The 144,179-nt window shown below is 38.3% G+C and overlaps 2 protein-coding genes and 1 pseudogene across 2 annotated transcripts; all 3 read right to left on the bottom strand.

Moving 5' to 3' along the window:
* Window positions 1-14,517: 14,517 nt before the first annotated feature.
* Window positions 14,518-23,942, bottom strand: LOC149227436 (calcineurin subunit B-like; annotated as a pseudogene).
* A 1,151-nt stretch (window positions 23,943-25,093) lies between these two features.
* LOC149227435 (F-box/kelch-repeat protein At1g15670-like) lies at window positions 25,094-26,279 on the bottom strand. The gene is made up of 2 exons (XM_089380505.1): window positions 25,672-26,279; window positions 25,094-25,622 (listed from the first exon to the last, which is right to left on the bottom strand). Exons 1-2 carry the CDS (start codon window positions 26,277-26,279, stop codon window positions 25,094-25,096), a joined length of 1,137 nt encoding a protein of 378 aa, XP_089236631.1.
* A 6,564-nt stretch (window positions 26,280-32,843) lies between these two features.
* On the bottom strand, window positions 32,844-110,542 carry LOC149227434 (large ribosomal subunit protein eL8y-like). Its single transcript, XM_089380504.1, has 5 exons — window positions 110,440-110,542; window positions 33,615-33,702; window positions 33,362-33,517; window positions 33,063-33,153; window positions 32,844-32,975 (listed from the first exon to the last, which is right to left on the bottom strand). Exons 1-5 carry the CDS (start codon window positions 110,540-110,542, stop codon window positions 32,844-32,846), a joined length of 570 nt encoding a protein of 189 aa, XP_089236630.1.
* Window positions 110,543-144,179: the final 33,637 nt, after the last annotated feature.

The raw sequence follows: 144,179 nt of genomic DNA, 5'->3' as shown, positions 1-144,179 counted from the left end.
ATAAATAGTAGAAGCTTGAGAAATTAAGGAAGCCCTTTCCCGTAGTTATTCTTCCCATCTGTAGCAGGACGACGTGAATTTTTAATGCACTGTGTGATTGTAATGACAAGAAGAACAAAGAAAAAAGGAATGAGATGGAGGAAGGTCGTGGCCATTTCCTTCAAAGCCCTCAAGGTTGCAGTACTAGAAACTCAACATGCAAAGAAAAAGAACCCATAATGATTAATGCAGAAGAAAATATTCTTCGAGCTTAGCAAACTCTAATAGCAAGTTTTTTTTCAGAATAGGTTCAGAAACCAAGCCGGAGCAACAGGGGTTGGAAATTTGGCAAGTTCTCCTCCTTCACTGGTAAGGTCTGCCAGTATGCAGTCACTCAGACTGAAAGCAGAAATTACATTGGTTAGATTCCTTTAGTTCATAAACCAACTAGGATAAATTGAAACAAATAAAGAAAACCCTTACCTGTGGTGTTGAACATAAGAAACCTGAGTAGACTTGAACCACGTCATTCATTCTGGATCATAGAAGGAATCCAAAACTACCCTAAAATTTTTATAATTGAATCTAGTGGACTCCTCATTGTAGGTACTAAACTAAAGACAATGAGGGCTTAAATCTTGGAAAAGAGCTCTTTCAGAATCATTCAGCAAGCATAAACCCAGAAAGGAACATGGTTTTGTTATAGGTAAGGTTGTCAATTAGCTTGAAGTTCAATGCTCAGAACCGTGTTGCAGAGAAATTTGTTCCAACCCTCAGCGGATGCAAATGACCATCATTGAAAATATTCCAAGAAAAGTAGTTATATGCATAAATACCAGAGCAACTTTGTTCATCAAATACAGAAGATGCAACCACTTCTGTATCCTCCATCCCAAAACCAGAAAAAAAATACTTAGAAGAGATATATAAGACCAACCTCATAGCCAAAGAGATTTAAACATCAGAGAATCTAATGAATAGTACACATATAAAGTTCTCTCTCAAATCCTACCATTCCCAACAAAAAATAAAGGGAAAAATTACTTCAATGGGTGTCAAAATTACAACAATCTTTGCCATTAAAAAAACCAGTTAAAATCCATGACAGGCATCATTAGATACGAAGATTGCAGATTAACTCAAATCTAATGAGAGGATTGTTGAACCTTCGTTGAAGAGTTTTGCAGCCTACCGAAGCAAATGAATGCAATAAAAAAACCCAAATCCCCCCCCCCTATTAAGCATTGCAGAAGTTGCAAAGCATTGTGCATAAGGAAAAAATATTGCATGAATGAAGGATTCGACTTTCCTTACCCTGTAACCTTAAACTGAATTTGAAGCCTGCATCCTCAAACTGAAGTTGAAAGCACCGTCGAAATCATAACACTCCTTGTGGTTTTTCTTGGTCACCAAGACGAAAAAACCATGAAGAGAATGTTGTAAAAATGTTGGAGAACGCCCATTTTAACTTAACTATTAAGGTTTTTTTTTTTTCTCTTAACTATTAATCTAAGGGACTTAAAATTTCCAATTGTCTAGTCGAATGGTGCAGATCATTACACAGTGGCAGTTGGGGGAGTTGATTTCAAAGGGGAATGCTTTATGATGTAAATATGTTAATTTCTTTAATGATTTTTTTAAATATAATTAAAATAACCAAATATTTCCATTTTACCAAAAAATATTTTAAATAATTATATTTATAAACTAATTTGAAAAAAAAAAGGAAATATATTATGTTATCAATTAATTGTTGTGTACGACATGCTCTCGATTCTAGTATGGTAGAGATGTTGTAATATTTAACATTTTGACTTGGTCAAAATCATAATCAAGATAAAATAAAAAACATTTGAGTTAGGAATTTTATTACTTGAGGTTATTGAACCTGAGGTGCCTCATCCATATTCACTCGTTACTTTAGTACCTTCCCCTTCTCTCAATGGGAAGAAATCAATTTGGAATGGGAAGCCTTCCCTTTCCCTTTCCTCACCTTACTCGCTAAGGCTAGATTTTCTTCATCATCATGTTTTGATGAATAACCATCTCTAGTGCTTCTCCTTATCTCCTCTTGCATCAGATACAACCACTTTTGTTCCCAATCTGGCAGTTTCTCTCTTCCATTTACTAAGTCTTGGTAGCTATGCAAGCTCTTAGGAAGACCGAGGATAGCAAGACTCACCATGTCATCAGTGGCTGTCGTGATTCCTACACTTCCAAGCTCATCCCTACAAGTGGTGAGCTTGTTTAGATATGTAGAGACCGTGTCGCCCTTTTCACACTTGATTTTCCGAAGCTTACCTTTCAGCACTAGCTTCCTCTAATCACTGTTGTTCTGATATAGATCCTTCAATGTTTTCCACATTGAAAACGGTGTTTCCTTCCCATGGAGACTCGAGACAATGTGGTCTCGATCTCTCTCTAGAAGAATCCTCCTTTCTCTAGCCACACATTCCTTCCATTGTGCCAATTCTTGGGCATTAGTTGCTGCTAGCTTGGGGACTTCTTGATTAATGAATTCCTTCAAACAATTGTCCTCTAATACCACTTCCATGCGATCCTTCCAGGCTATATAATTCGAGCTGCCATCCAGGGCATACTCGAGTCTCAAACTGTTGAATGCCATTGGTGAAATTTGAGTCGTGATAAGAATTCAATTTCTATAATTAGGAACTTCAAAGTTTGAACTTCTCCCTTCTTTGTATATTGTTCTCTGTTTTGAATGCCTTTGCTCTGAAACCATGTAGAATTTGTCATTGTAGTTCACCTGATAATGCAATATACTAAAGCAAAATACTTGATCTACTTCTACAAACAAACTTGCGGAAGCTTAATCGATTTTGAGCAAGATCAAATAGAACGCATATAACAGAGAATGAGAAATCCATCACACATGAACACAGAAGAATACTCTAGGGAAAGCCTCAGCTAAAAACCCCGCTATCTGTAATATCATACAAGTGGAAATATTTCCAGATTACACAAAGATTTATCTCACAAGCTATCCAACTCTCAGTACAAGCCCTCAGTGCTGATCATAGACATTATAGACACAAGATATGCCTTCCTTCAGTCCTCCAAGCCTTCTATTTCCTTCTGCAGTTTCTCCTAGGTCCTCTGGCTGCCATCTGTGTGAATTCACCTCTCACACAACTCACCAAACTCAAAAATCACTGCGCAATCTTGAAGGAATGAATTCCTTCTGCATGCAAGAGGTATCCTCAAGGGAATATTCCTGCAACTGATAGTACACTGTCCCATCCTTTGATCTCAACTGGGTCTCTGACTAAAATGACATGCATGAGTTATTTATGAGAGAATATTCAGTTATTTGAAGTACACAAGTTACATGCATGCATGCATTAACTAACTGAACTCACAATCAGTTCCACAAACTGTTGGAACTAATCTAACTGGACTTAATTCAATTAACTGAACTAACTATTTACAGCTGAAAGTACAACTCATCCTGATATCCTTAATTAAGGGATAACTTCCTCAATCAATGGGATAACTACTGCATGTCTTAACATAGACTTCATGTTTGATTTTCTCCAACCAATTAACTCAAGATGAATTAATTAATTATTTTTCAGACAACTCCTAAGATCAAATTCAAATTTTAATTCTCAATTTTAGTTCAGGGACTAATTAAAATTGGAATGTATCTCGAAATTCTATTTATAGCAATGTTATTTTTACCATTTCTATATTTAGCATTTCTTGTTGCTATTTTAAACACAACAATTTTCCCTTCTGCATGACCCTAGGAATTTTTCAGAAGCGTTTCCTTCTCTGCAACTTTATCTTCTAGCCTATATTTTTGAATCATCTTGAAAAGGTTGACAACTACATTAAAACAAAAAGTATAAGCCAAAGGGATCAACCAATACACAATGTAAAAAAACAACCACAGACAATAGAAAATAAAAGATACAACTACTCTATCTACTCTAACAATATACATCCGTCCTTTAAAGATCATTTCAAAATAAGAAGGAAAAAAAGCATAATTCATTCATAACTAAAATACCAAAAATACTTAAAAGCAGAAAAATTCTACTTCAAGGTGGTCTTGGAAAAAAATAATGTTGCTACACAATGATCTATATTTGAGCACAACGATAAAAAACATGCACAACAATTATTTCTCATATTTGTCAAACATTGGTCAAAAGAAAATTATATGGTCATCATCAATAAAACCATATTCATATGTTACCCAATTAATTCAACAAAATATAGAATTGATTGAGATACTCTACATAATAAATATGAATTGAAAGGATCTATTTCCAGGCATTTTAAATTTTTTCTCTGTTATTATGAGTATGAAAATATCTTGAAAGCTTACCCTTGAGTCAAAATCTGTTCGGCTTTGTTGATGGGCCACGTTAACATATTCCTAAGTCATATTTTATGAATATGAATAAAGCTCACAAATAGTCAAATTCACCAACAACAAGTTAGGCTCACATTCCCTCATCATTGAAGCTTTCTAATTATGGCCAAACAACTACAAAAATCAAATTAGTTGTTGTTAATAATTTTTGGTTTTCTTTTAATTCTGTAATTCAATTTTAAAGGATGTTTACACATTAGTTTCTTGTACAATAGTTTTTGTTAGTCAAGTGTTTTTATAGTTTTACAAAGGTGATTGAGTTTGATTTTTTCTAGGGGAAATGACATCATAAAATCAAGCCCATCCACTATGCTTCCTATACTATTATATAGTAGGTTGGTGTGAATGCATGTGATTTAGATTTTCCTTCATAGCTTGGAAAGATAAAGAATAATGACTTATAATAGCTTATGCACACCTTTATTTCCTCGGCAATATTGCTAAATTCCTTCTTGTCCTCGTTCTTCACAAAATTCAAGCACAAGGTTGTTGTTTCTTTTTGTGCACAATCTGCAACAAAAAAATTCTTAGTGCAAAAGCTCTATATATCAGTTTCCCATGAAAAGTAATCACATATTACTTACAATTTAACAAAAATAGTTAACAAAGATTATAAATATACATACCCCTCCAAGACATATTTGCCCTTAACAATTGCATATGGGATGTTTATTTTTCTACAAAGAGCAAGAAGCCATACTACCAACTCAATTGGATCAACATCATGTGAAATGACTACTAATTCAACTTTACTCCACACACACACAAATATTCCTTATCATGACTGAGAAGAAGAAATAATTTGTTGGAGGATTACATAGGAATACCCCAAAAAGAAAGAGCTATGTTAAATCTTAAAAAAGGAATTTGTTGAGGAACATAGGATACAACTGTTTTGAGAATCGATATTCTTATGCATTTTATGTTTAAACATATGAATCTAATTATGGAAATGAAATATTATTGAATTAGTAATACTGATTCACCCCCCTCTCAGTATTATTTCCAACAACTCAAACAACATATTCTTTTGGAATTGCACATGTTAAGAAACTAGCTCACAAAAAGATAGAGAATATAGATCAATGGCTTCAAAATCAGCCTCTTCGAGGGGGAAACCTCCTTTACATTACACAAATGAACAATTCTTGGATGATACAAATGAAAAAACCTCCTTTATATATATGAGTCTAAGGGGTCATAATATAATCAAAGATGACATAACAATATTAATATAAGGGCACAACAATAACAATAGTGGGCTTTGATGGGGCATAATAATAATAATATGGGACAATAGGGGCACACCAATAACAATAAGGGCTACAATGACAATAGTAATCAGGGAATCACTAGTACTACAGGGACCTAACATGCTCGTCTCCTTCAAAAAAGTGTTGTCCTAAATGCTTAAGTAGTTTTGGATGATTCTGTATAAAATTCTCATCGTCCCATGTGGAATCTTCAGCAGGTAAGTTCTTCCACTTGATGAGATACTCTAAAATTAATCAATTTCGTAGCTGTCAAGTTCTTGTTTCTATGATTTCTTATGGTTTCCATATTATTTTTCCTTCCTCGTCAAGTTCTGGCAATATTTTTTGAACTGGGAGCTTGTAACCTATAACCTTCTTTAAGCCTGAAACATGGAAAACTCGGTGCACTCGAGAAGCTGCAGGAAGCTCCAATTTGTATGTCATATTAGCAATCTTTTGCAACACCTTGTACGAACCATAATACTTTGGTGATAATTTATTATCCTTCTTAGCTTGCTTGAGGGACATTTGTTTATATGTTTGTAGCTATAGAAATACCCAGTCACCTACATCAAAACTTCTTTCACTGGGATGTTGATCTACCTATTGTTTCATTCTATTTTGTGCCAAAGTGAGGTTATGCTTTAAGAGTTGGAGAACTTGTTGTTGATCCTCGATGTGATGTTCCACTGCTTGAACCTTGGAATTTTCTCTTAAATATGATGTGATGGATGGTGGATGATATCCATAAAGTGCATAAATGGGGTCATTTTTGTTGTAGTATGGAAGGAAGTGTTATACCACCATTCAAACAGAGGCAACCATTTGACCCATTGTATCTGTTTATCAGATACAAAGCAACAAAGATATCCTTCCAAACATTTGTTTACTATCGCAGTTTTCCCATTAGATTGAGGATGATAAGATGAACTATGAGCTAACTGAGTACCAAGACAAGAAAATAATTTTTTCCAAAAATTTTCAGTGAAAATGGGATCTCTGTGGCTTACAATAATATTTGGGTTTCCATGTAGCTTTTGAATTGTTTCCATAAATTCAGTAGAAACTATACTAGCTTTAAATGGATGAGATAATGCACAAAAATGTGCATACTTGGTAAGTATATCAACTACCACCATGATGACACTCTTTCTTTTGGACTTGGGTAAACTTGTGATAAAATCCATTGAAACCTCCTCTCAATGTTGACTTGGAATGGATAAAGGTTGTAATAGACCTGGGGTCTTAATTGTTTCAACTTTATTTTGTTGGAAAGCAAAGCATTCTACCACAAACTTTTGAATATCAGAATTAAGACCATCGCAAAAAAAATTCCTTCTTAACACTGTGGTAATTTTTAAAAAATCCTAAGTGCCCTCTTAAGGGAGAGGTGTGCAATTCCATAAGAATCTTTTGTTTGAGTTGGGAATTCTTACATATGTATAAGCGATCTTCGTCCCATAATGAATCATTTTTCCTAATAAATGTATCAGATGTACTGGGATATTGATGTAACTTTTGAATGACTACCCAAACTTCTTCTTCATTCTTCCATTCATCCCTTGCTTCATTTATCCAATCTGGTTGGACAATAGAAATGGCACAAAGCATTGCTTCCACATCCTCATCCTTTCTTGAGAGTGCATCTACCACAGCATTTTGCTTCCCCTTTTTGTAGATTATTTCAAAGTCATAACCAAATATCTTTGTGACCCACTTTTTCTACTCTTCTGAAGATAATCTTTGTTCTAAAAAGTATTTAAGACTATCATGATCCATTTTTACCTTGAAGTGTCTTCCCATTAGGTAGGGTCACCATTTCTTAAGTGCATGTAGTATTGCTAACATTTCCTCCTCATAAATAGATTTGTGCAAATACTTTCCTTTGTTTGGATGACTTTCGAAAGTAATGGGTCTTTTTTCTTGCATTAAAATAGCACCAATTTCATTTCTTGAGGCATCACATTCCACAATAAGGGTTTTTGTGAAGTCCAGCGTAGCTAAGACAGGTGATAGGCACATTACCTCTTTAAGATGTTTAAAGGGCTTCATTGCTTCGGGAGTCCATGAAAATGCATCTTTCTTCAATAATGTTGTTAGAGGTGTTGTTATTCTCTCATAATTCTTAACAAACTTGCGATAATACCTTGTCAACCCAAGAAATCCTCGCATATGCTTTATGGATGTGGGGATTTTCCATTCCTTAAAGGATTTAATTTTTCTAGGGTCTACTTTAACACCTTCATGAGATATAATATGACCCAACTATTCCACCTCTTGTACTCCAAAGAAACATTTGGAGATTTTTGCCAATAATTGTTTCTCCTCCAATAGTTTGATCACCCTATCAACATGTTGAACATGATCCTTCCAAGACTTTCTATAGATTAGCATATCATCAAAAAATACTAACAAAAAATTTCTAAGGAAGGGTTTGAAAATGAAATTCATCAAACCTTGAAATATAGAAGGTGCATTGGTAAGGCCATAAGGCATGATCAAAAATTGATAATGACCCTCATAAGTTGTAAATGTTGTTTTCAGAATGTCTTCAGCCTTCATTCTGATTTGATGATATCCTGAATGAAGATCTAACTTGGTGAAGTAAATTGATCCATGCGATTCTTCAAATAATTCATCAACTACAAGAATGGGAAATTTATCTTTAATAGTGAGCTTGTTGAGCTCCCTATAATCTGAACACATGCACCATGGTCCATCCTTCTTGTACACCAATACTACTGGAGTAGAGAAAGAACTTTTACCAGGTTGAATTATACCAACCTCTAGCATTTCTGCAACCATACGTTCAATTTCACTCTTTTGGGCATAGGGATATTTGTAAATCCTGATGTTCCGAGGAACACTTCCTGGAATCAAATGAATAGCATGATCATGATAAAGAATAGGTGGGGGGCCTTTGGGAGTCTCAAATACTTTGGAATGATTGTCCAAGATTTTTTGGATATCTGGAGAAATAAATGATTTCGATGTGGGAACCTCTAGCGAACATAATTTTGAAATTACGCCTCGTTGTTATTTATTTAGAAGTTTGTCATTTTGTTAGAGCTTATTATCTTTCTCGGTTTCCTTGCGATACCCCTTAATTCAACTTCCTTTCCTTAAGAAAAAAAATTCAAGAAAAGTTCTTGAAAATTAAAAGTTATCGTACCCAAAGATTGTAGCCATTGGACTCCTAGTACAACATCAACACCACCCATTGGAATAGAAAGCATTGGGCTATTCAATATATATTCTCCCATGGATAGCTTGATATTATGACACTTTCCACAGTAATTTATGGTTCCTTCACTTGCAGCCATCACTTGACACTCTGGTGTTGGATATAGGAAGCAATTCAATTCCTTGGTTATCTTTCAATGAATACAATTATGGGTACTACCCGAATAAATCAACACTATTACCTTTTTCTTCTTGATATGCCCCTCTATCTTGATAGTTTGAGGAGTGGTTATTACAACCAATGCATTACAAGATATGGTCAGATTCATTTCTTCTTTCTCTAGGGTTTGTTCTTGGTGTATATCCTATTCTTTTAATGTTTCTTGTTCCTTTTCTTCCCCCTGTTCCCAATCTATGTAAAATAATTTCTTCTCAACACACTTATTACCTTTAGTGTATTTGCTATCACAACTATAACAAAACCCTTTTTCTATTTTTTCTTCCAATTGTTGTGGGGTCAACCTTGTAGGTTGTGGAAGGCTAGGAGAAACAACACTTCCATATTTATAGTTATGAGTGATAGGCTTCCTTGTTTCCATAATTTTTCTTTCCATTTTTCTTGCCAACCTGAATGCCTTCTCCAATGAATTAGGTTCCCAAAGGCAAAACTCATGTTGGATGTTATCCTTTAAAGTCCCTATGAACACATCAATCCTATGCTCCTTTGGAACATCTTTTACCCTTATATTCAATTTTTGGAAGTCCTCAATGTGCTCCATCATTGAACTCTTTTGTTTGAGATTTATCCTTTTGTTTGAGATTTATCAATTGGATAAAAAATGTGTTTCTTTTTATATCCTCATAATGTGCTATCATTTCTTCCATAAAAATTGCCCAAGTGACAATTTGTTTACGAGAGAAAAGCCATCGATACCATACAAATTTATTTGGTTCCAATTATACATTTTTAATGCATACCTTTTGTGTGTTTTTCACATTATGGAGATCGAAATATTGCTCCATCTGTATTATCCAAGTTACATGATCCTTGCCATCAAACTTCCTCATATCGATCTTTAGAACATGGTGGGTCTTCAATCCAACGTTAGAGTCTATGAAATCATGATTAACATTTATTTTGTTCTCATCATGAGTTTCTTTTACTACCCTTTTTCAATTAGTAAGCATTTTTTGTAGGAACTTTGTCAAATTTATCTTCAAATCTTCCATGTTTCCTTCCAATTTTTCTTCTATACCATAAATCTTAGCTTCCACGCCATTCATATTAGCTTCCATGCCATCCATCTTAGCTTCCATGCCATCCATCTTAACTTCCATGCCATTCATCTTAGCTTCCATGCCATCCATCTTAACTTCCACCCCATTCATCTTAGCTTCCACACCTTTCTTTAAACTGTCCATCTTAGCTTCTGTTACCTTTTGTGAGAGTGAAATTTGTTGCACCTGGTCTCGTAATTTTGATATATCATGTTGCATTTCTTCCTTTCCTTCATGAGTCATGCTAGAGATTTCAGGTTTCTTACTAGTTGTTTCCATTTTCTTTCTTCGGGTCATCATTTAACGATAATTACGCTTCACTATGCCCTTTGAATCACTTCAAACTAATTTTTCGACCCAAAATTATGCAAAATTTTAAAAATACTACACACATTTTTTCACTTTATAGGAGCTTGATATTGAATTTGTTGTATCTCTATAATTGTGGATCTACAAGGTCTTTTCATTCTGTGGTAGCCCTCTGAGTTCTCTTTCTAATGCCACCAGTCTAGTCAAAGTTGGATTCTCCAAGAAAGATTTATGCCCAATCTCCCAAGATGACCTGATTATATACTTTTTCCATAGAGAGAACTTGTACAAAGTGCCACATGTCACTGTTTTGACCTTTACATATGAAAAAGATACACAAAAAACTATAATTTGACCTCTTTCTAAAAATTCTTACAAAATTTCAATTCGATGCTTAGACAGAAGGTTATGACGATTTTACCAAGTGTCTAGTCAATTTAATGTCTTAAATTTCTCTACATAAATTATCAATCCGGGTATCGTAAAATGATGAAGTGTGGTGCACTATATGTGCTTAGTTAACCTTTCTCTTACTTCGTTGTTTTATAGTTTATGTTGTTTTTGGAGTTTTGTTTCTCATGCTTAAGGAAATTAATCTAAGAAAGAAAAGTTATGCTTCTAAATGAAATCTATAAATGTTAATGGACAATTAAATCTCTTTTAATGTTGAAATCTAATTTCTAAAGAAGGGAGAAAAGGAAATGAACATTAGATAAAAACAAATCAAAACCTTGAATAGTTAGATTAATCTATGCCAGAAAAATGTCTATGAAATGAAAGCAACAATGATAACAGTTAAATGAAGTGTTTTATCACTCTGCTATACAATTTTGGGAGAACTAACTCCTTGATAGCATTTTGAGGGACTCCATACTTTATTGTTTTAAAACTAAAAATGAAATTGCAACAAAATATAAAACATGTGAAGGAAAACTTATCTACTGTGTGCTCTAATGCTCCAAGCACCAATTGGAAAATACTTCCTTGGATTATTTTGCTAAGCATAGATTACACAGTTAGATAAATCTACAATCAACCGGTTGAACACACTTGCATGAAATAAACTTGTATGAATGGAAAATATAAACTATTAAACATGAAAACAATTAAATGACATACTTGAATGAAATCAAAGCAAAGCTACAAAACAAAATCTATTCTAACTTACATTCTAATATGTTCTATGACATCTACTTCACATCTCCTTCCATGTTGGGAACATCAAAGCTTTATTCAAATTCTCTAAAATTACAAAGTACAACAAGTTGAGCTAACAAAGTTTACAAAGCTCTCCAAAGCTCCCAAATGAAGGGGAGAGATCTCCTATTTATACAAAAATATGAGAAGTCATCTCATTAATGCGAGCCATGAATCTCTCCTTATACTTCTAGAATTCTAATCAAAATAGGAAATGATAAGACACATGTCTTCTTAGAGTTTCAATACAAATAGGAAATGTGACACATATCCTCATGACCCCATAATCCTCTCCACTCAGATTCGAATTTGGCCTTAGGATGCCACATAAAGGTCTTCTAGAAGCTTCCTTTTGACCTACACATGTCAACAATCTCATCCCACTTGTTAGGTATAAACATGTGCACATTATTTTCTAATTTTTAACCACAAATTCACTTAAAAACTCTAAGAATTAATAAATTTTGGAAAAACATAGATGTGACCCAATAATGATGAAAGTGAGATGAATGTAGTGACATGGTGGTGAAATGAAGGTGAAATGTAGGTGATATAATGGACATGATAGTGAAAGTGTAATTGAAGTGAATGTTAATTTTAAGACCCAACATACCCCCCAACTGAAGCTATTGCATGTCCTCATGCAATATATATTACATTAATTCTTTTGATCCTCAAGCTTTGGCTTAACTTTGCATGATATCATTTGATAACTTCATACTTCTACAAAGTGTTTACTTGAATTGCAACATGGTTGGTTCTTATGTTACAACCATATTTTGTTGTTGCATTCAATTTTGATCTTTGAACTTTGCATAATGATAATTTGATTATTGTTGCAAAGTGTATCTTTATTGGATTTCATCATTGTTGGTTCTTGTGTGACAACCATGATTGCGTTTGTATCCAGTTATCCTTTAAGCACTTTTGAAAAGCCATTGTATGCTCATAATAATAATGTAATAGTTAATATATTTTGGAAGTATTTGGGTTTCTGAATATGATATGAACATGGAAAGATATGAATATGGGTGTATTCTGCCGCCCCCCCCGCCCCTCCCCCCAAACTGATGGTATTGGCAATTTTATGAAATGAGGAAGAGAAATGTTTTTTCCAACAATTATCATTCTAGATTTTTATCGAATTCTAAGGTAAAATGTTAGAAAATGACGTACCTTAACTTACCCTTTGGAAATGGATGAGTTGTATGTGTGGTGGCTACAAAATTCTGATCATAAACAAAATTCTGATCATAATCTTTTTCAAGTGGTTGGACAAAAAGAGTCATGGATAACAAGATGAATTTTTATTGATTCTACTAAAACTTGTCGAATCTGCTCCAAAATGCCGAAAATAATAGTCTTCATGACTTCAAAACTCATTGGCACAATTCCTACTATGTGAATAGATGTTTTGATGTTGAACATAACAAGAAATTTTTGACCTAGTGGCCATTAATGGATGCCACTAGTCAACACGAGAACTATCACCATTTATGACAATGAGAGTCAAGATGCCCAAACACATCTTGTTAGGTACGAATAAATTTGTTGATGTCGAGTCACCTAGAAGATCCGATGAACAAGGGACATTAATGTATTCCCATTGTTCGTCGGCATGAGGACTTTCCATTAAGGCATGTAAGCCTCAAGGTTTTTTTGCAAGGAATTTATACTCAAATGACTATGGACTCAATAATTTGCATTGAAGCAGGATTTATTTGCGAAATGAAAATGATAGGAAAGGGAAAATGAAAATGGAAGATGGTAATGGAAAGTAGTAATGGCAATGGGAAATAAGCATGTAACTGAGCCTCTTTCTTTTATTTGTGGGTTAGGAGTGGACAAAAAGTAATGGAAAGTGTATGTGAATGTAAATGGAAAATATGAAGGGAAATGAGGTGAATGGTTTATTATGAGGTATGGATGTAATGGAGACAAAAGTTTCTGAAAGTTTTGCAAGTGCTTGGATCTGATTTTGCATTAGCATGTGCTCATGCATTGACGTTTCTTCCTTATTGCTGATCATCCTCTTATGAAAAAAATTAGTTTCTTAAGAGAGACATTATTCACTTGTAGTCATTTGTTCTTCCTCCTGGAACCTGCAAAAAAAACTAATACTTCTTCTGCAATGGAATGTAAGACTATCAAAATAGAGAGGTGATCAATCTCTCTAGTTATGGTGTTTACACACAAAACTAAGAATTTGTATTAATGAAACAAGTTCACGAAGGAAAACTAAAAGAATTTATACCTGCTTCGGAATTAGTGCCTCAAGTTAATGTTATGTCTTTTGAGCAATTTATTTCATTATTTACTGTTTCAAACTCTGATGATGGATTTTTCATTGTGTAGATCTCGTTGATATCTTTCCAACAACACTTGAATCATCGTAATCTAATTTTGCATGAGAAAGTTAGGCTGATTTGAACAGTGAGGTTTTTCAGCTGCATAATTGATGTTTAGTTGTGGAATGACTTTAGCTACGGAATGGCTTTAGCTACAAAATGGATTTAGCTGCAGAATGTGCATAGTTTTTGTACCTAAAAATCTTGAATATAAAGTTAGTTATTCATTTTTCATTATCAATCCAAAATTAATCAATACCTTCCAAAAAAATGAGCAAATAATCTACTTATTTCATTGATTCATTTATTTTTTCTTGTGAAGCGTAGGTAATGTAGCTATTCTCTTCATTTGAAAGCGTGAACATCTTATGCCATAATTGCAATGTACAACCTCCCCTTCATGCATATTATTATTTATATCCAATGCCCTGATCGTGTAGCATAATATGTGGATTATAGTTCACATGAATTTGAGATGGATACTTTATACATTATATTCAATTCCCTCTCCAATAAATGTAGGTAACCCATCTTGGACAAAATAAAGAGGTTTTAGTAAGGTTGGGCAGGCATCACGCACACCTATATGCAACTTTGAAAGGAATTACAGTTTGCATAGATGCCAAAGCTGAGCTTCCGATTACAAAGTGCTAAAGAGACAATAAATGAAGAATATATGGAGAAACATGGGCATGGCCACTGAGCTTCAATCCACCGGCACTTCAACCTCCATCTTCAATCCAGACATGCCAAGAATCTTGACAAAATCTTCAACTGTCAAACCACAATCTTTTGAATATCATGCTTCCTCCAAAACTTGACCCACAACTTGCTGCCACTGCTCTTCAGAAATAAAAGATCCTGTCAAATCCCGCAACACTTCGAGTATATCTTCGAGTGTCACCTTCCCACTGCCATATGAATCATAAACCTTGAAAATGAATTCAATATTTTGTTGAATACTTGCTCTAGAACTGAAGGATGATAAAAAAAAACTAAGAAATCATTGAATTTCAAACCATCCAACATTCTCAGCAATCTTTGAGAAAGTGGATTCTGATCTAGGTGGATGTTGGTTGCTACCCACCTATCCCATTTGGACCCCCACCATTTTTTCTCTTAGCATTTTCAGTTTCCTTAATTTTAGCACAACTTACTATTTTTAGCAGTTTTGCGGGTTCTGAACATCCAGAGCCGTTTTGAGGCCATAAATGACGTTTTTTGGGAAATCTAGGGGCAACATGGGTCCATGTACCAATGTTTCCCTTCCCAAAGTTGTAGTGCTTGGATATATCTTTCTAATGAGTTATTGTATGCATCAAGCGGAGATCGTATGCCAAAGTTATGACCTCGGGAAGTTGATGTACCAATTTACCCAAAAGGGGCCCATAGTTTGGCGTTTCATATTCTAGGGTTAGGTATTGGAATGTTAAGGGTTTTCCATTGTTTCCGAACAATAAGTAGGCCTTCGAGCCTCATTGTAACACAGTTCAGAGGCATGTAGCCACCACATCTCTTCTCAGAGATAAGCTACCATCGCCCTAGCTTATTTCTTTCCATTTCTGTTTGTAAGCATATTTTAGTATTTTACAATAATGAAATGAAGTATTATTTCTACTGCATCTGTGTATTTATGGTTATCTCATCTCTGTGTTTATGGTTATCTCTGTAATTCATTGTGTTCATGTTTAAATCTAGATCAGTGGTATCAGAGCAGTCTGCTTTTTCTCTGTTTTTCTTTGCATGTCCCCAACGAGGTTGGGATATAAGGAGTTAGGGCTTAAATTGGTTGAACCTTTGCAAGAATAGCCTTGCAAATCTCGATGGCCTCCTATGGTAGATGAGAAGAAAAAAAAGGGGGTAGGAAATCCTATCAAAATCTTGCTCGAAGAAGCCCTCGAGTGGCAAAGGAACGCGATGATGGATAGCTTTGCGTAGATCCTTCAGCTGCTACCTAGAGGCAATGCATTGGCTTCCAACAGCTACTTTGGAAATGCCACACTGTTTAAGGTACAAGTTAATTTTGAAATCCTCATATTTGGGGGTCAAATAGATGCAAATGCCATAGACAAATGGTTAAATCTGCTAGAGGGTTATTTTTTTGTTCATGAATTTTCGAGTCAGGAAAATATTATTTTCGCTCTTCTCAAAGCAGCCCCCCACGTCAAGGACTGGTGGGAAACCTACTGCAAGCAGAAGGATGAAAGTATAGGCTCACTATTTTCAGCCGCACCCACTTGGGATTCATTCCGGGATGTCATTAAGGAGCAGTACTACCCTGTCAAAAGATATGAGGACAAATACATCAAATGGACCACATTGCAATAGGGAAGGGACCAAGATGTGCCAAAGTTCACCAACATTTTTCATACCCTTCAAACACAGTAGGGTATAAGGGTCATAGCATGGAGCTAAATTATAAGGGTCATAGCATGGAGCTAAATTACACATTTTAGCGAAATGAGGGCACGTTTTGGTGAAAAATGTATGCTCAATCAAGCAATTTTTAAGCGCTCGATCGAGGATTAAACAAACCCTTAATTGAGACATTCTATAAATTGAGTTAATGACTTGATCGAGAGTTATGGCTCAATAGAGCTATATTTTTTTAAGATATATTTTACCATTAATAACATTTATAAATTTTGGTAAGGGGGATGACATGTTAGGATTTTTAATGGCTCAATTGAGCCTATGGCTCAATCAAGCCGCTAGTTAACCACATATGTGACTTGATTGAGGGTTACTTTAATGATTGTTCGAGTCCTTTTTATTTTTATTTTAAGCACTCGATTGAGCTCGTGAAGTCCTAAAAATTACTGTTTCAGCACCCCTTCTACAAATTCCTCTGCTACCCTAGCCAATTTAGGGCATAATTAGTCCTTAAGTAGCGGAGTTGATCATGTTGGATTCGTGAAATAATCCTCTATCCAATGGCATATGAATTTGACACTTTTGAATTCATATGATATTTTTCATCTAATTTCTTTTAAACATAACACTTGAAATTTTTTTGGTCAGTTTCAAAGGGGATGAATAAAAAATCAATAGCATAAAATATACGCAACAAAAAAATTTCAAAAAATACCACTGTCTTCACTGATGAGTCCTCTGCAAACAGGTACTCTTTGTTTTTCAATTTATTTTAAGAGTTGAAAAAAATCTTACGTGAACATATGTCTCCAAAATGCAATTGAAATATTACTTCACCAAATTTGAAAAATAATAAAAAATATAATTTTGCATAAAAAAAACGAAATTTTAATATGAAAAAATTAGTTCTTTTTGTGTATATCATGTTTACATATATATTTTTACAATTACACATTTTAGACTAAGTTATGCTAGGTGAACACACTCATACCTCTTAAGCTTTGTGAAAATTTGCAAGGACATATATTGCATTTAATGGAAAATTGAGAGATTATACGACACTAATTTGTTTTACAAAAAATATCATTAGGACAACAACATAATTCTCCACATATTTTTTTTGACTCGGAATCAAAATTCATAATGATTGTATGAATTTTGAGGGTTGCAATTCGATAAAAGAGGAAAAACTTGAAATTTCATCACCACATTTGGCCCAAAAGTGTAACCCATCTTCATGCTTTCACCCGTAATAAAATGCCAACAAAATTCTCAGGTAATTATCAAATAATATAAATCACCCTAATCTACAAACATATTGATTTCTCAACATGGTATTAGAGTTAGGGTGAAGGAAGGTCAACTTAAATATCACTCTTGTTGGAACATTTGAAGATAGTTTTACAATAATCATCAACTACATTGGATGACATCATTTTTAATAATTATGATTGAACAAATTCTTTTATCAAGGTAAATAGGAAGAATATCCAAAGACCATCATATTTGTAGCAGAAGAAGGCCACTGTAGCAACTATCTCTCTCTATATCATTGAATGCTTTTGGAAACATTGTCAAGTTCATCATCATAGAAACTAATACATTATTGTAGTAACCATCCTTGAAGACATCACTACAAGAATTCAACAACATATTTGAAGAATCTTGGAAGCATCATCAACATTATTGAAGTGCTTCTATATTAACCTACTCTTCTTTGACAAGTGAGTACTTTACTACATTATATGTCTCAATCCTATAGTCAAATGAGATTTGTTTGTAAGGAAGGAAACATGCTCGATGGAGCCTCTAATTTCAAGGCTTGGAAGAAAAGAATTGATTTGGTTCTCATAGAAAATGAAGTCATGGATTTTGTTCTTGGTAAAGTTACAGAACCACATAAAAACAATGCTCAAGTAGTGGAAAAATAAAATAAGAGAGAAGCCATGGCTCAAAGAATCCTCTTTGACTCTATCAAAGATGATCTCATCTCCTTTGTTCTATATTTGTCCACATTCGAAGATGTCTATGAAAAATTGGTGAGATTATATCCCGTCAATACTATTTGTTAGAAAATATCACCAAGAAATAAACTTTATAGAACAAGGATATCAAAATATGAAGATATGGCCTCATATCTTATCAAGGTCTCAAAATTGAAGGATCAATTTCAAGGAATTGTAAAAGCAATATCTAATTCGGAATTAATCACTTTTGTACTCAATTCCCTACCTCCAGATTGGAGTGGTTTTGTAAGTAGCAAATATGCAAGAAAATAAATTCCAATATTCAAAGAAATTTAGGCACAATGTGTTCTAGAAGAAGCAATGATAAAGTCCAAGAATGACACCAAACCTAATAGTGAAAATGCTCAAACTTTTGCTACTAGATCAAAGAAGAATTTTAGAAGATTTGGAAAATTTTGAACCTTGTCATAGGTACAATAACAACAACTACAATCAACCATGTGGAAATCGAGACATGTCTAAAGTGCAATGCTTTGGTTGCAATGGATTTGGAGATTATAAAAGAGATTGTCCCAAAGATCCTAAGAGCAAGAAGAACCCCAAAAAGAAAGAAGTGAATATTGCATTTCAAAAGATGAAGAAGCTAACAAATCAAAGATTGAAGACAACAAGGACCTCTATTATTAAAGGATTTGACTAATACTAGGTTTGCATACAATTTATTTGTATGGGAGTTAGAGTAGAAATTACAATTACATTTGTGTAGAAGAGTTTTGAGTATCATGAAGAAGCATATAGCTTTGGAAGAAGTAAATTACATATGAAGTTATAGAAGGGATATACTCCATTTCATATCTTCACAAAAGAGTTGAAATCAATCACCACATCATCCAATTAGCCAAAATAGAAGAGTTTGGGTCATAAAAAATTGTCTTCACATCATTATGCAGTCACAAGCATTCTACAGTCACCAAAGAAATTATTTTCATCATGAAAACATTGAACCAATCGTATAACAAGTAAGGACTGCAAGATTTACAATAGAAGCAAAAATATAATAGAATCAAGGTTGTTTTGCAACAATATAGAAGATTCAAAGTTTAACATTTGAATGGAAGAATTAAAAGAATTTATCATAAATATATTCTACTAGAAGTATACAAGTATGAAAATAGTCTAAAAGCAACATGGAAGCATGAAAGAAGGAACCTCATCATTTATGGACATCATCTTCAAAGAATGTTAATGTAGCAGTTCAAAAGTAGTCAACCGAACGAAAGCATGGGAGAAAGAAGTATGTTTGTCTTAAAAAATGTTCTTCATTAGACATCTAGAAAATGACTCATATCTTCAAAAGAATTGAAGGAAGAATTTAATGCATGAAATATAGTTGGACATGATATTAATAGAAAAGACACGATATGTCTTGGTCAAAGAGTTGAAAAGGAAATTCAAGATATTTCTAGATGGACATTTGACATATGGCAACAAACACACATCATTGGAAGAACTTTTTGATACTATCATTGATATTTATTCAAAATAATTTCTTGAATAATGTTAAGAAGGAAGTAATGTTGACTTCAGAAGGAGCTAGAAGCAGAAATTGACTTGAAGGATATTACAACTTGGAAATTGGAGCAACATCAACTATTTTGGAAACTCTGAGAATAAGGAATGACATCAATAATGTCTGGGATATGGTAAGGCTTTGCGATTTTTTTATATAGAAGGAGTATATACACTATAGGGGAAGAAAAGGAAGTGAATTGATAGAAGAAGTCATGAGACAATTTGTTGTTCACTTGATGATATATTGGATTTGGTATTGACAAATAATGATATCACCCACCTCATCTGGAAAGAGGAATGTTTTGTCAGGTATTATTGCTGATAAAGATACTACTGATGATTGGAAGATGTTATAATTTCTTGGAAGCTGTTATAATTGCTGATAAAGATGCCTACTACATTGGTCTTAGTGGAGGTTAATCGTCATCATCATCATCATCATGATCTTTTGAATTTAATGAATATTTTATTTATGTTTTAGAAAAGAGAGGTGTCAACAACACTTTGAGCACAAATGAAATCAAGTGGCGTCACACATCACCCTCATTATGGGCTTTAAAATACACCTCTCACACAACCATTAATTTGATTAAATTTTCAATGAAAAATATAACCATATATGAGTTGTATTTAGTTAAAGTTTCAATTGAAAATAAAATTTTAATTTTATCATCTTTCATATTTAAGGATAGAATATGCACACATACAACTAAAAAATACTTAATGTAGCCTTACATTGTAACTTTATTATTTTATTGCGATCTAAAAAGACTTTGCATAGCCTTACATTGCAATTCTATTGCATCATTATTATATCTACTGAGGTAGGTATATAGCGATCATTATGCCACTAACTATATATTAATTGTGTTAACTTATTTTTAATATTTTTCTTTTAGGCAAAGTTTTAGTGCAGCTAAACAGTGGAGGCTCGGATGATAATGCTTAACCAACGTTTTCCTTCTATTTGATTGGGCAACCAAATGAAACTCTTATTGCAACTTTTCTTTCCATTAATTGGAACAGTGCATTAATTTTACAACATATCCTAAGTTTTATTTTGAGCACCGTATTAACTTTACAACATATCCTAATTTTTTTTTGGCAGTGTATTAGCTTCCTTTACAACATTCATAAGTTTTATTTTGAGCGCCAGCTTCTAAATAAGATATACTAAGTTTCTATTTTTAGGGCAGTTGAACAATGTCGTGGAACATATTGTTGCCCTGTGAGCTATTTGTCACCCTTCCCACACAGTTGTTGTGAGGGTTTCCTACTAAAATCACAATGAGTCCTGCGAGTTATTGATTTCAAACTTCATACTTGGCTTTTCTCTATATCTTTGATTTTGGTCTCAGATCAATGAGCTCTTGTACTCTATCTTCATGTGTACACTCCCTTCTAGTACTTGATCCTTATGTGCACTCTCTTTTTTCATGACAATAGGCATAAGATTCTTTGATAGCAACAGGAGTAAGGAGTAAAGGAAGAGGATTCTTTAACAACAAGAGTAAGGAGTAGAGGCAGCACTTGCATCATAGTGCATCATATATTACTAGTTTAATTATTGATTATTACATTGTTGTTAGACTCTTTATGATTCCTTCTAATAGTGACATCTACAGCATGGTTTTGACCCGTCTCGACTCAATCACTTTTGTCAATTTGCAACAAAACCTTGTTATTAAACATAAAACCCTATAAAAAACAACTCAAATATTAGAACAATGAATTTGTAAAACCAAATTTGGCACTTTCCATTCTATAAAAGAAATGTGGCAAAAGAAATGTGGAAAAATAACTATGTACTTGGGGCAATTGCAAGTAAGAATAGGTGCCCAAGTGTCAATACCAATGGACTTTATAAGTCCTCACCTTCTTTCATCTAGGTTTTGTAAGTATGGCAATGGATTCATACTTTGTAAGTCCTTGTCCTCTTTCGTCTAGGTTTTGTAAATATGTAAATGGATTCATTACTTATCATTGTTGATGAAGTAAAGAAAAGCACATATGTAGCTTGAGACCGCTAAGTAAGGGGTAGGGGAAAATATCAATGAAGTATTTGGTTCTATAGAAAAAATGTGTCTATCCACATGTTCTACAAATTGATCAAGGTTTTTCCCACATACATTTGACACCTACAAATTCTGGTGATAAAGACAAAACTTGGGTGACCCCTGCATTTTAGCCTTTGAAAGTGGAGGAAATTCCAACATGAAGATATTAGAAACTATAACTTTCCATCCCATTCACCCTTTGTTTGTTTGATTCCACTTTTCATTTTCAGTTTGTTTGGCTTATATTGAGGTGTATTTCTTTATGCAAATCTACCACCCGAAGTGAGCATAGCTTTCATATATCAATTTGAGATCTATAAGTGATGGCTTGCGGATTCAACACTCCCCCACAAATTGGGTAAGAAATCCAACAAATAAAATTGATAAATTGTTCCTTACTATTCCCAGCAAATAAAATTGATAAATTGTTCCTTACTATTTATGATTGACTGGTAATATTTTCCATGCATACTTCATTTTCAACCTCTCAAACAAACCCCTAAAAATTCTAAATCACGTGGAGAAGGACTATACAATATTTGATCAATAATATATATATATATATACATATCATCTCTACATGCATTTCAGAGATCTTTTCAACACACCAAGGAATTCGAGAAAGCAACCAATGCACTAAACTCTTATTTTCAAGTATGGGGTAAAGTGTTCATATATTATCTTTCCTATGTTCAAATATTTAGTCGAAGTGAAGAGTGATTGAAATTCTCTTGTTATCTTATTCAGTTTTAGCTACCAATACATATATAAAGATGGATCAAAAATAAGCATGTGGATACATCTAGGAATAGGACCATATTTCTTATTGGTGGATAACACATTGAGTTTTTATATATTGAAAATAAATTTGATATGCTACTAATTAGAAAATTTGAGGCATATCTATGTATAATTTCGTTGCTTTGCCATATTATTAATTAGCAAATATGATGCATGTAGATGTCTTTTCTTATCGACATGCACAACAAATTGATGCACCATGACAACATATATTGTACTTTTGTATGCAAGATTAACACTCTCAGAGTAATTTCCATTGATCATGCATCATTATCATCAACACCAATAATTTTCATTGTTCATGCATTATTATAATCAACATAGTACATATTAGATTAGACATCCTTGGAAATTTTGTGCATGGATTGAATGTTATGGAAAAATAACACCAAGACACAAATTAAGATATAGGCTGCCCATAATTTTAGTGTGCTCTTTAAACTACTTCATTCACAAACTACTCCCATTCACAATTGAGAATGGGAGACATTTTTGAAGCGAGTCATAGTTGCATTACTAAAATAAAATTAATAAATAGTAGAAAAGTAGAATTATTATTTATAGAAAAATACATGGGAATTAATCAAAAGTACAAGTATTATTTATAGTAAATACAACATGCTTCTCATGTCCGAGAAAAATGTCATTTTGGAAAATTTAAAATCAAAAATATTATTTATAAAACATATAACATGCTTCTACACCATCAATATAGTGAGAAATGCCATTTTGGGAAATTTAAAATCAAAAATATTATTTATAAAAAATATAACATGTTTCCACACAATCAATATAGCTCAACATGTTGAAGAAGAATGCTATTTTGGACTAAAAAGAAAAAATGAATTTAATTTATAGAAAATACAACATACTTCCACATCATCGAATTTACAGTCAAGGATGTTGGAGAAAAATACTTCCACATCATCAATACAATCCAGTATATTGGAGAAAAATGTCATTTTGAGAAAAAAACCGAAATGTAACATATAAAAAATACAACATGTTTCTACACCAGCAAATTTACAGTCCAACATGTTGGAGAAAAATTCCATTTCTGGGAAAACTACAAGTCCAATTGGTTGCACAGAAACATATATAGTAGGTCTACCCGATCCAATTGTTTGCACAGAAGCAAATTTAGCAACTTCATTAAAACGTTGAGATGCCACCATACGCAATCGTTCAATTCCAGTCTTGTAGGCAGGTATACCGTCTGCCATTGAGCCTTGTTATTATAATGGGATCAAAGTTTTTTAGTTTAATTGGGATCTAAAGTTTTCTAGTTTAATTGTGTGGTTGTAAGTTTGACATTCATATTTTATGTTTTATATGGTTTAATATCATAGCTTTACATTGTAATTTTATTCAAGTAGGATCCTTTTTATCAGTTTAATTATGGGGTCAAGATCATACTGAGATGAAATATATTGCTAAACGAGGAAGCTCATAGGGCATACTTGACTTTTCAAAGCGATGATAAATCTTCAACAGAAAGAAGCTAAACTGTGGAAGATCCCTTTCATGTCCATGTTTTGAGTTTCTTTTCCATTGTTTTAAGTGGATGCTGCAGCTGTCATTCACAGCTCGGTGCTTGCTATTCTATTGTTTTTGGTCGGTGCGCTTGGCAAGTAACGAGACGACCCAAACTGTTCTCTTTTTTATACAGTGCAGGATTCTCCAAATCTTCTATGGCTAAGCTGAGTGAAATGTAATGTGTTTCTTTTTACATCCAAAACTCCATTCTGAAATCTATTACATTCCATTCTGAAATTTGTTATCATTTTCAAATCATGTAATATTTTATTTTTCTTGCTGATTTATCATTTCTAGCTCGTCTCAGAATTCATTCTCGTCTATGTGAATGAAGGCCGTTAAGGAAATGAGCCAGACGGGTTTGTCATTCTGATTTGATCATCGACAAGCAAGAAGAAAACATATGGACATTGAGAAACTGTATATATTTCTGGTGAAGCAAGAAGAAAAAATATGGAAATTGAGAAACTGCAGCAGATTTAAGGTTTACAACTCCTACTCCGGAGTACCAACAAAAAATTGAAAATTTTAATAATTAATAACAGCACAGAGTTCAGTCCAAAAATATAATTTGAGTTTCAAAACTGCAGCAGATTTAAGGTTTACAACTCCTACTCTAGAATACCAACAAAAAGTTGAAAATTTTAATAATTCATAACAGCACACAGTTCAGTCCAAGAATATACGATGAGTTTCAAACACTTTGAAAGCTTATTCTGGAATGCCATAAAACTTTTGAAATACTATCTGAAATCTATTACCAATGTCCATTCAATGATAACAGGATTGTGAAATTCCCTACCAAGCATCTATTAAGTTCGCTGTATTCACTGGTACTTCAAACCTCAAAAGTACAGGCACGGTGAATCTTATGTCCATTGTAAAGATAAGAGTTCTCTGATCTCTCAATGGCAGTCCACATCCCAGTCCTTTCCGTTTGTTGTCCTGCTGCACTTCTTATAGGCGGGGGCTCATACATATAACAAACCGGAACATCACTGTCAACATAACCGCGAACAAAAATCTTCTCACGCCACGCTACAGAACGCGAAATCCATCGAAGGGTTTTAGGAAGAGAACCCGGGGCCCTCCAAACGTTTTCATCGGAATCATATTCCATCACTCCCCGCTGCTTCTCAAACGAATACAACCGCCCGGAAGAAGAAACAACCAGACACTGCCGTGGGTCTCCCCCGGTATCCGACATATTCTCCAGCGTTGTCCATGCCCCTTTTTCTGGATCGTAAACTTCTGCACTCCACCCGATTAGATCACCCTCCTCATCACTCCACCCGATTATATCACCCTCCTCATCACTGTCACCGCTAAGATCACCCTCGTCATCACCCTCCTCATCACTGTCACCCCTAAGATCACCCACCTCATCAATGTCACCGCTAATAACGAAAAATTTGCCGTCCACGGCTCATGTCGGGAAGAAGCTTCCATTGGTCTTCAAACACATTGTAAACAGCTGCAGATCGCAACAGATTTTCATTTCCATCCTGTCCGCCGGCAACGTAAATGAGTCCTTGCGGCGAAACCGAGTAAGCACCGAATGCTGGACTCACCGGCATGTCGGCACCGCGGCTCCACTTACTCGACGCGAAATCGAAGATGAAAACGGTTTTGAGTCTCTCCTCTTGGGGTATGGGATTACATCCGCCTAACAAAACCAGCCTTTGTTTGACGCAAAGACAGTCACAAAAAAGAGGAATTCCGTTATGACAGCCCGGGAAGTGGGGAAGGGGAGGAAGTGTTTTCCGGGTGCCTCGCAGAGGGTCAAACACAGAAATCACCATTTGTAGATTAGGATGAGCGTCATCCAGAAATTCCGAGAGTTCCACCAAACAGATAAATTGCTCAGAAGTCCCATGCTTTTTCCTGTCTTCATAGAACTCAGGGTGCTTCATAGCAGTCTCCCAGGTTTTGCAAACTGCTCTGAGGTTTCCATGGGAATGGTAAGGAACTCTTAACAGACACTGTCGCTGTAATTGCCATGGAAGAACAGCAAAAGGCTCCATTTAAGAGATGTACTACCAGATAGTGAATATGAACTTGGGAGACTCTTTCAAATCAGATAAGCCGAAACCTAAGCTAACCTAAGTACAGAAGTAGACTTTTCCTGGTTGGATAGGCTAAGCACAATAACTTCCGTCGATACCAAAGCCAGAAGGAACATAACATACAATAAAGAAGCACAGAGCTGGAATGAAAGGGAGAAAGATCAGAATAAATAAGAATTCAGGTAATAACGGCGAAACCCTACTAGGTAAACCCTACCAACTTAGGGAAACCCTACCAACTTAACCGAAAATGGTAAATTTTTATTTTTATTTTTTATTTTTAGGTATGGGGTAAATTGTTCCCTTTTTCCTTTTTAAGGGATTTTGGGGTAAATTGTTTCCTTTTTCTTTTTTTAGGTTTTTTTTTCCTTTTCGAAGTTATGGAAGATATAAATAGATTTAATATTTTGAATATATTTTAATTGTGAATGAGGGTTTATAGGACAAACTTGTATTTACAATATACTATTATGATATTTTAAAGTAATTTTAAGGGTTATTGAAGATACAAATAGATTTAATATTTTTAATACACTTTAATTGTGGAAGGTTTGTAGGTCAAACTTGTATTTACAATAGACCATTATGGTATTTTAAATAATTTTAAGCAAAAAACGTGCCAAAAAATTTCCTTTTTTTTGCTAAACCAAGTGTAGGGTAATAGGGTAAATGTGTACGACTCGAATGTAAGATGTGAGATGCTAAATATTTTTTAAATGTAATTTTGGTTTTTATCAATAAAATTATGAACAATTTTTTAGATTAAAGAAAATATAATATACATATCACATTAAAATATATAACATATATATATAATACTTATCAAATAATGTCTATTTTACCATATCAACTAAAATAATGATTTCATAACCATTAACTTATAAATATGATTTTTTACAATACCCTGGACCAATATCTAGAAGAGAAAGATGGAGAGAGGGAGGGAAAAAGTGATAGGAGGGAAGAAAATCATAATACTATGGGCTAATACCATGGTCTATCAATACCATGGGCCATCTAGGATTTTGATTATTATGTTATGGATCTAGGCTTCTATTGCAATATCATGGGCCAATACCAAGGCTTATCAATACTACATGCCCAAAAACCATAATTGATCTCAAAATTAACATATTTTTCAAATACTTTAATTTAATTTAATTTTATAACAGTTTTTAACTAGCATTTCAACTACATGTTGCAAAGGAAACGCCATAAGTCATAAATTGAGGAACAATTTAAATAAGATGCAAAGATGTAGCAGAAATGAAAGTGTAAAGCTGTATAAATTGAAGCTGATTTTGTGTGCCTAAGACTATATTTTATATTAATTATTAAATTAATATTGCATATACATTTCATAAAATTCAACCAACTTATAATTCAGGGCAATCTCTAAGTTTGGCTTTGGGTCATTAACATGGTGATGCTTTGTCTCAACCACTAAACCACCATAGTAAACCCAATGAGTCTATACACAAGAATTTATTCTTTATTAGAAGAGCAACGATTCTACGCACAAGAATTTATTCTTTACTAGAAGAGCATATTTCTTACCCATATCCACAAAAAGAATGCAATGTGGAAAGCATTCCGCAGAACAAAATCTTTGTTATTATAACTTATAGCATTGTTCAAACCAACAAAACCATCTACACATTTTGGAAGATCAAATGGCAATAAGTTTTGAAGAATTCAATTAGAAAATGTCCAAGATCATTGGCTCACATGATTAATGTTACCCTACACACAATAATTTATTCTTTATTGGAAGAGCATATTTCTTACCTATATCCACAAAAAGAATGCAATGTGGAAAGCATTCTACAGAACAAAATCTCTATTATTATAACTTATAGCATTGTTCAAAACAACAAAACTATCTGCACATTTTGGAAGATCAAATGGCAATAAGTTTTGAAGAATTCAATTAGAAAATGTCCAACATCATTGGCTCACATGATTAATGGTACCCTGTCCCATGAATATAATATTTTTATGCACTTACAATTAAGGGAGAAAACAAGATCCAAATAATGTATACCACAGGGACCAATAAACAGTTTATTTGATAATCCTTGCTAGGCTCAGCAATTACCCTTTGGAGTCTCTTTCATTTTCATCTTCATCTTCAACTTCACTATTTCCCACTTCATCTTCAAGACGAGAAAAATCACAACAACCTGTTATATTTAAGGCAAAAAAATAACCCAAAGTCTTCTCCAGTTGCAACTCCTCTGCCCACCTTGATCAAACTTGAATATGTACACACTTGGTTTTGAGGCATGTACGTCTATTGGCTATTGGTTGACAGTTTGAACGAATGAATCGAGGGAATGGAGACGTGATGTTTGAATTATTATGTATATAAATGAAGAGGAATATTCTTCAGCTATGCGTATGGCAACGGGGTTGATCAGCTCCTCAAACAAAAAACATCTGAAACTCCTCTTCCGCCTCTACTCTCTAAGGACACGGTCTTGCTATTATTCTCAGAAATGGCCTCATTACAAAGTTTATTGGGCCTGATTAAACACAATTTATTTCTTCGAATAGTAGAATAATAAAGACAATTACAAAATGTTGAACAGAAGAGGTCGAAATGCACCATTCTTTGATCCATTTCACACCCGCAGATTTCTTGAACTTGGTTTGTTTTGGCTGGCTTGATTCTCTTGTTCTTGGGGATTGGGGTAGGGATGTTGTTGCTCTAGTGCCTCCATTTCCCTGTTGTTCTAAAATGGAATTCCGAGATTCGAACTCATCACCTCTTTTCCTCTTCACTCCACCTCCCCCTCGCCTCTAAAACTGTGCAATATCTCAGTCACTCGTTGTAAATATGTCAATGCATTATTGTATATAAATCTCATAAAATTCAACCAACTTATAATTCAGGGCTCTAATCTCTAAGTTTGACTTTGGGTCATTAACATGGTGATTCCCTGTCTCAACCACTAAACCATAGGCCAAGAAACAAAAGACAATAAAATGTTACGATCATTACCATAGTAAACCCAATGACTCTACACAAGAATTTATTCTTTACTAGAAGAACATATTGCTTACTGATATCCACAAAAAAAAGCAAGGTGGAAAGCATTATGCAGAAAAAAATCTTTGTTATTATAACTTGTAGCATTGTTCCAACCAACAAAACTATCTGCACATTTTGGAAGATCAAATGGCAATAATTTCTGAAGAATTCAATTAGAAAACATCGAAGATCATTGGCTCACATGATTAATGGTATCCCGCCCTATGAATCTAATATTTTTATGCACTTACAATTAAGGGAGAAAATAAGATCCAAAGAATGTATACCACATGGACCAATAAACAATCTATTAGATAATCCTTGCTAGGCTCAGGATAAAAAACATTATTGCTCCTTAAATCCTTCACATCCAATACAAATGTTGTACAACACAAGGCTCATGCTGTTGTCAATCAAGAAATAGTTCTGATCGAGAGTGCCACTAGGTTCCTTCAATCTAATAGAGTGATTAATGCACCAAACATAGGTGTACCAGCTGCAACGACTTATATCATTTTATTGATGATGCCATGTTAAAATCAATGTGATACAGTTAAGTCACCTTTAAGCAGAATCTCATTGCAATTTCTATACAAGGATGTATGTCCTATCATTAGTCATTATCACTAAAATAACTTTAGTGCTCACTGTTAACACTTGGACCACAATCTATAAGTACGATGTAGTTTTGTAGAACAAATGTTCCAAAGTAGCCTTAAGAAAGGATGAAAATTGGTGTTTTATCGTTTGTCTTGGATAGGCTTAAACTGTGCATAAAGAATTCACTCATACGAAGGGATAGTTGAAAGCTTAGACATTACCAACTCACAAAAACTTCTTCAGATTTATAAGTTTAGATCTTTGTATTTGTTTGCAACAACTCTATGGAATTACCTTTAGAATTATGCGAAGACTTTAACCTTAAAAATGTGCCAAGCATTATTCCCAGAAGTCTTAATTCATCCCTGGTTTCACATCCTATGGCATTTTCCAAAACTGATTTCAATGTATAACATTCCAATCAAACTTTAAATCTTCTTTAGCAATTTTTTGTCAAATGTTTATGCTTATTCAATAAATCACAGGTGAAAAGAAGATGAATGCAAACCCAACTATAAATTCTCTTAATGCACATTTCCATAACAAAATCCTCTTTCTCATATTTGGCTAATTTTTCTTGTATTCATTTATTCATTTGGGCAGCGTTGTTGGATCGATTTGTTGCATCTCGGTAGTATTGTTGTCAAGGAAAATTTTAAGGATGGAAATTTATCTTAAACTTTAGAAACCTTGGCGAATCTTGCTAGTCCCTAACATGAAAAATATAAAATGTTTAGCAATATGTTTGTAAAGATATTCAAATTTATAATGATTTTATATAGTCTCTCAAAAACTTTGCCGATTTTTAAGGTAAATTAATTTTATGATATAAAATTTGGGCAAATAATTTTTACGAAAAATGAAAATTAGCAAATAATCTTTTTGGAAAAACATAGAAAATTAGCCCACCTGTGAATATTAGCCCCTAACATTTTCCCTGATTGTTGGTTGCAATTCTGCTTTTGGGTTTTGCATTGAATGCAAATTTTTTATCTTCGGTTGTAGTTTGAATGCCATTATGTATTCTGGTTATTAGAGAATGTGTACACTTCTTTATAAGAGGGCATTAAATGAAGCCAATGTGAGATTGAGTGAGTCTCTTGTGGTTGAGAAGAAAGCACTCGAGAAAACTAAGAGCGAGAAGTTGTCGACTAATGAGCTTAAGCAGGACACCATTGAGGTTGCTCAGAATAGGGATCAAGGTCGACAATTTGAAGTTGAAACTGTGTAGAGACAACATGCTTTTGGTGTGGTTTGCTTGCAGTATGCAACTCAAGAGCTTCAATGGGTCAAGAAAAACCTCTCCATTGTGATGGATCCTAAGGACACCGTAGCCAAATAAATATTTTGAAAGAGGCTCTCAATTCGGCATATGCATCATGTTTAATGGTTAAGAATGAAAGTGATGCTATTGTTGCAAAACAGGGAATTTGAAGCCAAATAAGCATCTGCAATGGCAATTAAGGCTAATGAAGAGGTTCAATTGTTGAATAAATAATTGACCAATGTTACGGATATTGAGTTGAAGTTGTGTGATGGACCAAAGTTGAGGTTAACATAACCAAAGAAAATGCAACTAAATTATTATATTCCCTTGAAGAAGTTGAAGTTGAGATTGTTGCAGCAAAAGAAGATGCACAAAGTGCTAATATGGAAATTTCTATTGTCAAAGATGCTCTTCCGGACAAAGAAAATGAGCTTCATCTAAGAAATCAAATGACGATTATGTGTCAATTACAAAAGAAGAGTATGATTTGTTATAGAACAAAGCACAGGAGGTTGAAGAACATGCAAGTAAAAGAATAGTAAAGGTCCTTGCCCAGGTGGATCGTGCTAATATCAAGGAAAGGGAAGCCCTGCAAAAGTTAAATGTGGTGAATTCAGATCTCGAGAAGAGTAGGAAAATTACAGATCAATCTTTTGAGCAGCTAGAGGTTGTCCCAATAGCCAAACTAGCCCTAGAAGGAGATTTTAAAAAGTTGAAGGAAGGGCTAGAGTATTGGAAGAAGGTTGTTGTAGTAACAAAATCTCACAATGGAGAAATGAGTGGATAGATAGCTAAATTAACAAAGTATAGCTCAATGTCAAGCTAGATTCTCATTCAACATATTGGAAGTAGGTGTAGAAGACTTGCAAGCATTATTAGATTAATTATTATTCCAAACGCAGACAAAACACCTTCAAAAATAAAAATATATAATTTAATAAAAATAAGACCATCTCAAGAAAGAGAAAATGTCTTGGAATCAAACATAGAGCCTTCAAGTAATTTCATGCTAGGGTAAACCATCTTCTAATCAAGGAACAATAAATTCTAAAACATTAGAAAGGAAAATGTCATCCAATGGAGATAATTTTGTTAGAAAGGAAAATGTCATTCAATGGAGATACTTTTGTTAGAAAGGAAAATGTAATTCAATTTAGATACTTTTACCATAGTGCAAAAAGTAAAATATATGAAAGTTCATATAAACCCATGCTACAAGATTTGAGTATATAGTTCTTAGCACGTCAAAATAAGGCACACAAAACCAAAAATAGATAGCTACATACATATTTAAACACTATACACACTTAAAAGTATATAGCAATATATATCAACAACAATAACATAACAAAAGAAAAAATGAAGATATCATCATCACAACATACAAAAGGTTGTAGAGAATGCATAAGGCCAATGAATGTGTATGATATATTATTTACTCAACAATTTATCTAGTTGAAAAATGGACAAGTTTTCTAAGCCTTAAGCTAAAATTGACTTTAGATAATTCCTTAGTACAAACTTTATTATGTTAATATACCTATAAATCAAATTGCAACAAAATACATAAGGCAATCGAATAAAAATTTCAACATTGAACAAATATTCCGAGGATTTATTCTTAAGCGAGCCTCTTTACTACTTCCTTAGCCAAAATCTTTTCCTTGGCCTTTGTTTTTGCCTGAGAATTGGTTCCCATAATGCCACCACCCCATTGTGACCGATACTCATCAAACTTGTCATTGTAGTTAGCCTGCAAGAAGAGTTAATTTATAATTTTGATTTTATGTGGCATTGTTTGATGAGTAAAACATAGTGACTTATAATAACTTATGCGCACCTTTATTTCCTCAACAATATTGCTAAATTCCTTCTTGTCCTCATTCTTCACATAAGTCAAGCACAAGGTTGTTGTTTCTTTTGTGCACAATCTGCAAAAAAAAAAAAATTCTTAGTGCAGAAGTTCTACATATCAGTTTTCCATGAAAAGGAATCACATATTACTTACAATAAAAAATTGCATAGTGCAGAAGGCATATTAGTTTCCCATGAAAATTAATCACATATTATTTACAATTTAAGCTAATGTGAACTCTGTCATGCTCAAAAACAGTTAATAAAGGTTATAAATATGCATACCCCTCAAGAAGATGTTTGCCCTTGGTAATTGCATATGGGATGTTTATTTTTCTACAAAGTGAAGGAAGCCATACTACCAACTCAATTGGATCGATATCATGTGCAATGACTACCAATTTAGCTTTAATACACACATACAAATATTCCTTATCATGACTGAGAAGAAGAAATAATTTGTTGGAGGAATACATAAAAATACCCCAAAAACAAAGAGCTCTGTTAAAATGCATATTGGAGAAACAATTACAATTACAATTGCAATACTTGCTCAATTAGGTAGGTTACTTGATTAATTACATATTTCATAACAATAGGTTTCTTCACTTCAACATGTAGAATTTCTCACTTTTGATCACCTTATAAAGCAATATACTAAAGCAACATGCTTGATCTACTTCTACAAACAAACTTGCAGAAGCTTAACCGATTTTGAGCAAGATCACATAGAACTCATATAATAGAGAATGAGAAATCAATGACACATGAACAAAGAAGAATACTCTGGGGAAAGCCTCAGCTAAAAACCCTGCTATGTGTAATATCATACAAGTGGAAATATCTTTGTATTACACAAAGCTTTGTTTCACACGCTATCTAGCTCTTAGTACAATCCCTTAATGCTGCTCATAGACAGAATAGACACAACATATGCCTTCCTTTAGTCCTCCAAGCCTCCCATTTCCTTGCACAGTTTCTCCTAGGTCCTCTGGCTGCCACCTGTGTGAATTCACCTCTCACAAAACTCATCGAACTCAGAAATAACTGCGCAATCCTCAAGGAATGAATTCCTTCTGCATGAAAGAGATATCTGCAAGGGAATATTCCTGCAACTGATAATACAATGTCCCATCCTCTGATCTCAATTAGGTCTCTGACTGAACTGACATGCATGAGTTATTTATGAGAGAATATTCAGTTATTCGAAGTACACTAATTACATGCATGCATGCATTAACTAACTGAACTCACAATTAGATCCAAAAAATGTTGGAACTAATCTATCTGGACTTAACTCAGTTAACTGAGCTAACTAATTACAACTCAAAGTACAACTCATCCCGATCTCCTTAATTAAGGGATAATTTCCTCAATCAAAGAGATAATTGTTGCATGTCTTCACATAGACTTCATGTTTGATTTTCTACAACTAATTAACTCAAGATGAATTAATTAATTATTTTTCAAATAGTTGCTAAGATCAAATTTTAATTTTAATTCTCAAGTTTAGTTCAAGGACTAAATAAAATTGGAATGTATCCCGAAATGCTATCTATAGCATTTCTATATTTAACATTTATTTTTTCTATTTCCAACATTGCCTCTCAAAAAGAAAGGGATTATTTGTCACCCTGATCTTGTATCTATGGAACTCGAATTTGCATTTTGACAATGCCTTAGTCAAAATATATGCATCCTACTCCTCGATCAAAACATATAGCAACAACATGATCCTCTTGACCACACAGTCTCGAAGATGATGATACCGGATATCGATGTGAATGGACCTGTCATGAAATACTGGATTCTCAGAGAGTTTGATACAACTATGATTATCGCAATAGATCACAATTAGATCCATCCTCTGATCAAACAATCCAACTAGAATTTTCCACATCCAAATGGCCTCACATGCTACCTGACTGGTAGCCATGTATTCAGCCTCTACTAAGCTAAGTGCAACTGACCTCTGTTTCCTGCTATACCAAGAAACCGAAGTTGAACCAAGGTTGAAAATTCCTCCTGAAGTGCTCTTCCGATCTGATGGACTCCTTGCCCAATCTACATCTGTGTTATAGACATTTTTGTGCCTTACAGCATTGAGCATGAAATGTCCATAATCTAAGGGATCCAAAGTCCCTAAAAATGTTGTTCCTACCCCTAGAGGAACAAGGCTAACAAACCACAGCAATTCACAGAAGTTCTCCACCAGAAACTGCTCAAAAACAAGTCAATTCAGGATCAATTCAGTGGCTCCACTAGCTGTCTGCGCTGAATGTCAAAGCCAACACTGGCTACCTGCGCTTAATGTCAAAGACAACACTGGCTACCTACGCTGAGTGAGAGTTGACATGTGGCAAAACCCAGGAAGCTTCCAAAATCTTCCTCAATGACACTTGCCTCAGGGTGTTACGCAGTAATTGTTCACTGTCTCCCTGTCAGTCACCCTATTGTGTCAGGAGTTCACAATAATCAAGTTCATGCCTTCTGAACTAGCCAAAAACCCACTTTTCTAAAGTTTTCATCATCAGCGCGTCTGTTTCTAAAATACTCGCGCTTACTGGCGCTTCATAACAGACCGCGTACGCTGCCAGCGCGGAAGCACACGACTTTTCCGTGCTAGTCGAATTTCATGACCAGCGCAGCCTCTGTTTGTATTGACCCGCGCTGACAACAGCTTGACCGTTATTGCCTTGCGACGTCAGCGCGCCAGACCAGTTATGCACCCGCGCTGATCCAGTTTGGGCGAATTTGTTCCAACAGCCAGCCTTCCAGATAACTACAGGCTTGGTTGTTGGCCTTGTGAATATCGCCTCCCTCCTATGGCATGTCTGTTCGACCCTTTGAAACCACTTCCCTTGGAGATAAGCTCATCCTTCCACCATTCAAGGAGACTCCTTCTCCTATATAAACCTCTACCATTACCATGAGCAGCTAGTTTGGAGTTTTTGGAATAGTTTGGATTGTGTGGAGCTTATAGTGCTCAGATTGCTGCTACTATAGGTAGTTGGTGTGATAAGTGTGGAAGTGCTTGATAGCTTAGGGAAGGTTGTGTTGTGTTGCTTGTGTGAGAGAGAGAGTTTCTTGTCTTGGGAGATTCATTTCCAAAGGTGAATGCTTAAGAGACTTGCTGACTGGACCCTCCTGAGAAGGATATCGACATCAGAACATTTGGTTGTACTCTTCTCTGTTATTGATTAATAATAGATGACTACTATTATTGTTCCATTCTCATTTGTCTCTGCAATGGTTATGTGAATTACATCCTTTCTGACTGATGTATAGTTGCTTTTATTAGATTTCACGCTTGCGTTTGTCTTCTCTTCGTGTGTGCAGGTATCTATTCGCGGAGATCGCGGAGGATCGTGACCAGCCAGAGCGAAGGAGCGAGGGTGGCATCTCTTCATCAAACAATAGCGTTGGAATCCAAGTAGGTGTCCTTTGCCTACCTTTTAATTGCAATTAGGAACTTGCATAGTAGCATTGACTGATTGTTGCTAGACCCATTCTGGGCTAGTAGGGATCGCCTCTATCAGTAGAGGGGATTTGCCTCTCCAACAATTTGGGGACTCCGCTGGGGAGTTCAGCCTTTTGTCTCTTGTGTCCATTTTTGTGTTTGAGTTTAATTGTTCTCTCTTTTCGAGATTGGAGATTGGTTCTCTGTTTTCAGCCTTCCTGGTTCAGTCTGGGAGGTGTATAAATTGTTTAAAGAGTTCTGGCCTTGGTTTGGGAGTCTTTGGCTTGATTTTGCCTCTTTTTTAACCTCAGCGCGGTTTATATCAAAACAGTTGCGCTGACAGCGCATAGTTGTTTCTTTAAACCTGTTGTCATCGCGCTTGTACGTATAACAGTCGCGACGGTTCTGAAATCGAACCAGCGCGCTTAATCCGTGTCCTTCCACGCTGACAGCGCCAAGTTGCTACGCGTGACCTAGTGTCAGCGCACAGTTGCTGAGCGCTACCCGCGTTGATCCTGTAAAATTGAATTTGTCTCAGTTTTACCTCCTGAGCCTGTTGGTTTGACTATCTCCAGCTCTTTCTACCTGGTTTGTGACTTGATATTCATTGTTTGAACTGTTTCACACTTGCTTGCAAAGCCTTGTCGAACGAATTTCATTTTTGTGTCCCGTGACCTAGTGCCATCATCCAGTTTCCACTGGACTGACCTGGTTTTGTTCGCTTGTTCACTTGTTCGCAAAAGTTTGTTGCTGCTTGCCTTTGCTACTGCGGAAACCTTTCCTTTTTGATTTCTTTGCTTGGTTGTTTAGGTGGTTGTCTTCGAACCAGTCCTTCGGTTGTTTCGGTCACTCCTCGCCGCCCAGACATAGATTACAATTGCTTGGGTTCACCAGCTCTTTTCACGCTTGTTGTGTGTTCCATTGAGTGATTTTTGTTTTCTTTGCTCGGTGTTGCTATCTCTCAAAATTCATTGCAAGTGTATCGTGCCATTGAAAAGGAAATCGAACTAATATCTTTTGCATTCAATAGTTAATCAAAGGAAGAGCATTTTGTTAATTTTCATTCTCAAAAGAAAAGTCTCATTTCTTTGTCATTAGCTACATTAGATTGTTTGATTGTTTGAGTTCATTTTGTTTGATTGAAAGCTCTTAACCTTCTCATAGTTAGAATTCATCGAACGAAATGGTGTTCTTTGGCATGTAGCTTGCATCTAGGTAATTGTGAGAGATCACACGATAGGGCCTGAAATCGAAACTTAAATTCAAGATCAACCATAAAATGAACTGAATTAACCTAAAAATGCGTTGGAACTAAACACAAACATCTAGAGGTCTAGGTTAGAGATGTGTTCCGGTGTCTTTAAACATAGTCACTATTGTTTCACATTACGGTTGGGTGATTCCTCCTTCTGTGATTCGATAGTGGTCTAACACGGACTGCGCTCCCACGTACCGTCCCGTATATAGGGAGACCCCACTAGGCTTTTATCCTTGATCCATAGGAAGCCAAGTCTGCCGCCTTGTGAACCGTAACGCACCGAACACAGCATTCGGGAAGATTGGCTGCAGTACGGAAATTCCTTGGCTTTCATACGATTGCTAAGGTGTATAAGCAGTTTTACGGATCGCTTGGTAAACCCTTTACCTAGAGTCTCCAGAGCAGTCACTTTTGATCCTTTTCGGACTCCCTAAAAGAAAAGGTGCCTGTGAGCGTCTTGTCACTTCGTGCTCATTAAACATTCGAAGGAGACTGGAGTCATCTTTTCGTCCTTTTCTCGACTCTTGAAACATGAAAAGGTCAAGTTTGGTTCCTATGTCTTAAAAATTTATTCGGCCACGATAACATCACCTGGTTAGATCTTGTGTGCGTTAGCTTGAGTAGGGTCTTTATCGTTAGTTTCCTTTAGGTTTTCTGAGGGGTCTTGTCATCCTGGCTGACCCGTCAACTCCCGGTCCGAGTGATCAAGGTTCTCCATCTTCTGTTGCTCCTGAGATACCAGTTGTAAGCGGTACTCTTCCTATTGTCCCGAGTATCCAGCCTATCAACGTACGTGCCCCAGGCGACGAAGATTACATAGAAGATTGGAATCCTATCTGGGAGCCTGACAACGACCATACCCCTCGTACTCCTTGCGGTATGTCGTCTCCGATGTCCACTTCCCACATGGATGAGACATCTCCCAGCGCAGGTGAGACACCCGTGGTGTCGGACATTGAAACTCTGATCCCAGCTACTTCTCCACTCCCTCCACGATATCAGTCAGTGAGGGATAGGATAGCTGCTAGAACTACTTCTACGACTATATGGGATCCTAGTCTCATTGCCACCACGGGGCCCTTTATTTCGCGACCTCTTAATACGCCTGTTACCTCAGTTCTTAATACGCCTGTTACCTCAGTTCCTACCATTCCAACCATTTGTGTAGCGCACTCGACTCCGGTCGTTAGTGTCGTGTCAGCGTCCTCGTCTATGAACGATGGTGCTGGTCCTTCTCACAGTCAGGGCTAGCCAGAGGTTTCTTCTGGAGTTGTTGATCCTACGCAGAGTCCTCAACCCTCTTCTGGTGCTGTTCCAGGAGCAGGGCCGTATGATGCCCATGGGCAACCCATTGTGGACCCAAATTACCAAGGTCCACTCTTCTATTATGATGCTAATGGTCAGTATCTCGAGCTCGTTCAATCCCTGCCTCGTCAACCTTACGTTGAAGTCTCGACACCATTCGACGTTACTTATGACCCCATTACTCATACAATTCGTGGGCGCCAGGTCACCCCTGGGCAGCCTCAAGGACCGCCAAATCAAGGCCAGCCACCTTATGTGCAAACCCCTCAAGGGCAACCACTTTATGGCCCGCCTTACCCAGGACAATCTGGGGGCCCGCAGGGACAACCCTACCCGGGACAACCCTCGGCCGTTGGTGGTCCGTCGTTTTCCTATCAGAGTCAACCTTCTGGTTACCCAGGGCAACCTGGTACCCAGCAAGGTTACCCAACTGGACAACCAGGGCAGCCTTACATCCAACAAGGCCAACCTGGTTTCCAGCAGGGGTACCCATCTGGACAAGCTGGGCAAGTTTACACTCCTCAAGGTCAACCAGCAGTCCAGCAAGGGTATCCTCTTGGGCAGGGGGGGCAACCCTACTTACAGCAGGGCCAACCTACTGCCCAGTCTGGTCATCTTTCTGGGCAAGGAGGGCAACCCTACGTTCAGCAGGGTCAACCCACTGCTCAATCCATGCATCCTTCTGGGCAAGGGGGGCAACCTGCTATACAGCAAGGCCAACCCACTGCTCAGCCTGTGCACCCAGGGGGGCAGCCTGCTATACAGCAAGGCCAACCCTCTGCTTAGCCTGTGCACCTTGGGGGGCAGACGGGCCAACTTTCTATACAACAAGGCCAACCCACTGTCCACCCTAATCATCCATCTGGACAAGCTGGCCAACCTCAGGGTCAACCAGCCATCCAGCCGGCTCAGCCATCTGTTCCGCAAGGACAACCCTTGGTGGTTCACGAACAACTTGGCACCCAGCAAGTTCATCCTTCTAGGCAGGCAGGTCCATCCCAAACCCAACCAAGTCAACCTTCGGGCTAGATGATCCAAGCCCAACCGGTTCAAGGACATTATTCTGGGCCTCAAACTAAAATGGGTTATCAAATGCAAGGTGGGCCACAGCCTCAACCTTCTTACCAGATGCAGCCTCCTTATCAGGCTCAGTATGGGGCCCAGCAGACATATGGCTACCAGCAACCCCAGGGGCAAACTCAGTTTGCTCCTTATCAAAATTATCAACAACCACAGGTCACTCCTTACCAAAATTATCAGTATGCTGCACCTGTAGGGCAAGTTGCTAATACATGGGGAGCTGGGGGGCAGACACAGGGACAACTGTCCGCATATGGCCAGAATCCGTATGGACAGAACTCCTATGGGCAAGGTCCCTATGCACCAGGTCCTTTCGGGCCCGATCCATCTGGACAGAGCCCATGGGGGCAACCACCACCTGGTTGGAACCCTAATACTGCCTCGAATCCGCAGCCACAAATGTCCTTTAACCTTCAGTTATCGTTCTTAGCAACGTTGGAACTTCCTGATGTGTCCAAGTTAACAAATGATCCTATTTTGCATAATCCGTATTGGCCACCAGTTCCAACCAAAATACCAGGTGATTGTCCAAAATTTGATGGCAAAGCTGGTGAAGATCCTCAGGCCCATGTAATGACCTATCACCTTTGGTGTTCATCGAACTCATGTCTTGATGACTCTATCCGGCTCTGCCTCTTTCAAAGAACTCTCACTGGTTCAGCCGCTAAGTGGTACATCGAACTGAATCGCGGCATGTTTTAAGATTTCAACTCGTTGGCTATGGCCTTCTTGACTCATTTTCAGTTACCCATTCGGTACGAGACTGGGACACATCTCCTCACGTCTCTCAAACAAGATACAGCTACGCACATCTCTGATCATATACATGAATGGAGAAGGCGTCGTCGTCAAATCAATTTTTGGATTCCTGATCAACTCCTGACCGATTGGTTCACGACTTCCTTTGTCCCTAAGATTGCAAAAGACATCGCGATGGGGGCGTGTGTAACTGAAGAGCAAGCGATCGCGCGAGCTCAGTACCTCGACTTAGTGTACTCTCAGTCGGGTACTTTATATGAGTATTTTCCAGATGCCCCGAGGCCTGGACAGTCCAAGGCTCCGCCTTAACCCTCTGTTGATGGAGTCATTGGCTCTGTGAATTCGTCATCAAAGAAATCGGCCGCGAACCCTGGGAAGCAGAAACAGAACACTTCTAACGAAAATGCTTCTCAGGGCCAATCAATTTCTGGGAGTACCTCCGAGGTAAACGCCGTTCAGTCCACCGCGGCGGATAAATCCTCAAAAGGGAAAAAGAAAGGGAAGGCTAAAGATAAATCTGGACAGCCCAAGTAGGATCCCCCTAAGCCTCCCTCCGAGGAAGGAGCTAAGCGAAAACCTAAGTATCCTTGTCTCATCTGTGATGAGGATCACTACACCAAGGACTGCCCGAGGCGGTCCGAAGTTAGTCGACTTTTGAAAGGTGCTCCTGGGCCTCCTGCTGTGCTTAAAGAGCCTTTCCCTTCCCAACAGACTCAAATGGTGGCAGATCTGTCTCAATCCTCTTCCTCGTTCGGTTCCCAAGTGTTCATGGCTGGAACGATTCCCATCCATGTTTCAACTCGAGCGAAAGATTATCCATCTCAAGCCGGGAAAGAGCCGGAGGTTCCCTCCAGTGCTCATCCGTCCAGTTCTGGTCCCCTTCACATCGAACGGCCCAGCACTGAGACGATCCCCCGACCCCCTCCCAAAGGTGTACTCAGGAAGTCATCTTATAACCCCAATGCTCGTGCTGCTCAGTACTATAGCATTGTCGAGGACTTAGCTCAGGCTCCGTCTGCTATGTCCGCGTTAGAAGTCCTCCAGAGCTGCCCCTCCCAGAGGAAGTCCTTGCTGTCAGCTATTGGTGGCATCGACCCGGCAGATTCGGATTTAATTTCTTTCGATCTCGAGGGTTTCGCACAGAGACTGCCTCCCCAAGTGGCTTTCCTTATACAGGTCATCATCAATGGCAAAACGATCCATCGTACAGTTATTGATGAGGGTGCCTCAACCTGCATCATGTCTGTTGCTTGCTGGAAGGCTATTGGTTCTCCTGCTTTGAGCCAGTCTCCTACGACCCTGGAAGCCTTCGATGGAAGAGAATCTCGTCCATATGGTATCCTCCAACGATTGCCTATCTCTTTAGAAGGGAAGACCGTAGAGGTGGAGGCCGAAGTTGTTGACGCTAATCTCACTTACAACCTTCTCCTTGGACGAAGCTGGACATACGCCATGCAAGCCGTGGCTTCCTCCTTGTTCTGTGTCGTTCGCTTCCCTCATCAAGGGAAGATCGTCACGGTGGACTAGCTCTCCTTTTTTTCTTCTTCTTCTGAGGGTAATGTACCATTCGTGGAGCATACCTCCAAGTCATTAGTGAGTGTGGGTGCCGGACTGTTCAAAGATCCCGCTTTAATGGGGGTCTTCCCCCTCCCACCTCCGAATCTCGCCCCTGTCAACATGATTTCAGTACGTTCTGATCCATGGGTTCTTCCTCCCTTGAATCAGGAAGACTCTTAGGGTGATATGATGCCGTTGAGTCCTGCCGAGCTCAACTACATCGAGATTGTCGCTGCATTGACTCCCCCTCCTGAACCTGCTTTTCTAAGCAGTGTTCTCGATTCGTATGATCATTTCCCTTGGTTGGGGAATGAGGCCACTTCGGATCCACTGAAGGAAACATTTCCCTCCGATGAGGCCATCATAGAAACTATGTCTCTCGAAGAGCTCCCTTGGTCAGATCACCACCATCGCTCTTCGTTTCTCCCTCCACATTCGGAAATGGTCGCATGTCTCGAGCGGTTTGCTTCATGTGTCCCATCCCCGCCCCTCCAAACACCTGTTCAGCTATATCAAGTGTCTTCAGAGGGCAATATGGGCAACATCACGCAAACCCAGCCTATCGACATCTCTGTCAAACCAGGGATTGTCGAGAATATTTTTATTGGAGTCACGTGCACTCCTGAGGAAGTTCATCTTTCTACTGCCTTATTTCGCGAATTCCGCGATGTCTTTGCATGGTCCTACGAGGAAATGCCCGGCATCGACCCTAGTATCGTGGTGCACGAAATACCTACTTATCCAGATGCTAAGCCTGTTCGTCAGCGCTTACGTCCAGTGCACCCTCGAAAGGCTGCAGCCATCAAGGCCAAAGTCGAAAAGCTTCTTAGAGCCGGTTTCATCTATGCCATCCCCCTCACGGAGTGGGTGTCCAATATAGTCCCTGTGAATAAAAAGCAGGGCACTATCTGGGTCTGTGTTGACTACCGCGATATCAATCGTGCCGGTCCAAAAGATAACTTTCCCATGCCTTTCATTGATCATCTTATTGATGACTGTGCAGGAAGTGAAATTTACTCGTTTATGGACGGCTTCTCTGGCTATAACCAGATCAACATAGCCCCTGCAGACCAGCATAAGACAGCTTTCATTTGTCCTTGGGGCACCTTCGCCTATAAGAAGCTCCCTTTCGGTCTCAAAAATGCCGGTGCCACCTTCCAGCGTGCGATGTCATATGCTTTTCACGATATCCGACACATCGTACAGCCTTACCTGGATGACCTTCTGGCTCATTCAGCTAAGCGTCAGGACCATCCATCTCATCTACGCGAAATTTTTCTCCGCTGTCGACACTACCGTATTCGACTCAATCCGCACAAGTGTGTCTTCTGCGTAGAGTCTGGCCGATTGCTCAGGTTCATCGTCTCCCGGGAAGGTATCCGTCTGGATCCCCTCAAAGTCGAGGCCATCTTGAATCTTCCTCCCCCTGCCTCTTTGCAGCAATTGCAGAGCTTGCAGGGCAAAGCTAATTTTCTTAGACGGTTCATTCCGAATTATGCCGAGGTGGCCAAGGGTTTCACACGGTTATTAAAGCGAGACACACCCTTTCGTTGGGATGCTATCGCCAAGGAATCTTTCGAGCGCCTTAAAGACCTTCTTGTCTCAGCTCCGCTCTTAAGACCTCCGAACTACCACCGTGATTACACTCTCTATCTAGCTGCCGCTGACACCACCATCGGCATGGTTCTAGTGCAGGATGATGATGCCGGCACCGAGCACGTTATCTATTACCTTAGTCGCAACCTTCTGGATACGGAAACTCGCTACGCATATGTCGAGAAGTTGGCATTGGCAGCTGTCTGCGCCATTCAACGATTCTGGCATTATATCCTGTTCCGCACAACGACCGTGATCTCTGACTGCAACACAATGACCTACATTTTGTCGCGTCAACTGCTGGGGGGCAAATACTCGAAGTGGATTGTAATCCTCCAAGAGTTCGACTTGGAATTAACTGCGGCCAAGTCTAAGAAATCTCTGGTCTTTGTTGAACTGCTCTGTTCCTTGCCATCTCATTCTGCACCATCTCGTTCGGAGGAGTATATCCCGGATGAAACATTGTTTCTCATCAGTACCCTCGACCCGTGGTACGGGGACATTATAGTATATTTGCAGACGTCTTCCTTCCGTCCCAATGTGTCGAACGATGCTCGACGGCGAATTCGTCACCAATCTCAACCCTATCGCATTTTGGGCGATACCCTGTACCGCCTCGGCGTTGATTCTGTTCTCCGCCGATGTTTGACTCTCGAGGAAGCTGAGCGGGTGTTGAATGACTGCCACTCTGGTGCTTGTAGTGGCCACATGTCCGGATATGCTACCGCCCAGAAAATTCTCCGTGTTGGTTACTTCTGGCCTTCTATCTTTAAAGATTTCATTCTTGTCGTTTGCGCATGCCATGAATGCCAGTTATACCACCGGAAAATGCATGCACCTCCTGCACCACTGCACCTTGTTGTTACCGTAGGTCCATTTGCCAAATGGGGCATCGATTATACGTCCTGTAACCCTCGTTCGACCGGGGGGCATGGGTATATCATCATTGTCGTGGATTATTTCACCAAGTGGGTCGAAGCGATGCCTACATTGAATGAAGACGGTTACACAGCGGCGCAGTTTTTGTTTAATCATGTCATTACTCGTTTCGGAGTCCCTCAGGCTATCGTCACGAATCACAGAAAACATTTCCGTAATCACATGATGACGGAACTAACGACCCAACTAGGCTTGCATCAAGATAGTTCGACACCGTACTATCCACAATCCAACGGTCAAGTCGAGGCCGTGAACAAAGTTTTGATCACTATGCTTCAACGCACCGTCAATACGCACAAGTCTAATTGGCATCTGATGTTGTTCCCTGCCTTGTGGGCCTACCGGACTTCTGTGAAGGACGCCACCGGTTTCACCCCGTTTCAGTTGGTTTATGGACTGGAGGCCACCCTTCCCGTTGAGTGTGAGATTCCTTCGTTGAAATTAGCTGTCGAGTTGCTTCCCAACACCACTCCAGTGGAGGAACGGCTTCTTTACCTAGAACGGTTAGACGAGACCCGTCGTTTAGCTTCTCTGGCTATCGAAGCGCAAAAGAAGAGAGTCAAGGCTCACTTCGACCATAATATTCAACCTCGTTCCTTCGTTGAGGGAGATCTAGTACTGCTCTATGATCAAGCTAAAGATAAGCTGGGGGCAGGAAAACTCGAATCCATGTGGCTAGGTCCCTATATTGTGAAGAGAGTTTTACAGAAGGGCGCATATGAGTTGATTGATTATGAAGGAAATCCTCTTGACAAGCCCCGCAACGGGCTTTATTTGAAGAAATATTATGCATGATTTCGTGCACTCAGTTTGTACATACGCGTGTTTAGTGTGTTTTGTGTGCATGATTTCACGTTTTGCTTTGGTGTGAAGGCTTGTTTGCCTCTTATTGTGTTTTCTCCTTCTTGTGCAGATGTCTAGTGCACCTTATGTTGGTTTCGCTGATGGCGCCTGCCGTAGTACTTGCAATTTGTCTTCTGCGGCGTGGGCAATCTATGATCCTCACGGAGAGTTGCTAGACCTTCAAGGAGTCTGCCTCGGTCATACCACTAATAATGTTGCCGAATACAGCGCCGTAATTGAGTTACTAGCCGAAGCAGTTGATCTCGGCATTCGTGCAATGATGGTAAACCTGGACTCTCAGCTTGTCATCCATCAACTCAACGAGCGATATTCCGTCAGAGACCAATGCATTCTAAGGTTGTATCTACGTGTCAGATTGTTAGAAAGGAATTTTGACTATATCACATATCAACATATTCCGAGACGATTAAACACGTTAGCTGATGCATTGGCAAATCGTGTGTTAGATAGGCATTTGCAGAATACATAAACATCATACAAGAAGACGTAGAAAGCATAATAAGACCATAGAGTAAAGCATATGTAAATAAAATATTTTTCCAAGCATAGTTTGCATGCGTGTCATGTGTGCTTTTAAGCTTGCATTCAAAAAATTAAAATACATGGGTCGTGTGTTATGCAATTCATACATGAGATTACATTTGTACTGAACATTTACATAGCATAAACAAAACATCATCACATGAAACAAGATCCATCCAAAAAATCGGTATGTATATATATATATATATATATATATATCGTGCGGTGCACTAAGGCGCTCAAAAATAAGTGTATATGTCAAAAATAGAGTCAGTTTCCTCAGTACATCCGAGACATATGTCTCTCAAAACATCAGTGGAAGTAAAACCTAGGCGACTACTGTGCTGGGTTATGCTCTCTGTAGCATACAGCTGCTCGTGCCACCCGCCTCAAAAGGCGGTGCATCCTGGGTGCCACCCCCACTGTGTGGATCTGATGGGCTATGGGGACCTCCTCAACCCCTTGGTAGTCTGGTACCCCCTCCAGCAAACCTTCAAGGTTGCGAGCTACAGTCTCCGTCGTGTCAACTCCTGGAGGAACGAGGGCCAAGGCTCCAGCTCCTTGCCCCTGTCTCCGTGCCGTTGGGGCTAGGCCAATGGGTCTCGCGGGTCCCACATCTGCACACCGTGACATTTATCAAGACATGTACATGAAAAACCAAAAACATCAAAAAATATTAAAATGAGATCAAGTGACATACCTCCATCATCCCAATGCTCTCCTGCGGGCAGTGGCATGTCAGGATCGTTGCGGAAGTCCATACCCGCATATGGCCAGTCCTCGACGAAGATGACCTTCCGGTCCAGCCACTCTCGAAAATACACCCCCCAAGCCACTGGGCGGCCGCCACCTCCACGTGGCATGACGCGGGCCCATCGGCTGGCCCTCGTCTCCCGAGGACCTCTAGGTGGATCCACAGCCATCGTCTGTAGCTCTAGGGCCGGCACCCGCTCCAGCATGAGCGGCAGAAGAAGCGACCCGTACGCAAACTGCTTCGTCTCTCCACGACGGCAGTTGCTCAGTTGCCTCTTCATGCTCGTCGTCACAGCTGTTGCCCAGTTGAAAATGGTGGGCTGTAGGCATTCCAGAGCTAGTAGTAGTTGGTTCTTCGAGGCCTCATGATTGGCCAAAGAACCCGCTGCCCGTGTCACTAAGAAGAGTATAGTGCGAAGAGGCATGTCTCGCACTGTCGAGATACCAACCTTCCCGCTCCGTGTTTTCACGGCTCCTAGGCATACTCGAGCCATCAGCTAGTCCAGAGTCTCACCGCTGGGTCACTGCCCCTCCAGGATGGGCATCTGGCCCCGGCGTGACAATCTAGTCAAAAAGTAGATGTCCGTGGAGTCAAACTCGATATCCTGGCCACGGATCATGAATTTTCCATCTACTGGGTTCCAAGCTCTGATTAGGAACTCCAGCAAGTCAGGTTGCGCCCTCAGGTGCGGAGTCAGGAAGAATTTCAAGAACCCACATGCCCGCATTGCATTCCGGCATTCGGCAAGTGCATAGGCAGCTATATCCTCATCATCGTGAGCTCTCTCTTGCCAAAAAAAGCCATTTTGCCCTGCAAGACCATGAAAAAACATTAGAGCGCTAATTGTGGAATTTTGGATGTTCATTTCATTAAAAACAAGATTTTTCCACGCCAGCGCGACTGTTTTTAAAACAGTCGCGCTGAAAATGGCGCCCCTTTGTTTTTTCCTTGGGTCAGCGCAGAAGCACACGTGTTTTCCGCGCTGACCCAAGAGGTGGTACGTGTAAATATAAATCGATCAGCGCGGACCCGAGCGGGAAATCCGCGCTGACCGAGAGCGCACCAACGCTCAAAGAATTTGCCCAAAGGGCCAAATTCCACCATGGAATTGCTCTCAGAAAGGATCAAAATGAAACGCAGGGAGAGGAGAACCTACCTGGAAGAAGCTGCCGGATGAATGGTGTCCGCACGGGCTGGAAATCGCTCCGTCAACCTTGCAGCTCCTCAACGTTCTTCACGACCCAAAATGGTAACAATGGTAAAAAATGACTTTTACCCCCCTATTTATGGTAAAAAATTCATAATTGACTATATTTTCTTATCCATATGGGTTTTTGTCATCTTTTCACCATGGATTTAGCACTAATGTCACTATATTATGCCTTTATGCATGTTTTAATATGTTTTTTACACATATCGAACAGATTTATGCGGGTGATGTTCTTGTGCAAGTTCTGGTAACCGACGTGGTCATAACAGTTCTTCGTGCACTTGGTCCCAAAAAATGTCGTCTTTGAAGCTCTTTTCTGACATGAATCATGAAAATATGGCTGAGTTTCCTTTCGGCTCGTTAAAAGGAACGAGAGGCGGTCGTTTTAAGCTCTTTTTCGACCGTTTAACTTAAAAAGATTGCCGGGTGTTTGTCGTTTCGCACTCGTTATTGGCTCTAAAACGACGTGCTTCCGACCGCTTTTTTACTTTTTCGGGTCGAAGGCACTATTTACGAAAAGTACTCCTCGATCGTAATGGTTGGGCAGTTCTTTCGAGCATTGTTTTATACTTTTTCGGGCTCGAGAGACACAACTTTACGAAAAAGGACCCCCCTGGAGTCTCCTTTTTCCGTTGTCTTTTCAGACTCTCTAAACAGGAAAAGGCGCCGAGTTTTTCCTTTGTCAGGCTCGTTAAACACTTGATGACATCGGGCATCGTCGAAATGACGCTCTCCAATCATATGCTATCCCCGTCAAGCTTGTCATCCAAAAATAATCGGGGTACCTGCCAGCAATGGTGGGGAAAATGGAACTGTAATAATTGTCGTGTCGGCAGTATGTCGCTCTTGAACATGGCACTGGTCTGCATTCGTGTCGGGTGGGAATTTCTCATTTTGTTTCACAACTGACCTCCGTGGGTACGGGTTATCCTATTTGACCTCTCATTTGCTCATTTCCTTGTCATCATACCCTCTACTCATTTGATGTCAAATACTGCCAAATCCGCTGTCGTGCCACCGATATGTTCAAGAGAAGTTTACCTCTGCAACAGTGCAACCTCATCTGCTATCTCACACAAATCATCTTACCTCTGTCTCGCGTCGATGATGTGGGAAACATCATGGCCCACCTTCGATCAAGGTCACTTCCTGTCGACTTCAACTCATTATCCAGGAAGGCGACTTAGAGACTCCCTTTAGGTGCCTTGGAGCCTGCATGCCTCAATGGCAGGTTCTTCGTGTTCGACGAGAGGTTTTCATCATTGGCTTCCGATCGAATGATTCTGCGGGTGTTCGACACCAGCTCATTGATTCACACAGCGCGGATTTTACCTATAGTACCTTGAGGGCCATTGTCATTATTGGTGGTACCTCTCGCGTCTGTTAACAGTTTTCATCATTGACTGGTAATCAGACGATGTTCATGCATGTTCGACTTCAGCTCATGTATTCACATGCTTGGACTTGTACTTTGTTCAGGTCAGGACGGAGCGCAAGACCCTGGATCCCTGTCTGTTATGGTCCAGGTTGCGATTTTGTGGATGATCATTACATGACTCATTGATGGATGGCTGCGCCCATACCTGAGTCTTCATGCATGGCTGCGACCATACCTTATCATTACTATGGTCTCTCTAGCTAGGTGGCCGCGTCCATTCCACAGACCTTTCGCATGTCTTTTGGATGGCTACGCCCATGCCTAGACTGCATGTACTTGATTATCAGAGATATTCGGTCCTTCCTGGTGGTGTTCCAGTTCGGCGAGTTTTGTAAAGCATTTCACCCCTCCCACTCTCTCGGTCTTCATGCTTTAGGGGGCATCTGTTACGCAGTAATTTGTCACTGTCTCCCTATCAGTCACCCTACTGTGTCAGGAGTTCAAAATAATCAAGTTCATGCCTTCTGAACTGGCCAAAAACCCACTTTTCTAAAGTTTTCATCATCAGCGCGCCTGTTTCTAAAATACCCGCACTGACTGGCGCTTCATAATAGACCGCGTGCGCTGCCAGCGTGGAAGCACACGACTTTTCCGCGCTGGTCGAATTTCATGACCAGCGCAGCCTCTTTTTGTATTGACCCGCGCTGACAACAGCTTGACCGTTATTGCCTTGCGACGTCAGCGCGCCAGACCAGTTATGCACCCGCGCTGATCCAGTTTGGGTGAATTTGTTCCAACAGCCAGCCTTCCAGATAACTACAGGCTTGGTTGTTGGCCTTGTGAATATCGCCTCCCTCCTATGGCATGTCTGTTCGACCCTTTGAAACCACTTCCCTTGGAGATAAGCTCATCCTTCCACCATTCAAGGAGACTCCTTCTCCTATATAAACCTCTACCATTACCATGAGCAGCTAGTTTGGAGTTTTTGGAATAGTTTGGATTGTGTGGAGCTTATAGTGCTCAGATTGCTGCTACTATAGGTAGTTGGTGTGATAAGTGTGGAAGTGCTTGATAGCTTAGGGAAGGTTGTGTTGTGTTGCTTGTGTGAGAGAGAGAGTTTCTTGTCTTGGGAGATTCATTTCCAAAGGTGAATGCTTAAGAGACTTGCTGACTGGACCCTCCTGAGAAGGATATCGACGTCAGAACATTTGGTTGTACTCTTCTCTGTTATTGATTAATAATAGATGACTACTATTATTGTTCCATTCTCATTTGTCTCTGCAATGGTTATGTGAATTACATCCTTTCTGACTGATGTATAGTTGCTTTTATTAGATTTCACGCTTGCGTTTGTCTTCTCTTCATGTGTGCAGGTATCTATTCGCGGAGATCGCGGAGGATTGTGACCAGCCAGAGCGAAGGAGCAAGGGTGGCATCTCTTCATCAAACAATAGCGTTGGAATCCAAGTAGGTGTCCTTTGCCTACCTTTTAATTGCAATTAGGAACTTGCATAGTAGCATTGACTGATTGTTGCTAGACCCATTCTGGGCTAGTAGGGATCACCTCTATCCGTAGAGGGGATTTGCCTCTCCAACACAGGGAATTCGACTATGATGAGTAAGAGGTTCCAAATCTCCAAGTGGAAGCAAGAACCTCCAAGTGGAATCAAGAACTGACTGAGGGAGAGGACACTAGTCAGATCTCAAGCTGACTCATCCTCTCTCCAAACATCTATATATGGATCTCTCCTCCATGAGATCTAGAGGCTGGAATTTTGTTATTGCAAAGAATTGTTGTTGGTTTGAGATTGGAATCATTGGGTGCTTAATGCTTTGAAGGGAGGTGAAGATAGGAATTCCATTTTTCTGGGAAGGAGATGCTGGATTGGAGCCATATTGGTTGTATCTCTTCCTGAACCTTGTTATTCATCAATAAAGCTATCTTGGTTTCTCCTATATACTGGTGTATCTTTGATGTATGATTGCATTAGTATGTTTAGTTTATTTATAATCATGAACTAGTTATGAATATGAATCTATGTCTTTGTGTAGTGTTCTTCTCTTGTGATCTTGCAGAGACCTGTTGAAGCTGGGCGAGCAAGAAGGCAAGTAGCTGGGAACTCCCAAAGAGAAGAGGAACTAGATCGAGGGACAAATAGAAGACACTGGTTAGTCCATCCATCTCTCTTCATTCTTAATTCATAAAGGAAGAATACTAGAATAGCTGTCTCTGTTTGTTGCTAAGGCACTATCACACCTTAGGTGGATAGGATCGTCCTGCATAGGCATTTTTCCCCACAACAAATTGGCGACTCCGCTGGGGAGATCTGTTTAGTCATTTTATTTGTGTCTCTATCATTGTTTGTTTCATAGACTCAACAGCAACAATCGAACTGCATCTGCTATTCTCAGATGCAAAGTAGACAGTTGCTGCTTTGATCCAATCATTAGATTTGTCTATGATCTGAACAATGGACTCACAAATGATTTGATGATCCTTTGTGATAGATCTTAGTACTCCCTCAAAGCATCCCTTTGATTGTACCTTGCTTGTTGCTTTTATTTGGCCTGAAACCGTAGATTAATCAGCAAACTGTGACCCAGAACCTAGTGAGAAACTCTCGTTTCTCCTTCAGCGCGAACCCTGTGAAGAGGTTCTGCATTTCAGCGCAGGTCCCGTGAAGGCTACCTGCGCTGAATGTCAAAACCCCTGTGTTGAGGTTGCGCTGATCCAGTTAGGCCTTGTGCAGCTTGGGTTCTCTGCTCTGTTTTGCCTTGTTTTGATCTCTGATTTTTGCAGCCTGTAACCAACATAGGTACCAGTCTAATAACTCCTTTTCTCTGCTTAAATTTGCCTCCTTTTGTACAAAAAGACTGTGAGTGTTTTTATGTGTTTGTGGCGTCATTCGCAGTTTTCCTTCGCAAGAGTGAAATAATCATCCTGTAGCCCTTGATTCAGATCTGTCGATTGTGATCTTAGGAGAGAGTTCATTGGCTGTTTACATTTGATTATACATTTGCTTTTGCTTTTGGTTTTAGTTTGTCTCTTTTAAGTGTCGAAACAAGTGTTCATTTCGAAAAGTCGTAAAGTGTTGTATTCTCTTCTACCCTTTCTGATTTCGAAAAAGTAAACTTGTTTGTATTTGTCATTTAAAAGCAAATTCAAAGTTGTACAAAAAGCTTTCTTTGTAGGCATCAATACTAAGAAAGCGGAAAACAAACACCTGCATTGTGCATTTGCATCTTGATAGTTTGCATGCTTGATTTAGGAAAAGTGCATTAGAGTGTGTTGATTGCTCTTTGAGAAAAGATGGTGTCTTTATTTTCCCTTTGTAGCTAGGATTTTCATAGTTGAAAAGATATAAAGCTTGCTTACCATCTTTAGACTGCATTTAGGAATTCTACCATACATCTCGTGGTGATCCAGAAGGCAAACTTCTAAAAAGATTAACCTAAAATAAACTGAACGAACTTAACAACGCTTTGCAACATAACACACAACATAGAGGTCTAGGCTAGAGACGTGTTCCAGCGTCGTAAAGCTTGGTGACTGTCGATCTCATTGAAGGTGGGTGATTCCTCCTGAGGGACGATAGCGCCAGTACGGATTGTGCTCCCACATACCGTCGCGTATATATTGGGAGACCCCTATAGGCATATAACCTTTATCCTTAGGAAGCCGTGTCGGCCGCCCTACTGATCGCAATGCACTGAACACAGCATTAAGGAAGATCGACCGCCTGTACCCTAAAAAGTATTCTGCGGTTTTGCGAAAAGTTTGGCACACCCTCTGCCTCGAACTCCAGAGCAGTTCCTTTTGGCCTTTTTCAGACTCTATAACAGAAAAAGTCCATCCGAGCATTTGTCACTTCGGGCTCGTTAAAACATCGAAGGAGACTAGAGTCATCTTTTGCTTTTTCTCAACTCTTTAAAATTGAAAAAGCAAGTTGTGTCCAAGCGTCGTTAAATTTATTTTAAACGGAATAAGCATCACCATTCCCTCATTGATCTTCGAAGTTAGTCTCTTTTCATCGTAAGTTCTTGTAGAATCGCTAGAAAATCTTTTGGATAGAATAAATATGTCTGAACAACCGTCGACATCCAGGACTGTGTCATCCGACACAGCAGCGGCAGAGCCTCCTACTGCTACTCCAACGATGTTCGCTGGTATACCATCTATCCCGGCAAATTTTCAACAACAAGCTGGAGTCCAACCAGAGACTGTTTCGACGACATGGTTAGTTCCTATTTCTTCATCCGGATTATCATCTGGTATTTCTTATGTTGAAACTCAACAAATTGATCCAATGTGTCTTCAAAGGCCAATCTACCCTTTAAGTACTAGATTGCCACCATATGGAGGGCAGTATGCCTTTTCATTGTTCCCTCCTGGAGAACAACCATATGGGAGTTTACAACAAAGTTCAGGTCAAACTGGAATTACATCCAGCGGTTGGGTACCAATACTGCCTCAGCAACCAAGGGTTGTATATTCAATGCAACCAGTCCACCGTGTGTCGAATATTCCCACTATACCTGCTATGATGACTACGTCGGAAGTACAAGCGCTACCTGTTGTATGTCAACCCCAACAGCCTCAGGTTGCGATACAACAGCCTCGTGTCTCAACGACTCAATCAAAACCTCAGGTTAGTGCCTCCTTATCTGGAGTGGCTCAGGATCAAACAAGTATTGTGACTCCTCATCTTGGTCAATCATCCAGTATTGGTCAACAGCAAATGGTTCAACAACCAGAGCTGGTTCAAACTCAACAACCCCCATTCCAGCAATCATATCAAGGACCTAAGCAACAAGTCTTTGTAAGTAATGGGCAATCGCATTTCCAAAGCGGTTATCAACAACCATATTATAATGGTTATGCCCATCAACCTTGTCAAAGTTGCCAGCATCAAATACATTATGCTGGTATGCAAAGACCCACTGCTCAGGCGATTCCATCTTATCCTGGGTATGCTTCGCCTAACCTGAATCAACAATTTCCCTTTGTAGCAACTCTAGAATTACCAGATCTAAACCAGCTGACGAATGATCCAATTGCTTATGCCCCTTGGTGGCCAGCAATTCCGCATAAACTTCCGTCAGATATTCCTAAATTTAATGGAAATCCGGGTGAAGATCCGTCAAATCATGTGATGACCTTTCATCTGTGGTGTTCATCAAACACCCTAAATGATGATTCGATTAGGCTTCGCCTTTTTTGGAGGATGTTAACTAGTCCGGCAGTAAAATGGTATATCGAATTGCCTAGAGCTTCATTCGACAACTTCAGTACCCTAGCCACGACTTTCTTAACCCATTTTCAATTACCCATAAGGTATGAAACGGGAAAGGAACTCCTAACCAACTTCAAACAGACAACGGCCACTCACATATCTGATCATATACATGAGTGGCGACGTCGTCGTAGGATGGTAAAAACGTACGTTCCCGATCAGCTATTAGCTGAATGGTTTATCAAGTCATTACTTCCTGCCATCACAGAAGATGTGGCAAAGGGGGGAGTCGTAACGGAAGAGCAAGTCATCGCTCGTGCGCAATATCTGGACTTGGTTTACACTCAGTCCGGCACGCTCTACGACAAAATACTTGATGCCCCTAGACCGGAATTCTCAATTCCTCCTCCTCCTAAATCAAACAATGACTCTCATGCCGGCGATGGCGTGATTGGCGCAACAGACACGAAATCGACAAAGGCTATATCTAAAAAGGCCCGTAAGATTTCCGATCAAAATGCAAATGAGGAACTTCTTGCCTCGGAAGTAAGTGTCGTGTCGGATGACAAGGGCAAACAACTGAAGCAACCAGGGGGCAAGAAGAAAAAGAAAGGGAGAAAAAGGAAACCCCCTGCGGGGTGTCATATATGCGATGAGGATCATTGGACAGCAGATTGTCCATACAAAGCTGAGCTTAAAAGATTCTTTAAGAGTTCGAAAACCTCAGCTGTGTTGACTGATCCGTTTCCAAGCCCGGGAACCGAACTGGTTGCTAATCAAAATGCTTCTCGATCCCAAGTGCTTATGTTGTCTGTATCAAAGCAGCAAAATGATGCTTTGACGAGGAATAAAGATTACAGGAATCCAAAGCTGTCGAACAACAAGGCTAATGAACAACCTAGTAGTTCGACAACAACTTTAACCGAAGTTGTGCCACCCATCGTTCCTGAGCCAATGATAAAGTCACAAAAGGGAGCAGTACACAAATCGACATTTAATCCTTGTGCGAAAATAGCACAGATAGAGGACCTGGCCCAATCGTCGTCCGCTATGTCGACACTTGAGGTACCGCAAAATTGCTTCTCCCAAGAGCAAGCTTTATTATCAGCAATAGGTGGGATTGGCCCAATGGATTCCAATCTTGTGGCCTTTGATCATAAAGGATATGACCCTCAGTTACCAGCTCAACTAACTTTCCTTATTCAAGTGAAAGCCCTCAACAAAACTGTTCATTGAACAATTATTGATGAGGGGGCATCTACATGTATTATTTCGATGAGTTGCTGGAAAAATTTAGGCTCACCACCCTTGTCGAGATCGTCAACGACGTTAAAAGCATTTGACGGACGATCATACACCCCATACGGGATTTTAAGTAACTTGCAAGTTGAACTAGGGGGCAAAACAGTAGGAATTGATGTTGAAGTAATTGATGGAAACCTCGATTACAACATCCTACTGGGAAGGCCCTGGATATATGCCATGGCCACAGTTGTATCGACCTACTTCAGGAAGATTGCATTTCCCTTTCAAGGAGGAATTACAGTCGTCGACCAACAAACTTTCCTCCCCGACAGTTCACAAGTTACGAGAAGCATTCCAATGATCCATGGAAGCAATCATTCGCTTCAAAATATTGGAGTAGGTCTCCTAAAAGAGCCTGCCTTAATGGGTACTTTTGCCCTACCGCCTCGAGTAATCTGGCGGAAGTGGCCACAGTGGAAACCTACAATATGAAATCTTCTATATCTAATGGATTCCAAAGATTCCTGAACATTTTGTCAGCATCGATCATCGCCATTTTAGAAATATTGTAGCAATCAATTTTCTTGGCTTGGGGGGCAACCCCAAATCAACGCTCATTAAGCGTTTGGGTAGATAGGTCTAGAGAATATGGAACCCCTTCAGATCCTTGGTCGCGAGTGCATGGAACCGACGAAGGAATTCTACAGTCAATGATGATTGAAGGGGCCCCATGGAATGATCACCACCATCGTTCCCTTCTTCCTGATTATGAGGAAGATACTCAAGATGACCTTTATCATCCTTCAGTTTTCGATTTTCTATCAAGTACTGTAAATACAGTGGGCGCTGAGGACGGTTCTTATCTAGTGTCAACCTCATTAAAAAATGGAACAAGGAGTCATGAGGATAGTTCTTTTACTGTGTCAACCTCATTAAAAAATGAAACAAATCCCAATCTCAAAGGTAAACCTTCATTCCAACCACCGAGTTGAATGCAATGAAGCTTGGGGGGCATGCACCTCGATTTGCGTTATTATGCTGGGGGCACGCAAACTTATCATCGAACAGTTTTAGCGTATAGTTCATGCTCGTTAAAAAATAAACATAAATTCGAGCAGTTTTAGCACACAGTTCATGCTCGTTAAAAAATAAACGCAAGATTCGAGCAGTTTTAGCACAGAGTTCATGCTCGTTAAAAAATAGACGCAAGATTCGAGCAGTTTTAGCACACAGTTCATGCTCGTTAAAAAATAAACGCAAGATCCGAGCAGTTTTAGCGCATAGTTCATGCTTGTTAAAAAATAAACATAAGATCGAGCAAGTGTTTCAATCTGCGTTTAAGCTCGTTAAAAAATGAACTACTCGGTAAATAACCACTGCGAATGTAAATTATCAGCCATTAAAGCCCTGGTCGTGTTTGCACCGCCACCTCCACTTTTCCATTGGCCGATCATTCACCTCCATTTGATTGTTTACCCATTTTTAGGAACAGCTGCGAAGAGTGATTTCACTAGCCATCCTTGTGACACTGCCGTGATTGGGAAATTCCAACCTGTACCTGGAATCAGCTGCTAACCCGTTTTATCACTCGTTCCTCAAAAGACGAGTCTTCTTTAAGCTCTTTTCATCTGACTCGTAAAATATGAAAAGATTGCCGAGTCCTTGGCCTTCCAGCTCGTTAAAGGGACAGGAAGTGCTATCCATCCTCTAGATTTTAATATTTTTGGACCTGATGGATTATTGCACAAAAAGATCGAGCGCTTGTTTTGTTCGGCTCGTTAAAACTATCGAAAACTCATCGCTTCTATATTGTTTTATACTTTTTTGGACTCAAGGGATTAGATGACGAAAAAGGAACTTTGGAGTTATCTTTACGTACCTTTTCAGACTCTCTAAAAATGAAAAGGACCGAGTTATCCTTGTCGTTAGACTCGTTAAAATCATTAAATAGCGACAAACTTGTCTTTAGACGAGAACGAGTTTCACTATCGCTAGGCTCGTTAAAACATAGCGATGGGCTTGCCCAAAGGGCAAGTTATAGAACAAGTATATGTTGTCCTCCTCAAGCTTGACAAAAATAAAGAGGTACTGGTCAGCAATGACTGGGGAAAAATTGGGAGAAACTCAAGAAAACTTTGATGGTAGCAAGTCGCTCTTGAACATGACACTTTTCCTCCGTACCACAATCGGGTTGGGTTGTTTCATTCACCGGTCACATCACCATGGTCTCGCCATACCATCCATATTTGGGGTAATGCTACCGATCCATCGCATCAGTGTCGCCATATGTTCAAGAGAAGTCGTTCAGAAAAGTCAACCGTGTCCCATCCACTGCCATACATTATCCTTCATCCTTTCATGACCGCCAACCTGAATCATATGTCACAGATCGTTTTCACCTCTATCAAAATCATTAGCTCCGTTCCATGTCACTGATGTGGGATACATTAAGGCCCTCCTTTGACGGATCGCTTCTTGTCGACATCAGTTCATTATCCAGGAAGTTGATCTAGGAACAACCCCTTCAGTACTTTGAAGCTTGCATGCCTTAATGGCAAGTTTCTCACTTCCGGCGACAGGTATACATCAATGACCTTCAACCAAAAGATTTTGCGTGGTGTTCGACGCCAAGTCCTTTATTCACACCACGTGATTTGTACTGCAGTACCTTGAGGGTCATTATCATTATCGGTGATTCCTCTCGCGCTTGTTAACGGTTTACCTCATTGACCGGTAATCAAGCGATGTCTTTCCATGTTCGACTTCAGAACATTTCTCACATGGATCGACTTGTACTTAGAGTGAAGATCGAACGAGTTTGAAGACCCCGGATATAGTTTCATCCATCCGGGCTGCGATATATATTCAGGAAAGATAAAGACATTGACATGTACATCATTGCAGCAGATGATCATCCTACCCAAAGGATGATAATTTCATCAAAATTATCAGTCTACCATCAGACGATTGTCTGTTCTATGTACAGAAAAATGAATTTATAAAGCTGAGCATGGGAATGCTCGCCTCGGCTAGATCATGAAAGCAGTATGAAAAATAATGTATTGTATTGTATCTTATTACAGGTCTCCTCCCAGCATTGGATGAACTTCGGATCCTCCTGGATAAAGCATTTCACCCGATAAACGGCCTCATACTTTAGGGGGCAACTGTTATAGACATTTTTGTGCCTTACAACATTGAGCGTGAAATGTCCATAATCTAAGGGATCCAAAGTCCCTAAACATGTTATTCCTACCCCTAGAGGAACAAGGCTAACAAACCACAGCAATTCACAGAAGTTCTCCACCAGAAACTGCTCAAAAACAATTCAATTCAGGATCAATTCAGTGGCTCCACTAGCTGTCTGCGCTGAATGTCAAAGCCAACACTGGCTACCTGCGCTGAGCGAGAGTTGACATGTGGCAAAACCCAGGAAGCTTCCAAAATCTTCCTCAATGACACTTGCCTCAGGGAATTCGACTATGATGAGTAAGAGGTTCCAAATCTCCAAGTGGAAGCAAGAACCTCCAAGTGGAATCAAGAACTAACAGAGGGAGAGGACACTAGTCAGATCTCAAGCTGACTCATCCTCTCTCCAAACATCTATATATGGATCTCTCCTCCATGAGATCTAGAGGCTGGAATTTTGTTATTGCAAAGAATTGTTGTTGGTTTGAGATTGGAATCATTGGGTGCTTAATGCTTTGAAGGGAGGTGAAGATAGGAATTCCATTTTGCTGGGAAGGAGATGCTGGATTGGAGCCATCTTGGTTGTATCTCTTCCTGAACCTTGTTATTCATCAATAAATCTATCTTGGTTTCTCCTATATACTGGTGTATCTTTGATGTATGATTGCATTAGTATGTTTAGTTTATTTCTAATCCTGAACTAGTTATGAATATGAATCTATGTCTTTGTGTAGTTTTATTCTCTTGTGATCTTGTAGAGACCTGTTGAAGCTGGGCGAGCAAGAAGGCAAGTAGCTGGGAACTCCCAAAGAGAAGAGGAACTGGATCGAGGGACAAACGGAAGACACCGGTTAGTCCATCCATCTCTCTTCATTCTTAATTCATAAAGGAAGAATACTAGAATAGCTGTCTCTGTTTGTTGCTAAGGCATTGTCACACCTTAGGTGGATAGGATCGTCCTGCATAGGCATTTTCCCCACAACAATCTGTGAAGCCCTAAAGCTTCACTCCCTTTATCAATCTGTACCATAATCCATACTAAGATGTGCCTTTGAGGTATCTCAGCACATGCTTCGCTGCCTTCAAAAACAACTTAGTAGACTAAACCATATCTTGACTCAGTTGGTTCACCGCAAAGCACAAATCTGGTCGTGTGTTTACTAAATACATCAATGAACCCAAAAGTTGCTGATAAATAGTAGTAGTTACTACCTCACCTGAAGTAGCATCCTCCTTCCTCCAGTTACCTGCTAGAGGAGTCTGCATGGGCTTGCACTTCTCCATGTGGAATCTCCTTAGTATCTCATTGGCATACTTTCCTTGAGACACAAACACTTCCCCATCCTTATGCGACACTTCCATGCATAGAAAGTAGTGCATAAGACCCATGTCTTTCATCTCAAACTATCTTGCAAGGTCCTCCTTACAAGACTTCATCAACTGATCATCACCTGCCAATATGAGATCATCAACATAAAGAACAATGATCAATGGCTTACCTTCTACCATGATGTGGTATAGGTTCACATCTGCTTCACTCTTTATGAAGCCCAACCCGGTGAAATAGTTTTCGATTCTGGTGTACCAAGCACGAGGTGCTTACTTCAGCTCATACAAATCTCTCTTGAGTCGACACACATGTGACTCACAATCAAAGGTCTCAAAACCTTCTAGCTACTCTACGTATGCCTCGTCCTCAATCTTACCATTGAGGAATGTACTCTTCACATCCATCTGATGGATCTTCCTGTTAGCCTCCTGTTGCAACAGGTGTTCATCTTTCATGATTGACATTTTTACATGCCAAATATGTCATACTTTGCATGCTGCAATGCTCCATATTTCCTGAAAAGAGGCCAAAGAAGAGGCCATGAAAGTGTGCCAGTCTAAATGCCACTACTGTATCCCAATTTTGATGAGTTATCCATTTTTGAAGAAGTTTCTGTTAAGGGAAGTCCAAACAGCCTAATCTTGGCTTCCCTAGGTTTCAATTTCTTGTTTTAGAATATAGAGAGTCATTATCTGTCCAAACAGTTCAATCTTGGCAGATTTATGGATAGGTAGAGAAACAAAGGAGCTCAACTACTTAATCTGGGCCCTTGGAAGAAATAAGTGTAGACTTAGATAGAGGGACAACAAAAAGAGAAAAGGATAATCTGGGTCTGCAAGTCCAAGTGCACCTATGCAAAAAGAAGAAAAAATGCTAGGTAAGTAGGCTGGGTAAGTAGTTTTGTGGTTTTAGAATCATGCTCTGTAATCCATTTCGTGTTTTCAGGTGTTATATCTTCATAGATCACAGTTATGATGCAGTTTTCCATTCGGAGGAGCTCAAGTGAGGCATGTCTAACTCCCCCTTCTTCTCATTTCCCAAATCACTCACTAACTTCCCTGAAGGGGTCAAGATCTGCTTGATACCTCTTACTTTCATCATTTTCCATATCATTTGCCTTGGTAAAGATCTGCTTTACTCAAGGCATGCTCATACTTCCTCTATGAATCATTTTTCCCCATAAATAGCCTAATATTCACATACTTAGCGCTTTCTGATCACTTGTCATATTAACTACTAATTTTACTATGTAGCTCCCTATCTATCTCCCCTTCCCCTACTAAAAATATGTTAATAACTCCCCTATGTACATATTCCCACCCCTTGGCATTTTTTAGCCACATTTATCAAGTCTGGGGAAATATTAAGTCCATCTGGGACCTATATTTAACCCATCCGCGTTCATATTTTGTGATAAAGTTGGTTCGAATCACACCCATGCCACATTAACCCATAAAAACCCACATTATTAAAGTTCCCCCCCCCCCTGCCATATGAAAACACACAAAAATTGCACGCGAGCCCCGTCCCTAATCGTCCGCCACATTACTCGTGTCGTCGACCGTCAGATCTGGCGCGCCCAAGATCTACGGTGGGTAGGACTTTTTGTGACCCGACGTGCTGAGGGTTAATGCCCAGGAGATGGGCGGTTTTCCCGTCGTACTCCCGCCATGCGTCACCCTCTCGGCTGTGGCGGAGCCCCCTCCTCTGATACCGCCTGCGCATAAAAGCAGTGCACCCAAAACCAGATACCGCCTTTCCTCCTCCTGCGTCAGCGCCACGTCATGCTGATGTCATCATCCTGCATCGGCCTCCTGCCGCCGTGTCCTTGCCATGTCACTTCCACCACGTCACCCGCCGTATTGGGTCCCACCCCATGACGTCATGCTGACGTCACTGCCAAAAAGCGCGAGAGGCGTAAATCGCAGCCTAGGAAGCCCAGAATCAAAATCTGAGGTAGTTTTTGATGCACGATTAGCACCTAGCACTAATCGCGCATCGCTATGGAAATAGGCCAAAATGGAAATCCCTTTCATGGCTTGGCCCCCAGCAAGCCCGAAAGGTGCAGAATGACATGAATTTCTTCGCGCAACATTCAGAAAGGGGCAAACACAGTTTTAAAAAGCAAACAGAGGGCCAAACAGTAGCCATGAAAGGTCAATGCAACATTTTAAAGAGTATCAGAAGTAAGAAAGGCACACATTTAGTGCCAAAGCATATCAAGGAAGAGGCAAAGAGTATCCGTCGAAAGTTTTAAATGAAAACCTTTATTCCCAATGCAGGTTGACATTGAATGACCTCCAACGAAGTCAAAGAAAGCAGTAAAGGCCAATCAAGGCTCTCCCATCATAGTTAATGCTCCTCAGAACCACTCAAGAGCATGGATCAAAACCCAAAGCACAGTTATGACTAAGTGATCAACACAAAGCCATAAAGACAACACATTAAACTCCTTTTGGTACAGCTGCACCCAGCGCAGCTTGAGGATATTTTCCCGCATTTATTTCAGACATGTGTTAGGTTAAAGACACTTATTACAGCAGATATGTTTGAGATCTGATCTTTATAGATATTTTACTTATAAAAACCACCCTAATTCATTGTTTAAAAGGTTGGTTGGTTGTATAGCTCCAAGAGAGACTCGCTTTGTATACTTGATGTTTTACTTAATCAAAGACTGTTGAAAAGCTTGGAGGAATGACTGTGTGCTGTGTATGAATGTTTTGAAGAATTGAATGTGGAATCCTTGTACTGCAACATGACTCAATAAGTGTTTCTTACCTTTGTTTTCCATTGATGTACCATCCAAAATAGCAAAAAGAATGAATAATTTAGAATTGGTTTAATTGCCCTCTATGCTCAATTTCTATTGTTTCTATATGTTTTCATCTGAATTAGAAATGAATATGAATTCCCTGTGGCTCATATTTCCCCTAATTCACTCATGTTTGACAGTTATCTAGGGATTCTTCACTACCCCTAGATAGAGCTCATTCATCTTCCCTCTGCTAAGCTGAACGAAAGATTCTTAACTGCCTCTCATTCTTAGCCTTCACTCCATCCTTTAGATTGAAAGATTGTTTCATGTGCAGCTAGCTTGCTCCATATTCCCTCTTGTGACCAAGAAAATGCACCAGCAGTCCTACTCCTTGACTCCACGCCCAATGGTTCTAAAACTTTCATGCTATCCCTGCCTCTTTACTTGAAAGCATCATCCATCCCACCAAAACTAAAACAAAACCCCTTGTACTCAATAACTAGCCTAAAATCATCATCAATAAAGCTAAATCCTAAAGAGAGAGCCCTCTTTGACTGCTAGTGGGCTAGCACCTGCAGTCCAAAGATTGGTTTGTGGTTACCTCGGCCGTATCCCTTAAGGAGCTAAGGGTTCCTATGACATTCTTATCATGAGGTCTAGGAACTAATTCCCAAGTATTATTCTTTTCAATTTTCTCAAGCTCTTCATTCATGGCCTTGACCCAACATTCATCCTTGCATGCTTCATGTACATTTTGCATTTCGATGGAAGAAAGCAATTCTATATAGCTTGAGGCTTTCTGTAATAGTTCTTGTCTGCACACCTACCTCTTTCTGTCCCAAAATTTGAGTCTAAGGATGATTTTTCTGAACATATCTGGATGAAGTCTTTTCTTTTACTGTTATCTGATCTTCTGGTGCTTCATTGGTTTCTTCTTCTTCAACATTAGTCTGATTTGATGTGGAAGGATAATCCTCATCATCTTCCCACTTTTCAGTTTTTACCTACTTTGGATTTTCGGCTGCTTCATCAACCACAACATCAATACTTTCAAAAAAAATTCCTAGTCTTTTATTATAACACTTGTATCCTTTACTTCGGGAAGAGTAACCAAGGAGAATGCCTTCATCTGCTCTAGGTTCAAGCTTGCCAAGTTTTTCATTAGTCCTTTTGATGTAACATTTTCTTCCAAAAATTTTGAAGTATTTTACAGTAGGAGCTTCACCCCAGAAGGTTACAGAAGTTCCAAACTCATCTAGCATAGCACGAGCCAATTGTTGAACAGTTCTGTTCATCTTTTCTACCACTCCATTTTGCTGAGCAGTCCTTGCAGTAGAGAATTCCCTTCTTATTCCATGTTATTCACACAAGTTGAAGAATTCATCCGAGGTAAATTCTCCTCCTCGATTTTGCGACCTGATTCATTTTCAACCAAAGCTTTGAATGCTTTGAACTTTTCAAATTCTTTTCCTTTATGCTTTAGAAGTCCTATCCAACACATTCTGGAAAAGTCCTCAATGAACAATATAAAGTATTCTTCTTCATGAGGTGACTTTTTCCTTGATGGACCACATAAATCAGTATGGACAAGTTCAAGCGGCTTACTAGTTGATCCTTCCTTCTCAGGCAAATGTGTTCTAGTTTTCTTACCAAATTGACATGATTTGCCTATTATATTTTCTGGAATTCTGATGTCAAGAAGATCGCAAACAACCTGGAATTTTCATGCTTTCCTTATCTGAGGGAATCTTAGATGCCCCAATCTTCTGTGCCATAGCCATTGTTCATTATTTTTTCTTAGATAGCATTGTTGTTGTCCTCCCTTGAGTATGTATAAATTATTTGGAGTTCTTATGCCTTTGATCACTGTTTCTCCTGTATCAAGCTCACGAACAACACATTCATTTGATCGAAATACTACTTCATTTCCTTGATCACACATTTGACTAACACTCAAAATATTATGCTTTAAACCATAAACATACATAAACATTCCTAGCTTTGACCTTTTCTTTTAAGAGAATAGAGCCTTTACCTTTTATGACTGCATGGGTGTCATTTCCAAATGAGACCTTCCTTTCCTTTTCTAAGGCACTATATGACTGAAGTTTTTCTTTATCACCTGTCATGTGTTTCAATCATCCTCTATCGATGTACCATTGATTTTCTTGTCCTTCTACATATAAGGCTATACCACATCTTTCGGTTTGTGGTTCTTTCTTTTTCCATGTTTTGGGACCCAATGAAACTTGCTCCTTCTGAGATGTTTGCCGAAATTTACTTCTGCATTCAGAGTCTTCATGACCAAAGTTGTTACAGATAGAGCATTCTATTTCATTTTCAAGAGGAGAAAAATTATTGTAGGTCCTTTTCATGATCCCAGTCACATTCCTTTGATTTCGTACTTCTCTAGTCATGATGGTCTTGTAAGCAACACATTGATCAACTTTGTGTCTAAAGTTATGACATGAAAAAAATTGGCCATTAAAGAAATTCCTGTGATTATCGAATCTACTGACCTGATGATTGTAGTTTCCATTGAAATTCATTCTTGAAGCAAATTGAGAATGATTTACCTATGGTTGGTTATAGCTTCTGTTCATCCTTGAAGTAGATTGAACTCGATTTGCCTGGTGATCTGCATTAAGCCTCTACTGACGATTATCAACCTGTTCATTTCTCCTTGCTGCATCAAGATAGCTTTTGGAGGTTGATGGCTTCTGTGCTTGAGATGGTTCTTCAGTATATCCAAGACCTGTCTTTATCAGAGGAGAACACTGCACTTTGATAATTTCATCTAAAGTTTCTGATCCTTTATCAAACTTAAGATTGAGAGCTTTTGTTTTCTCAATTTCCTTTCTTATACCTACAATTTCACATTCTAACTTTTCGTTTTGTTTTTCCCTTTCAGCAAGTTGGAATGTAAGAGTATCTATAATCATACTCTTTTCTTCTAAATAGATTTTAAGTTTAGAAATTTCTTCATAGAGACCATCTTCATCTAAAGCATCTAAGAAATCATCATCTTCAAAAGCCATCAGAAGTCTATAATCATTACTATTTTCATCTTCATCACTATTTGATAAACCATCACTATTTTCATGCGTATAGTAGCTCTTCTTATTTACACTTTGTTTTCTAGTCCATTTTGTTGATTCCTTACCTTTATCAAGCTTATCTTTGTGAGCACATTTGGCAGCATAATGACCTACTCTTCCACAAGCAAAACATTTGAAAGGTAGTTTACCTCTGAATCTTCCAGAACCCCGTTGAAGGCTCTTGACAAAGTTTGATTCTTCCTCTCCTTCTGACATATGTCCTGACTCATTGAGTTCTCCTTTTCCTGAAGCTTTGAATGCGGCTTCTCTCATATCTAATGGACCCCCTTTTCTCATTTCGAAAGCAATAAGGATTCCATGCAGCTGTGACATAGTTATACTCTAAAGATCCTGCTTTTCTTCTATGGCATAAAATTTTGATTCAAACTTAGAAGACAAGGATCTTAGAACCTTTTCAACTAAAGTAACTTATTTTATCTCCTCACCCAAGTTTTTCATGCAATTAACAATCTCATCTATACGTAAGAAATAATTAGATACACTTTCGTCATTTTGCATTCTGAGAGTTTCATATTGAATTTTGAGAGATTGTAGTTTTGCATGTTTTGCCTGATCGTCTCCTTCATAGCTTAGAATGATCTTGTCCCATATTTCTTTGGCAGTTTTGAGCTGCATAACCTTGACGAATTCTGATTGTGATAGACTCCCCAATAAAGTATTGACATCCTTTGCATTTGTTTCATACTGGTTTTTACCTGCCGTATTTGTAGGAGTTGCTGATGGAAATGTGTATCCTCCTTCCACGATATCCCAAACTTCTATTCCAAGAGATTGAATATAGGTTGTGGTTCTTACCTTCCAATAGACAAAGTTGCTCCCATCAAAGATTGGTGGCCTAATGGATGCCTCTCTTTCGTAGTTGCTCATGATGATAGATATTCCTTCAGGTGATCAAGCTTCTTCTAAAGGACCTGCTCTGATACCAATTGTTGGAAATAATACTGGGGCGGGGGGGGGGGGGGGGTTGAATCAGTATTAGCAAATTAACAATCTTTCATTTCCATAAACAGATTTGTATATGCTACTTCTATTAATCCAACTTGAGTATATACGCAACTGTGTTTAGAGCAACCGGTGTATACCTTGTAAACTTATTATTTAGTCGATTGATCTTTAATATGTGTATCAGAACCATATAAGCAGTAATAGGTATAGTAAAACCAAAACAGACAATCACACACAAGTACACAAGATATAAGGTGGAAACCCAATGTGGGTGAAAAGCACCTACTGCAATTTGTCTCTATCTTCTTTTAATAAGAAACTTCGTTTTACAATATTTATGTACTGGCACAATCTTATACCAGCATACAGGCTTCTACCTGTAGAAGGCTACAACCTTCTCTCGTTCTCCAGCTTCTCCTGGAAGGGAGCTACAACCCCCTTAGCTCTTCTACTAGCTGATGTACTAGTACGTAGGTGCTGACCTACAGAAGGCTACAACCTTCTCTTTTCTTCCAGGGACCACATTTCATAAATTTTCAAACTGGATCCATCAATAACATCAATCAAACATCAAATATATCTACATCAATCAATCTCCTTTGCACCAACCAAAACTGAATCAAACAATCACATTTCTAAAAGCTGTAACCAGAACACAGTAACAGTAACCAAAACCCAGTGCAGAATCCAGAACACTGCAACAGCAATTAGAAGTAGCTAAAACATATTTTATGAGACGTATGCTACTTCAATGTGTCGAACCTGCATTCATACGCTGTTATCTGAAGGCAGACCTGCATATACACTGTTTTGAAATGCTGAACCAGCATGTATACGCACCTCTGCTATACTGAACCTGCATACAGATCTGTAAAAGATGATTTAACCTTTACAACTATTCAAACATTATTTATAACCAGATCATTATATTTACAGATTACGACATGTGCCAATAAAAGATCAAAACCACACAAAGATACTTCTCTTCAAGCCTAAAGATCTTGACCCATCAACAGAACTTTATCCTTCTTTAAGCGCTCAGGTTCCTCCTTTATTCAGATCCAGCATAACACAATGACCAGTAGTCTAGATCTTGCTCTTCATTAGATATTCAATACTTGAGTACCTTTGCCTAATGATCTCCTTCTCCTTTTATAGTCTTAGGCCTTACTCAATACCATGGTCCAAAACCACTTAGAAGTAATACCTAGGACCAAATACCTGGGGTCAATACTTTGGTCAAGATACCTTGGATCAATACCATGGGTCAAAATACCACGGACCAAATACCACAGACCAAAACCAAGTTTTCCAACATGTAAACGCTTTTCCTTGCGTGAAAGTGTGTGTATACGCATACATGACTTTTGGTCTGCAATCCCGCATGTAGGCGTGGTTTGGTCAAGGTGAACCTGTGTATACCTCTTTTTCTTTTATTCTGTGATCCTGAACTATGATCTGTCATCTGAGTGAGTTTCCATCAAGGACAACACCTGTGTCATAGCACCAAACCTATCATGGGAGACTCTGAACTACTTGTAAAATAGATTGATGATGTATATATGACAAAGGACCCTAGATTAAGTTTCTATAGGGGAACTATTGTAGAAATACTTAACACTTTCCTAGAAATAAGGCTTGGAGTAATTCCTAGAAAACATAAAATGCAAGCCCACAATTTAGAAATGTTTGCCAGCACCTGCAAATTACCCTTCCAACCTAACCATTAGTACACTGCTGAAGTTAGGCATAGACCCGCAATTCCAGATAATTTGAAGAATTGGCAATATTTTCTGATGATAAACAAATAAATAACTTTTTTATTTCAGAAGAAGAGTTCACCAATAATAATATAGATACTGATACATCAATACTTCCTGACACTAAGGATAAGATAGAAATAAATGAGATAGAATGTGATGAAATAGATAGACTCAACCAAACTAAATTTACCAAATTAGATGTAGATAACTTAGAGAAAATTTAAATTAATGAAATAATTAGTGAAGAAAATGAAGTAATTAATCTCAAAGATAACTTCTTACCAATGGGATTAACCCCTCTTGAAGATTTATTTGATTCAAATGATGTTCCTAGGAAACCTAAAATGGAACCTTTAAAGTCTGATATAGAGGAATGTAATATAGGCACCAATTAAGATCCTAAATTGATCAAACTTTCAAAATCATTGCCCCCAACTGAAAAAAGTGAAATACATTGAGTTGTTGAAACAATTTCGGGATGTCTTTGCTTGGTGTTATGAGGACCTCAAATCCTATGACACCAACATCATCCAGAACACAATTCCTATTAAAGAAAATCAAAAGCCTTTCAAACAAAAACTTAGAAGGATTAATCATGTCTTATTACCTACAATTGAAAAAGAAATTGAGAGGATGTACGATGCCAAAATAATTGCACCAATCAGATTTTTTGATTGGGTCTCAAACTTGGTGCCAACTAGAAAGAAAACTAGTGAGATCAGACTCAGTGTGGATCTCAGAAACCTCAACAAAGTATCATTAAAAGACAATTACCCTCTCCCCAAAATGGACCACATTTTGCAAAGAGTAGTTGGATCAACCAGAATCTCATTGTTGGATGGGTTTTCTGGTTATAATCAAATCTTGGTTCATCCAGATGACCAACCCAAATCTGCCTTTACTACTCCTTGGGGCACATTCATGTATGTGAAAATTCCTTTTGGGCTAATGAATGCAGGAGCCACATTCCAGAGGGCTATGGATATAGCCTTTGCAAAATAAATTCATGATTTCCTTGTGATATATTTAGATGATATTACTATATTTTCAAAATCTAACAATCAACATTTGGATCATCTAATGCAAGTTTTTATTAAATGAAGGAAATTCAGAATCTCCTTAAACCCCAAAAAGTCCTTGTTTGGGTTAGAAGACAGAAATTTGTTAGGTCACATAATTTCAAAAGATGGTATAAGAATAAACCCTACTAGAATAGAAGCCATCCTGCAAATAAAATTCCCTAGGAATATTAAAGAGTTACAAGATTTCTTAGGAAAACTAATTTTCTTAGGAGATTTATATCCAATCTAGTAGAGTTAATTAGATAACTAAACAACATGTTGAAAAAGGAATCCACCATAAAATGGACTTTTGAGGCTAGAAAATCCTTTGAAGACATTAAATTATCCTTGACTAAAACACCTGTGTTAATTAGTCCTAAATTTGACAAATATTTCATCTTGTTTTCCTTTGCTTCTGAGCACACAATTGCTGCAGTTCTATTATAGAAAAATGACTAGGGCTATGAACAACCCATTGCTTTCTTCAGCAAAGCCCTGAGAGATGCCACCTTGAAATATAATATTATGGAAAAACAAGCCTTGGCTTTAGTCAAAGCCATTAAGGACTTTAGGGTGTACATATTATATTATCATATAGTAGCCTACATTCCTAATTCAGTAGTTAAAGACATCCTAACTCAGGATGGTCTTGATGGAGAGAGCGGAAAGTGGATTGCTACTATTTTAGATTATGATATAGAAATCAAACCTACTAAGTTAATCAAGGGCCAAGGTTTATCCAAACTCATGGCTAAATCAAACTGTCAAGCCTTGGATATAACTTTATTTCAGAAATAGATAATGAAGAGGAGATGGCGACCTCACTAATCAGCCAGGACTTTATTGAATCACCTAGGTATGCTAATATTATTTATTTTTTACTAAATTTACAAGCTCCTCCTCAATTATTTAGGACTAAAAGTAGGTTTTTGAAGATGAAATCCTTGAAGTTTTGCATATTAGACCATGCTCTGTTTTGGAGAGATCATGAAGGTATTCTTCTCAATTGCTTATTAAAAAATGAGGCTGATAAGGTTTTAGAAGAGTTTCATTCAGGTGACTATGGAGGACACCTTTACTAGAAGACCACTACAGATCAAATTCTTAGAGTTGGTTTCTACTGGCCTACCTTATTTGTTGATGTCAAAAAATATGTGACCTCCTATCACAAATGCCAAATTTTTGAGGGGAAGAAAAAACTCTTACCTTTACCCCTCAATCCAATCTCTGTAGAAATATTTTTTCAATAATGGGGTTTAGACTTCAATGGTGAAATTCACCCACCCTCCTCTGCCCAGCACAAATGGATCCTCATAGCCACAAACTACTTCAAAAAATTGATAGAGGCCATACCTTCAAGGCAAGCCACAGATATTGTTATCATAACCTTCCTTGAAACCAATATTCTATCAAGCTTTGGATGTCCAACTAAGCTCATTACTGATAATGCAACAACCTTCAAATCCAAAAGAATGATATATTTCTGCAATAAATATCATATCACCGTGGGCCATTCCATATCTTATTACCTCAAGGTAATGGACTAGAATAATCCTCAAACAAGAGCCTAGTAAAAATCATCAAGAAGTTACTAGAGGACGATAATAAAACTTGGAATAAAAATCTAGTCAATGCCTTATGGGCAGACAGATTGACTACTAAGAAATCAATTGGTACTTCTCCCTATCAACTAGTTTATGGGATGGAAGCTGTCTTTCCATCCTCTTTGGGAGTACCAGTAATGAAGATACTTAAAGAATTGCAGTTGAAAAAAATAGTATTCAAAGAAGAATCAACCAAACTATTCACCTACAACAAACCAGAGAAGAGGTCTATGTCAGGTCCCAAGTTGTGCAGGAAAAGATTAAAAATATTTTTGATAAAAGAACCAAGGTTGAAGATTTCTAAATTGGTGACAAAGTGCTCAAGTGGGATTCAAGGAGGAAAGACAAAGGAAAACATGGGAAATTTGATTTCCTATGGAAAGGTCCCTATGTCATTTATGCTTATAGAGGAAATAATGCTTTCTTCTTGACAAAAATTAATGGTACAGATGCAGAAGGTGGGCCAGTGAATGGCCAAATGCTAAAACATTACTTTGAACCAAGTTACTAATTTTAATTTCCCATTTGTACATATTTTATTTTCAAAAGTCTAGTTTGGATTGGATGGTGATCTTTGAACTTGAAGCCCAAAGAGAAGGCCCTAAGATTTAAAAATATTTACCGTTGTAAGTATCAATAATGCAGATTCATAGAAGGACACTTTGAAAGGTAACATTAGCAACAATTCAAAGGCTAATAATCTTTAGAGTTCTTGACATTTCACTAGAAAATTCCATACCCAAGTGGAGCCACTATTAGGTTCCTATAGCAATAGGAGTCATAATTTTGAATAACTAAGGTTAAGCCTTGTAATATTGTACATACATTTTCATTTTGCAATGTTTTCCATATTAAAAATTAGAAAATGTAAAGAGGGTATGTCCTAAAAGAAACATCAAAGGACAAGAAAGAATAAGAGAAGGTCAAAAAATGAAAGCATATGAACCCCAAAAAACAAAAAGAGACAATGAAAGTGTGCAAGTCTAAATGCCACTACTATTTACTTTTATGCATAATAATGAATGTATGCATATTGTTATTCATGTCACAATCCATAGTAATCAAACTATTTAATCTTGGTTATTTCATTCTTTGAATTTTATGTTTATAGTTAGAGAATAAAATCTAACCAAATAGTTTAGCCTTGGCAGGTCATTAGATAGGTAGAGAAAATAAATGAGTTGATCGGTTTAACCTAAGCCCTTAGATGATATAAGGTTAGAATTAGATAGATTACTTTTCAAAAGAAAAATGGATGATAATGATTTTCTAGTATAAATGCACCCAGATAAAATGAAGAAAAAATGGTAGGGTAAGTAATGGGTAAGTAGAAGAAAGGTTGTTGAAGTATAAAGTTGATTAGATCAAACACATGCATTATGCTTAGCCACATATTTCAAATATGTATGATCAATTATGGAAGCAAAAACAAAGGTTTTCAAGTTAATATGATTGACTCACCCTCATTCATGTTTCCCCTTACTTACTAATTTCCTATCCACAAGTAGATTCTAGCACTTTAAATCCTTCAAGTCAAAGAGGCTCAGAGCATTTCTCTGACTTTTGGTGGGAACAGACCCTCAACTTAATGACTTTTGGACATCAAGTGTTAGAATTCCCTCCATAAAATTCATTTCCCCTCATTACCCTAGTAAAACCCCTTTTCCTAAGGGCTCCCCACGTGGGATTCCTCTTAGCTATGGGGGAATACAATTGCTTTTTCCTTCAGCTGCATCATTGTGATGGGGTTTTTTTTCAACTGGATGCCGCTTCGAGAACCTTGTTGGGGAGGGAAGACCAAACCGCTGACCTTAGGAAAACTTTTATAGGAAAGATAGATAAACAAGGAAGGGGGAAGAGATTTGTGTCATGGTTTAAGTATTTGGATACACCCCTGTACACCTCCGAACAGATGTGGGAGCATGTTTACATGGCTGCGAAGGAACCAAAGCCTTGGTCCATCACCTACAAAGATGCCTTTCGTCTAGTTGACAGGATTCCCCTATTTCGCATAGGACCTGTGGGTTCTTCACATGCGCAAAGGAAAGAAGCCACCAACAACTCCTTTTAGATCCAAATTTCTCTACCTACAGGCAGAACCATCCTGCAATGGGTCAGTTCTTCAAATTTGGTGTTGGATCTCAAACTGGATCTAGATTAGAGGATTGGGATCCCTTCAGGCCTTAAGAGAATTCTCTTTCAAGGTAAACAACTTGAATACCTTATTCCCCTCTCTTCTTACACCATTACCAGAAATATCTCTTTGGTGTTCTCCCTTCGTTTGAGAGGAGGTGCAGCGGGACAGTCATCCTCTGCTCCTCCTTTCTCTTACAAAGATGCAGTACACTCTAAGAACCCCAAACTCCCGGAGGGCCTTAAACCTAAGCCTTTTTTGGTTGAGAATATAGAGGAAGTTCCCTCTGTTGAAAGCACCCATGAAGGTCTTGCAAACCAACTTCAAGAATTTGCAAAAAGAGCCATCATTTGCATATTTAACGGACGGTGGCCATGATCTCAGGATCTCTATGCATGGATCCATGTAAACTGGACTCATCATTGTAAGATCAGTTTCTATTCAAAAGGATACTTCATTGTTCTATTTGATGACAGTAAGCATTATGAAAAAGCTTTAAAAGAAGGCCCTTGGTTCATGGGAACTGCAGGGTTATCCTTGACTCCTTGGTTCCTAGATTTTAATCTAGCAACTGCAGTCATCACCAGGACACTTGTATGGATCAGGCTTCCAAACTTACCTGCCCACTTATGGCACTATGTAGTCTATAAAGCTATAGGCAACACCTTGGGCAATTTCATTATGGGAGATTACTGGTGGGAAAATAAAGGTCTCTACACATATGCCAGAATATGTGCGGAGTTAGATTTGAGCAAAGGACTTCCAGACCAAATCAATCTCAAGATAGACGACTTTGTCTAGACCTAAACACTGGATTACGAAAATACTGCATTCTGTTGCCACCAGTGTCACCAATCAGGGCATCTGCAGAACACCTGCCCATCTTTCCCGGCAAAAAAGAATAAGGATAACCTCTCCAAGCCCAAGTCCAAATGATGGGCTCCATGCTCTCCACCTCCAGTCGTGGATTCTGATTCCTCTAGCTCTAAAGATGAAGGTAGCGATGGAGATTTGAATCAAGCCCCTCATTTCATGGTCCCTTCCACTGATGGTCCAGCGCATTTCTCCGATACAGCCATCGCCCAGAAACGCGTTCATTTGACATCCTCCTCTGATTCAGAAAAGGAGGCCCCCCCAGTGAAGAACCCCAATCTTCAAGTTGTTATTGCTCATTCACCCCAGGATGGTTGGGTCGAAGTCAAAAAAAGGAAAGGGAAAAAGCTTCGTGTTGAGGCTTCTGCCCATTCTGGGCAGAAGTCAATCTTTTTGCTTCCAGCCATGTGTTGTAGCCTCTTTCTTGTTTCACTCCTTCTCCGGAACTAAGGTTGATAGTCCTATCATTTCTGGTTGCCAGTTTTTTGTCTCTCTTGATTGTATCTTCTTGTACCATATTTTTTATTAATAGAATTAGTCCAATTTAGAAAAAAAAAAAAAAACCAACCCTTTTCCTAAGGACAAACTTCGTTTGCCTAGGAAAAGTGAAAACCCCCATGTAAATTCTATTTCACTCAATAAACCCATAAAAATGTTCTATCCTAAGTATGAGATGTATGTGAATAAAATGCACACATTTTACATTATGCTAAGGGTATGCTCACTCCACTCATTTCATATTAATTTTAACTTTATTATATAAATCCACATATACCGTTTCCTGTATATTAATTAAATCCCCTAAATAAATATCCCAACCCTTAGTTTTAAATATAAACTATAAACTACCGCATATCCCGACAAAACCAATTAATCTCGTCATTAAGCCCCGCCCGATTATTTTAACCTGTCATTAACCCACAAATAATTCTATACCGTCAAAGTTAAAAGCACTGGGCCCCTCCTAAACCCATGCTCTTATCACACACGCACTTCCCTCGCCCGACTATCATCCGATCGCGATCCGCCTCATCCGACGATCCACAGTCATATCGGTTGTGCCCAATGGTCAACCTTTACCCACCCAATAAAGTGGTTTTCCCCAACCCCCCGACTGCTACGTGTCAATCTTTGAAGTATATGAGGAAACCCCTCCTCAATACCGCCTCCTCCTCATAAGTGGTGCAATGGCCTAGAAAACCACCTCCCCACTCAACCTAATAAACTTCCCATTGTTCATTCATAAATTACCCGCTAAAAAATGGTCATTGCTCCATAAAAATGCCTAGAAGCCCTTTTTTGTCTTTTTTCGCTCGTTTTCTTTGTGAACCTATGCAAACAAATGCAAGACCTGAAAACCTAAAAACTACCATTTAACCCTATTTTAGTCCTCAAAGAAGTTGTGGAGACCACCGTTAAAGCTCTCAGAGCCCTTTCAAACCTTCCACCATAGTCTAGAACACCAGTTTGAATAAAATTCACCTAAATTCCAAGTATTTGTGAAACTAATTACCAGCCACCCTTAAAATTTGAAAATGTTCTATATTTAAAGTATTTTAATTAAGTAACATTAATTGGAAGTACTTTAAATTCAAACCACATACCCAAGCCCTTCCCAAAATTTCCAAATTACTTCCCAACTCTGTGATACATCCCTACACAGTCAAATTCAAATCCACAAGAGTTGAATTATGGTTGCCCCTGTCACCATGGATGTCAAACCTATCACCACTCCCCATATGGACCTAGACCATCTCCCCCTGGCGGATAGGGATTTCCAAATTAGAGATACCAGTGCATATAAGGTCCTGCTCAAACTTCACTGTTTGAGTAGTGTTACAGGGAAAAGTGTCTATGCAGAACTGCTAATCCCACTAAGGTTGGTAGCTACCTTAGAAACAAACAAAGTAAAACTACTTTCATTTTCCTTTATGAAAGATAGATGAGAGAAGAATAAAGGAGACCAACCTCTGTCTTGCGCTTGGTTCTGTTAGAGTCGGTCTAGTAGCCCTCCACCAGAGATCAAAGCTCTTTGCATTTCATGATTAGGTGTCCCATCAGTGTGATCATGTTGCATTCCATTAGGCATGCCATAATCTTGGTGGAGGGGGTTTGTGTCTTTATTCCCCTCTTGTTTGGTACTGCTGGTTCAAGTTTGTTCAAGTAAATAAAGTCCTCAAAGGGTCATTCATCTTGCTTTAAGTTTTAAGGTCTTAGGTCTAGGGTTGAGTCCATTTTTGTCTTGAGAGGTCACAAAGGACCAGCAGGCCAGAGGGATGTTCTTCCTTAAATATTTTTTCAAAGATTCTCATCATTGTACAGCTAAATTTTCACTTTGTTCTCAAAAACTCTGTTTTTGAAAACAAAGGTCATTATCTCATTTTTGTAAAAATTCTCAAAACTTCAAATTCTTCAAATGTCGAAGTGCAGCCTTGGTCTCCTTTGCCAAAGCATCCTAGAGGCTATCGCTGCAAAAATTTTCAGAAGAAATCATCATTTCAACCAATTTTTCAAAGAAATGAAATTAAAGGTCAGAGCCGATTAAATCAAAAAAGTGTCAACATTCAAAACATTACAAAGTGGGTTTTGGGCAAGTAAAAATTAAAAGGAAGCCTATAAAAGCATGTCACTCCTCATTTGCAACTCATTTGCCATTTACAAGCTAAGTGTAACCTTGCAAAGGCGATTTTGGGAGTTCTTGAGCAAGTCGAGCAGTTTCAGGGGTGCGCTACACGTCAGGAGAGGCGCACTACGCATCAGGGGCGCGCTACGCGTCAGGCAGACTTTTCCAGTGCTAATTTACAAGTGCACTACGCGTCAGAAGTGTGCTACGCGTTGGGGATTCAGCTCAAAAAATTTCCTGCAAGTCATCCAAACGATTTTTCTCTCAGGCAAAGTGCAACATTTGAAAAAGTCAAAAAGCAGTTAATTGGGTGCCAAGTCAGCAATATATTTCAGTCATCTTGCCTTCATAACCATGTCAGAAACCGAATCAGATTATGAACAGAGCTATGACAGTGGTTCAACACCAGAGGTAGAAGTGCCAAGGAGGCATCATAAGGGTGGTAAGGGTGGTCGGCATGTTAGAGAGGAGCCCACTTCATTGGCTCATTTGCAAGCTTGTTCACTTGCAATATCATGTTTTCGGTATCAATCATGCTTTGGGTATTGTGAGAGGATCTCACAAATTCAACACCATAGAGAGTTGGTCCGCCTGTTTGTCCTACATTTGCACAATGGTCATGTGAACCTTGCAGGAGTATATTTCACCTTATCACCAGAAATGATTGCTCAAGCCACCGGGATACCAAATCTTGGGGAAGAGTGGACCAAGCGCAAGCTGCTAGATAAATTTCGTTATGAACCATACATCAAACCCGGATGCTTGAGGCACCTTACTGCTGTCTTTCCTTTCAGATTCCTAAGGGATGAGTATGCACCCTTGATGAGGCTCATTATGCGCTATTTCACTTGTGAGGGCAGATTTTCATGTTTATATTCGTACCATATCCGTTTGTTGATGCATTTCACCCGGGTACGAATGATGAACATTCCATTTTTCATGTGCCGAAATATAGAAAATATGGTGCCCGTAGTGCAAAGGAAGAATCCTGCACAGCAGCTCAAAAGTATATATCATTATGCATTGATTGAGATCATAGTGATGCATCAGTTGGCACAGTAGGATATTGCTTGGGAGGATTTCATTTCTCGTGATTTCTTCATGGTGCCACAGCCACCTCCCGAGGTTGTCCGTGATGAGGGAGGACCTTCACAGCAGTTTGATATTTCTGAGCCAGAGCATGTCAGCATTCCTCCAGCATATGTTACATATCAGAGAGGCCACAGGGTCTTATTTGCATCTGCACGGCGAGTATTATCTCCACATCAGGTGGAAGGGGTCTCACCTTCTTCATCAGCACAGCGAGTGTTATCTCCACATCAAGTGGAAGGGGCCTCATTTTCAACAGTAGCACAGGTACAAGAGAGAGGCAAGCAGCCCAAGATTGATGAGGGGCCATCAGGTGTTCCAGGCATAGATGTTATTGACCTTGATATCATTTCTCCTAGCCTAGAGTCAAAGGAGATCATCCAGTAACTAAGGGCTGAAAATGACTTGTTGCAGCAAAAGTTGGAGATGGCAAATTGGAAAATTACTTATTTAGAGCAGCGCAACAAGCAATTAGAGGATGAACACTCTCTTGATGAGTTGCAGAGGATCCGAGAAGACCGAAACTTGGCTCGCAAGAGACCCGGTGATTTGACACCTAAGGAGCAAAGCTCTATGCTCATTCAGGTGAACACACATTTAGAGAGGTTGATAGCAAAGGCAAACAGGGACAAAGACATGCTCCGCCACATGAAGAACCATTATTGGGCCTGTTATCTCAAAATCAGATCCTGATAGGCTGCTGGTCAGGTTGACTCTAAGTAACTATTTCAACCTACTTTAGGCTGAGGCTTAGCCTCCTCAACCTAAGAGGGCTCTCTCTTGATGGATTAATGATTTTGATTAAAGATAAGATGGCTAACTCTTATAGAACAACTGCGAAAAATATAAATGGTGGAAACACATTAAAAAAAACTATCCATTGGGCTTATGGAGTCAACAACACCTCAATATAACAATGAACTCAACCCTACATGGAACTCAGGGCATTCAGCATTTAAACATTCAGAACATAAACTCATATGGGACCACACAGTTTATAAATGTATACAGGAAGTCAGAGCACATTCAGTGAATTCTGAGTGATTATACATCCATACCATTGTAAGAATTAAGAAAAGGACAAAATCACATATTCTAAACATAAAAAATCCTTCATGAATCCTGAGAAGTAAAGTCAAGCATGTATTACTAAAAATGAGTCTTACATAGGCCAAATACAAGCTTTTCCATAAAATTTTCCAACCTTTTGTACATCAGCTCTTTTTCTATATATAGAGCTCTTTACACAACTTAGATTCCTCTTCTAGGATGAGGAAAATTCGAATTCTACCTGACCTGACACCTAATGACACTCAAAACTAACTATTAAATGCAAATGACACCTAACTAGCAGTCCTAGAGACCTAATACAACTAGGAGTGTATCTCCTTATCGTGATTACAACAACCTTATCTAAGAATTAAACACTCCTTTTGACACACAAAACTCCATGAAGTCGAATTTTATGAAGCCCATAACCTTCCAGCTGGCCCTTGATGACTCATCTTTTTGGTGTTCCTAGAAACTAGGAGACTGTCCCTTGCTCTGTTCTGGCTGAAAAATAGGTCTTGGGACAGAGCTCATAACTTCTCGTAAAAACTGTATTTGGAACAACTGAAGGAGGCTTTTGTGAACCAATCCATTCTGAACAAAAACCTCTTTTGGTTTTTTGGAACACTACTCCAGCTGCCCAGAATCGATCCTTGAAGAAGACGTGTAAAACAGGAAATTTTGACTTTTTGAAAAACTGCACCTACAGCAGTTTCGTAGCGCAAGTTTAGTCTTTCATTTCTCCAAGATCATAATTTATTTGAATAAAGTGGAAGAGGTTTTTGTACTTAAGTATCTTAGGAATGAAAACCTCTTTCACTTTTCAGAGATGGGTTTTCAACTGCTCAAAACTTCTTCTAGAAGTTGACTGGTAAAAACAAGGAGACAGTTTGACTGATAAGTTGACTGATAAAGTTTGAAGTTAAAAAAATATCATTCTTCTACTTGTTTTGCTCTTGCTGAATGTTGACGCTTTGTACATGATCCTTTGTAGAGATTCTCCTTCAAAAAGATTTGCCTTTGTCTCTCAACATTGGTCCATGAAAGCATAATGTGCAGCTACAGCAGTTTCGTAGCGCGCTACGAAACTGTTGTGTTATTCCAAAAAACATATTTTCAACCAAAATTTTGCAATTTTGAGCCTTTTAATATTTAAGCATTCTTTCAACAGCTCCAAGACCTTTCAAAACTGAATGGGAATGTATATCTGTTATGCCAATCAGGAACCATCCATTTCTTTGATATGCTCCCAAGATTAATTACTGGTATAGTTGATGCAAAGAATCCCATTGGAATGAATGGCTTCTTACCAAAGACAATATGAGCATATACTTCATCTGAGATTATTAACAAACCTAACCTTTTAGCTGTCTCTGCAACCTTAGCCAAATGATCATGGGTAAAAGTGGTGCCACATGGGTTGCTTGGATTGATAACAACCATTGCCACTGTGTTGCTGTCTGCAATTGTATGAAGTTGATCTAGATTTATTTCCCAACCCCTTTCTGGAACTGAATCATGATGCCTTGCTTCCTTTTTCTTGCATTGCCAATATAATGGTAAGTGAAGATGACATGAGATATAAGCTTCTATTCTGGCTGAAAAATAGGGCTTGGGACAGAGCTCATAACGTCTCACAAAAAACGTATTTGGAAAAACTGAAGGAGGCTTTTGTGACCCAATCCATGCTGAAAAAAAACCTATCTTGGTTTTTTGAAATACCTTCCCTACCGCCCAGAATGTGTCTTTGAAAAACAGGTGTAAAACAGGAGATGAAAAACTGCACCTACAGCAGTTTCGTAGCGCAACTTTGGTCATTAATTTCTCTCAGATCGTAATGGATTTGAGGAAACTGAAGGAGGTTTTTCTAGTTCAGTCTGTTAAGAATAAAAACCTCTTTCCATTTCCTAAAATAGGTTTTCAGTTGCTTTAGAGACCTCATGGAAGTTGACTACCTTTTCATAATAAAACTTTGGAGTTCATAAATGTATTTCTTTTCTTTGCTTCCTTTTGAAACTTGCAACATGTGCATACCAAGACAGCTAATGACCTAATGATGAGGATTCTAATAAATATGACAGCTGGGTGACATTTTCTATGGATCAGCACGAAATCACCTAGACCGGGTCTATGAAATCACCTAGACAGTTGCGCTGCGAAAACACCTAAAACTGACTTATGCACTACGAAATCACCTAAAGAGCTTTGTAGCACATAATAACCTTTGAACAGAGCTGACACATGGAAATTGTGTGAATTATGAGACCAGTGGTGAATGAGAATGCATAGTGGACTCCTAAGACTCAGACTCTAAGGCAAACAAAAACTCAAACTTAGACTAGCACCGAATCTTTACCATCAAGCTAGTATGAGAAATTTTGGCATTAAAATTCTTAAGTGATAACAGTGGCTCCACTTGGGATAGTGTGCTCCTGTAGTACACTAAGAACTCGTAGGTCCAGTGCTTTTTCCATTTTATGAAAAACATAGATTTGTTTGACAAACATCCCCTTCAAGCTTCTTGGGCCTTCACCTCGGGCTTAAGCTTGATGATGACTGTAGGAGAAAGAAATCTACATCTATTGAAAAATGCTCATTTGACCTTGAGCTTATTTGCATTTTCCTACCTACCTACCCTATCAATTCAAACTTCTTTCAGCTCAATCAATGTAGCCAATCATTTCTCTTATCTGATATTTGAGTTTTTTGATTGCATCGGAGTTCAAAGTCACTATGATATTGTGATGACCACTGCCACTAAAATTGCCTCTGATCTTCATAGAAAAACTGAAACACTGGAGAGTAAAACTCTTCCATGTATTTAGCTATAGGATCCCAGAATACATGATTAGCTTGGTGATTCTCGTAACTTTCTGGTTGTGCAAACTGATCTTCCATAACAATGTATTCTTCCTCAATTATGAAAGAGAAAGGAAGCCACACTCTCTCCTTGCATTCTGGCACAGAAACCTTTTGAAAAGAATGATCATGACCATGAAGACTATATGATTGAATTTGACCTTCTAAACCTTCAATGTCTTTCTCAATGTCCTCAGCAACTTCATCTAAAAATTTCATCTTATCCTCTGCCTTACACTCAAATGATTTTAGATACGAGGACAAGGACAAAGAAAAATTTTCATTTGTTTCTCCATTACTATGATCATTATTCCATTGTTTGAAACCTTGAATTGAAGGAGAGTTTTCCACCGCATCTGATCTATCTATCCATTCCTCCAAAAACATAAGCCAAAAGTCTTCAAATGACTTAATGGATTTGGTAGGAAAGCTTTCAATCCATTGTTTACATTTCCCTTGAAATGAATCATAGAACAACATAATGAAAACATCCTCATGCTTAACTCTAAGTAGCTCTGTAAAATCACAAAAATCTGATATATGCTTCAAAGTTAAACTCAAATCTTCTCCATTGAATTTTGGACCATTCCTTAGAAAATATGCATCCTTGGGAAAATGATTTGGGAAACCATAAATTCCTGAAAAATTTATGCATGCATACCTTGAAATAATAATGGTAGCATCTGGGTCCTTCATAACTCCAGTGGAATCACCATGAATGTATGAATTTTGAATTCTTCAACAATGGAGTCGCCAAGGTAGATTTGCAGCCTCAAAAACCTTTTGAGCTCCTGCTACCTTCAGAAGTTCAGCTTCATGATTTCGGGAATGAATAATCTTCAGGCTCCCGGCAGACGCACCAAAATGTTATCTCAAAATCAGATCCTGATAGGCTGCTGGTCAGGTTGACTCTAAGTAACTATTTCAACCTACTTTAGGCTGAGGCTTAGCCTCCTCAACCTGAGAGGGCTCTCTCTTGATGGATTAATGATTTTGATTAAAGATAACATGGCTAACTCTTATAGAACAACTGTGAAAAATATGAATGGTGGAAACACATTAAACAAAACTATCCATTGGGCGTATGGAGTCAAAAACACCTCAATATAACAATGAACTCAACCCTACATGGAACTCAGGGCATTCAGCATTTAAACATTCAGAACATAAACTCATATGGGACCACACAGTTTATAAATGTATACAGGAAGTCAGAGCACATTCAGTGAATTCTGAGTGATTATACATCCATACCACTGTAATAATTAAGAAAAGGAAAACATCACATATTCTGAACATAAAAAATCCTTCATGAATCCTGAGAAGTAAAGTCAAGCATGTATTACTGAAAATGAGTCTTACATAGGCCAAATACAAGCTTTTCCATAGAATTTTCCAACCTTTTGTACATCAGCTCTTCTGCTATATATAGAGATTTTTACACAACTTAGATTCCTCTTCTAAGATGAGGAAAATTCGAATTCTACCTGACCTGACACCTAATGACACTCAAAACTAACTATTAAATGCAAATGACACCTAACTAGCAGTCCTAGAGACCTAATACAACTAGGAGTGTATCTCCTTATCATGATTACAACAACCTTATCTAAGCATTAAACACTCCTTTTGACACACAAAACTCCATGAAGTCGAATTTGATGAAGCCCATAACCTTCCAGCTGGCCCTTGATGACTCATCTTTTTGGTGTTCCTAGAAACTAGGAGACTGTCCCTTGCTCTGTTCTGGCTGAAAAATAGGTCTTGGGACAGAGCTCATAACTTCTCGTACAAAATGTATTTGGAAAACCTGAAGGAGGCTTTTGTGAACCAATCCATGCTGAACAAAAACCTCTGTTGGTTTTTTGAAACACTACTCCAGCTTCCCAGAATCGATCCTTGAAGAAGACGTGTAAAACAGGAAATTTTGATTTTTTGAAAAACTGCACCTACAGCAGTTTCGTAGCGCAAGTTTAGTCTTTCATTTCTCCAAGATCATAATTGATTTGAATAAAGTGGAAGAGGTTTTTTTACTTCAGTATCTTAGGAATGAAAACCTCTTTCACTTTTCAGAGATGGGTTTTCAACTGCTCAAAACTTCTTCTAGAAGTTGACTGGTAAAAACAAGAAGACAGTTTGACTGATAGTTGACTGATAAAGTTTGAAGTTAAACAAATATCATTCTTCTACTTGTTTTGCTCTTGCTGAATGTTGACACTTTGTACATGATCCTTTATAGATATTCTCCTTCAAAAAGATTTGCCTTTGTCTTTCAACATTGGTCCATGAAAGCATAATGTGCAGCTACAGCAGTTTCGTAGCGCGCTACGAAACTGCTGTGTTATTCCAAAAAACATAGTTTCAACCAAAATTTTGTCATTTTGAGCCTTTTACTATTTAAGCATTCTTTCAATAGCTCCAAGACCTTTCAAAACTGAATGGGAATGTATATCTGTTATGCCAATCAGGAACCATCCATTTCTTTGATATGCTCCCAAGAGTAATTACTGGTATAATTGATGCAAAGAATCCCATTGGAATGAATGGATTCTTACCAAAGACAATATGAGCATATACTTCATCTGAGATTATTAACAAACCTAACCTTTTAGTTGTCTCTGCAACCTTAGCCAAATGATCATGGGTAAAAGTGGTGCCACATGGGTTGCTTGGATTGATAACAACCATTGCCACTGTGTTGTTGTCTGCAATTGTATGAAGTTGATCTAGATTGATTTCCCAACCCCTTTCTGGAACTGAATCATGATGCCTTGCTTCCTTTTTCTTGCATTGCCAATATAATGGTAAGTGAAGATGACATGAGATATAAGCTTCTATTCTGGCTGAAAAATAGGGCTTGGGACAGAGCTCATAACTTCTCACAAAAAACGTATTTGGAAAAACTGAAGGAGGCTTTTGTGAACCAATCCATGCTGAACAAAAACCTATCTTGGTTTTTTGAAACACCTTCCCTACCGCCCAGAATGTGTCTTTGAAAAACAGGTGTAAAACAGGAGATGAAAAACTGCACCTACAGCAGTTTCGTAGCGCAACTTTGGTCATTAATTTCTCTCAGATCGTAATGGATTTGAGGAAACTGAAGGAGGTTTTTCTAGTTCAGTCTGTTAGGAATAAAAACCTCTTTCCATTTCCCAAAATAGGCTTTCAGTTGCTTTAGAGACCTCCTGGAAGTTGACTACCTTTTCATAATAAAACTTTGGAGTTCATAAATGTATTTCTTTTCTTTGCTTCTTTTTGAAACTTGCAACCTGTGCATACCAAGACAGCTAATGACCTAATGATGAGGATTCTGATAAATATGACAGCTGGGTGAGATTTTCTATGGATCAGCACGAAATCACCTAGACCGGGTCTACGAAATCACCTAGACAGTTGCGCTGCGAAAACACCTAAAACTGACTTATGCACTACGAAATCACCTAAAGAGCTTTGTAGCACATAATAACCTTTGAACAGAGCTGACACATGGAAATTGTGTGAATTATGAGACCAGTGGTGAATGAGAATGCATAGTGGACTCCTAAGACTCAGACTCTAAGGCAAACAAAAACTCAAACTTAGACTAGCACCGAATCTTTACCATCAAGCTAGTATGAGAAATTTTGGCATTAAAATTCTTAAGTGATAACAGGGCCCGCATGCATGTATGCAAAGCAAAAATGAAGGTACTTAAAACACGCTTGGCTAAGGCACTAAAACGGAGGAAACGGTCCGATCCGCTTCAAATTTTGGCTGAAGCCACCTTGGGGGAGCATGGTGCTCAATGACACACTTCTAGCTCAAATTTCAAGAAATTTTGAGCAATTTTGGTCAATTTTGACTTTTTTGTGCCACACAGGTTTTTGCCCTCAACTCGTAGTGCGCCACACGCTACCCTTAAGTTGGGGAGGTCCATTTCAGGAAAACTCAGCATTTTTGGATTTGTCAAGACGAAATACACTTTCTCAGCCACTGTCAAGAAGTTTCATGGAGATTTGAGCCCCCAAAAGGTCAAAAAACAAGCAAAAAATGACCTTCTGCCACTTTTAGGACACACAGGAAGCAGTCTTGGGAGATTGCACTTTTGGAGGGAAAATGACCACCAAATTGAGAAATTCTACTTGGGCTGGAGAGTAGACATCTAGACCTTTCCAGCAAGCCCACTTGTGCCTCATTTGGATGCCGGGAAGTGCCTCAAAAGTGTCCTGAAAGGCACACTACACGTTGGGAAATGGCGCGCTACGCGTTGGGGAAATTGGCCAGTTTTGCATCTTCAGCACAGGAAAACGCAGCAGTGACTAGTTTTGACTTTTTGGTTGGGTTTTTCATCCTCCTTGATGTATTTGATGTAATTTCATGATTGACATGACACTTTTTACCTATTCTTGAAGATTCATTCATAAAATGGCAAATAATTAATGAATGAATTGGTTTCCTAACTTATAGAGGCAAGTTGTTTTGACTGCCTAGATTATAGTGCTTTGTTTAGAATTGGTTGAAACAGCTCCTAGGATGATGAGCTCGACCCCTAGAGGCAAGGAAGTGTGTTAGCTTTCCTATATTATGTACTTTCTTAGTTATTTTCATGGTTGGACTCTTGAGGGATAAGCTTAGACTGTTTTATACTTTGTATCTCTGCAATTTTGGCAAAGGAAAGACCAGGGTTTTGCAGCACTATTTGGGATTCCTATGGTTATTTGTGTTGATGGTGTGCTTCTCTCATGTACTTGTAAGTGTGTTATGTGTATCATTTTCCTACTTCTCTTTTCTGCACATTAAGTAAATGAAGTGTTAAGGTAGAATTCATAATTTATATGCTCTGCCTTTAAGTTTGCTTAATATCTATGTTTTCGTCTGTCTAAAGAGAACTCTTGAAGGTTTCTTGTTCTCTTTAGCTCCTCACCGATCATTCCTATCCATTCACTTAAATCAAAGGCATCAAGACAATCTCCTACCTTGCCCCAAAAAGACCTCTGCAAAAACTGTGTCTCATCCCCGCACCCAAAATTGCTGTGCTCAGTTTTCCACCAAAACTTTAAAAATTTAAAATCAAACTTTTCCTATCAGTTTACTAGCCTAAAATCAGTGTTCTTTATTGGTCATCTCTGCCCTTTGAAGACCTTTTGCCGAGATAGACCCAGAGAGAGCCCTCTCCTGCCCCGTAGGGCTAGCTACGAGGCCAAGTGGTTTGATGTTGCCTTGGATTTTGTCCTTTTCAGCCTGAGGCCAAATTCAAGCGCTAACAGGTTCCTTGCCTGATTCCTCTCTCTTCTGATAGTCCTTTGATACTTGCTTTCTTGTATACCCAGCTTCACAGAGTACCTGCAGAATTAAAGTAGCATAACACTATACGAGAACATAGATCTATTATCATAAACAATCTAGGATCAGATGTAAATTGACCATACAAATGCATAAAACATAAATCACACAAGAGTATGGAGGAAAACTTGAATAGCTTTATTGATAATCAAGAAAGAGCTAAGAGAGTTACAACCAATTTTTCTGACCCAGCATCATCCTCTCAACAAGTGAGCCCCTCTTCACCTCATGAAAAGCTTAGATCACCCAACACTATGATGTTACCTCAAGAAACCAACAGCAATTCCTTACAAGATGAAAAATTCCAGCCTCTCCCCTCCAGGATCTCTAGGATGAGAGATCTATATATAGATATTTTCAGAGGTGTGAGTCAGCTCTGGGTTTTTGATTAGTGTCTTCTCTCTGATAGTTCTTGATTCCACTTGGAGATCTCATTGATCTCTTACTCATCCTTGGGCGATTCTGAGAGGCAAGTGTCACAGGAGAAGTTTCTGGAAGATTCCATGATCATCCACCTCACAAACTGTATCCGCCACTTGTCTTTTCTCGTCCATCGCACCCCATAGAAGGGATTTTTGAAATGCAACGCACTTCCCATGTGTACAAGGTGAGATGCATCGCACCCTGGCCATGGAGAAAGTGAAATGATCTAGTTTTGACCAGTTCTGAGTAGTTTTTCATGGATAACTTCTGGGAGATGATGTAATCAGTTGACCTTGTTATTTTAGGGTTTGGAACAACACCTTTTGGGACTTAGGAGCCCTTAGTTTATGGACATTTATGATTGGGGTTGCAGTGCCCAAAAATGTCTATAACAGTTGCCCCCTAAAGCATGAGGTCGTTAATCTTTTGATGTTGGGTGAAATGCTTTATCATGAGGATCCGAAGTTTTTTCAAGCTGGAAGGCGACCTGTAATAAGATACAATACAATACATTATCTTCATAATATTTTCATGATCTAGCTGAGGCGGGCATTCCCATGCTCAACTTTATAAATTCATTTTCCATGTACATGAGACAGACAATCGTCTGAGTGTAGACTGATGATTCTGGTAGAGCCATCATCCCTTAGATTGGATGATTATCTGTGCAGCGATGATGTACATTTGATGTCTTTATTTTCCTGAATATATATCGCAGCCCGGATGGATGAAACTAGATCTGGGGTCTTCAATCTCATTCAATCTTTACTCAAAGTACAAGTCGATCCATGTGAGAGATGTTCTGGAGTCGAACATGGAAAGACATCGCCTGATTACCAGCCAATGATGTAAGCTGTTAACAGGCGCGAGAGGAATCACCAATAATGATAATGATCCTCAAGGTACTGCAGTACAATTCACGTGGTGTGAATAAAGGACTTGGTGTCGAACACCATGCAAAATCTTTCGGTCGAAGGTCATTGATGTAAACCTATCGCTGGAAGTGAGAAACTTGCCATTGAGGCATGCAAGCTTCAAAGTACTGAAAGTGGTGTTCCTAGATCGACTTCTTGGATAATGAGCTGATGTCGACAAGAAGCGATCCGTCATAGGAGGGCCTTAATGAATCCCACATCAATGACATGGAATGGAGAAAATGATTTTAATGGAGGTGAAAACGATTTGGTGATATAAGGTTCAGGGTGGCGGTCATGAAAGAATGGAGCATAAATGCATTGCAGCGGGTGAGACACAGGTGAATTCTCTGAGTGACTTCTCTTGAACATATCGGTGACACTGACATGATGGATTGGTAGCATTAACCCCAAATGTGGATGGTGTGATGTGACCATGGTGATGTGACCGGTGAATGAAACAACCCAACCCGTCTTGGATGCGGAGTGAAAGTGTCATTTTCAAGAGCGACTTGCTACCAACAAAGTTTCTTCAAGTTTTCTTCCCAATTTTTCCCCAATCATTTCTGACCAGTACCTCTTTATTTTTGTCAAGCTTGAGGAGGATAACATATGCTTGTTCTATAATTTTCCCTTCAGGCAAACCCATCGCTATGTTTTAACGAGCCTAGCGATAGTGAAACTCGTTCTTGTCTGTTATGGACAAGTTTGTCGCTATTAGGTTTTAACGAGTTTAACGACAAAGATAACTCGGTCCTTTTCAATTTTAGAGAGTCTGAAAAGGGACGTAAAGGAAACTCCAAAAATCCTTTTTCTTCATCTAATCCCTTAAGTCCGAAAAAGTATAAAATCATACAGAAGGGATGAATTTTTGGTACTTTTAACGAGCCGAACAAAACAAGCGCTCGATCTTTTTGTGTAATAATCTCTCAGGTCCAAAAAGATTAAAATCTAAAGGAGGGATAGCACTTCCAGTCACTTTAACGAGTTGGAGAGGCCAATAGCTCGGCAATCTTTTCATATTTTACGAGTCAGTTGAAAAGAGCTTAAAGGAGACTCATTTTTTAGGAACGAGTGATAAATTCGGGTAGCAACTGATTCCAGGTAAGGTTTGGAATTTTCCAATCACGACAGTGTTACAAGGATTACTAACAGGATCACTCTTCACAGTTGTTCCTCAAAAGGGGTAAACAATCAAGTGGAGGTGAATGATCGGCCAATACAGAGTGGAGGTGATGATGAGAACACGACCAAGGCTTCAAAGGCTGAAGTACTACATTCACGATGGTTATTTGCCGGAAATTGGTTCATTTTTGAATGAGCTTAAACGCTGGGGGAAACCTTTGCTCATTGCTTATGTTTATTTTTTAACGAGCATGAAGTCCGCGTTAAAACTGCTCGAGGCGGGGTTTATTTTTTAACGAGATTTAACCCTGCGGTAACACTGCTCATGATAAGTTTGCATGCCCCCAGCATAATAACACAAATCGAGGTGCATTCCCCCCAAGCTTCATTGCATTCAAATCGGTGGTTGGAATGAAGGTTTACCTTTGAGATTTGGAAAGGGGATTTGTTTCATTTTTTAATGAGGTTGACACAGTAAAAGAACTATCCTCATGACTCCTTGTTTTATTTTTGAATGAGGTCGACACGAGATAAGAACCATCCTCGAAATCCACCATATTTACAGTATTTGATAGAAAATCAAAAACTGAAGGATGATTAAGGTTTCTGGAATAATCTTCATGGTAATCTGGAAGATGGGAGCGATGGTGGTAATCTTCCCATGGTGCCTCTCCTATCATCATTGATTGAATGATTCCTTCATCTATAGAATGTACATGTGACAAAGGATCTGAAGAGGTTCCATATTCCTTAGACCTATCTATCCGAACACTCAATGAGCGTTGATTTGGGTTTGCCCCCAAGCCAAGAAAATTGATTGCTACAATATTTCTAAAATGGTGATGATCCATGCTGACAAAATGTTTAGGAATCTTTTGAATCCATTAGATATAAAAGATTTCATATTACAGGTTTCTACTGTGGCCACTTCCGCCAAATTACTCGGAGGCGGTAGGGCAAAATTACCCATTAAGGCAGGGTCTTTTAGGAGGCCTACTCCAATATTTTGAAGTGAATGATTGCTTCCATGGATCATTGGAATGCTTCCCATAACTTGTGAACTGTTGGGGAGAAATTTTTGTTGGTCGACGATTGTAATTCCTCCTTGGAAGGGAAATGTAATCTTCCTAAAGTAGGTTGACACAACTGCGGCCATGGCATATATCCAGGGCCTTCCCAGTAGGATGTTGTAATCGAGGTTTCCGTCGATTACTTCAACATCTATTTCTACTGTTTTCCCCCTAGTTCAACTTGCAAGTTACTTAAAATCCCATATGGGGTGTATGATCGTCCATCAAATGCTTTTAATGTCGTTGATGATCTTGACAAGGGTGGTGAGCCTAAATTTTTCCAGCAACTCATCGACATAGTACATGTAGATGCCCCCTCATCAATAATTGTTCGATGAACAGTTTTGTTGAGGGCTTTCACTTGAATGAGGAAAGCTAGTTGAGTTGGTAACCGAGGGTCATATCCTTTGTGATTAAAGGATACAAGATTAGAATCCGTTGGGTCAATCCCACCTATTACTGATAATAGAGCCTGCTTTTGGGAGGGGCAATTTTGCGGTACCTCAAGTGTCGACATAGCAGATGGCGATTGGGCTAGGTCCTCTACTATATTATAATTTTGTGCTACTTTTGCACGAGGATTAAATGTCAATTTGTGTACTACTCCCTTTGGCGGCTTTATCATTGGTTCAGGAATGATGGGTGGCACAACTTCGGTCAAAGTTGTTGTCGAACTACTAGGTTGTTCATTAGCCTTGTTATTCGACGGTTGTGGATTCCCGTAATCTTTATTCCTTGTCAGAGCATCATTTTGCTGTTTTGAGATAGACAACATAAGCACTTGGGATCGGGAAGCATTTTGATTAGCAACCAGTTTGGTTCCCGGGTTTGGAAACGGATCAGTCAATACTGCTGAGGTTTTTGAACTCTTAAAGAGTTTCTTAAATTTAGCTTTATGTGGACAATCTCTTGTCTGATGATCCTCATCGCATATCTGACACCCCGCGGGGGGTTTCCTTTGCCCAAAAGGGTTTGCAGAAGATTTTTCAGGAGATGATTCATCCTGCTTCTTTTTTCTCCCTTTATTTTTCTTCCTGCCTCCCAATTGCTTGGTTTCTTTGCCTTTATCTGTCGAGATGGCATTTACTTCCGAGGCAAGAAGTACTTCTTTTGCATTTTGACTAGAAATCTTACGGGCCTTTTTAGATGTAGCCTTTGTCGATTTCGTGTCTGTCGTACCAATCACACCATCGCCGACATGAGAGTCATTGTTTGATTTAGGAGGGAATGGTGATGTTATTCCAATTAAAGTAAATTTTAGATGCTTTGACACAACTTGTTTTTTCAATTTTTAAGAGTCGAGAAAAAACAAAAGATGACTCTAGTCGCCTTCGATTTTTAATGAGCCCGAAGTGACAAGTGCTCAGATGGACCTTTTCCTTTAAGGAGTCTAAAAAGGAATGAAAGAGACTACTTTGGAAATCTAGGTAGAGGGATTACCAAACCAATCGCAAAACTGCAGAATACTTTTTATGGTATGGCAATGAATCTTCCTGAATGTTGTGTTCAATGCATTGCGATCGATAGGGCGGTAGACATGGCTTCCTATGGATAAAGGATTAAGCCTATTGTGGTCTCCCAAAATATACTCGATGGTACGTGGGAGCACAAGTCCGTACTGGCACTTATCGTCTCAAAGTGGAGGAATCACCCAACCAACAGTGAAAACAACAGTTACTGGGCTTTACGACTGTAGGAATTTACAGTGTAAGTTCCTCAGACAGAACACCAAAGGACATCGCTCACAATCAGATCGCAGATCAATACACTAGTGTTTTTGACGTGGTTAAAACCCTCAAAGAGGGAAACAATCCACGGCCTGAGCCAACGCGGCCACTTCAGGCAATTTATTAATAAAAGAATGAAAATTTACATAAGCTTCTCTCATAGACGGATTACCCTACAAATGACCCTCCATGCGCTTTAAATAGAAATCATGGACCAATCGGGTGTTAAGCCACATATCAAGTGTCGGTAATACCGAGGAGAGAATGAACCGTTAGATCACTACATATCGTGACCGCCGGATTGTAAGTTACAAAATGTACAAGGTAAAGAAACACACTTTACCTAACTCTATACTAGACCAAGTTGTACTTAACTATTTCCTATGTGTCGGAATATCCTAACATCCCCCCTTAAGAACAACTTGGGATAGGATTGAAGGATTTACAAATATGACACAATAGGAGAAGGAAGGAGTCACTAGAGCCTATCCCCCCTTAGTGACATCTTCCTGAACTCCAACCATAAATCGAAGTGTAGTGAACTTCGCCTCTGTGAGAGCCTTTGTAAAGATGTCTGCAACTTGATCATCTGTTGAACAATATTGCACTTCAGGAACATGGTCATGAATGAGATTTCTGATGAAGTGCATGTGCAATTCAATGTGTTTGTTGTGCTGATGTTGGACTGGATCTTTGCATAGTTGAATGGCACTTTGATTATCACACCAAAGTGTAGTCGGATGCTGCTGCTGAAAGCCAAACTCTGACAGGATCTGACGAAGCCACAAGGCTTCCTTACTATCTTCTACGGCACCATGATATTCTGCTTTTGTTGAAGAAAGGGAAATGGCACCTTATTTCTTGCAAGCCCATGTAATAGGTCCTGAACCAAGAGTGAACACATAACCTGCAGTAGACTTCCGATCATCACAGTCACCAACCTAATTGGAATCAGTGAAACCAACCAATAGAGGAGATGCTTTGGCACTGTAATGAATCCGAAACTAAACTGTACCTCGAACATAACGAAGTATTCTTTTAGCTGCTTTCCAATGACTTTCACGGGGGTTTTGCATAAACCAAGCAACAAGGCCAACAACAAAGGAAAGGCCAGGATGAGTATGGGTTAGATACAAAAGTTTTCCTACAAGTTGACGGTATAAGGTAGCATCAACTTCAGGAGAAGTACAAGTGACTGAAATTTTGACTCCGGACTGAAAGGGAGAAGGGGCTGGCTTACAGTCTTCCATGTGAAAGTGGCATAGAATATCACATGCATACTTGGAATGAGAAAGGGAAATACCTTCCTTGGATTGCAAGACTTGAAGACCGAGAAAATAATGTAAGTGTCCTAAGTTTGTCATTTCAAACTTCCTTTTAAGGCTATACTTCACATGGTTTATAAGGTTGGGATTACTACCAGTCAGGATAAGATCATCAACATAAAGAACAAGAATGATAAGAGACTTTCCCACTTTCTTGTTGTAGACAGTATTGTCAGAATGACACTTAGAGAAGCCAGATTCTAAAAGAAAGATATCCATTTTGGCATACCAAGCTCGAGGAGCTTGCTTGAGACCATAAAGGGATTTCTTAAGCCGACATACAAGGCTGGAGTCTGTTTGTATAAAGCCAATAGGTTGTTCCATATAGATTTCTTCATGCAAGTCCCCATGCAAGAAGGCGGATTTAACATCCATCTGATGGACTTCCCATTTGAAAGAGGCGGCAAGGGAAAGAACAAGGCGGATAGAGCTCATTTTGGCAACAGGGGAGAAGGTTTCAGTATAGTCAATGCCTTCAACTTGTGAAAAACCCTTAGCAACAAGATGAGCTTTATGTTTATCAACTTTCCCATCAAGTCCATACTTGGTTCTATAAACCCATTTGCATCTAACAAGTTTACGTCCCTTTGGTAGAGGAACAAGATCCCATGTATCATTTGCCAATAATGAATGATATTCTTCATTCATAGCTGCTTCCCAATCTGGATGGCCTGAAGCTTCTGCAAAGGTGTCAGGATCATAATTTACTGGAGCTTGATCCAGTAAAGAAGAGGCTCTGTCAAACTGAGAACGTGTGCGTCGCTGATCTGTAGGATCACCGGCAAGATCACCTGCTACATCTCGAGTAGCATGAACCCATTTTGGAAACTGGGAGCTGAAGGAGGATCCTGAGATGGTGGGGGAGGATTTTCATCCTCACTTTCATCATCTGAAGAAGAAATGTTTTCAAAAGTAGAAGAGATAGGGAGAGGTGGCACATCCGCCGGACTAGGCTCGCAGGCCGATATATTTTCATCAAATTTTACATCTCTTCTAATGATAACATTTTTGGACTTAAATGGAATAAGTCTATAGCCTTTGACATCTTCAGAATATCCAACAAAAGTACATTTTTCACTCTTAGCTTGTAAATCTTTATGCTTTTCATCTGGAATATGGGCCCACACTTCACTTCCAAAAACACGTAAGTGACTTACATCTGGTTTGTTTGAGCTCCATGCTTCTTCTGGAGTGATATTCTTTAAAGCCTTAGTAGGAGTGCGATTTATTATGTAATGTTCACACTTAATTGCTTCTGCCCAAAAACTAAGACCAAGTCCTTTAGATTGTAGCATACAATTAGCCATTTCCTTCGAGGTGCGATTCTTCCTTTCAGCTACACCATTTTGTTGTGGAGTATATGGAACAATATGTTGCATTTGAATTCCATTATCAGTGCAAAAGTTGATGAATGTGTTTTTAACATATTCTCCGCCATTATCAGATCTTAGCTTAAGAATTTGATGTCCAGATTGTTTTTCAACAAAGGCCTTGAAGGCCAAAAATGTGTTAAATACTTCACTCTTGAGTTTTAAGAAGTATACCCAACTGCGTCTGGAGAAATCATCAATGAAAGTTAAGAAATACTTGCAGCCAGAGAATGAAACAACTGGAAGTGGACCACATAAATCACTATGCACAAGTTGTAAAGGGGCTGAGGCGTGCCAAGAGGCACGTTTTTCAAAACTGTCCCGATGATGTTTTCCGAGTACACATCCGGAACAAACACCATCTCTGCAAGATACCATAGGAAGACCTGTCACCATATTTTCTTTACATAGATGCTGAAGGGAGCGATAGTTTAAGTGACAAAATCGCTCATGCCAAAGTTTGCTCACTTCATTGTTATGAGCAACAAATACTTAGGGAAGATTTGATGACCCAAAGTTGCGAAACTTATACAACCTTGTAGAATCTTCAGCAATGCCAGTAGCTAAAATCTGTTTAGGATCTCTTAGGTCCTTGATTACAACATCATGAGGTGAAAATTCAACGATTTTACCTTCACCTGAATGAGTTATCTGATATACAGATAGAAGGTTGTAGGATAAGGTTGGAACACATAATACATCATTAAACTGACCATTGTCTAGATGAACAGTTCCAGTCCCTACAACACTAAGAGATCTATCATCACCAACATATATATTTTTGGTGTTACAATCATTTAAAGAAGAAAACATGGCTTTGTTTTTGGCCATGTGATAAGAAGCTCCAGAATCAATGAGCCACTCATGAGAATGAGAAGAAGAAGATACATTTAGTGCATAGACAGACCGAGATGCTTGACAACCACATGCAGAAAGTGCCATTCTTGAAGATGAAGTTGAAGTTGAAGATTTCTCCAAATGGATGTTATGCTTCTTCATTGCTGCTTCCAAGGCTTCCATTTTCTTAAAGCATTTGGATTCTAAGTGGCCATCTCAATTACAAAAGTTGCAATGTCTATCAGTATTCTTCCCTTTGTTTTTATTTGTCTTATCATTTTGTTGAAATGATTTTTCATTTTGAGGCTGAAATTGCTTAGGACCCTTGTTTGGTTTAGGACCATTCTTTTTAGGATACAACTTCTTAGGATTCTTTAGATTTGGTTGCTATTGGGCGGCTAATGCTTTCTTAGAAGAGTTTCCAAGATGAAGAAGACCAAGGTGTAAGAGTTTTTCTTGTTCTCTTATTAAAGAATCACAAAAAGAGTCAAAGGAGGGGGGATGCTTTGGGTTGCGTGCTTGCTTTGAGAAGGCTCTTTTTCCCTACAAAAAAAAATACACAAAACCCAACATGGACATACAAAAAAAATGAACCTTGTGGCTCGAAGTTAGCTTTAGCCGAAAAACTAAATATTTTCAAAAATGAACCTTGCGGCTCAAAGTTAGCTTTAGCTAGAAACTAAATATTTTCCTCAATGTTTCTGATTTTCTGAGATCACACTAAGGCGCAGCAGAAAAGAGCATACGCATGAGAAAAATCCTTCCTTTCTGTTTCTGATTTGCCCAGATTGCACAGAGTCACAGGGAAAAGAGCATACGCAGAAATGAAAGGTATAGATCCGGTAATAAAAAAAAGCTAAATAAATTGAAACCGAAATAAACAGAGAGAAAATAACTGTAAACTACAAATAAACACTGTATACCTCCAGATCTTAAAAATGACGCAGCTAGGGCTACCGGAAACCTTTTTGCGTGAAACGAAAGGGGTTCCTCACTGGAACAGATGCTCCCAACACAACAGAGCAGTCCTAGTGGCCCGAAAGCAGTCAAAAACAATAGATCTAGGAAATGGCAGTCGGATGCAGTTCTACCGGCTTCAGATTTGGATCACCAACGGACGCGGCCCTCAAATAGCTCTGATACCATGTAGGAATTTACAGGGTAAGTTCCTCAGATAGAACACCAAAGGACACCACTCACAACCAGATCGTAGATCAATACACCAGTATTTTTGACGTGGTTAAAACCCTCAAAGAGGGAAACAGTCCACGGCCTGAGCCAACGAGGCCACTTCAGGCAGTTTATTAATAAAAGAATTAAAATTTACATAAGCTTCTTTCATAGATGGATTACCCTACAAATGACCTTCCATGCGCTTTAAATAGAAATCATGGACCAATCGGGTGTTAAGCCATGGATCAAGTGTCGATAATACCGAGGAGAGAATGAACCGTCGGATCACTACATATCGTGACCGTCAGATTGTAAGTTACAAAATGTACAAGGTAAAGAAACACACTTTACCTAACTCTATACTAGACCAAGTTGTACTTAACTATTTCCTATGTGTTGGAATATCCTAACAACGACGCCGGAATACGTCTCTAGCCTAGACTTCTAGATGTTGTGCGTTAGGTTCCAAAGCATTGTTAGATTCATTAAATTTATTTTATAGTTGATCTTGCTTAAGAAATTTGCCTTTCAGGTTCACCGCGTGATGTATATGTATAATTCCTAAAATGCAATCTAAGATGATAAATAGTCATTTTATCTTCTTTGTGCAATGAAAATCCTAGCTACTAAGGAAAGAGAGACAATATTCTTTCAGCAAAGAGCATAGAGCACACAATATATGCACTATCCTAAATCAAACCAACAAACAGTCTAAATCAAAATGCCCATGCATGTATTTGTTTTCAGCCTTCTTAATGTGAAAATGGGAAAAGGAAAGCTAATGCGCAAATCTGAATTATTTTTCAAAGTGGCAATTACTAACAAGTTTCTTTTCAAAACAAAATGAGGGCACTGACAACACTTTGCGATTTGGAATTGAAAACTTGCTTTCGACACTAGAAAAACTACTAATTCAGATCAAATACAATAGTAACAGGGTAATCGACTATCAAGAGAAATCAGACTCTCTTCTATGACTGAAAACGACACTTGCAACACTTTCAAATCAAGAAACGACAGTACAATTGCGCTACTTCTTTGTAAAGGAGAACTGAAAATGACTCAAAAAATACATAAAAACATTTACAGTTCTTTGCACAATGGAGGCGGAATAACAACAAGGAAAGGGGTTTCAAACAGAGGTGTACTGACTACAGGCAACAAAACACTTGAATAGATATGAAAAGAGTGAACACAGAAACCAAAATTTAGGAACAATGCCTAGTCTGATAAACGCACTTGTAACACAGTGAAACTGAAATGCAATGCACCTACTACACTCAGGAAGTGCGCCGAATTTGAGATTCACAGAACAGACAGTGCACTGGACCAGGGACGAGACTTTGATTGGGTTCCGGGTCACAGTTTGGAGTTCAGTTCAGGGATTTTGGCCGAGCAAGTGGTAATCAGTAAATCAATCACATGGGTAGATATAAGGAGGTTACTAGAGCCACCACGAGGGCAATTGGAAAGCTTGTAAATCAATTGTTTAATTCATAAACAAAACCTGGAGATTGACTGAAGCATCGTTGATCTACTTTACACTTGCATAGAAAATGCAGTTCGAAGGCTAGCTGGCTTGACTTCAGGCTCCGTCTGTAAGTTTATAAAGTAAACAAATGTAGATAAACAATCAATCTATTCACTCCCCAGTGGAGTCGCCATTTTGTTACAGGGAAAAGTGTCTATGCAGAACTGCTAATCCCACTAAGGTTGGTAGCTACCATAGAAACAAACAAAGTAAAACTACTTTCGTTTTCCTTTATGAAAGATAGATGAGAGAAGAATAAAGGAGACCAACCTCTGTCTTGCGCTTGGTTCCTTGCCCGATTCCTCTCTCTTCTGATAGTCCTTTGCTACTTGCTTTCTTGTATACCCAGCTTCACAGAGTACCTGGAGAACTAAAGCAACATTACACTATACGAGAACATAGATCTATTATCATAAACAATCTAGGATCAGATGTAAATTGACCATACAAATGCATAAAACATAAATCACACAAGAGTATGGAGGAAAACTTGAATAGCTTTATTGATAATCAAGAAAGAGCCAAGAGAGTTACAACCAATTGTTCTGACCCAGCATCATCCTCTCAGCAAGTGAGCCCCTCTTCACCTCATGAAAAGCTTAGATCACCCAACACTATGATGTTACCTCAAGAAACCAACAACAATTCCTTACAAGATGCAAAATTCCAGCCTCTCCCCTCCTGGATCTCTAGGATGAGAGATCTATATATAGATATTTTCAGAGGTCTGAGTCAGCTCTAGGTTTTTGATTAGTGTCTTCTCTCTGATTGTTCTTAATTCCACTAGGAGATCTCTTACTCATCCTTGGGCAATTCTGAGAGGCAAGTGTCACAGGAGAAGTTTCTGGAAGATTCCATTATCATCCACCTCACAAACTGTCTCTGCCACTTGTCTTTTCTCGTCCATCGCACCCCATAGAAGGGATTTTTGAAATGCAACGCACTTCCCGTGTGTACAAGGTGAGATGCATCGCACCCTGGCCATGGAGCAAGTAATATGATCCAGTTTTGACTAGTTCTGAGTAGTTTTTCATGGAAAACTTCTGGGAGATGATGTAATCAATTGACCTTGTTCTTTTAGGGGTTGGAACAACACCTTTTGAGACTTATGAGTCCTTAGTTTATGGACATTTATGATTGGGGTTGCAGTGCCCAAAAATGTCTATAACAAGTAGGGACATATATTTGAACCATTTTGATGGCATTGGTATTTGGGAATCCAACTTGCCCAAATACCAATTTCCCCAAGTCCATGTTTTTTCTGAAATTGTCCATATGTGCCATGTATGTTACATTCCTAGCCAGTGAGTTGTAATGTCCCGTGACCAGAAAGTCTTGTTTACCATCACAGCTGAATCAGTAAATGAGATGTTACAAGTCCAACCAGGTCCAAACCTGACCCCACTCTCAATTGGATATTTTTTAGACTAGTACACCAAGTTGAGTCCATCAAAACTAGCCCAATTGTTTCAAAATTTCATTGTAGAAGAGCAACACATTCCAAAAGATGCCCCCCCATATGTTTATGACACCTTCTCTAAAAGGGGCAAGCATATTGTGACTATGATATCATCTATGTTGGGTTGTACCACTAATGAATTTGTCTCTGAGCTTATCCTGGCCTTCATGTCCATTTTTACCCAAGGAAAGCCACCTGCTACTATATACAATTATGCTCAGTTCATAGCTGAGACGATGCATGAACCGTTTACTAGAATGCACAATGAGAGAGTATTCAAAAGCTCATATGTATTGTACCACATGTTTCTATATTACCAGTGAGACAAATTTCCCTTTACCATCCAGAAGCTTGATACCAGAGGCCAGCCCATGTCTATCATATTTTGGACACCACTTTTCCACAAGTTTCAATCACTATATACCTATACAGATGATCCAAAATGGATTTTGGATAGGCTCCTAAGTCTAAGTGTTCCTCATAGAGGAAAAGTGAAAGTCTAAGGAAGTTCTTGGAACTAGCCACATTGTAGATATCATCTCATTCTAAATCTACTGCAACTTGAATGGGCAAAAACTGACTTAGGATGCAGAAGTTATCATAAATGAAGTTGCCTCTATCCTTTGGAAAAAGGAGAAAAATACTCTAAAAAGGGATCCTAAAAACCCTCTAAGTCTTCAAAATCTCCTAAAATATCAAAATTATCGCATAATGGAGAACCTTTCAAAAAAAGGCGGATAACACTATCAGGAGGCAAAAAACATGAACAAACAACGAAAATCGAGCCTATCAGAGGTCAACAAAGAAATGAACAAGAGCCGTTAGATTTGGCCGATCAACGATCCAAATCCGATCGGAAAATCACAATCAGCGGAGGATATTAGAACATGTTGTATGATTTTTGTGATTGTCATAATGCAACCAGCGATTACAACAGAGAAATTACCAAAGGGCATGGGACTCATTCAATATGCGATTGTGACAAGTCGCATCGCAATATCGCATCAGAGCTACGCAACGACGCAAGGCTATACATATGTATATATGCGATGCGATAGCTAGACCCAATGGGGCTATAGGCAATAATTAATATTTTTGAAGTCTATCAAAAGGAAATTTTATGTGTATTTTCGCATATTTCGTTTAATAAATGAAAAGCAAAGGAATGCGCCAATGGGATGAATCCGAACCCAAAGGCGTTCCGAAATGAAAATGAATAATATTTCAAATCTGCCATAAGACTGTTTTAAGGGATTTTGCAATGTTTTTAACGTATTTTCTAAATACAAAGGGAAGCCACAGAATGGGCATTGTGACTTGCGATAAGTGATTATGGGTGGGCCCGATAGGAGTTTAAGGAAGAATTCATAGTAATTGAAATCTAATGAATAGTGTTTTCTGTGGATTTTTCCCATGTTTTACAGCGTTTCTTTGTGTAAACAGGGAATGACTATTTCTAAGGATTTCAAGCACCGATGGTTCCATTTCGTTATAACACAGGTGGCCACTATCCTTGAGGGCATTTAGCAATGATTACTAATGCTAAGAGAGGGGATTTGAGCAAACAAAGGCTGGAAGATAGAGAGCTTGAAAGGGAAAATGAACAAGCAGCATTGATTTGGCTTAAAAGCCATGAATGTCAGAAACAGCAGGGGGTTGTTGGTTGCTGAGGTTGTTGTTGGGGTTTTGTTGCTGAAAGTGAAGCCAAAGTAGGAAGCTAAGGTGAAGGAGGCAGTGCAGAAGCAAAAAGAGCAGTCGAGGGAGTCACTTGGAAGTCAAGTGAGAAGCCAAGGGGGTTGTAAACTGATAGAGAGCAGAAAGGAGCAAAAGCTGAAAAGCAAGAGCCAGAGCCAGAGCCGAAGAGCTAGAGTCAAAGTCAAGAGCCAGAACCAAGAGCCAAAGAGCCAAAGCCAAAGAACCAAAGCCAAAGAGCTAGAGCCAAAGAGCCAAAGATCCAGAGCCAAAGAGCCAAAGAGCGAGAGCCAAAGAGCCAGAGCTAAGAGGCAAGAGCCAAAGCCAAGAGCCAAAGCCAAGAGCTAGAGCTTCAAGAGCCAGGGGATAAAATGGTGTTTGAACCCACTTTTTCTATGAAAAACACAGGAGTTGAGCCAAGAGATTGTAAAAAGGACTTACACCATAATACAAGAGAGCCTAGTTGAGTTGACTAGAGCTCACGGAGACGTAGGCTAAGAGTTTTGGGTGAACTCCTAATTAAATTGCTGTCTTATGTGTTGTTTTCACAACTGCATTATTTACTGTTGTATGTATTTATATATAAGTTTCAATGCATTAATTTACAACACTTGAATAGTTTAAAACAAATACCAACGTACACCTCAATATCAAGCACTTATTAATTCCGCATTGGTTAATCAATAAGACTTGGGAATATTTAAAGCTTTGGAATTGGGAGAGGTTCTTGTAAGTTATACAAGAAGCCTAAGTGCCCCATTTTCAAATCAATAGATTTCATTTATTTGTTTTTCCATCCAGTCATGACCATGCTGATAGGAAGCCCTCCACCCCGAATAAGTGAAGACATCAAAAGAGTCCTCTAGTTGTCGAAGCTAAGTAAGGTGGGATATTAGTACCTTTACCAAAGCCACACTGAGATAGGAATCTATGGGTGTCAGCTTGCCCCATACAAACTTCCCAAATACCTCCCCATGAGGTTATTTGCTCTATAGTATTATAGGAAAATCATGAATTCTGATGAAGTTAATTTTGTATCAGCCAAGAAAAGAACCCAATTCAAAGTCAAAAATCAGTTAGGCCCTTTCATTTGTAACTCTAGAGAAGCAGGGTAGGAGGCAGATCTGATTCTGCAACAGATGAAATTTCCAAACAATTTCATGTGGATATATGACCCTCAAGGGTTTATGACCAGACTTAGAAAAAAGGTCAAATTAGGGCCTTACATTCATCATCCCATACCAGAGATTGAAAGATATGCAAATCAATCTGAGTGGTTGGAGAGCACTCTTGTAGACAGGGATAGTACAAAGGTATATGTTCAGAATGCCTTGACTGATTTAGAAAGACAGCTTGACGAAAGCTTGTTTCTGCAAGTACCTGAACAACAAGAAAGAACCATGAGCACCCCTCTTATTATGCAGACTCCTCAAAATGAGGAAAATAATCCTAAAATGGGCAAAGAGGTAGCCTCCAGCTCACTTATAGACAGTTCAAAAATGCAGTATGAAGCTAGTCAGAGCAAGAGACCAAGGCTCAATCTTGTTTCATAATAGGAAGACACAGAGGAATCGACACAAGTAACTGATACTGAGCTAGGAAGAAGCAAAGGAACAGCTCCATCTCGAGAAACTCAAGAGCCATCCACATCACAGACTCAAATGTTGGAGAGGCAGCTTAGTGTAGAAGTCTCCTCATTCAATAGGCCTACTGATAAAGACCAGGACATTAAAGACAGGTATAAAGAAATCAAGATGAGAAATGAAAAACTGAAAGCACAGACTTATGCACAATATCTTAAGATTACACCTACCAATCAAACCAGATTGATTTCAGCTTTTGAAATCAAGGAAGGAAAGATGCAAATGTCTTTCATAAAGCCAACTGTGCAGCCACCAAGGACAATAGAAGATTATAAAAAGATTGATTCTGAGGTATTGGCAAGGGATATTCATCCCATAGACCAAATTGAATTTCACAAATGAGCTGGTGAAATGATTTACTCCACCCTAACTGGAAAAGCCATAGCTGCCCATCAATTGAAAAATTCATTGACCAATATCTCAGCTCAGTATCAGTTGGAGAAGGCATCCTCACAGGCCAAAGACACCAGAATTAAGTCTTTGGAATACTTGGTGATTAAATTTGGACATGATCCCAAAGACATCAAAGCCACTGAGAAGCTAATCAAGAAAAAGAATGATGACATTGCAACACTTAAAAAATAATTGAAAATACCTCAGCTATAGCATCCCTAGACACAAGAATTTTTGGAGAGCCAAACCAGGCATGAAGAGTTGATGGACTTAGTCCTCAAGCTCAATGATCAGTTAAGGGAAATAGAGAAGGAATTGGACACTTTAATCCAAGTGAAGCATATTGATATTGCCACAACCTTAGTGAAAACTATCCTAATGGTCTCAACAGTTGTTCCTTCTACATTGGCAGCCTCATTGGCTCCCACAGCTCCTATGGCTACATCAGAATAGGTTTCCACACACTCTACATCAGTAGCAGGTACATCAGGTGAAGAGGTAGCAAAGTTAGTCAAGGCTATTGAGGAAATGTCCATACAGGCTACAGAAATGAATAAGTTGAAAGAAAAGGTGACAAGCTTAGAAATTAATTGCAACCTTGCCAAAATCATGCAAAAGGAAGAAGTGCAAAAAGCTGCTAGAATTAATGAGAGAATAAAGGCCATGGAGAAGGACCTAACACTAAAAGAACCTCTTGGAAAAGCTAAGGAACTGCTATGGGCCAATATAATTGACTTTGTCAATGATATTTTCCCATCTATTCAAGTAATTTTTAAGCAGATAGATCTAATAAAGATGGCTACAAAAGCCATGCCAAAGGTAAAAGATAAATTGGGAGAGGTTCCCAAAGATGCCACCAAAATCATCCAATTACTTAACAGTAAAAATAGATATGAGATTCAAGAATTGGATATAGAGGATAGAACAGAAACAATTTTGGAGGTAAGGAAAGTCATTTCCAAGAGAAACTTGATGTTAAGCTTGGAGGAGAAATGCCAAAATATGCAAGTAGCCATTGATAGATTTATGGCTAAGTTTCAAATTTTGAGGGAGAAAGGGTTACCCAATCCCTTAGTCATAAATGACAAGCTCATGACACAACAAGATTACAACAACAAACTCAAAGAGCTAGCAAAAGAACAGGCCAGTACATCTTCAATGAAGGCATTACCAACAATCCAAGTATTATACCACAAGTTTGAAAACTTGTTTTACCTCCAACATGAGGTAAAACACTTGTTTGTCAATAAGCCTACTTTTCCCATGTACACTAAGGTAGATGAAATATACAAAAGGATGTCAAAGATCCAATTACCTGATGCTAAAATGTGGGAAAATTTGACTGATTTACTGTAAGAAAAATGCAGTAAAAAGGTAAAAGAAAAATAGCCAGGTGAAAAGATAAAGACAAATAAGTAGATTTAAAGACTAGCAGCGTCAAAGAGTATTAGACGAAAGCCAAAAGTAGATCAAAAGATTCTTAATTTCCCTTTGTTTTCTATTACCCTCTATTCCTTGTTTATATCTTGGTCTGAGAACCCTTAATTGCTCTCTCACCCTGATCAAAGCCATTTCACCCCCCTGTTCCAAAGACCTACACTTTACTCTGCTATCTTGCCCTTTGAACATTCCCTTTGGTGATTTGATCCAGTTCTGCTGCCCCTCTATTGACTCGATAGCCCAATGGTCTAAAGACATCATTCTATCCATATTTTTTAAGGATCCCACCATCAAATCTTGAATACAAACAAAAAAAACCCAGAACATTCGTAACTGGCCTAAAATCCCAACAAACAAAGCTAAATCATATAGAGAGAGCCCTCACTGAGGCTAGGTTGGCTAGAGCCTATGTGTAGAAATTCCCGCTTGTAGATCACCTGATAATGCAATATACTAAAGAAAAATACTTGATCTACTTCTATAAACAATTATGTGGAAGCTTAATTGAATATGAGCAAGTTCAATTGAACACATATAATTGATAAGAAGAAATCAATCACACATAACACAAAAGAATTAATTAGGGGAAAGCACCGGCCTAGAACCCCAAATTTGTATTATCATACAAGTGGAAATCTTTTCCAAGTTACAAAAAGAATTAGCTCAAAAGCTATCCTGCTCTCTCTGCAATAAAAAAATGAAGTTCATAAGATGAATAGACAAGTATATATCCTCCTCAATTCCTCCAAACCCCTATTTATTTGTGCAATTTTTCTTGGGGTCTAGTGAAGCCACATGTGTGAATTGGCCTCATCAGACTCACTAAATAGGAAGAAGTAACAACACAATTCTCTTGGAAAGAAATCCTTCTGCATGCAAGGAATATCTTAGCAACTAATAGTACACCGTCCCTCCATCTGATCTCAACTGGGTCTCTATCTGAACTAACATGCCTGAGTTATGTATGAGAGAATATTCAATTATCTGAAGAGCAGCAGTTATATGCAAGCATGCATTAACTAACTGAACTTACATTAATTTAAACAAACTGTTTAAATCAATCTAACTGGACTTGACTTAGTTAACTGAGCCAACTAATTACTACTCAAATTAGAACTCATCCTTACATCTTTAACTGATGGATAAATTCCTCAATTAATGTAGAAATTGTTGCATGTCCTCACACAGAATTCATGTTTGGTTTTTCACAACTAATTAACTCATGGTGAATTAATTATTTTATTTTCAAACAGTTGTTAAGTTCAAATTCGAATTTTACTTCCTATTATAGTTTAGGGACTAACTAAAATAGGAAGGTATCCCGAAATGCTATTTATAGAAAAGCTATTTTTAGCACTTTCACTTTTCATCCATTGTTGCTAAGTTCAACACTGGCTGAACTTCTATTTATAGTAGTGCTATTTTTATCATTTCTTGTTGCTATCTTCAACACTCCCTCTCAAAAAGAAAGTGGTTATCAGTAAACCCAATCCTATCGCTATGGAAATCGAACTTGCACTTTGACAATGCATTTGTCAAAATATCTGCATCCTGTTCCTCGATTGAAACATACAGCAACAACATGATCCTCTTAACCATACAATCTCGAAGATGGTGATACTAAATATCAATGTGCTTGGACCTATCATGAAAAACTAGATTCTCAGAGAGTTTGATGCACCTCTGATTATCATAGTAGATCACTGTAGGATCCATCCTCTGACCAAACAATCCCACTAGAATCTTCTGCATCCAAATGGCCTCACATGTAGCCTGATGAGTAGCCATGTATTCAACCTCTGGTAAGCTAAGTGGAACTGATCTCTGTTTCCTGTTGTACCAGGAAACTGTAGCTGAACCAAGGTTGAAGATTCCTCCAGAAGTGATCTTCCTGTCTAATGGACTCCCTGTCCAATCTGCATTTGTGAAGCGCTGAAGCTTCACTCCCTCTGTCCATATGTACCACAATCCAAACTGAGATGTGCCTCTGAGGTATCTCAGCACATGCTTCACTAGCTTCCAAAACAGCTTGGTAGGTTGAACCATAGCTTGACTTAGCTGGTTCACCTCAAAGCATAAGTCGGGTTGTGTGTTCACTAGATGCATAAGTGAACCCAGCAGCTGCTGATAAATAGTAGCAGCTACTACCTCACTTGAAGTAGCATACTCCTTCCTCTAGTTCCCAACTACAGGAGTCTGCATGGGTTTGCACTTCTCCATATGGAACCGCCTGAGGATCTCATTGGCATACTTGCCTTAAGATACAAAAACTTCTCCATCTCTCTGCCACACCTCCATGCCTAGAAAGTAGTGCATAAGACCCATGTATTTCATCTCGAACTCTCTTGCAAGGTCCTCCTTGCAAGACTGTATCAACTAATAATCACCTGTCAAAATCAGATCATCGACATAAAGTACAATGATCAATGGCTTACCTTCTACCATGATGTGGTAAAGGTTTGCATCTGCTTCAATCTTGGTGAAACCCAACCCAGTGAAATAGCTATCTATCCTGGTGTACAAAGCACGAGGTGCTTGCTTCAGTCCATACAGAGCCCTCTTGAGTCTGCACACATGTGACTCACTATCGAAGGTTTCGAAACCTTCTGGCTGCTCAGTGCACACCTCCTCTTCAATCGTCCCATTGAGGAATGTTGTCTTCACATCCATATGGTGGATCTTCCACCTCATCTGAGCTAATAGTGCCAATATCGATCTAATCGATGAGTACCTTGCTACAGGAGCAAAGGTCTCATTGTAGTCGATCCCCTTGACCTGTGAGAAACCTCGGGCAATAAACCTTGCCTTGTGTTTCTCAACACTGCCATCAACTGCCTGCTTTACCTTGTAAATCCATTTGTAACTCACCACTGACTTGTTCTGAGGTCTTGGGACAACATCCCAAACACATTTCCACGTGATGGAGTCATACTCCTCCACCATTGCATCAACCCACATTGGTTGTTGCACTGCCTCCTCGAATGAAGAGGGCTCGAAATCTACACACTCCCCAACCAGGGCCATGTAACTAGTGTACCACTCTAGTGACCTCCTATGTCTACGCTGAGAAGATGGTTGTCCCACATTCTCTAGTGCATATAGCATCAACCTATCGGCTTCCCTTGAGTGTTTCTACCCATCACTAGAAGTCTCAGCATGAGTGGATGTTTCCAATCCTAGATCCTATGCATGCGGGTGCTCTGCATCAATCTGAGGCTCCTCCTCCTTAGGAATAGAAGGTTCCTCATCTACATGCAACTTGAGCTCCCTCTTAAGTGACACTTGCATGGCTTTCTGCTCGTCGAACTTTAGATCCTTGCATACCACAGTCCTCTGAGTGGAAGGTAGGTACACCCAATAGTTGTGAGGTGTATCCGTGTACCCCACAAGTATTCCCAACTCAATTGTTGGGTCTAACCTCTTCCTGGCATCTTTGGTCACATGACAGTAAACTAATGATCCAAAGATTTGGAAGTGACTTACATCAGGTCGCTTCCCAGAATAGGCCTCCATAGGAGCCTTCATCCCCAGTATACAATGTGGGTTTCTGTTCTCCAAGTATACTATTGTATTGTATGCCTTAGCCCACAAAAGCAGTGGTGGGCTTTGGTCATGCAACATCACTCAAGTTTCTCCCACAATCGACATGTTCTTCCTTTCGGCCACCCCATTTTGCTGTGGGTTATGGGGTGTTGTCAATTCCCATTTAATTCCTTCTACAGTGCAAAAGTCCTTAAACTGCTGGGAGACATACTCTCCACCATTATCGCTACGCAAGGATTTTATTTCCTTTCCTGATTCTTTCTCTGTGAAGGCTTTAAACTCACAAAACCTTAGGAAGGTCTAATCCTTCTTTTGCATAAAGTAGATCCAGCATCTACGAGAAAAATCATCAAAAAAAATAACATAGTACCTTTGTTTAGCAGTGGACGCTGTAGAGAAAGGTCCATAAACATCTGAGTGAACTCTCTCTAGGATTGCTCCAGCTCTACTGTCTTGATCCGGAATGGAAGATTTCACGTACTTACCCAAGGTATAACCTTTTCTTGTACCCATTTGCTCAAGTTTTCCCTTGGGTAATCCGATAGAAATCTGTTGCATGATCTTCAAGGATCCATGGTGCAAGTGGCCCAATCTTCTATGCCATAGCTCGCCAACATCTTGGCTCTGCACCATCTCTTCTTTGGAACTCAAAGCAACATAGTCATCTACCTCCAGCTTGTAGAGATTCTTAACTTGAATCCTTATTCTCTTTGTTTGTCTAGTGCCGATATGCCTCACGAATACCTTTCCTTTGCTAAAGACTACATCATAGCCTTTATCTTCTAGCAAAGAAATGGATAGAAGATTCTTCTTCAGACCTGGTACATACTTTACATCAGTCATGGTGAGGGGATCTCCATGCTCCCTTTGAAACAAAACCTTACCTTCACCTAAGACATAGTACTTTCCATCATCGCCCATCTCGATTCGCATCTAGAGATCCTTCTCCTCCAAGGTACTGAAGAGATTCTTGTCACCCCTCATGTGGAATGAGCCTCCACTGTCCAGGTACCAAACACATCCCAACATGGATGAAACCATGCATGCGATAAGAGAGAAATCCAGCTCAAACTGTGAGGCCAGTGCCTCGCCATCAAATCCCTTTGAGGAACCCTTCTTGGATTTCTTCTATGGACAATTAGTAGCATAATGGCCCACTTCATGAGAATGAAAGCATCACATTTTTTATTTTTCAAACTTCTTCCCACCATGGGAAGAACTGTATTTGGATTGGGATGCCTTCCCTTTCCCCTTCCTTGCCTTACTCGCTAAGGCTAGATTTTCCTCATCATCTTGCTTCGATGAGGATCCATCTCTAGTGCTTCTTCTTATCTCCTCCTGCATCGGATCCGACCAAATTCGTTCCTAGTCTAGCAGTTTCTCTCTTCCATTAACCGATTCTTGGTAGCTATGCCAGCTCTTAGGAAGACCGAGGAGTGCAAGACTCACCATGTCATCATCCGTTGTCGTGATCCCTACACTTCCATGCTCATCCCTGCAGGTGGTGAGCTTGTTCAGATACGAAGAGATCGTGTCGCCCTTTCTCACACTTGATCTTTTGAAGCTTGTCTTTAAATGCTAGCTTCCTTTGATCACTGCTATTATGATATATATCTTTCAATGTTTTCCACATTGAAAATGGTGTTTCCTTCCCATGGAGACTTGAGACTATGTGATCTCGAACTCCCTCCAGAATGATTCTCCTTGATAAATCCACGCATTTCTTCCATTTCGCCAATTAAGGAGCATTAGTCATCTTGGGGACTTCTTAATCAATGAAGTCCTTTAGACGGTTGTCTGCAAATACTGCTTCCATGCAATCCTTCCAGGCTATATAATTTGAGCTACCATCAAGGGCATACTCGAGTCTTAAACCACTAAACGCCATAGGTGAAATAGAGATGTGATAAGAAACTCATTTCTATATTTAGGAATCACAAACTTCAAACTTCTCCCTTCTTGTATACTGTTCTTCCTTGATCACCTTTTCTATAATACCATGTAGAAATCCCCACCTATAGATCACCCGATAATGCAATATACTAAAGCAAAATACTTGATCTACTTCTACAAACAATTATGCGGAAGCTTAATCAAATATGAGCAAGATCAATTGAACACATATAACTGATAAGAAGAAATCAATCACACAACACAAAAGAATTAACCAGGGGAAAGCACCAGCCTAAAACCCCAACTTTGTATTATCATAGAAGTCGAAATCTTGTCCAAGTTACAAAAAGAATCAGCTCAAAATCTATCATGCTCTCTCTGCAATCAAACAATGAAACTCATAGACTAAATAGACAAGTATATATCCTCCTCAAGTCCTCCAAGCCCCTATTTTTTGCGCAAATTTTCTTGGGGTGCAATGAAGCCACATGTGTGAATTGGCCTCTTCACACTCACTGAATAGGAAGAAGTAATAATGCAATTTTCTTGGAAAGAAATCCTTCTGCATGTAAGGAATATTCACCAAGGAATATCCTAGCAACTGATAGTACATTGTCCCTCCATTTGATCTCAACTGGGTCTCTGTCTGAACTAACATGCATGAGTTATGTATGAGAGAATATTCAATTATCTAAAGAGCAGCAGTTATATGCAAGCATGCATTAACTAACTGAACTTACATTAATTTAAACAAACTATTTAAATAAATCTAACTAGACTTGACTCAGTTAACTGAGCCAACTAATTACTACTCAAATTAGAACTCATCCTTATCTCTTTAACTGATGGATAAATTCCTCAATTAATGGAGAAACTGTTGCATGTCCTCACATAGACTTCATGTTTGATTTTTCACAACTAATTAACTCATGGTGAATTAATTAATTTATTTTCAAACAGCTATTAAGTTCAAATTCGAATTTTACTTCCTATTATAGTTTAGGGACTGACTAAAATAGGAAGGTATCCCGAAATGCTATTTATAGAAAAGCTATTTTTAGCACTTTCACTTTTCATCCATTGTTGCTAAGTTCAACACTGGCTGAACTGCTATTTGTAATAGTGCTATTTTTAGCATTTTTTGTTGCTATATTCAACACTATGCTCCAAAGTTGGTTTGTGGTTACCTCAGTCATTTTCTTTCTTCTAATAACTTCTAGAGAAATTTCTGAGTGATAACAAGGAGGTTGAGAAAATACTTAGCGAATGCCATCCGGGGGCATGTGGCAATCATTTGTCTAGTTATGTTACTATGTAGAAGATCCTACACATTGGTTACTTTTGGCCTACCATTTTTCGAGACTATATTCTCATTGTCCACAAGTGTCATGCATGCCAAATTTATGATCATAAGACCTATGCTCCGCTTGCTCCATTGCATCACGTTATCACCCTTAGACCTTTTGTTACTTGGGAAATTAAATTCATGACATGTAAGCCTCACTAAAACAGGGGAAATGGTTATATCATTGTTGCAATGGATTATTTTACTAAATGGGCCGAGGTGATGCCTATATTTAACAACAATGTAGAAACGACTGCATATTTCTTCTTTAATTATGTTATTTCATGGTTTAGCTTTCCGGAAGAAATAGTTTTGGATCATAGAAAGAATTTCCAAAATCATATGATGTCCGAACTAAATACAAAGCTGAGATTTTCCCATGAAAGTTCCACTCCCTACTATCCTTAGGCTAATGGACAGGTTGAGGTTATCAATAAAGTTCTCAAAACTATGCTTCAACATACGGTATGAGTCCATAAATCGGACTGGAATTTGCTTCTTTGTGCTACCTTGTGGGAATACTGAACCTTAGTAAGGATTGCTATTAGATTTACACCCTGTTAGTTGGTTTATGGTCTAGAAGAAATCCTTCCAATTGAATGTGAGGTTTCGTCACTAAAACTAGATGTAGAACTTCTTCCTGCCACTTCCGTAGAAGAGGAATGTCTTTTACATCTGACCTATTTATATGAGACATGGTGTGATGTTGCTTTAGTTAAGGAAGCTCATAAAAGACGTATCAAGACGCAATATGACAAAAGTGTCAAGCCTTGTGTCTTCTCAGAAGGATACCTTGTTCTTTTATATGATCAAGAATATGATAAATTAGGAACAAGAAAGTTCAAACCTATGTGGTTAGGTCCATATATTTTCAAGTGTGTTCTTGCAAAAGGGTATTATGAGTTAGTCTATTTTGATGGAGTTCCACTTCCATGGCCTAGAAATGGGTTGTACCTAATGAAATACCATGCTTGATCTCATGAGTAGTGCACTATGTACATATTATATATAGGTGTGTTGAGTGTGTTTGTAGTGTGTCTCTTTAGATTTTCCTACAATTTTTGTTGATTCTTTTTCCATTTGGTTTGCATATTTCGACATCCTGTGAACTATATCTTGGTTATGTTGATGGTCCTAGTTGTAGTACTCAAAACGTATCCTCTGTAGAAAATGGAAAGTTAATGAATCTATAAGGGATTTGTATTGGTTTCTCTACGAACAACATCCCTAATTGTAGCGCAGTGTTCGAGCTACTACTTGATGCTATTTCACTTGGTATGCATTGTTTAATCATCAAACTTGACTCATAGCTCATGGTACTACAACTCGCTAATGTTTATTCAGTTAGAAGTCCTAGAATCCTTCGCATGTTCTTAAGGGTTCGCCTTCTAGAAATATATTTTGATTTCATACAATATGAACACATTTCTAGAAATATAAACACAGTGACAGATGCACTTGCTAATCATGTTTTAGATATACATTTTCAATGAATGTAAATAAGTTTTGATATACATCATATCCATTGATATCATAATAGGAACACAGAAACATTGATATATATATATATATATATATATATATATATATATATATATATATATATATATATATATATATATATATATATATATATATATATATACATATATATATATATATATATATATATATATATATATATATATATATATATATATATATATATATATATACATATATATATATATATATATATATATATACACATATATATAGATATATATATATATATAATGTTTGGTTTTACAAAATTTGTTCCTGATACAAATTTTGCCACATGACCCATATGAAAAAACTACATGCCAATATCTAAGTAGACTAATCAAAGTGCTTATGATAACATGCCACTACATGAGATATCTTGCAAAGTAGCCGACCAATTGTCTAGTTACTCCAATAGTGTGTTGCTGAAGTCGCGTCGAAATCTGATTGATCGCAGTCTCATCTATCACATGTGTCAATCCCTCCATGTGGCTCTCCACCTCTATTAGGATGACGGCTACATTAAGATCCCATAATGCATCCCATCCTACTACAACAACCTATATTGGTCCTACTACCGCTTGTGGTTATTATTCTGTACGATAGAGATATGAAGCACTTATAGGTCGAACAGGCCCAATATCTGCATGAACAAATCAATAGTTAGTCTAAGAAACATCAAAAACAAAAAACAAAATGTAAAACTTAAAAAAATCAAATGGTTGAAATATTGCACCTGCAACACCCCATTTCTCACCCTTAGGAAGCATGAGCTTAGGGTCATCATGAACATACATCCCTTCTTACGTATAATTAATGAACTATCTACGTAGCCATCCAAATAAATCTAGTGAGAAACTGATCACTGACGAACCTGCATGTCGAGACATATGATATATCCACCTCCTCAACTGTGGAGCCATCGCATCAATGAGCTTGAGTTTAATCTACTGAGGCTACAGTAATGGAACCTGCTTCAGAGAAAAATAACTAAGATGGAACTATATCCAAATTTTTTCAACTTTCCCTCTCTTGGTTTAGACAATTGTTCTTTCATATTGACCAACACTCCCTCACTCTAGTTGAACAATGTTGGCTCCAAACACTCCACACCATAATGCATGTATGATCTCCTAGCTACATGAAGCATTGAGCTACTCACCCATAAACCCATGGGAATCTTGGAGAAGACCCATAAACCCATGTCATGACGTATCATTTGTGGTGTTCTTCGAACTCCCTTAACAATGATTCCATTTGATTACATCTTTTCCAATGTACTGTTATAGGTACCGCAGTTAAATGGTACATTGCACTACCTAGAGCTTCATTTCATGATTTCAGTTCCTTAGCTACCACCTTCCTCACACATTTCCAGTAAATGGTTTTTATATTTTGTATATAAATATTGTAGAAAATTTGTGATAGGTTAACCCAATAATGCAATATAAATGAAATCAGAATACTATAACCTACTTCTACTATCAATTTGCAGAAGCTTAAAGATCAAGGTAAACAATATAACGAGAAGAAGAAGAATCAATGGCACAATACACATGAAAATACTTTAGGGAAAGTCTAAAATAAAAACCCCACACTATTGTATTATCATACATGGTGGAAATACATAGGAATTATACAAATCCTTAGCTCTCACAGCTAGCCAGCTCTTAGAACAATCCTCACAGATGCTCACAGGAAACCTTGGCTTCTCTTCAGCCTTCCTCTCTACCTTCCAAGCTCCTATTTCCTTGCGTTGTTCCTTTTGGATGATTAGCCTATTACCAAGTGGAAAAACAAGCTTTCAAAACTGCACAATCCTCAAGGATGAATCCTTGACTGCATGCATGAGTTTTCTCAATGAGAAAACACATGCAACTGATAGTACATTTTCCTTGAACATTAATCTCAACTGGGTCTTTCTTAGAATAGAAATGCATGAGTTTCTGATGAGGGAATCTTCAGTTAACTGGATTAGCACTAGTTGAGTGCATTAATGCATCAACTGGTTGTTAACTCACTATTAGTTCCTTAAACAGTTTGGAACTAATTTAACTAGAATTAACTTAGTAAACTGAGTTAACTAATTACAACTCAAATATAACTCAATCTTATCTCCTTAATTTAAATGTTAAATCTTGCATGACTTCAGAAAGACTTCTAACTTGAATTTCTCCAAATAATTAATTTAAAATAAATTAATTAATTATTTCCAAGTAGCTATTAAGACTAAATTCGATTTTAATTCAAGGAAAAATTAAATTGGAATATTCTTTTTGCCATATTTCAACACTCCCTCTCAACAAGAAAGGTATTATCTTCCACCCCGATCCTGTCTCTATGGAACTTGAATTTACACCTTGACAATGCCTTTGTCAAAATGTCATCGTCTTGCTCCTTTGTCGAAATATACTGCAGCAACATGATCCTCCTTGCTACATAGTCTCTGAAATGATGATACTAGATGTTGATGTACTTGGACCTATCATGAAGTACTGGATTCTCAGAGAGTTTGATACAACTCTGATTATCACAATAGATCACAGTTGGATCCATCCTTTGATCAAACAAACCAACTAGGATTTTCTTCATCCAGACGGCCTCACATGCTGCCTGACTTGCAACCATGTATTTTGCCTCTACCGAGTTGAGTGCAACCGACCTCTATCTATTGCTATACCAAGAAATTTCCCCTGACCCAAGGTTAAAAATCCCTCCTGATGTGCTCTTATGATCTAATGGACTCCCTGCCCAATATGCATTAGTGAAGCCCTATAGCTTCACTCCCTCTGTCTATCTGTACCATAATCCATACTGAGATGTGCCTCCTTCCAAAACATCTTGGTAGGTTGAACCATTGCTTGACTCAGCTAGTTCACCGCATAGCAAAAATCTAGTTGTGTGTTCATTAAGTACATCAGTGAACCCACAAGCTGCCTGTACATAGTAGCCTCTACCACTTTTCTTGAAGTAGCAACCTCCTTCCTCATGTTACCTGTTAGAGGAGTCTGCATGGGCTTGCACTTCTCCATGTGGAATCTCCTGAGTATCTCGTTGGCATACTTTCCCTGAGACACAAACAACTCCCCATCCTTCTGCCACACTTCCATGCCAAGGAAGTAATGCATGAGACCCATGTCATTCATCTCAAATTCTCTTGCAAGGTCCTTCTTGCAAGAAATGATCAACTTAGCATCACTAGTCAATATGAGATCATCAACATAAAGTACGATGTTCAATAGCTTACCTTTCACCACGATGTGGTACAGGTTCACATCCACTTCACTCTTTGTGAAGTCCAACCCGGTGAAGTAGTTGTCTATCTTGGTGTACTAAGCACGAGGTGCTTGCTTCAGCCCATACAACGCTCTCTTGAGTCGGCACACATGCAACTCACGATCGAAGGTCTCAAAACCTTCTGGATGCTCTATGTACACCTCTTCCTCAATCTGGCCATTGAGGAATGCAGTCTTCACATCCATCTGATGAATCTTCCAACCCATTTGTGTTGATAGTGCCAACATAGATCTGATAGATGAGTACCTTGTGACAGGAGAAAAAGTCTCATCATAGTCAATCCCCTCAACCTGTGAAAAGCCACAGGTAACAAATATTGCCTTATACTTCTCCACACTACCATCAACAGCTTACTTTACCTTGTAAAGTGAATAGGAACTCACAACTAACTTGTTCTCTGGTCTCGAAACCACGTCCCAAACCGTGTTACGAACTATGGAGTCATACTCCTCCACCATAACATTAACCAAAATCGGTTGTTACATTGCTTCCTCAAAGGAATATGGCTCGATCCCAACACATTCCCCAGTAAGGGCCATGTATCCAATGTACCTCTCAGGTGACCTCTTTTGTCTACACTAAGACGATGGTGCTTCGACATTCTCTCTCGCATCCTCCAACAGTTTGTCAGCTTCTCTTGTGCGCTTTCATCCATCTCTAGAAGACTCTTCTTGAGTGGATGTCTCCACTCCTGGAACCTCTGCATGTGGCTACTCTGCATTAGTCTGAGGCTCCTCCTCCTTAGGAACCAACAGTTCCTCCATAACCTGTAGTTGGAGCTCCCTCTCAAGGGAAACTCGCATGGCCTTTTTCTCATCAAACTTGAGATCTCTGTGAACCACTATCCTCTGACTGGTAGGCTAGTACCCCTGATAGTTGTGAGGTGTATCAGTGTACCCCACAAATATCCCCAACTCTAGTATCGGCTCAAACTTATTCCGTGCATCCTTTGTCACATGGCAATATACCGATGAGCCAAATATCCTAAAGTGACCCACATTTGGTCTCTTACTGGAGAAAGCTTCCTCTGGTGTCTTCATCCCAAGTATGCAATGCAAGCTTCTATTCTACAAATAGGCCGTTGTGTTGCATGCCTTAGCCCACAAGTGAAGTGGTAGGCCTTGGTCATGTAGCATTGCCTGTGTTGCCCCTACAATAGTTCTGTTATTCCTCTCAGCGACCCCATTCTACTGTGGGTATGAGGTGTCGTCAACTCTCGTTCAATTCCTTCTGTTGGATAGAAGTCCTTAAACTCTTTAGAGACATATTCTCCACTTTTGTCACTTCTCAAGGCCTTGATCTTCTTCCATAACTCTTTCTCGACCAAAGCTTTGAACTCACAAAAATTTGTGAAAGTTTGGTCCCTCTTTTGCATGAAATAAATCCATCATTTATGAGAATATTCAACAATGAAAATCACATAATACCTTTGCTTCATTGTGGATGCAATCGAGAATGGTCCATGCAAATTAGTATGAACTCGCTCTAAGATAGCCTTTGCTCGACTGTCTCGATCATGAAAGGAAGACTTGGTGTACTTTCCGAAGGTACAACCTTTGCATGTGTCAACTTGCTCAAATTTACCTTTGGGAAGTCTTGTATATATTTGTTGCATTATCTTCAAAGCCCCATGATGAAAATGGACCAACCGCCTATGCCACAACTCGCTAATGTCTTGGCTTTGCATCAATTCTTCTTTCGTACTCAATGTTGTGCAATCATCTACCTCTAGTTTATAGAGATTCTTCACCCAAATCCCTATCCTCTTGGTCTGACCCGTGGCTATGTGTCTTAGGAACACCTTTCCTTTACTGAAGACAACATCAAAGCCTTTGTCCTCCAACATCACGACTGATACCAAGTTCTTCTTAATTCCAGGCACACACATCACATTTGTGAAGGTGAAAGGAGCTCCATGCTCCCTCTGAAAAGCAACCGTGCCCACTCCTAAAACACTATACCTTCTATCGTCACCCATCTCTATGCACATCTTGAGGTCTTTCTCCTCCAAGGCGCTGAATAAATTTTTATCATCGGTCATGTGGAATGAGGCTCCACTGTCAAGATACCAGACACAACCCATCATCGATGACACCATGCATGTGATGAGGGTAAAGTCCATTTCGAACTGAGAGGCTAGAGCCTCACCTTCCAATCATTCTGAGGATCCCTTCATGGACATATTCAATGGGAAATTAGTTGCATAATGTTCCATCTTATGACAATTAAAGCATATTACTTTAGACATGTCACCCTTCTTCCCTTCATGAGAAGAATTCGATTTGAAATGAGAAGCCTTCCCCTTCCCTTTCCTTGCCTTACTTGCTAAGGCCATATTTTCTTCATCATCATTCTTGGATGAAGAACCATCTCGTGTGCTCCTCCTGATCTCGTCATGCATAAGATCCGACCGCAGTCGTTCCCAATTCGGCAGTTTTTCCCTTCCATTCATAGAGTCCTAGTATCTATTCCAACTCTTTGGAAGGCCAAGGAGAGCGAGGCTCACCATATCATCATCAGCAGTAGTTATTCCCACACTACCAAGCTCATCTCTATAGGTGGTGAGCTTGTTCAGATATGTGGAAATAGTATCACCCTTCTCCATCTTGATTCTTCGAAGCTTATCCTTGAGCGCCAATTTCCTTTGGTCGCTATTGTTTTGGTAGAGGTCCTTCAATGTCTTCCACATTCAAAATGGAGTATCCTTCCCATGGAGACTCAATACAATATGGTCTTGAAGTCCCTCAAGAATGATCTGTCTCGCCTTCGCCACAAACTTCTTCCACTCATCAAACTCTTGTGCATTAGTTGAAGTTGGCTTTGGGAATTCTTTATCAATGAATTCCTTCAAGCCATTGTCTTCTAATACAGCCTCCATTCTATCTTTCCATGTTATGTAATTCGAGCTACCTTCCAAGGCATACTTGAGTCTCAAGCCATAGAATGCCATTGGCCAACCTTGAAGTATGATATGAATTCGATTTGCACCTGCAACCCTAAACTTCAAACTTTGAATTCTATTCTCAGTATATTGTTCACAGCTCTGATACCATGTAGAAAATATGTCATAGGTTAACCCAATAATGCAATATAAATCAAAGCAGAATACTATAACCTACTTCTACTATCAATTTGCGGAAGCTTAAAGATCGAGTTGAACAATATAACCAAAAGAAGAAGAATCAATGGCAAAATACACAAGAAAATACTTTGGGGAAAGTCTCAGATAAAAACTCCACACTATTGTATTATCATACATGGTGGAAATACATAGGAATTATACAAAGCCTTAGCTCTCATAGCTAGCCAACTCTTAGTACAATCCTCACAAATGCTCACAGGAAATGTTGGCTTCTCTCCAGCCTTCCTCTCTACCCTCCAAACTCCTATTTCCTTTTGATGTTCCTTGTAGATGATTAGCCTATTACCAAGTGGAAAAACAAGCCTTCAAAACTTCACAATCCTCAAGGATGAATCCTTGACTACAAGCATGAGTTTTCTCCATGAGAAAACACATGCAACTGATAGTACACTATCCTTGAACATTAATCTCAACTGGGTATTTCTCATAATAGACATGCATGAGTTTCTGATGAGCGAATCTTTAGTTAAATGGAGTAGCACTAGTTGAGTGCATTAATGCATCAACTGATTGTTAACTCACTATTAGTTCCTTAAATAATTTGGAACTAATTTAACTGGACTTAACTCAGTAAACTGAGTTAACTAATTACAACTCAAATATAACTCAATCTTATCTCCTTAACTTAAGGGATAACTCTTACATGACTTCATAAAGACTTATAATTTGAATTTCTCCTACTAATTAATTTAAAATAAATTAAATGATTATTTCCAAGTACCTGTTAAGACTAAATTCGATTTTAATTCACAATTCAATTCAAGGACAAGTTAAATTGGAATATTCTTGTTGCCATATTTCAACAAATATTTGTAGTATATGGTATTGTTTATACAACATTTTGAAATAAGGTCCTAAAGCAAAGGATTGAATATAAAGATGCATAAGAGATAGCTTCAACTAATGCTTTCTATGTCCATAGCACAAAACAACCTCATTTGATAGGTTGGGGTTCTTTGTGGTCTTAGTTGAGTTTCCTTGTTACTTTTAACCTTGTAACTTCTATCTTCAATCTGTTGGTAATCCTTTTTCAATGTATCTACTAGGGAAGGAGTCTCTTCAATTGGAAATGTTGCAATATCAATAGAAATAGAAGAAGAAGCAATGCATACTGGGTTTCCCAATTGCATTTGGAAACTAGGCTAATCTAAGGGCCCTTCTGTCAATTTAACTCATACATCTCCTTCATCTTCTCCCTAAACCTTTGAATCCTTCATCTTCTACAATGTATATCAAAAGAAGAAAGGTGCATTATAGAATGCATGTGGGGTCATAAGAGAGGCATCATGTCACTATACTAGGGATATAAATATAAAGGGGTATAAAAAATGTTAATGAAAAAATGGTTACCTACAATATCTAGTGAAAGTAGGGGATTTTTAAATTTAGAAGGTGTATTGGGTTCGTATTGGTAGGGGGCTATATAAAGTAATTTTTAGAGGTATTTTCCAATATGTAGTCAAATTGAGGGTATTGTTTATTATGCCATGAATGCACATGCTATGTTAGAGGCTCATTGAATGAAGCCTTTGTGAAAAAAATGAACCCCTTGAAGTCCTCTTTCAACTCTTTTGGGACCCCCAAAATATGGAAATATTGTTGAGCACTTGTATTTTTGAACTCGTTAAAGTAAATGAAAAAATGTCTAGTTAGTATAAGTTTAACACTTTTTTCAGATTGAGATAGACTACTTATGAAAAATGATTACCTTAGTCGAACATGGATAACAGGTTCTCTTGGGTATTATTTTCTACCTTTTCAGACCTAAGGGACTATCTACGAAAAGGAATATTTGGAGTTTTATTTTCGCCTCTTTTTCAAACTCTTTAAACATGAAAAAGTTGTTGATTTATATCTTTGCTGGACTCGTCATTCATGACGAGGCCAAACCACTCCTTCTCTAGGTTCGTTAAATATTCTTAGACGAGTTCATCTGAAGGATTAACTTATAGATCAAGCATATGTTATCCTCCTCAAGCTTGATAAAAAATAAAGAGGTACTAACTAGTATGGTTGGGGAAATTGGGAAATAGGGTAATCCACATGTTAATGGTAGCGAGTCGCTCTTGAACATGACACTCTACCACCACATCTTTGTGGTTGTTGGGTTGGGAAATCTATTTGTCTTTTGGTTTATCATACTGTTTCAAAGCCTCCATTTTGGTTTTGGGTCGATGCTAGTAACTCCATTTTAGTGTCACTAATGTGTTCAAGAGAATTCATTCAGTCAATATCCACTACAAAACTCTTCAGCCTTCATTCCATGTCTTGCTTTCCTGATCCAATTCCCTATCAGCATCATTCTGATCATCCTGTCCCAGATCATGCTACCTATTTTATGTTGTTTATGTGGGATACATCAAGGCCCTCCTGTGATGGGCCACTTCCTATCGAGATCAAATCATTATCTAAGAAGTTGACTTACAAACACTCCCTTGGTACTGTTGTTCCTTAAGAAACCAATTTCCTGGTTGTGGGGAAATTGTGCTTAAGACATTAATGAATATTACTTACTGTCACTTATTCTTTGTTGTGTTCTCAAATGAAGGACCTGGAAAACTTAGTCTTTAACTCTTAATACATGTATAACCAGAACATCTCAAAATGCCATTTTTTGCTAGATATAAATGATGAATGAAGAAATTTTGAAGGGGAAGTTAAAGATAATATGCTGATCTTTCACAAAAACTACTATCTGTAACTTAGAGGAATTATGATAATGAGAATTGAATCATAGAAAATATGTCAATCTTTCACAGAAACTATTATCTATAATTTAGAAAGGAAGTGAGGTCTTCAAGTATAAGAGCGCTCTTTTAAGGAATTTTAACTTTATCTACATAAGCAAATAAAGACCTGCTGCTTCATTATTATACTTGAAAAGAATAAAACATAGCATGACACATGACAAAGAAGCTTACAAAATTATATGCAACAACTCATGGAAACTTATGATTCTTTCATTAATCAACGATGATATCAGGAATACAGTGGCCTAGTCTCCAGGTTCTCCAAAATTCGAATCACCAACCCTTTTTCTGTAAAATTTCCTCCTTTTATACATTTGTGAAACAGTTGTGAAACTATCAAACTACTAAACTGTTTCCCTAACTATCTGAATTAAAAATTATTACAAAATTTTACAGAGGTTTAAATACACCTCAAAGAACATAAAATAATAGAAAACAACTGAATTTAGAAGAGGACAATAATTTCTAACTTGCTCTGTTAATCCGCTCTCGAGTTCCTCTGTAAATGCCCTAAATGATGTTTAACTTGCGTTAGCCGTAATGAACTGTGTTGACTTCTGTAATCCTGGGCTTATGCACAATACCTTCATATCCATGATTTTTTATTAATACTGAAAATATACCATAAATCATACCTTTTCCGCTTTTAACGCGGGCTTTGCACAACTATCGAGGCATACCCTTCCACCAATATATTCCCACTGTAGATCTACGCCTTTCAGATCAGAAGGTATGTAAAGGTTTCGGGTGGGACATAAGCCCAGAGAATACCCACCCAAAATGGGCAGTTTCCTCTCTCCACCCGACTGCTACGTGTTGAATGCTGAGTGGGATCGGATGAGTTCCAATAAAAACCATATACCTTTTTTGTTCCGCCCGAAAACCTGCCTTATAACTTGAAATATGCTTTTTAATATGCTTTGCGAACCCACCGAGCTTTTAAATATAACATATATATACTTTGAGTTCGTTATTTCTATTATAATCCTTTATAATAGAAATGCATATAAAACAACGTGGCTTTTGATATATTAAGAAAACCTTTACAACCCGCAATAAGACGGATGCGGTGAGTTATACAAAATATAGCATATAAACTATCAGGTTTGGAACCCAATCACTTATCACAATCAGCGCTGTGAACATATACATAAGCGCTTTACGGACCCATCGGAGTTATTAAACACATTATATATCATTTCAGGTTTGGCCCACCCATATCGTAATCAACATAGCCACATATATATTTATTAAGAGTTATGCGATATTGCAGACCCACTAAGGCTTATAACATAACATATATCTGTTTCGGGTCTGTCATCACATATTGCAATCGGCAGTATTCAACGTTCATAGTTTTGCGGTGCAGCGGACCCGACACACTTTATAAAGCATAGAATATATATTTCAGGTCCGAGCCTTTAACTTTAACACTTGTTTCCTTTGTAAATCTGATATATTTCTTTATTTGCTTCTCATTTCAATATGTTCTTATATATATATCGGGTCTAGTTCTATGTACCATTTATATAATCACTTAATTTGTTTGTATAGCAACTTTGGCTACTCCGGGATTGATTCTTTTATAGTTACCTTAGCAATTTCGCTATGCCAATATCACTTCTTCATCTAGCTTTTATCTCTTCATTTCGAAGTATTTTCAAGTTCTTGTATGAAAAATGAATATTAAAGGTAAAAAAAATGCATGTTACAACATTTGGCTCCACTTGGGGATAGTTCTTGTGTCACAAAAACACTAAGAACCATAGATTAGTGCCTTATCCATTGCGCATGGAGTCATATATTGCTTCGCCAAGTCTTAACTGTGTGAAAATCTGTACAGTGAACCCACACCAATATCTGTAGTGATTAGATGCTTGCGCTCTGATAACAAAACATTGAGAATCATAGATCAATAGCCTTAGTTTGGCATGGAGTCCAAAACTGTGAAAAACCTAAAATCTGACAATTGAAACCTAATAATCTTGAAGTCTGACACCTCTACAAACCAGTTCCCAACTGGGAAAGTCACTCTTATTCATCAACTAATAATTAGATTGAAGAACTGCAAGGAAACCAAATGCTCAACACCAGAGCTTATTTATGTACAAGTCCCTACATATGTATATGATTGACCTCAATTAGGTGAAGTCAATCTTCCAATGGTACCAGATTATCATCTGAGTGCCTGATCTAGGACCATTCTGCCAGTTAATTTTTAAAATACAACTCATCCTGAATGAAAAATAAACTATGCATAAAAGCATCTCATAACAAAAGATAGGAATATATCCACAAGGTAGGATGTGTAGACTACTGATAAATTACTCCATGTAATCTGCCATAGGATCTTCAAAAGTATAAGGAAAAATATGTTCTTGATCAGCTCCAAAAAAGAAATTCCCCATGTATGAAGGTTCCTGCTCAATTGAACCTTCTGTTGGGATAATATGTTCAGCAGAATAATCAGCAATATCTTTAAGAAAATGATCTATTTCACTTTCATGTCTCCACTTTTCATCTTTAAGCTTTAATTGAAAATAACTTGTAATTATAGCCTCAGGAAGAAAAATAAATTTTGTCACATTACTATATGACATATGATCAACTTCAAATAGATTGTTTACCTCAGATCTAAGGGCATCCTTATGTTCTTCAATGCAACGATATCCAATCTCTTTATCATCCTTCCTTTCACATAAGATAGCCTCTTTTGCTATGATAAATGGCTCAATATATTGTTGTCCAACATATCCATCTTGCCGGTTTCTTCCTGTATGTTCAACATCCAACTGATGAACTTGAAGAGCTTCATCCTACTCCCCATTTAAACCATTTTCATTATATATAGGAAGATCATAAAATTTAACAAAATAAGAACTTTGGGGATTTATTTGCAACTCAATCATTTCTTCCTCTTCTTGGCTACTGAGCAGAGACTCTTGATGCATGTTTGAAATTTCCTCCATCTGAATACTCTCTTGATTTGATTTGACCAGAGTTAACCAATTATCTTCTTGGGAGATCATTGGAGAGAAATGTTTTATAAACTTCTCCATATCATTTTGAGAAAATGATGCTCGATCTGCTTGGAACATAGTCAACCAATTCTTTGCTTGGGAGATTATTGAAGAAGAATGCTTTATAAACTTCTCTGCATCAATTTGAGAAAATGGTAGTTCCTCACTTTCAGAGACTTACTCATAGTTAATATGGCTATAATCTCTCTGAATGCTTGATATATTATCAACAAGATCATCAGTTTCCTCAACAAGATTATCATAAGCTTTTAAAGTTTCTTTAAAATCATGATATTCACAACAATTTTCAAAAAGAAACTTGTGTGGATAATAAACTCTACAAGAAGAATTGAATACTAAATGGAAATATTTCAAAGATGAAGTGCTTGAACGAGGTAGAGACCTGAACCAATCCCTAGCTTCTTGGTCCAAAGAAAACATAAACAACTTCATCTTAGCATCTTCATGAATCATGCCCTGATGCTCCATGCATTCATGAAACTCTTGGAGATGCTGAGCTGGATCTTCATATTCCTTTCTACTGAACTTTGGAAGATACTCATCCCGGACATAATATGCAGGCATATCATGAGGATAGCCAGTGATCCCAGTGAAATCAAATGGATCAAATTTATGGGCTAAGAATGCAGGGAGAGTCATTAAAACCCAGAAAAGAAAAATTTAAAGTATAGTGGAGCTGCCACTCAATGTGATAAGTGAAAATCACAGGTGAATGAACAACCAACTGCTGAAACTTGTCACTCTCAAGAATCAGCTTCAAACTTAATGAATTCAAGAAAAAGTGTTCTTATTCTATTGCTTTGCAGTCTGTGGTCTTTGTTACAATGGAGTCACCTTTTATTGCTTTTATTCAAAACAACCAAGTATTTCCTCCTCACTAAACAATCAAAGAAAAACATGAAAAACCCAGGGAAAAGTGTTATTGTCTTCTCTCCCCGGCAGTGGTGCCAATTAATGTTGTTCCTTAAGAAACCAATTTCCTGGCTATGGGGAAATTGTGCTCAAGACATTAATAAATATTACTTACTGTCACTTATTGTTTATTGTGTTCTCAAATGAAGGACATGGAAAACTTAGTCTTTAACTCTTAATACATGTATGATCAGAACATCTGAGAATGCCATTTGTTGCTAGATATAAATGATGAATGAAGAAAGTTTGAAGGGGAAGTTAAAGATAATATGTTGATCATTCACAGAAACTACTATCTATAACTTAGAGGAATTATGATAGTGAGAATTGAATCATAGACAATATGCTGATATTTCATGGAAATTATTATCTATAATTTAGAAAGGAAGTGAGGACTTCAAGTATAGGAGCACTCTTTTAAGGAATTTTAACTTTATCTACATAAGCAAATAAATACCTGCTGCTTCATTACTATACTTGAAAAGAATAAAACATAGCATGACACATGACATGGAAGCTTACAAAATTATATGAAACAACTCATGGAAACTTATGATTCTTTCATTAATCAACAATGATATCAAGAATACAGTGGCCTAGTCTCCAGGTTCTCCAAAATTCGAACCACCAACCCTTTTCTGTAAAATTTCCTCCTTTTATACATTTGTGAAACAGTTGTGAAACTGTCAAAATACTAAATTACTTCCCTAACTATCTGAATTAAAAATTATTACAGAATTTTACAGAGGTTTAAATACACCTCAAAGAACATAAAATAACAAAAAACAACTAAATTTGGAAGTGGACAATAATTGCTGACTTGCTCTGTTAATCCGCTGCCGAGTTCCTCTGTAAATTCCCTAAATGATGTTTAACTTGCTTTAGCCGTAATGAACTTTGTTGACTTGTGTAATCCTGGGCTTACACACAATTCGTTCATATCTACGCTTTTCTATTAATAATGAAAATATACCATAAATCTACCTTTTCCACTTCTAATGCGGGATTTGTACAACTATTGAGGCATACCCTTCCACCAATATATCCCCACCATAGATCTGTGCCTTTAATATCAGACGGTCTGTAAAGATTTTGGGTGGGCATAAGCCTAGAGAATACCCACTCGAAATGGGTGGTTTCCTCTCTCCACCTGACTGCTACGTGTTGAATGTTGAGTGGGATCGGGTGAGTTCCAATAAAAACCATTTATCGTTTTTGTTCCACCCGAAAACCTGCATTATAACTTGAAATCTGCCTTTTAATATGCTTTTCGGACCCGCCAGAGCTTTTAAATATAACATATATATACTTTGAGTCCGGTCTTTATATTATAATCCTTTATAATAGAAATGCATATAAAACAGTGTGGCTTTTGATATATTAATAAAACCTTTACAACGCACAATAAGATAGACGTGTTGAGTTATATAAAATATAACATATAAACTATCGAGTCCGGAACCCAATCGCTTATCACAATCGGTGCTGTGAACATATACATAAGGCGCTTTACTGACCCGCCGGAGTTATTAAACACATTATATATCATTTTGGGTCCAGCCCACCCATATCACAATTGGCATAGCCACATATATATTTATTAAGAGTTATGCCATATCACAAACCCACCAAGGCTTATAACATAGCATATATATGTTTCAAGTCTGCCATCACATATCACAATCGATGGTATTCAACGTTCATAATTCTACGATGCAGCGGACCCGACACACTTTATAAAGCATAGAATATATATTTCAGGTTTGAGCCTTTAACTTTAACACTTGTTTCCTTTGTAAATCTGATATATTTCTTTATTTGCTTCTCGTTTCAATATGCGCTTATATATATATAGATATATATATATATATATATATATATATATATATATATATATATATATATATTGGGTCTAGTTCTATGTAACCATTTATATAATGATTTAATTTGTTTGTATAACAACTTTGGCTACTCCGGGGCTGATTCTTTTACAATTCTCTTAGCAATTCCACTATGCCAATATCACTTCTTCATCTAGCTTTTATCTCTTCATTTCGAAGTATTTTCAAGTTCTTGTATGAAAAATGAATATTAAAGGTAACAAAAATGCATGTTACAATAGGTACCTTGGTGCTTTCATAAATTAATGGAAAGTTTCCTCGCTCTCGAAAATAGGCTTTCATCATTGGCCTTCGATTGAAATATTCCGTGCATTGTTCAACATCAACTCATTTATTCACACCATATGGATTGTACTAGAGTACCTTGAGAGCCATTAACATCATCGGTGGTTTCTCCCATGTATGTTAACGACTTACATAATTGTCTAGTAATCATATGGTGTCTACCATGTTCAACCTTAGCTCATTGATTCAAATGGTTAGACTCATACATTGGCTGGTCGTGTGAAAGAGATAGAAGACCCCAAATATATTTTCATCCATTCAAGCTGCAATTTTAGGAGTAATACAAGATCACAATGTATGATGTCTATGATTGTATAGACAATCATCTAGTCATGGGTCCAACATTTTTCATCTGTGGACGTGTCTTCTGATCATTTTACATGTAATGTTATATTATGTGTTGAGTATGGGTATGCCTCCCTCATCAAAGATATGATGATATAAATGTATTGTAATAGATGATGATCTCGTCAGTTGTTCTTGATCCCGACTTGTCACAAGCTAAATCACTTCAGTGATTAGCTATCACTTATGACTTTGTACTTTAGGGGGAAATCTATTATGGGAAATTTTGTTACATCTGGTCAATAGGCCTTCAAACAAGATCATTCACATTATTTGAACATTTTGTCATTCTCCCTACACAAAGTCCTACGTATGCCTCTCTCATATCCATGAGTTTCTGCCTAAAACTACTTTATTTCAGTTATTTTTAAGACCAATTCACCTTGGCCCTTCATTGGACAGCATTGACTACTAGGTTGCCCTTCTCTACACTTGCACTGATCACCAATAGGTTAGCCAGTGTTGGGGGTTCATTGATTCTAGAAATTCGAGAAAACAAAAAAGAAACCTAAAGCTTTCTCTTCCTGAAGCTTCCCAAATCTGTCGTAATTATTTATCTTGGATAAAAGTATCAAACCCTATCCTATACTACCTTGGAGTTTCATCCCTTATCCCTTGAGCTCATCCTCCCATAAAGAGTGGATCTCAAGCCTATTTTGGTAAAAGGATATGAATTCATGAACTACCTCTGTCGCCTATATATTTATTGCCATCCATAGGCAAGGGGTTGGACTTTGGAGAGTGATTCTACCCTTATGCTATTGATGTGACAGATATAATTCCATGCATTAGGGTGATTAGAGGTGCACTTTGTGGCAAGGAAAGGGAAAGTCAACTTGGAGGAGATCTTCTAGAATATCAATACCTATTTTTGGTTGTAACTCACTCCGTTTCTATTAATGCAAATAGTTATTTTTTTCCTATATATGATGTTATGATTTCATGTATTTCAATACCATGTTTATCTATTGAATAAAGTTATTAGATGATGCTACATATATGTTGTATATCATTGGCTCATGTTATCTGATTGTGCAGGTTCTAATTATAACAATCAGAGCTAGGATTAGAGCATAAAAGCCAAGGAATGAGTGAAGCATATGATAGATTCCAGGTAGGCTTCATCCCGTTATCTATTTACTTTAAGGAAAACATTAATCCCTTTGTATTTATGTTGTTCTAGGTTAGTCCACTGGGCATAGGGAAGATACTTATGTTCACAGTAGTAGATTACATATAACACTATTCCATCATGGGAATGATATATCATTGCAAACAACTTTTTGATATTTGGGCATCATTGATGAAAAAGTATAAGAGTGTAGTATGATGGAATAAGAAAAGATAGATAAGTATACCTTGAGTTGATACACACCTTGAGGGAAAAACAATAAAATCATTTCATTCAAGATTATAGGCCACTACAGGTACAGGGAGTAAAGAAAGAAGGATGGTAATCAAGTTCGATCCATAGACACTCTGATATATTGATCATATGAATTTGGATTCCTATTTGAGAAGGTCATCATGGGAATTTGATTAATGAACAATGGAGCACATGTAGCCGAAGAAACCAATGAACCTAAGAATAAGAAGCCAAAGGAAGAGGATTCCAGGGATCTCTTCTTCTAAAGTGACTCTATCATGATGTTTCTATATAGTTAAAGTAGGGTATGTAGTTGCATTGGTAGAATGCACAACATCATGGTTTTTATTGTATCTCATGGTATATAGATATTGTTCACATGTCACAATAGTTATCTAGAAAGTATAAAATTTCATGTTACTAATTGATTGATGAAATAATAGGATCATTTAAGGATCCATGTTATGATGTCATGGAGTGATTTCTTCTAAGAAAAGAATAATCATGATGGTATCACCATTATTTTCTTGGAAGTTTGATTGGAAGATGAGAAGAAGTTGGTAAAAGGCTAGATGACTGGCTGATTCATGGTAATGATGTTTTGATGAATAAGACGCTAACAATGAGTAGATAAATATCATGATGATGAAAAATATCAAGAGGGAGTTATCGTGTTTCTAAAAGATAACTATATTTCTTTATTTTTCTTGTATCTTCACTAATTGTCTTTGATGATGATGCAAGGTCCTTGGGAAAAATGATAATACTCATTGATAATATGTATTTCATGACATGAATAGATTATTTGATGGTTTCCTTGTTATAGATGATATGGACAAGTTTGGATACATGAAAGCCCAGAGAAAGAGGGAGCAAACATGATTTTCAACAGATAAGTCCCTTGAGTTTTCCTTCGTATCTTTCATTTCTGATTGCTTATGACTTGTATAATCTTGGGATATGGTTCATATAATGATCACTTTAAATTAGAAATGCTAACTCTTTGGATAGTGTGGACTCTTTAAAAGATGTGAATGTAGATATGGATTTGTGAGGATGTATATTCCTTGATGAAATGGTTAATATTGTCTCCTTGATTGCAATGATGAATAATGATGATGCCTAACTTCTTGACAATCGTTTATCTGATAATGTAAATGGTGATATGACAAAAATGATATTTTTTTGTTGTCATAAATTATTTGATGTCATGGACCCTTGGTTGATAACATGGACTCTTTGATGACGAGGACTTCTAATGTTGTTGACTTTGGTGATGACAAGGACAAAATGAGAACAAGATTGATTGGGTATAAGAAGGATAAGAGTAAGAGGGAGCTAACACATTCTTAAGAGATAAGTACCTATTTGTTTGTTAATATTTCAGTATGAATATATCATCTATATACATCTTGTTTGGTTATATATATATATATATATATATATATATATATATATATATATATATATATATATATATATATATATATATATATATATATATATATATATATATATATATATATATATATTCTTCCAAGGCCTCCTAGCAAGTATTGCAGATGGCAGCTCCTTCACTTCCAATGGAAAGGATACGAGGTCGGGATAGCTCGTGTTAATGAGGAAGAAATGATTGGTTCATGACATCATCCTTTGGCATTGTACTGGTGTCTAATGATAAGAAGTTGACATGATCTTGAAGACTTTGTGCAATCAGCTGAAAAAACTGATGGATTACTCAATGACACCTTGAAGACCTAGACTACAAAATTGATGAAGATTAGAAGTAGATGCAACAATGGATGGATCACATGATGAGGCACCAGTCCAAATGTAGGATGAATTGAAGACCATTGTGTAATAAAGAGTGGATTGAAAGTATGGAAATCATGAAAAGTGACTAAGAAACTAAGCGACAAGAATACTTGGACACAAAGGGAGATCGCAGAAATAACATGTTGATTCGACTCTGTGTTGATGACATTGGACTATTACAAAAGGAGAAATTAATTGAAGAACCTTGATTGATGTATATGGATTGTGAATCCATGGACTTCATACATGATGAAATATTCTACAAAAGATTTTCTCCTTCCATTTTAGCTTGCTGATATCTCTACTACATGAATGAAGAAATCTAAGCTTTGAAATTTGTTTGTTGGCTTGTACATCTGTTGTTGAGCATTGTTGGTGATGGGAAGACACCTGTTTTTGTGGTTGCCCATGCCAACTTCTGTGATAGGTCCCGACCTATATTGAGTAAATTATTCGAATGATGGATTTCTTTGAAAAACAATCAGGGATATTCCAAATGTTGATATATGCTTGAAGTTGTTGTACTACCATCATGGGGATGACAATTTTCCTAGGTGGAGTGCACCTCATAACCTGATGTAACGATAGGAAGATTGTCACAATCTCGATGCGATACATCAAGGCATTGGAATGTTGCATTGTTCTTTTTAGGGTAGAAATGTACCTGAAAACCAAGGTGAATGGTTGTGAACATTTCTCCCTAGGTAGAAATGTACTAGGGAGTTTTGAGGCCTACTATGATCTGTCAGGGTAGAAATGTACCTGGGACCAGGATGATTGGTCTAGGATCTATTTTTCTATCTTCCTTCAGGTGGGGTGCACCTTGTAACCCATAGTGGGGTCAGGAAGATAGGTGGTATGGACTTTCCTTGGTTGTGTGCCTTGTAACCTGCAGTAAGGACGGGAAGGACCAATACTCTCTAATGAGTTGGACATTGGTTGACCTTTATAGGTCAGGAGTGTGGCCTCATGTTACTCTATGAATATAATGTTATGTACCCTTCCTTATGGTGTGAGAGAGAATGGAAAATACCTCCCTAGCTAAGAGGGAGTGTTGGAATTTGGGTAGCCATGGTTGGTATTTTCGTTGAGGAAGAAAATCAAATTTTTAATAATTATTTTCCTCCTAAAAATTTTCAAGTCTACCCTAACATTTATACATTGTGGCACTATTTCAACCCTCTAATGTTAAATGTTCTCCTCATTTAGGCATAAATTTTCTCCTGATTTAGGCATACAAATTTCTCATGGAAGAGCTCTAATTTAGCCACAGGAAAATAAGGCTAAGGAGGGCCAAAATTTAAGGAGCCTAAATTTCTAGGAGGGCCAAAATTTCAGGAGCCTAAATTTCTAGGAGGGCCGAAATTTTAGGGAAGTGATTTTTGGGTCTGTTGTTTCTCTTATTTCTCTCTCTATTTTTGGATTTATGAACTGATCTGAATTCTCTCTCATAAGGAAGGAAGTTTTTCTGGGTTTTCCCCTGTTGGGGTTTTTCCCTAGCCATAGGCCTAAATTTTGTGTCTCTTGTCTCTCATTGTTGCACTATTGTTGTTCTTATTGTGATAATTTAATGTCTAAATGTGAATTGATGATAAATAATGCTAATGCTAAATTTGTTTTCCTAAAGCTAACTACTGTGAATATAATCTGCTCTTAAAATTTCCCTTAAATTTCAACATATTTTGGGTTTGTTCTTTAATTTTGCCTACTTTTTTTAGGAACTATGCCCCTCTACTCGCTCTGAAATTTCTTCCTTTATTTTTACCATATATTTAGAAGTTTTCCATTTAGAGGTTACACCCTATTTCTACTCATCTTCACTATTTCTACCATCTTGGGGTTTGATTTACAGTTAAATTTTTGATAAATTGCTCTTGCTTTGTGCTAGCCTTCAACAACTATTCATGTCCTACATGCAAATTTATGAGTTATGTTTGTAAGTTTCTCATCATATCTAACAACTCCTTGGTGGGTATTTGTGTCTGTTGTCTTAGGTATCCATAAAAGTCTTCCTCCCCAATATGGGTTATTCCTTTTATCTCATCCATTTTGCGCACCTTGAAATTTTCCTTTCTTGATATCTTTCTTTATCTTTATATACACAAACATTTTCTTAGTTAATAACATCATAGTTAGCTAAAGGTACTATTGTTGAAACCTGGTATGTTCTCATACCATATTCATCTCCCTCTTGAGATAAGGTAGCTATCAAAATTACCAGCAAATTTTTTTAAACAAACTTCACTAGGTTAAATTCAATACAAATACAAGGTAAAACAATATACAAAAATTCTCCAGTATCACTAGTAAATTCTCTACCAATTCAGAAAATCCTCGCCATAGTGATGAAGTCATCATTTTATGATATCTAAAAGTTTAGTGGATCACCCATTTATTTCTTAACTACCTGTACATGAACATTCCATCACTTTCTCTTTCCAATGTGGTTGTGGTTTCTTTTTCTTCTTCTTATTTCTTATCCCTTTTCCCCTTGATCCAATCCCATAGCACTTGGCTCCCTCCTTTTTTACCCTAAGAAAGTTATATATGTGTGTGTGTGTGTGTGTGTGTGTGTGTGTGTGTGTGTGTGTGTGTGTGTATGTATGTATGTATGTATATGTGTGTGTATGTATGTATATATATATATATATATATATATATATAAAGATATATATATATAGATATGTATGTATGTATGTATGTATGTATGTATGTATGTATGCGAAGTCTTTTCACATTTAATTGACCCTTGTAACTAAATATATATAAATTCCATATGTTTATCATGATAAGACCATACTTGTTAACCCACTTGACCTTCTTAAAAACACCCACTTATACCCATAATCTATTATAAAATCTACCAAAACCTACCACCTCCCCTTTTCATGTCACAGATATATATATATATATATATATATATATATATATATATATATATATATATATATATATATATATATATAGATATAGTTTTGGGGTTTCATTTTAAGGTTTCATGGCTCAGTGCCATGGTAATGTAATGCATTTATTACATAGAATATATGCATATTATAATAGAGAGCCCACTTGACACAAGGAAATGTGAATAAACATATGTTTTGGGTCCTTCCTTCCGTGTGGAAATATATTGAGCTTTCATATTCAATGATCGAGATTTAATCTCCTGGATTTGGGTGTTTGAGGTGGCTTTAAATACGAAAGGACAGGGGTGGGGCGAGGTGGATCGACACCTGCCCACCCAGTACAGAACGTTAAATACAGGTATGGTGGTTGGCTCTTGGCATGCGCGCAGAGCAAGGTTCATCGGCTCTCATTCTAGAAGCTCTGGTTCATAAATCATGTCTACAGTGCTGGTTCTTCCCTCTACACGCTCTGGCCTGCATCAGAAGGTGGCGTTCTTCAATGCTATAGTTATGGAAGGAGAATCTCGAGGCACACCAAAGGAGGATAAAGCCAGGCTATGTGTCGGTTATGCGGTGAATTCGTCTTTGCTGTATCATTCGATACATTCTCTCACCTCTGGCCTCATTTCTGATTTTCGGCTGTTTGATATGAACTCTGTCATTCCTAAGGTCTCCCAGAACTTGCTTGGGAAGGTTATGCTGGTGCTTGGCTTGGCCCTCTTGGCAGAGCGACTTTTGTTCCTCCTCTTGTCCATTTCATGGGTTTCGAGTTGTTATTTTGATGTCTTTGTCTCAGTGATTCAGTATCTTGTCTCAGGCATTTTCTTTGGATTCGGGTTGTGGTATCTTGGCCCTGTCATTCCTAAGGCCTCTTGGGATTTGTTAGGAAAGGATAATTTAATGCTCAACATTGTTCTCTTGGCGAAGCAGCTTCAGCTTATCCGTTGGCTCCCTTCCTGGACCTTAGGTCTCTACTGCAAAGTTCTTCCAATCTGCTGGCAAAGCTGTTGCCATCTCCCAGTCCTCGTTGTGCTCTGCCTACCTGGCATCTTGCTGCTACTCTCTCCCAGATGCCTTGTCTATGCCAAAGAATGGGGTGCCGAAGAGGCCAACCCCATCGCGTGCCTTCCAATTCATCCTCTGACTCGCCTTCCCTCTCTAGTGAGCTGTTTACAGGCCGCTACCCCAGCACCCGCAGTGGGAGAGGGTGGCTCCATTCCTCTCGCCTCCACACTAGGCCTCCTTCCACGTCTAGCTCTGCCATCTTCTCCTTTAACAGCTCTCTGAATCGCCCTATAATAACTGCCCATATCTCGGTGGTTTTCCATGAGGCTGATCAGACAGAGGACTCTGGATCTCATCCGGGAGGTTCGGGGGCAATATCTATTCCTTCCTCTTCCCGCCAGCTTAGAAATGAAAATGCGCCTCGGTAGGATTTGAATGTACAGGTTAGCAGCACTCAGGATGTGGTGATGTTGCTAGTTGACCCTAGTCCCTCTTATCAACATGTGGCTCAAGCAAGGGATTTGCCAGATTATGGTTGGTACTGTATCGAGGAAGAGCCTCCAGATGACTAGTTCGCTCACCCCGGCCTTGTCTTCTTGCAGTGCGATCCTTACCACTGGGAAAGTTTGTAATGCAAACAGTTTTGTGGTTTTCTGGTGTTTTTTGGCATTTTTGTTAATTCTGCATTATCAAGAGAGTCTCAACCCGGTCCCCTGCGTGGGTCATAAAAGCTAACTCAACAATGAGCTCACTTCCTACAGTCAGTCTTCTCATCTGCTTTTCTTGACAGTTTTGTCTCTCTTGAGAGTAGAGTTTTGACTTCGGTCACGCTGTAATTGTACCTCCTTACTTTGTTAATAGATTAATCTTATTTAGAAAAAAAATGATCGAGATTTAATCTCATTAACAAATGGAAAGGTTGGAGTTGAGGGATGGTTAGCGTAACTACCCTACCCAATCTTGCTAACAAAGGTTCATTGTGGTTTCACTCTTGACAAAGCAGAGCTCTGTAGGATAGCTTCAAACCCTAATACTTTCACCTTAATTCCTAAAAGATTATTGTACATTTTGGCATCCAAAGTTCAACAGACAATTCTCCAATGTTGTTGTATGGTAGAAATCATATTGAAAGTACTATTCATAGGTAATATAGCGAAATAAATTTTGGTCCTTACTTCAGTTTTAGACTTGGGTCTTTTACCCTCCCTAGGTAATTTCTATGGAAATTGTTAAAGACTTTGGTCTTTTACTCTAACTTTTTTTTGCTCCATCTATGTGTAACTTCTCTTTCTCACATCAACATTTTTGAGTTCTTGTTCTATTTCTCTTATGTGGTATAGTCAAATTAACCTCTTTTTCCTTTGTTGGTTTATTTACAGAAAGGAAATGTCTCATCTACACTTCCACAGATAATTACCAACCCTAATAGGCTAGCCCTTATAGTTTTGTAGTCTATTTCCAAAATAATACTATTATTGATTTCCAATAATATATTTATAGGTGCATACATGGAGTGTTATGATTTAACTTAGTTACTAGAAGGATTTCTAATACGAGGGTTATATTTTTTTCACCTTTCATTTCGCAAGGGTGTGAGGATCTTGTTGTTCTCTCTCTTGCCAAGTTTTTTACTTGAACGACTGCTTGTGTATGATGCATTCCACATATTGTAACATTGATAATAGGCCTATGGCCATGCATTCCACATATTGTAACATTGATAATAGGCCTATCTATGGCCATAGGTTTTCCTTGTGTAGTCATGCCTAGAAAAGTACAAGGGTTGTAATTTTTCTTTCTCATATGAATTTTTATAAGATGGTTTTTACTATTTTCCTCATGATTATTAGCATAGAGTTTTATTCTGTTGAAAATTTATAATTACTTGAACCTATAGAAATTTGAAGGCTAGGTATGTTGGTCGTAGGGTTTATGGGATTTAATATCATTATGTGAAAATTTATATGTTAAGCATATTTCTTCTCTAATACACAAGCGACCCGACCTCTTAAATTTTTGTTTGTGACCCTGGTCTTTTAATTTACATGAATTGAGTCTCTTTTTGTTTCGAAGTTGTCGCTGATATTTGATGGCCCTTCAATACATTTATATTGTTTCTACATTAACGGAAAAATTATAATTGTTTGTCTTCTCTTCTTTTAACAAAAAAGTCCATGACTCTAATTGCACCAAAAAAAAGAAATTTTCGAGCTTAGAATACTTCTTTTTACCAGCTCAACATACTTCTTTTTATCACAGTTCATATTTTTTTATATAGGCTCAAATTGTCCTATTTTCGAGGAATATGGAATGTAACACTTCCTTCATTATTTGTAAAAGTTGTTGTACTTGTGTGCGTATATTAATCAGACACATGTTGGTGCACTAAGATGTCTTTTTACAAACAATATTAATTCCTAAATTAATTGTGAACCCGAGGCAAGTATTTTTATTTCAAGAGTGTTAGCACTATATATGCAGTGAATTCAGAGGTTAACTAATACAAATTGTTGCAACTAATAATGACTATCTTCTTCAAACTCAATCCAATTGATTCTGAAAGAAGTAATTCTGAAAGAAATTCATACGCACTCTACAATCCTACTTAACCTATCATGGAAGCAAACAAATCTAAATACAACTTGTAAAGAATCACACTGGGCATTTTTAACTAAAATTGAAGCTAACTTGCTTATTCATGAAAGAGAACTATAGTCATTAACAGTAATGGTATTTGAACAACAAATCCTAAATAAACAACAAATCCTAATTAAGCAACAATTCCGAATTGAACAACAATTCCGAATTGAACATCAATTCTGAATTGGACATCAATCCTGGATTGAACGTCAATTATGAATTGAACATCAATTATGAATTGAACAAAAATTATGGATTGAAAGAAAGAAATGAATTGAACAACAATTTAGATTCGAACAACAATTATGAATTGAATAGCAAACGATATAGGAATATCAAATGTTATCTAATGGAAAATGACTGTAGGAGCATAAAGCAATTAATTCTATCTCTAAAACAACGTTATTTGAAAAGAAAAATGATCTGAGCTAGAACTATCATAACCAATTCAGTCGAGAGTATTACTCACATATAACAAACAGATCAATCTAAATCTCAAATGAACAGCGAATGCAAATCGGATCGTCAATCTTTACAATAATCAGAAGTAATATTATCTTAATGTTAACAAGCAATCAAGAATGAAATAGAAAAGATAATGACACAGGTGAAGTAGAAGATCTTCTCATGACCAGGCCGAAAGTCGTCAAAATTCTTCGCTAAGAGGTACTCAGAATATAAAGAAAAATTAAACTCAACCTTTCTTCATTAATGTAAGTCAACAATTTACAACATTCAAAATAATAGTATTATATGTCAAAAAGAATAGTTACAAATGGTGTAATTCTAAACACTGTGCAGTTTTGCCTTTCGGCCTTATATATTACATTTGGAAAATAAATAGATAAAAGTGAATCCTCAAGATCAGGAGATCCTGACGATTTCTTTATACATGATCGTATTATATCCTGAAATAGCCATTGGTTTGCCCAGTCTTTCACTATCCTATCTTTCCTCTGATGTTGTTACCTTCCATTGTGAGATGTTGTCATTCTGTTGATTGGGTAGGCATCACTCGGTTCATGACTTCTACACATAAAGATATTAAAAATCAGTTTTTCTAGCTTAGATTCATCTAATCTGTTACTGATTACTTTACTTGACTTTAGATATTATTTCCTTTACTTTTATTCATAAACAAAGATAATCATGTGAGGATGAGTGAGAAATAAAGTGATTACCATTGAGAAAAAATACCTTTTTCTTGACCCAACATACTCCCCAACTTACCTTGTTTCATGTTCTCATGCAATTAAATAGTTGAGGTGTAGCTGAGTTAGGGAAAAGGTAGGATATACCTCCTCCTTATAATTTCTAAAGCTATTTTTCTTCTTTAATATAGTAAAATCCTGGGTAACGTCTTGATCCTTCAAGGTGTAGTCACAGTGATACTTATCTGGAGGATACCATATGATTGGATTCCTATACCAACATCCTATCCATTCAGGCCCCATGGTTAAAACCATGTTGTTGTACTTGTGGAAACGAGAGGAGGCAGCTTTAAAGTTATGGTATCCAAAGGGTTATTGATTTCTAATAGTAATGCTAGAGACTTCCCACCTTTGTCTAACCGCAAAAAAGGATTCCTTCTTAATCTCTTGGAAGTACTCCTTTCTAGCTTGTATAATATCCGTGTGAAATGGCCCCAGTTGGCCCATAGCACCATCTCACTTCATGAATTTCTTATGTCTGACCAAGAGATGCAAGGGTTTGGTTGGTTCCCCTCTCACCCATAGGTCGATTCCTTCTTCATGCTTCCTAAAAGTATTGTTAGCCTTAGCCCACTTGAGTTTATTAGTAGAAAAAGAGAGAAATGCTTGGAGTTGTACATCCCCTATAAATGGGCTAGGGTTGTTGTCTTTGTCATCTTCTAGAAAGAAATTGTGCATATAAAGTTCACAGAAGAGGCGTTGTACCTACTTTTCCTATTCTCTGAAGCACTTGAAAAAGTGCAGGGTAGTTTTTGTTTCCACGGACTTCCCAGCGTTAACAACTTTGACTTTCAACAGGAGGTATCTATCCAAGAGGAATAAGGCATAATTTGTAGCAAGGGCTTTGCATAATAAGGTGTCTAAATTAAGAGAGAAGACAATTTCCAACTACTCTTTAGCCTTCTATAATTTGTCCCGTGCTTTCTAAACCTTTTTTTGTTCAGCCTTGTACTAAGCAAAGGTCTCATCTTGAGTCACTGTGAGTGCCTCAAACTTTTTCTTTAACTCTTAATGTATCCGTAGGGGCACTACCTCCTCCTTGTGTTGGGATAATTCCAGATGAACGTTTAGTAGTTCATTCTATAGTTTGCTAATAAATGCTTCCCTTACTAGGGGAATATAAGCAGGTGTCTCCTCTGTTTGGGTCTCATTGTCTTGCATCTCTATAGGCTTAGTTTGGACAGCAACCTCGGCTATTTCTTGAGTTATGCAATAATCAATTGGGATGCTTCCTTCAACATCAATCTGAACAACAATGTTCACAGTAGGGTGGTACGTTTGGGTCTCCTGCATACAAACATAGGGGTCTTCAGTCTGCATTTCAGTGTCCTCTACAAGACAAATCAAAAGATCCTCAGTTTGGGTTTGAGAATCCTTTCCAGAACAATGTTTTGTTTGTGTGCCTGTGGTCTCTTTTTCTACTTTCAAATTCTTGGCTCTAATGGCATATTTCAACCACTGCCTTAGCTACCCAATTACTCACTATTGTTTTCTATATTTCTTTAACATTTTTCTGAGCACATCCTTGTAGGACTTCTTTATTATAGGAGTTCCAACCAGCAATGGTGCAACTACATTTCACACAGGTTCCTGCTCGGTTGGCATTGTGTCAGCATCAGGGAGGGTTTCAACTGGAACTGTATCTCCTGGTCGATCTTCACCTTCTAATTCCTTTTCGTCATGAATTTTTCTCTCAAGAGACTCCAATGAAATGGTGTCTCCAGAGAAGTCATCATTCTCCAGGTTTTCTTCTGGGTAGGCCTCCTCCTCAGGGGACTTAGAAAAAATACTATTTTCCTGGTTGATTTTCATCTCCCAAGGTCTCATATGCAGAATTTTCTTCAGCTGGGGGGTCCACTGGACTGATGTCTACTGTATGGTTTTCTTCTCTAATAGCCTCCTCTTCATGCATCTCGTCTTCAAGGGGTTTGTCCACAGAAGGGACTGGTTCCCTCTATTTTTCCAAGAAATCAATAAATGGCAGGGTTTGATCACAACCAGGGCTATTAGTAGAGGAAAATTGGTTGGGGGTACAATTATGTCCTTCAACATTTTCATATTGTTCTTTTCCCTCACCAAACATTCCCATGTTTTCCAATACCCTGGCCACCTCTTCTTCATAGTCTCGCAAAGGGGTATTCTACGGACTTGGAGGTGGTGTGAGTGATGGACTAGCCTCATTTTTCTGAATTGGGGTATGTCATTGGGACTCCACCCGCACAGAGCATCTGTGTTTTGCTAGGTTCAAAGGAATAGAGGAATTTTTCCTCTTCTGCGTCCTTCTCGGACCTGGGGTTCTAGGCCCTTGCTGTTCTGCTACTGGGTTTTTTAGAGGTGGGGCCAGAGTAGGATTTACAATATTGTCCTAGGTTAACTGTTGCTAGGCTAGTCCATGTATGATAAGAAATTTAATCAGTCCATGATGATTGATGACAGTGCATGGGTCCTTAGCTTTCCTAACTTGTTGAGCGACATCATGCAATAGAGAATTCCAATAAAACAACAAATTAACTGAAATTTTATGTTTTAAGATGGCTAACATTTGGAGTTGAATGGGCTTTACCATTAAATTTCTAAATTTGGATGTGCAATAATCATTTGTACATTAAGTCAAGTATTAATAGGCATTTTGGATATGGCACTAGAGTGTGCAAGAGTAGATTTTGAATATTCTGGAATAACAACCATTTTTTGTTGAGTAATAACATCTAAATTGTTTACTTTAGGGGTTTCCTTTTCATTTTATTTATCTACTACTTTTGAAGTGATGTCAACATAATTATGCCATTCTTTAGCGATATCAGTAACCAAATTATTTATAGAAGATTTTTGATCTCGAGACTTTGCAGAAGAGATTTGCATTGGTGTAAACATCTAAGGTGTATCCTGAGAAGAAGAACTAATATCCTTTTCCAAAAAACCATCTCCTTCAAGTAACTTAAGTAAGTGAATTGGTAGAGAAGACCTTCTAGAGTCTCTAAAAAATATAAAGTGTTGAAATTCATCTGGAGACAACTATTTTTATTTATAACAAACTAAACCATAAGAGGACGCTTGATAGAATAAATCATCATATTGACTATGTTCATGAACATAACCTCTGATATATGCTTCAACAACTATATTTTGAGCTACCTAAGAAGGATCAAAATATCTGGTAGGAATGGTGGTAAGCTTTAG

The sequence above is a fragment of the Pinus tabuliformis genome, chromosome J (genome assembly GCF_031772625.1).
Source record: "Pinus tabuliformis cultivar Carrire ecotype Pingquan chromosome J, CPIR1, whole genome shotgun sequence".
Classification (NCBI taxonomy): domain Eukaryota; kingdom Viridiplantae; phylum Streptophyta; class Pinopsida; order Pinales; family Pinaceae; genus Pinus; species Pinus tabuliformis.
This window is presented reverse-complemented; position numbering and strand designations above follow the sequence as displayed.

Coding starts and splice junctions, on each gene's coding strand:
- LOC149227435 (XM_089380505.1), bottom strand. CDS start 26,279: ATGGAGCCTTTTGCTGTTCTTCCATGGCAATTACAGCGACAGTGTCTG. Junction 25,623..25,671: donor CCCGACATGAGCCGTGGACG/GCAAATTTTTCG, acceptor GGGTGATCTTAG/GGGTGACAGTGATGAGGAGG.
- LOC149227434 (XM_089380504.1), bottom strand. CDS start 110,542: ATGGGCGATGATGGAAAGTACTATGTCTTAGGTGAAGGTAAGGTTTTG. Junction 33,703..110,439: donor TGATGTAAAGTATGTACCAG/GTCTGAAGAAGA, acceptor ATCAAAAGTGAG/AAATTCTACATGTTGAAGTG. Junction 33,518..33,614: donor ATTGAGCAAGTATTGCAATT/GTAATTGTAATT, acceptor TCTTCTTCTCAG/TCATGATAAGGAATATTTGT.